Source organism: Zootoca vivipara, chromosome 1 (genome assembly GCF_965207765.1).
Source record: "Zootoca vivipara chromosome 1, rZooViv2.hap1.1, whole genome shotgun sequence".
Lineage (NCBI taxonomy): Eukaryota > Metazoa > Chordata > Lepidosauria > Squamata > Lacertidae > Zootoca > Zootoca vivipara.
The window spans coordinates 1,976,402-2,120,580 of NC_142582.1; the positions used below are offsets into that span (position 1 = coordinate 1,976,402).

A 144,179-nucleotide genomic window follows, 5' to 3' on the forward strand; every position below is an offset into this window, starting at 1 on the left:
TTCCTCCAATGATGATGTAATGCTGTGGGAAATTCTGAACACGTAGTTAAGTAGCCTCCGCTTTTGGCACAGGGCATTATTTCCCCACTGGACAGGATGCTTACATAAAGTGAGATCCTCACACAACACTCAGAGGATATAAGATGGTTTTACTGTCTCTGTGAAATATAGACGGGAACATACAGATTAGTGCTTAAAGAAATGATTTAAAAATGTTATATTCTTAATGGTATTTGTAGTTATATTTGTAACCCAGATAACAAGGATTTTGCAGAACCATTTAGAGACAGTCTAATTCAATTCTACCGTATTTATGTCATCTCAGGAAATCTTCTGGAGTTCATTAGAAGCAGCTAAATCTATATAGACTCCCTTCTAACAAAATATTCTGTTCAAAAGCATTTTCCATGTGTGATATTGCAGTTCTTATCTCTGAAACCGACAGAAATCGCATAGCTAGAATGCCTTCAAATCTCATGCGGATTTCTCTGAATAAAGAGCATCCCAAGTTATAATGAATACTCAGAGGTGCCAAAACCCAAGACGTTTGTTTGTTTGTTTGTTTATATCCTGTTCTTCTCTTGAGAAAAGCATGCAAACGCCCAGGTCTGACTCAGGTCTGCACATGTTCAGAAAGACTCCATTCTGATTACTTCTGATTTTCATATTAGTATTACTTTATTTTTTTTCTTACAAAACACAGGCATTTATCCAGTTGGGAACCGCAGGGTTCCATCTTGTCCCCTTTCTTGTTAAGCATCCATCTGAAGCTGGTAGGAGAGAACAGAGCCCTGGCGGATCAGGGCAAAGGCCTGTCCACTGAGTAGCTGGAATTCAAAAGATCATCAATTTGAGAGGTGGCAATGATGATACATTTGGAGACCTTTCAGTATGTCCAAGGATATAAACACCTCTGCTTCAAACTTATTAGAGTTGATAGACTGGTTTGATGGATTTTATGAACTTCCATTAACATGCAAAATGACCTTGACAGAAATAAAGGAATTTATTGACAAGCCTATGCAAGTTCCTCAGTGGCCTTGTCATGGTCAAGGGATTGAAAGATGTGTGAAACAAGTCACGGAGGCTGCAGGAAAAGTGTATACACAGGAAAAAAGGGAGGGAGGGCTACATCAGAGGCCAAGAAGCAGGTCGTCGGCTTTTGTCAAGAAATGAATGAATCAAAACAGGACTTGATGAAACTTGTTATTAATTCTAATTAATGTTATTCTTTTTCTTTTTTTTACTATAATAGGACAGTGATATGGAAACAAAATATATTTATATTATCGCTTGTATAAAATGATTAAAAACTTTAACTTCGCTTCAAAATGCGGGTTTTTGGCTTTTTAAAAGTGTATTTCAAACAAATCTCAATTTACCAAGCTAATCATCAACCAATCATAAAAATAATTGCAGATTTGGATTCCTCATGTGCAATAACATATTTTTGAACCCCTCATTGAGCAAATTCGCAAAAGAAAATTTTCCGTCCTTAAATGACATGAGAAGCCCCCTGGGACTGGGTGCGGTGGCCTCCAGCTGCTCTTCCCCAGTGGCTGGTATTCTGAGGCATGAGGCCTGTGGTCATGGAGGTAGCAGGATACGGCCGTCATGACTAGTAGCTTATCCTCCAGGACTTTGACTCATCCTGTTCTAAAGGCATCTAAGTTGGTGGTCAACATCGCACCCTCTGGAAGAGAATTCCATGTGCAGAGTGAAGAATTGTATCCTCCTAAGAACACACAGGTCATCTGGAATATTGTCGGAAGTGATGTGGTCCAATGTGACTCTTTTGTGCTTTTTGGAGCCCCTCCCCAGGGAACCCCCTATATCCTAATTTTGGATCTCCACCACCCTCTGCCCTATTCCCCCCCCTTTCTACATGGGCTGCCAGTTTCCATCCCTAGCGCCACCCTCTCAGGGAAAGGAGTGCCCCTGTTTTCCTCTGTGAAATGTTATGCGTCTCTAGCTGAGCATTTACAGGACACCTGAGTCTCTGGGTAGAAATGTTTCGGCTGGCACACCATTTTTTTTGCTCTGGAAGGAAATGAGTTCCCCAAAAGTGTGAAAGCACTAAGATATAATTCAGGCTTCTTGCAAATCAAAGTGTGGTAAACTGCCTCAGAGACACCAGTGTGGAAGGTTTAAGCTGTTTTTTAATGGAAAGAACTCCTTGAGCTAAATTGCTATTGCTGTTTGCTGAGACTGATTCAACAATCAAGGAACAGCTGAGTGGGCAGCGCAGGCACTGAATGCAGTGATGTGATAGGATAATGGATTATTTTGAATACTGTATTTAAGTTGACCAAATGCTTTGTATCATATCTTGCTATTTTGTACTCTCTGTTTGACTTGCTAATTGACTAGTTTAGTGTTAAAGAATTTGGTTAATGACTGGGGGAGTGTGTTGTGGTGAGAAGGGGTGTTTTGTAGCTGTTTGAGTATAACTTAAAATAAGGCTAAGCAAAGATATTGGGGGCAAGTTTTTATTCCGTCATCCCAGCCGCTGCGCAAACTTGGTTGGCAAAGGAAAGTCCACTTCTGGAAGAGGCAGCCTGTGTTTTCTAGGACAAGCAAAGGGATTAGTTTCCCTCTTGGAACACCAGGTTCCACGGGCTTCCTGTAGCCATGTAGAGAAATCTAGGGAAGCCTTATCATTTCACAACTTCTTCTTTTTTTGAGGGGGGCAAGGGAAAAATATGACTCCCAAAAGACTGCGATCTACTCACAGTTAAAAACTGGCAGTGATCTACCCCCTTTTGGGGGGTTCAGGTCAAAGTTGCTGAGCTTCTTTTTAGGAAGGAGGAAGACCCATTGGGGGGAGGGTTGGGTCAAAGTTGTTGAGTTTTTTTCAGGAAATAGGTAAAATATTAATATTGAGCTTTTTTATAGGGGAGCCACAGTTGTTCAGCTGCTTTGGGGGGAGCCAATGATCTAGCAGTGATCTACTGCAGACGTCCAGTGATCTGCCTGTTGGACATGCCTATACTGCATTAACACATGTGGAAATGTAACAGTATAGCTAGTTTGCTAGCCTCCAAACTCCTAAAGCTGCTTCTTTTGTGGTGATCAGCCTTCTTTATGGTCCAGCTCTCACTTCCATACATCACTACTGGGAAAACCATAGCTTTAACTATACGGACCTTTGTTGGCAAGGTGATGTCTCTGCTTTTTAAGATGTTGTCTAGGTTTGTCATTATTATTTATTTATTTATTTATTTATACCCCGCCCATCTGGCTGGGACTCCCCCGCCACTATGGGTGGCCACCAACAAACACCAAAATACATTAAAATATCACAGAGTAAAAACTTCCCTAAACAGGGCTGCCTTTAGGTGTTTTCTAAATGTTAGGTAGTTGTTCATCTCCCTGACCTCCGATGGAAGGGCGCTCCACAGGGCGGGCGCCACTACTGAAAAGGTCCTCTGCCTGGTTCCCTGTAGCTTTGTTTCTCGCAGTGAGGGAACCGCCAGAAGGCCCTCGGCGCTGGATCTCAGTGTCCGGGCAGAACGATGGGGGTGGAGACGCTCCTTCAGGTATACTGGACCGAGGCCATTTGGGTCTTTAAAGGTCAGCACCAACACTTTGAATTGTGCTCGGAAACATACTGAGAGCCAACGTAGGTCTCTTAGGACTGGTGTTATATGGTCTCGGCAGCCACTCCCAGTCACCAGTCTAGCTGCCCCGATCTGGATTAATTGCAGTTTCCGGGTCACCTTCAAAGGTAGCCCCACGTAGAGCGCATTGCAGTAGTCCAAGCGGGAGATAACTAGAGCATGCACCACTCTGGGTAGACAGTCTGCGGGCAGGTAGGGTCTCACCCTGCGTACCAGATGGAGCTGGTAGACACCCACCCTGGACACAGAATTAACCTGCGGCTCCATGGACAGCTGTGAGTCCAAAATGACTCCCAGGCTGCGCACCTTATCCTTCAGGGGCACAGTGACCCCATTCAGGACCAGGGAGTCCCCCACACCCACCCGCCCCCTGTCCCCCCAAAACAGTACTTCTGTCTTGTCAGGATTCATCCTCAATCTGTTAGCCGCCATCCATCCTCCAACCGCCTCCAGGCACTCACACAGGACATTCACTGCCTTCACTGGTTCTGATTTAAAAGAGAGGTAGAGTTGGGTGTCATCCGCATACTGATGAACACCCAGCCCAAACCCCCTGATGATCTCTCCCAGCGGCTTCATATAGATGTTAAAAATCATGGGGGAGAGGATGGAACCGTGAGGCACCCCACAAGTGAGATCCCAGGGGTCTGAGCACTCATCTCCCACCACCACTTTCTGAACACGGCCCAGGAGGAAGGAGCGGAACCACTGTATGACAGTGCCCCAGTGTCATTGCTTTTCTTCCAAGAAGCAGGCGTCTTTTAATTTCGTGACTGCTGTCATCATCTGCAGAGATCATGGAACCAAGGAAAGTAAAATCTCTCACTGCCTCCATTTCCCCCCCCCCTCTGTTTGCCAGGAGGTGATGAGACCAGTGGCTATGATCTTGGTTTTTTTGATGTTGAGCTTCAGATCATATGGCTTCTCTGCTTCATAATGAGGCTAACCAACAATTTCTGGGCCATGTCACCCCTTTAATATTGGGTTCCTGAATGGGACTTATAACCACCAATACCTACTGGGTTTACCAAATTGTTATACCCTGCAGTGCAGTTCTGTCTCCCCTGTGGTTGCTTCAGCAGAAAACAAGTGGTGAAGTTATAGCACAACAGTACCCAAAACCTTTCATTCAGTTTCTCCCTATTAACTTGTGTGCAGTTTGGCCTGGCAGCTTCCAGTGCTCCCCTGACCCCCAGCTTTGATGCTTTAATTATGGCTTTGATATGAAGAAACGTAATTATTTTGGTCATCTTGTGGGCTTGTTCCCTTTAATTATCATTTGGCCAAAAGAAGAATATGGTGTGTAGGGTTCTAGATAGACAATTACAAAGGAAGAACCAAATGTTTTGACCTATAGTTTATCAATCATGAGTAAATGGGACAAACAGAAATTCAATACGATTTTTATGCAAACCCAGAGCTATGTCTCTTGAAGAAAGTCAGAAGTTTATACACATCTCTACTGGCATTTCTTTTTGAACTATGGTGAAGGAGACAACTGGAGGTCTAGGGGACATTTGTTGGTGGCCCTCAGTGGCTGGCGTAGCCTTGTGATGCTAGTTGCTCTTTCCAGCTCTCAAATGGCAGTATTGTTGTTGTTGTTGTTTAGTCGTGTCTGACTCTGCTTGACCCCATGGACCAGAGCACACCAGGCCCTCCCGTCTTCCACTGCCTCCCACAGTTTGGTTGGACTCATGTTGGTAGCTTAGAGAACACTGTCCAACCATCTCGTCCTCTGCCGTCCCCTTCTCCTTGTGCCCTCAATCTTTAATCCAGAATGCGGCAGCTAGACTGGTGACTGGGAGTGGCCGCCGAGACCACATAACAGACCTACATTGGCTCCCAGTACGTTTCCGAGCACAATTTGAAGTGTTGGTGCTGACCTTTAAAACCCTAAATGGCCTCGATCCAGTAGACCTGAAGGAGCATCTCCACCCCCATCATTCTGCCCGGACACTGAGGTCCAGTGCCAAGGGCCTTCTGGCAGTTCCCTCACTATGAGTAGCCAAGTTACAGGGAACCAGGCAGAGGGCCTTCTCGGTAGTGGCACCTGCCCTGTGGAACGCCCCCGAACAGATGTCAAAGAGAAAAACAACTACCAGACTTTTAGACGACATCTGAAGGCAGCCCTGTTTAGGGAAGCTTTTAATCAGACTAATCTGATCTCATTTTTTGATAGAATTACAAGCCTGGTAGATTAAGGGAACGCTGTGGATGTAGCCTATCTTGATTTCAGCAAGGCCTTTGACAAGGTGCCCCATGATATTCTTGTAAAGAAGCTGGTAAAATGTGGGCTAGACAATGCTACCATTCAGTGGATTTGTAACTGGCTTACTGACCGAACCCAAAGGGTGCTCATCAATGGCTCCTCCTCAACCTGGAGAGTAGTGACTAGTGGGGTGCCACAGGGTTCTTTCTTGGGCCCAGTCTTATTCAACATCTTTATCAATGACTTGGATGATGGGCTTGAGGGCATCCTGAGCAAGTTTGCAGACGACACCAAATTGGGAGGGGTTTTCTAATACCCCAGAGGACAGGATCACACTTCAAAATGACCTTAACAGATTAGACAACTGGGCCAAAGCAAACAAGATGAATTTTAACAAGGAGAAATTTAAGGTACTACACTTGGGCAAAAAAAAATGAAAGGCACAAATACAGGATGGGTGACACCTGGCTTGAGAGCAGTACATGTGAAAAGGACCTAGGAGTCTTGGTAGACCACAGACTTGACATGAGTCGGCAGTGTGATGCAGCAGCTAAAAAAGCCAATGCAATTCTGGGCTGCATCAATAGGAGGATAGCATCTAGATCTAGGGAAGTAATAGTACCACTGTATTCTGCTCTGGTCAGACCTCATCTGGAGTACTGTGTCCAGTTCTGGGCACCACAGTTCAAGAAGGATACTGACAAGCTGGAACGTGTCCAGAAGAGGGCAACCAAAATGGTCAAAGGCCTGGAAATGATGCGTTATGAGGAACGGCTTAGGGAGCTGGGTATGTTTAGCTTGGAGAAGAGAAGGTTAAGGGGTGATATGATAGCCATGTTCAAATATTTTAAAGGATGCCATATGGAGGAGGGAGAAAGATTGTTTTCTGCTGCTCCAGAGAAGCGGACACAAAGCAATGGATTCAAACTTCAAGAAAGAAGATTCCACCTAAACATTAGGAAGAACTTCCTGACAGTAAGAGCTGTTCGGCAGTGGAATTTGCTGCCAAGGAGTGTGGTGGAGTCTCCTTCTTTGGAGGTCTTTAAGCAGAGGCTTGACAGCCATATGTCAAGAATGCTTTGATGGTGTTTCCTGCTTGGCAGGGGGTTGGACTGGATGGCCCTTGTGGTCTCTTCCAACTCTATTATTCTATAATGTTTAATAGATTATTGCATTTTAATGTTTTGTTGGAAGCCGCCCAGAGTGGCTGGGGAAACTCAGCCAGATGGGCAGGGTATAAATAATAAATTATTATTATAAGCTAGGAAACTAATGGTGGGAAATGGGGAAAGAACTACAACATTGCCCAAGAGCAATGGGGAGAAAGGCAGATGAAGCCCCCCCTCTGACTGCCCCCCAGGCAAGGCAAATATCAGAAAAGCTTCGAACACAGTTGCTGTCTATACTATAGCAAGGATATCATTTGCCAAATCTTGGAAGCAGAGCCAGATTCCAAGAACGGAATAATTAATTAGAAAAATATGGAAACAGATGGAAATTTTGAAATGAACAGGGATGATACAATCATATAAAATTACTAGGCAGGTAATTCCATGAATAATTGGAATCCAACATCATATACAGTAGGCATATGATTTTTGGATTCCATTTACCCACTTCCTTCATTGTCGTTCACACAGACACACACACACACACGTGTGTGTGACAGATTGAAGGTCAGATGGCTTGCTACTATGAAGGGAATTAATTCCTGTATAGTCATAGTTTTATAAGCAAGCATTTAAATATTCAAATATTTGATACTGGGATGTTAGAGATTGTGTGTGCGTATGTGTAGTTGTTGTTTAGTCATTTAGTCGTGTCCGACTCTTTGTGACCCCATGGACCAGAGCACCCCAGGCACTCCTGTCTTCCACTGCCTCCTGCAGTTTGGTCAAACTAATGTTGGTAGCTTCAAGAAGAATGTCCAACCATCTCGTCCTCTGTCGTCCCCTTCTCCTTGTGCCCTCCATCTTTCCCAACATCATAGAATCATAGAATCATAGAGTTGGAAGAGACCACAAGGGCCATCCAGTCCACCCCCCTGCCAAGCAGGAAACACCACCAAAGCATTCTTGACATATGCCTGTCAAGCCTCTGCTTAAAGACCTCTAAAGAAGGAGACTCCACCACACTCCTTGGTAGCAAATTCCACTGCCGAACAGCTCTTACTGTCAGGAAGTTCTTCCTAATGTTTAGGTGGAATCTTCTTTCTTGAAGTTTGAATCCATTGCCCGTGTCCGCTTCTCTGGAGCAGCAGAAAACAATCTTTCTCAACATCAGGGTCTTTTCCATGGAGTCTTCTCTTTTCATGAGGTGGCGAAAGTATTGGAGTCTCAGCTTCAGGATCTATCCTTCCAGTGAGCACTCAGGACTGATTTCCTTCAAAATGGATAGGTTTGATCTTCTTGCAGCCCATGGGACTCTCAAGAGTCTCCTCCAGCACCATAATTTAAAAGCATCCATTCTTCGGCGATCAGCCTTCTTTATGGTCCAGCTCTCACTTCCATACATAATTACGGTGGTGCCTTGCAAGAAAAATTTAATTCATTCTGTGAGTCAATTCGTTTTGCAAAAAATCCGTCTTACGAATTGCGGTTTCCCATAGGAATGCATTGAATTTTCTTTTTTTGCCCATAGGAACGCATTAATTAAATTTCAATGCATTGCTATGGGAAACCGCGATTCGCAAGATTCGCAAAATGAATTTGTCTTTCGAGTCACCATCAGATCGCAAGACGCATTTGTCTTGCAAAAAATTTGTCTTGCAGGGCATTCGTCTTGCGAGGTACCACTGTACTGGGAAAACCATAGCTTTAACTATACAGTCCTTTGTCGGCAAGGTGATGTTTCTGCTTTTTAAGATGCTGTCTAGGTTTGTCATTGCTTTTCTCCCAAGAAGCAGGCGTCTTTTAATTTTGTGACTGCTGTCACCATCTGCAGTGATCATGGAACCCAAGAAAGTAAAATCTCTCACTGCCTCCATTTCTTCCCCTTCTATTTGCCAGGAGGTGATGGCACCAGTGGCCATAATCTTGGGGGGGGGGGTTGGTTTTTTTTTTGAGCTTCAGACCATATTTTGTGCTCTCCTCTTTCACCCTCATTAAAAGGTTCTTTAGTTCCTCCTCACTTTCTGCCATCAAAGTTGTGTCATCTGCATATCTGAGGTTGTTCATATTTCTTCTGGCAATCTTAATCAGCGCAGTCTCGAGCAGGTCGCGTGCCCTGGTGCTGGGGGGCGGAGATTGCTTTGGCGCCCCCGCCCTCGCAGGGCGTTGCATGGTTTCCGCGCGGCGCCCCGCCTGCCGGCCTGGGGCCCTGGCTCACCGCGCCACGGGGGGTCTATCTAGAGCCGGCCCTGATCTTAATTCCAGTTTGGGATTCATCCAGTCCAGCCTTTCGCATGATGAATTCTGCATATAAGTGACAATGAAATCTGTATCTCAATGAGAGCCTCTCCATGGGAACAGAGTGAAGGTTTCATTTTTGAAAATAAGGTTTACTTTTTTTTAAAAAAAATAGTTCAATTAATTTGAGTCCATTTAAAAGTTTTATGATTCAGCTCTTCAAAGTTAAATACCTGGGAGTTGGGGGAACACTATTTAAAAATTATTGGCCTCCTATAATATCTGGGACAAATTAAGATGTGCATGCGTTCATATTCTGCAATATATTAATCTCAGGACAGCAAAAGCAGGACAGCAGCAGGAACACCCTTATTGCCCCTTTAATAGCTCAAGCTAAGTGAAAGTTGCAGACCTTCGTTGCAAAAGGACGTAAAATGCATTAAAACACCTCCAATGTTAATTTGCCTATTACGGTAGGCCTGCAACTTAAAAGTGGCTTGCATTCTGGGGATCGCGCCAAAAGCCAGAACCGTGTTCATTCAAAACCCGTAGGGCTCAGAGGGGGGCGGGATTGCCCAGGTCATTTCTCCCAGTCGCCCGACCCTTTCCTGCCCCCTTTTCATTGTGCAGTATAAACTTTTAGGCACGCACGTGAAGCCGAACGCGCGCAAGTTAAATGCGGGCCGGTTGCGGGCTGACTGACGTGTAGCTCTCGAACCAGTGTCAATCCGAAGCAGCAGAAAGGGCCCGTATCCTGCAGCCCAGCCAGTCCCCCAGCGACGGCCCTCTTCCCAGAGCTGCCTTGCTCTCCGTCTGCTCTCTTTGCACCGCGCACTGATGGCTCTGCTCTGGGCGCGCAGTCGGCGTTCTCGGTAATACAGTATAACGTTGACAGAAAACCAAGGTAACTTAGAGTTCAAGGCTTCTTCTTATTCAGGCACATTCTCACGTTCTTCTTTTCCCGAGTTTCGAATTCAGAAGGAAGTTGGCGCCGACAGGAGAAACACGCTGGGGGTGGGGAGGTGGGGGCTTCCTGCGGATTGTGGGCGCTGCTTGGCGCCAGGTGCGCGGGGCGGGCGGAGGCGCTTCTGAGCAGCCGGGACCTGGGCCGCCCCCCCCCCGCCAGCCCGCTGCTCGCCCCTTTAGCATCGCTGGAGGCGGCGTCGTCCCCGCCGCGTCTCCCGCCCCCCCTCCGCCGCCGAGCGCCGCCCTCGCGCTCCGCCGCCGAGAGGAGAGAGAGAGAGAGAGGCGCGCCGCGCAGGGAAGGGGCGGCCAGAGGGAGAGCCCGAGTCCGGCGCGCAAGACGGCCGCTCTGCTCCGCTCCGCTCCTGCCAGTACCGCCGCGTCGAGCTTCCTCGGGGTAAGCGCCCTCGTCGGGCTGCGGGGGGCGGACGGGGCTCCGGGCGGCGGCTCGCTTTCGAGCGCCGGCCCGAGTGGGGTCGGCCGGAAGGGCCAGCGCGGGAGGAGAAGGGGCCCCGGAGAGTTGAGGGGTCTGAAGGAGAAGCGGGCTGCCCAGAGTCACCCCTCCAGGTCGGGCGCCTTCTGCTCTGGGAGTTGCGTCTCGCGGGTGATTTTGCTTTCCGACCTTGACTTTCCCTGGGTTTGCTGCCTGCTTTGTCTAGTTTTAAGACCTGCATAGGTTGGTTACTTGGTGAGTTGGTTGGTTGGTTTACTTACTTCTTTTCTTATTGATGGTACTTATATCCCAGCTATTGATGGTACTTTTTCTCCATGGAGCTCCAGGTGGCTTACAAGAATCTCACCCCCCCCCCCATTTAATGCCCACAACAACCCTGTGAGGTAGCTTAGGCTGAGAGGCCCAGGATCATCCACAGCAAACTTACCAGCAGAGTGGAGGATTCGAACCTGGAAGATTGGGACTGGGTCTGACACTCTAACCACTGCTCCACACTGACTCTCGAATAATGCTAACTTTATTTGGATTGCAGGAGAGAAGGTACTAAGGGGGGAGCAGCAAGGGGTGGAGGGGTGAGGAATGTTGGTATTTGCTTAGGAAAAGCTGATTCAAATCAAAATACACGGACAGACAAGTGACTGCTGTTTGATGCAGTTGCTGTGTTCTGCCTGAGTCAGGAGAAGATTCCCTAAGAAGAGGCTCTCCCAGGTTCAGTACCCAAAAGGTCTATCTTAGGAAGCAAGGATGCAGCCAAGGTTTGTGGGCAGGAGGATGGAGCCCTTTATTAGGGCTGGCCTCCACATGGATGCAAAGGAGTCCTGGATGCCCAAAGAGGGCAGAGCCTGGGCATCCCTTTACCAGTGACTGTGTGATGCCAGAGAAGGCACAAACAGTGTATACAGAGCAGAAATGGTGTCTTGTCTGGCTGCCTAAAGCAACAAGAAGAGGGAAAAGTAGAGTTAAGCAAAATGCATCAGGGAACTGTTTGGGTCTCTGTGAAGTGTTCTGGGGCACAGGGGGGATCTCTAAAGGATTGGCACATTAGGAGAATTGCCTTTATCTCAGCCTTCAGTCCTAATGAACCATCCCTCCATGGCACTGATCTCACATGGACATAATCAGCATAATCATCATATTCCATAATGGACTTGGAAGTCTCATCTTGGGACAGAGACACACCCTTTGGCTGCTAAAAAGAAGCAGCTAGATGACCCTTGAGGTCCCTTCCAACTCTAAGATTCTATGATCACACGTCTTCTCTGTTAACAGTGCAAAGACTAAATACAACTGCTCTAATTTCCTTACAAACTGAGCTCTGGGACCATGTAGCTCTGCAAGTATTAAGAAGAAATCTACCTGTCGACACCTACCGTAATCATGTTAGTGGGATAAGGATCTGCTGATGTTTTGTTCCTCTTAAAGGTTCCTTTAAGCTGAAAATTGTAATTAAGCTAAGTACTTCTCTGGGAATGTTTGCAATGGAGCTAAAATGAATTGAAAACGTGAAATTCAAGGCTATGTGCCCACTTTACAAAATTATTCCCCTTAAGGCTGCAAACTTATACAGTACATGCACAGTAGCATGAGGGTAGATTCCTCTTTAAACAGTGAGGCTAGAGATTGCACAGTAAATCTGTAGGTGTATGAATGCAAGATTTCCAGCTTAATGTATATTTTGCAAACCTTTCCAAAATGAAGGTATCAAAATTTAATGGTGGTGCAAACTTTGCCATGTCAAAACTCTGCCAAAATTTGATGCCAAATATAAGTCCTTGGCAAATAACAAAACTAAGGGCGACATTCCACCTCATGCTGTTACAGATGTTCTGTCTGTGAAGCGCTGCAGCTTGTAAGAAGGAGCAATCCCCCTTCCCCCTGTGCACTCTTCTGGAGGACATGCGGGTGGGGGGAGAGGAGGGAATGCCCCACCCTACAAGCGGAAGCTCTTGGGCAAGGCTTCCGTTCCCATAGCTTGTTACATGGCTCCCACCCTAAAATGTTGCTCTTGTGTTCAAATGGAACATGTGACCTGAGGTATAATATGCAGAATCTGGATCTCTTGCTTTAAAATGTTACCAATTTCTTGATATGCAAATACATCCCATACGTTGTAGTCACGCTTCAGTCACAAAATCACAAGGTGACCTTATGAAAGCTTTCATTTCTCTTTGTCAGTCTCTGCTCCACAAACAGAAGTATATATTATGGGAAGAGTAATATGGCACTGCCTTAACATGACGGTTGTATGAGAGAGAAGCACTTTGGACATTGGAAGCGCTCTATAAATGCCGAGTGTAATCAGAGCTCCAAATGCACCATGGGAGATGCTAGTTTATTCCTAGTGCCTCTCTTGGAACTATTATTTGCTTGCAAAGTAAATGAGCACGGCATACAATAGGCAAAATGGAGCTTTCAACAAATTAGTTTACTTGCTTATTTTTCTTTCAATATTTACATAATAGTGATGTCACCCCGGGATCCCAGTTGCCAATGTCACATTTATAGTAGAGAAACTAATGATACTGCTGGAGGAAAATGTGTCTTTGGGTATTGCTGAAGTTTAAAAGTGACAGAGCACTGTCCCAATTAGGAAGCTAGAGAATCACAAGGAACTCAGCCTGCGGGGAGCTCATGTTGCACTCCACCCCCCCCCCAACCCCTGCTTCCATGAATTGTAGGTAATTTAAAGCCAACACTATCATGGCCCTGTAGACTGACTGACCTGTCAGTTAAAAGCTACTGTATTCCTCCCCCCCCCCCCATGTGATGAATGCAATAACACCACTGTGAGCATCAAGTTCTGCCATATTTGCAGGTTTTTCAGTTGAAAATAAAGGGAAGAGTCTCCAAAGAACAAATGCAGCCCGAAGTAGCTGCAGAAAATAGCCTTTATTTCTCTTATATGAATGGATAGCCGTTTACTTTGTATGACTGGTTTTATAGAGGCTGCTATGAAGGAAGCATGGAATCCGACCCATATATATATATATATATATATATAGTAGCTCAGTGTGTTCCAGAAAAGAAGAGCAGTAGTAATACAGTCAAACTTTGGTTCTTTGATGGCTCAATTTTGGAACATTTTGGCTCCCAAACGCCGAAAACCTGGAAGTAAATGCTCCAGTTTTCGAATGTTTTTCAGAAGCCAAGTGCAGGAAGCTTTTGCAACCAATTGGAAGCTGCGCCTTGGTTGTCGAACATTTCGGAAGCTGAACTGGCTTCTGGGATGGATGACATTTGACAACCAAGATTTGACTGTAGGCTAATACACGAATGTTGCAAAAGCATTGCAGAAACATGTGGAGAGGAGGTCACCAATGACTGCAACTAACTGCCAAGGGCATGAAAACTAAGCCTGGGCTCCTCCTCTGGGAGATTTCTGTTATGACTGATCTCCGAGAAGGCTATGCCGTTTTCTCTAGTACGGTAGCACTCCCTTCCTCATCAGTTCCCTGGGTGAGAAAGATATCTCTGACCAAAGACTGCTTCCTGCCTGAACCTTTGGCTCAACGCTCTTCCTGACCAATGGCTCAGATCCCATTCATTCCAGCGGTTTCACTGGCATTGGGAGAGAAGTTCTGTCAGTTTCTTTGTGGTTCTTCCCCCCCCCCCAATGGTGATTCATAGGCCCCTTACACGATACGCTTAGCTGCAGGGCCCTTCAAGTTGCCCTCCTGCTAGGCAGGGAGAAGCTGCCTTTCCTCATCCTCTGGGCCATCTCTTCCCCACTGGCTGCTTGACAGTCAAGGGGAAGGGAAGGAAACCTCCCCAAGCCCTGTGACCGAGTCTCTGGGACGTGAAGATCCAGGGAATCCTTCCTCTCCCCCACCTTCCCACAGGCTTTGCTGATTCATACCTTATTTGTTTGTGGGCTGAAATTTTTTGGTCTGATGTCCTTTTCCCACGTATGGAAATTTCTAAAAATCTTACTGCTGGGATTGATTACGGGCCAAGTTTTAACAACCATTCTTGTTTCTTTTTATTTCTGAGTTACTTTAAAACTACTCTGAGCATTAATTTTTTTCATTTTGTTAGCTTTCTGGTCAGATTTTGATTTCTTCAAGTGGGGGCACTATAGTGTCGAAATACCAGGCTGTCTATGGTTTTAAATTTGTTCTCAATTAAATAAGATGACATATGTAAATTGGCAATTCAGAGATTTTGGCTTGGCTTGAATTTGTGTTCCCCATTGAGCTTTCCATCTCCTGAATCCTCTGCATGTGCCAGAGAACTTGGAGGCGTGGGGGCCCCCTGGGCTCCCCAGCTATGGAGAGGGGAGTGGGAACCTCTCATGGGGGCTGAAGAGGCTCTTCACCAGTGGACCTGGGGCACTTGATCCTGTTGAGTTGGTGGGTGGGTTTGTGGAGGCCTGAACAATGTCCTTTCCACCTCATCCCACAAGTGACAGCAGCCACACCTATTATTTGTTTTGCTTTAGTATACTTTCTTGGAATGATTTCTCTGTGGCTTAAGAACAATGAAAAACACATCAGAGGAAAACTTTTACCTGCCTACCTGTTCTCGATATTCCCTTCTGTCCTTATAACATTTTGGGGCTAGTCACTCTTTCACCCTCCATTCTTTCACTCCACTCATCTCATCACATACACTGATTTGATGTCTACATGCTTAATGCTAGCATGAAAGGGACCTGTGCACCTACAAGGAAAAGTAACAGGGAGAAGGGAAACAAACAAACAAACAAACACAAAGTAATAGACTGGCAAAACTCGCCTTGCAGCAAAAGAAACTCATTTCCCCCACCCCCTAGGATGAGGGGAGCGTCACCTTTTAATTTTAATGTACAGTGGTGCCTTGCAAGACGAATTTAATTCGTTCCACGAGACAATTCGTTTTGAGAAAAAATCGTCTTGCGAATCGCGGTTTCCCATAGGAATGCATTGAAATTTATTTTTTTTGCCCATAGGAACACATTAATTAAATTTCATGCATTCCTTTGGGAAACCGCGATTCACAAGATGAATTTTTCACAAAACAAATTCGTCTTGCGAGTCACCATCAGATCGCAAGACGCATCCGTCTTGCGAAAAATTTGTCTTGTGGGGCATTCGTCTTGCGAGGTACCACTGTACTAAAATCAGGATTTTCACCAGCAATCCATTCATTTATTCGACCATAACATGGACCTAATCAAATGTTAAAGTGTGGGGTTGGGGGGGGAGGGTGCTCCTTCCTCCTCCGCCGCCTTTGCAGCTGTCGGCATTTCCCACCCTAGACTTATACTCGAGTCAATAAGTTTTCCCCGTTTTTTGTGGTTAAATTAGGTGCCTCGGCTTATATTCGGGTCAGCTAATACTCGAGTATATATGGTAAATTGGAGAAATGAACCAATTCCTGAGAGGCCCTGTGGGCTCTCCCTCCCCTGGCATCTTCCAACAAAGACTTGAAGGGTTTCCTGTGTGTCAAAGCAGGAGGTTGTGACTAGGCCTTCTCCAACTCTTTGATTCTAAGCGAACTGTCACAATCTTTGTAGACGGGAGTTGCCACAAAACTTATGGAGATCACTGAAATAAATTTTAATCATGAACATCAAATCCATGAATTCAGTTACTACATCTTTTTTTTATTTTAAAAATAAACTTTATTAGAATTCAAATTAAAATACATTCGCAAACACACTAAAGAAACAATAATATAAAAATAATAACATAGAAAATCATATATAAATAATGATAATATAACATAAAAATGATACCATACAACTTCAAATATAAATAATCATAATCATAAAGAAAACACAAACAAAAAACAAAAATCATAAGTTCAGACATTCATTCATACCCAAAATCAAAATAATCAAAATACATTTCAGCTATATTCCTAATTTTCTTTATACCATACACCTTTCTTTATTCCCCTATATCTCCTCCTCCCGTATTAGACTTCCACTTATCTCCCTCTCAGGTTCTTTAATTACTATACTCTGGTACTGCTTCCCCTCAATCCTATGTAAATATATCCTGTAATTCTGAAATAATATCTAAACTCGAAAAAAGAGAAAAAAAATCACCATCATTCAGCTTTATCAACTTAAATTAAATCAAATCAAATCAGCTCAATATGAGACATTAGAAATAAACCCAAGATTTTACCGTGCGGCACTGTCCCTTCATGTACTCTCCAATTTTTCCCCAATTCTGATGGATTTTCTTATTAGTATACCCTCTAATTGAATTGGTCAGGTTATCCAGATCTAAATAGCTAAATAGCTTCTCCTGCCATTCCAGAATATTGGGTATTTCTTTCTTCTTCCAGTAGCATCCTAGTAGCAATCAGAGTTCTTGCAGCTGTTACGGCATACAAGAACAATGTTGCATCCTGTTTTTTTATTGTATTGTCCATTATCCCCAATAGAAAAGATTCAGGGGTTTTCTTTATATTATATTTGAGTATTTTTTTTATTTCTTCAAATACTTGATTCCAGAATTTCTTTATTTCCCCACAGTGCCACCACGCGTGCATAAATGTCCCCGTTTCCCTCAGACATTTCCAACATAAATTATCCTTAGTCTTATACATTTTGTGAATTTTTATAGGGGTTAAGTGCCATCTATATAACATTTTGATCATATTCTCCCTAATTCCCTTCGAGGCTGTAAATTTCCAGGTTTGTTTCCATAGTCGTTCCCACTGATCCATTTGTATATTTCCCCCCCCATATCTATGGCCCATTTCGTCATCGTCTCTTTCACCATCTCATCTTTGGTCTCCCATTCAAGTAGCGCATTGTGCATTTTAGAAATTATTTTGTTTTCAGGCTGTAATAGATTTTTTTTCCAATAAAGAAGGTTCCTCCCAAAATCCTTGTCTTTGTTTATGTTCATTAAATTTACTGTAAATTTGGTGGTATTGGATCCATCCAGTTAAATGGTGTCTTAATTTCTCATATTCCTTTAATTTAAATGTCCCATCCTTTTCTTCTAATAAATCTTTATAATTAGCCCAATTTCTCTCTGAATTTACCTTCTTTACAGTGGAACCTCGGTTTATGAACACCTCGGTTTATGAATTTTCAGTTTATGAACGCCGCGGACCCATCTGGAACGGATTAATTCATTTTCCATTACTTTCAATGGGAAAGTTTGCTTCAGTTTATGAACGCTTCAGTTTATGAACAGACTTCCGGAACCAATTACACCCATGCTTCAGTTTATGAACGCTTCAGTTCAAGTACTCCGCGGACCGTCTGGAACGGATTAACTCACTTTCCATTACTTTCAATGGGAAAGTTCGCTTCAGTTTATGAACGCTTCAGTTTATGAACAGACTTCCGGAACCAATTGTGTTCATAAACCGAGGTACCACTGTACTGTGATTATTTCTATGGGTGACGTCCATCTGGGAGTTTTGGGTTCCTGTGTTTATTCCAGATCTTCAAAAGAGATCGTTTAATGACATGGTTGTTAAATCCTTTATGTGCTTTCACCTTATCTTCTACCAGATAGGCGTGCCACCCAAATTTATTTTCAAAGCCTTCCAAATCTAATAATTTGCTATTTTCTAATGTCATTAATTCTTTTAGCCATACAAATCCTGCTGCATCATGATACAGGTTGAGGTCCCAGGCCCCCGAATTCAGTTACTACATCAATGAAAGCAGTATCTGAGTTGACTTAGCATTAAAATTGACAGAAAGGGGCAAATGAATACATTATAGAGTTGCGCTCTCAAGGAAATGAAGTACCTTTTCTGAAGGGGTCTGACCTTGTTCACAGGCTTTCCTGGGGTAAAGCCCAAAACTGCAGTAGGTGTAACTGCCATGCTTTTCAAGGGGGATTTTGCAGAAGTGTGACTGGGCCACCTTTCAATGTTCTTGCCCCTATACAAGGGGGCAACTGACCCTGTGATTGTGCAGGAATCTAGTTCTGCATCTGCCAATTCCAACAAGCTTTCTCCTGGACTGAACAAGCTCTGTTACTTGTTTTCCTCCCTTCTGATTCAGAAGCCCAGCCTTGGAGTGCCATCATTTTTTCCAGATCCTAAATGTTCTGTATTCCACATTAAGATGCTGAGTGGTCTGGGTGGAGGGTGGTTGGCTGGTAAAATATGTGGCTTGTATACAAAGACTTGTTGAGATTTTAGGGAGTTTCTTGCTTTTTTCCGTAAATAATCCCCCCCTGCCCCTTACTAGCTTACGTTGAAGGCATCAGAAGCAGAAAACAGGCAAAACCTAGTTATAAATATAATTTACAAATAAATAAATAAAAGTCTTCTTTATGACAGTGGCACTTTTATTTCTTTGACCTTCTTCCTCCCTCCTCGGGTTTACAGTGGTACCTCAGGATACAGATGCTTCAGGTTACGGACGCTTCAGGTTACAGACTCCGCTAACCCAGAAATAGTACCTCGGGTTAAGAACTTTGCTTCAGGAGGAGAACAGAAATCGCGGCACGGCGGCGCAGCGGCAGCAGGAGGTCCCATTAGCTAAAGTGGTGCTTCAGGTTAAGAACAGTTTCAGGTTAAGAATGGACCTCCAGAACGAATTAAGTTCTTAACCCGAGATACCACTGTATTTGCACTTTCCCCTGGTATGGGCACAGAAGCATTGAGAAATGCACTCAGCAAATTTGGGCAAAATTATAAAAAAGCTGTCTGGATTTTCACTTTTTGAAATATGGCAACCGTAATCTAGAACCACCTTTGTAACCACTGCAGGTGGAAGGCTCACCTTCAAATAAAAATAAATGAAATGTATGGAGGAGCATTCATTCATGTGAGCACCACCCACACTCCCAGTGTCACCTGATATGTTCATAGCCCTGGCACATGTTAACCATCTCAGTGATAACTAGGCCACAGGCAGGGGAAAAATAAAATAGCCCTGTAGCATTTCATGGAAGGTTTTGCTTCATAGTTTTAACTGCAGAATTTCTACCCGCATTATTCTTCTAAATTCTGAGTCCCCACTCATACAAAGAATCAAGCTTTTGTGTTTGAGCATGTTAAATACTAGTTGCACAAACACTGTAGCACCAGGAACAATTTCTATTGTGTGAAATTCTGGTCATCCCATTCCAAAAAGGTGTTGTAAAAGTTGCAGAAAAGGGAAACCAAAATAACTGTGTGGTTGGAGAACTTTCCCTAAGAGGAAAGGCTGAATCATTTGGGCTGCTTTGAAGCAACAGCAGGACCAATCTGTTTCCCTTTCTCCTACTTGTGAAGCATCTGGTTCACTATACAAGTGGGAAGGAAGATGCTGGAGTAGGTGGATTATCTGAACCAGCAGAAATTCTAAAAGAGGTCAAGGCCATAAAATAATAGCCAAACTGTTTCATCCCTACTAGTTTAACTGTTATATTCCTCTAGATGGGATTGCTATAGAGACTGGATTGCTCACTTATAGGATAAGTTGGATGGTTGGATGGCCATCTGTCATGGGTGCCTTAGCTGAGATTCCTGCATTGCAGGAGGTAGGATTAGATTACCCTTGGGGTCCCTTCCAACTCTACAATTCTATGGTTCTATGAGATGGCAGCAAACCTGAGGTGTTCAAAAGCCACTTAGTTAATAATATAAAGTGACAAGTACAACGAACGCTGCTCTTCTTCTTCTTCTTCTTCTTCTTCTTCTTCTTCTTCTTCTTCTTCTTCTTCTTCTTCTTCTTCTTCTTCTTCTTCTTCTTCTGCGATGACTTGTAGCTGAGTAAGATTGTCTTCCATGAATGTGTTCTTAACGGTGTGTCTGCAAGTGACTGTGGAGGCCAATTCTGGATCTATACATCCTTCCACAGTGGGGCATAGGTTTCCAGGCAGGAGTTGGATCACAGTGAGGTTTTGCCAAATATGCCTTCCTCTTAGCTTGTTTCTCCCTTTCATCCTGAGCTTATGCTTCTTCAAAGTCCATGACACCTTTGGTAGAGGCTATTCTGCAATTGGAGCACTTGCAGGCCAGTGTGTCCCAATTATCCGTGCTTATACTGCATTTTTAAGGTTTACCTTGAGAGTGTCTTTAAACCTCTTTTATTGTTCACTGGCATTTCGCTTTCCATTTTTAAGTTGGGAATAGAGTAGTTGCTTTGGAAGATGGTTCTGGAAGATGAGAACATGAATGCTCCTAGTGTGTATGCAGGCAACCCCTTTAAAGTCACCACAAATCACGCTTTCTGCCCTGGCCCTGCCTGCTGGATGAAGAATTCCAATTGCCAGCTCAAATTCTGCCCAAGGCTTTAGTGCTCAAATCATATTGGTAAATAATAATAATAATAATAATAATAATAATAATAATAATAATAATAATAATTTATACCCCGCCCATCTGGCCGGGTTCCCCCAGCCACTCTGGGCGGCTTCCAACAAAATATTAAAATACAGAAATCCATCAAACATTAAAAGCTTCCCTCAACAGGGCTTCCTTAAGATGCCTTCTAAAGGTCTGGTAATTGTTGTTCTCTTTGACCTCTGGTGGGAGGGCATTCCACAGGGTGGGTGCCACTACCGAGAAGGCCCTCTGCGTGGTTCCCTGTAACTTGGCTTCTTGTAGCGAGGGAACCACCAGAAGGCCCTCGGCGCTGGACCTCAGTGTCCAAGCAGAACGATGGGGGAGGAGACGCTCCTTCAGGTATACTGGACAGAGGCCGTTTAGGGCAGCGTTTCTCAACCACTGTTTCGCTGGCTGGTGTGCCACGACGTGCGGCGACGAGAAGGGCGATTTGCATTGTCATGTGCCTGGCGGCCGCCAATACTCACCACTAACCCGCCGGAAAGCAATATTTCTCCTCTTTCCCAAAGCTCAGTGCAAACGAGCCTGGTGGCCGCCAATACTCAGCACTGACCCACCGGAAAGCAATATTTGGCAAGTGTTTCTTACAGTCATAATTATAATATAGGGCGGCACAGAGTTAAATTTTTTAACTTTTTTAATGGTGGTGTGCCTCATGATTTTTTTCATGGAACAAGTGTGCTGTGGCCCAAAAAAGGTTGAGAAACACTGGTTTAGGGCTTTAAATGTCAGCACCAACACTTTGAATTGTGCTCGGAAACGTACTGGGAGCCAATGTAGGTCTTTCAGGACCGGTGTTATGTGGTCTCGGTGGCCGCTCCCAGTTACAAGTCTAGCTGCCGCATTCTGGATTAGTTGTAGTTTCCGGGTCACCTTCAAAGGTAGCCCCACGTAGAGCTACTGCCACTTGGTAGGCTTGACATTGAGCTCTAACCCGTGTCCGGTCAGATTCAGAATGAGTTATCCGCCACTGGCGCTCTAGCCGTCTCAACGATTGTTTCATCGCCCTCAGATCCGTGGAGAACCACGGGGCTGTCCGGGCCCCATGCAATCGGAAGGGGGCGCTTCAGAGCCAAACAGTCAATAGCCCTGGTTAACTCCACATTCCAGCGGGCCACCAGGGAATCGGCTGAAAGGCCATCAACATGGGATAAAGCATCCCCTACCACTCTCTGGAAACCATTTGGATCCATTAGGTGGCGGGGGCGGACCATCGGAATCGGTCCCACCTCCCTGCAGAGGAGAGGCAAAATAGAGGTTGCCAGGCTCAGCAGGTGCGTAGGCGGTTCAGACGCACAATTCAAAGTGTTGGTGCTGACCTTTAAAACCCTAAATGGCCTCGGTCCAGTATACCTGAAGAAGCGTCTCCACCCCCATTGTTCTGCCCAGACACTGAGGTCCAGTACTGAGGGCCTTCTGGCGGTTCCCTCGTTGCGAGAAGCCAAGTTGCAGGGAACCAGGCAGAGGGCCCTCCCATCTGGAACACCCTCCCATCAGATGTCAAAGAGAAAAACAGCTACCAGATTTTTAGAAGACATCTGAAGGCAGCCCTGTTTAGGGAGACTTTTAATGTTTAATAGATTACTGTATTTTATTTTTCTGTTGGAAGCCGCCCAGAGTGTTGTTGTTGTTGTTGTGAAGCAAACTGACCCAACAAACAACGCCCCCCCTCCGCCTTTCCTTTTAAAGAGCGGGTGGGCACAACCATGTGCTAGGCAAGCAGCTGGAGTCCCAAGAATGCGCAAGCAAAGCAATGTTCCTTTGGGCGGGCGGGTGGGCTCTTTGGCCTTTGTTTGCGCTAGTGCTGCCATTTCTGTGTCCATGGAGACAGAGTCAGAGTCAAGGCTGGCTCAGCATCAGATTCATTCTCAGTTGCCTCCTAGAAGGGATCAATGCCTCCCTGAAAAGAGAAGGTGCCCCAGAGGTGACTTCCCAGGAGTAGGTGTTAGGCTAGGAAGGCCTGATGTCGAAGAGTAGGACGTCCCTCTGACAACCTGCTTGGTCCCTCCCCTGAATCCAGATTGCCACACCCCCACCAGGTCCCTGGACCCCTCCCCAGTGTTATAAGAATTTAAGGTATCAAATATATAAATTAAATGTTCATAAATTTACAAGGCAAACACATACATAAGTATGTAAACCACATGTCTGAAATGGTACAGGAAAATAGTCCTGAAACCATTTTGACCAGGGGTCAGCAAACTTTTTCATCAGGGGGCTGGTCCACTGTCCCTCAGACCTTATGGGGGGGTGGACTATATTTTGAAAAAAATATGAATGAATTCGTAGGCCCCACAAATAAACCAGAGATGCATTTTAAATAAAAGAACACATTCTACTCATGTAAAAACATGCTGATTCCCGGACCATCTGCGGGAGAAGGCGCTTGGATCAGGCCCCCGGGCCTTAGTTTGGGGACCCCTGATTTTGACTCTGCAAGGAGGAAGGAAATGGGGAAACCTCTGCAAGGAGGAAGGAAATGGGAAAACCTCCCCATTGTCACTGTGCTAAAAATTCCTGCCATAAGGGCACATTTGGGTATGAATAGGGTGAGCCTGTGACCTGGACTCAGGAATTCAAGTATTTATCATCACAAAAGAATAGCCAGGCTCTCCAGGTAAACCCATCAACAGGTTTCCTGCCAGACAGGATTTCTGCTGTAGACCGCCCCTTCAGTGATGTATGTACCATATGATGTATTGGGGGTGGCCTTAAGCGTAAAGGACCCCTGACCATTAGGTCCAGTCGTGACCGACTCTGGGGTTGCGGTGCTCATCTTGCGCTATTGGCCGAGGGAGCCGGCGTACAGCTTCCAGGTCATGTGGCCAACATGACAAAGCCACTTCTGGCGAACCAGAGCAACACACGGAAACGCCGTTTACCTTCCCGCTGTATTGGTACCTATTTATCTACTTGCACTTTGACGTGCTTTCGAACTGCTAGGTTGGCAGGAGCTGGGACCGAGCAACGGGAGCTCACCCTGTCGTGGGGATTCGAACTGCCAACCTGCATCCCTTGGCCTTAAGCTTACAGGGTGACAATTTCAAAGAGTCTATATAAGACAGGATTTCCGCCCCTTCAGTGAAGTATGTATGATGTATTGGGGGGTGGCCTTAAGCTTACAGGGTGGCAGTTTCAAAGAGTATATAAGAGCTATATATAAGAGAATTGATGCTTTTGAATTATGGTGCTGGAGGAGACTCTTGAGAGTCCCATAGACTGCAATAAGATCAAACCTATCCATTCTGAAGGAAATCAGCCCCGAGTGCTCACTGGAAGGACTGGACAGATCCTGAAGCTGAGGCTCCAATACTTTGGCCACCTCATGAGAAGAGAAGACTCCCTGGAAAAGACCCTGATGTTGGGAAAGATGGAGGGCACAAGGAGAAGGGGACGACAGAGGATGAGATGGTTGGACAGTGTTCTCAAAGCTACCAACATGAGTCTGACCAAACTGCGGCAGGCAGTGGAAGACAGGAGGGCCTGGCATGTTCTGATCCATGGGGTCACGAAGAGTCGGACACAACTAAACGACTAAACAACAACAACAACAACAGAGCTTGCATGCCATTGTTCTGGGTTCTCTCCTCCCTCCTGTGTGTGTGTGTGGGGGGGTGAGCACCCTGTTGCAACAGTTTTAGTGTCCAGCGACTGAGGAAGGAGCACAAGGGCTTCCGCCTCTTGGATTTGTGTGACTGTCCAGGCTTGTGTGTTTGTTTCTGGCCAGTGACCTTGCAGGTGACCTTGGAAGTGTGCTCTCCCTGAGCACATGGTCTGAGGGGGCGGGACTTCTGTGGAGTCAGGTGAGTAGCTGTGGGTGGAACTAGTCAGTGCCTGGAGCCCAGCGACTGAGGAGGGAGCACAAGGTGAGCTGAGCTTGGGGGACACTGTAGGTTTTGCGATTTGTCTTTTGGGTGTGTGTGTGATAAAGTTTGTGTGCTTATCGGCGCGTGCAGTTTAAACCATCTTTCAGATTTAGGGGAGTTAGTCTCAAACATTTATTGGGGGAGCCCTAGGCTTCTTTTTTGTCCTGACCTCAAGCTTTTCAAGATGGAAGGTGAGGGAACAACTGCAGCCACCTGCAATTCCTGCGCAATATTTGTATTCTTGCCAAAGGATGTAGGCAGCTACACCTGTGGCAAGTGCAAATTGGTTGCCCTACTAGAAGACAAGGTCTAGCAACTTCAGTCCGTGTATCTACGCTCCGGAGAATTAATGAGCTGGAGCTTTTCTTGGATGCAGCAGAGCACACTTTCTGCACCAAAGAGGAGACAGGAGGAGGTCAGTTTCCCAGCACAGGAGCCAGATGTATGGAGGAATGTGACTCAAAGAGGTAGAAGGCCCAGGGATCGCTCTGAGGGTTTAGAACTACACAATTGATTTGAAGTACTCTCCCTTAACATGGAAGACAAAGAACATCCATCTGAAGATCTCTCCCTCATCACAGTTGATCAGGAATATGAAGACAAGCAGCAAAGTCAGTCCTCTGGGAATATGCAGGTGACTTTGGAAGGGACAGCACATTGAAGAATCATGACCAAGCCTATTAGGAGGTGTGTAGTGGTGATAGGGGATTCCCTACTGAGGGGTACAGAAGCAGTGATCTGTGGGCCTGACAAGATGTCTTGAGAGGTGTGCTGTCTCCCCGGGGCCAGACTTGGTGGTGGGAGGAAAAAATCCTTAAATAAGAGACATTGGGGAATGATCAGTGGTCTTCAATGTCTGTATACTAATTCACAGAGCATGGGAAATAAACAAGATGAACTTGAGCTCTTGGTACAGCAAACTAAATATGACATAATAGGCATCACTGAAACCTGGTGGGATGAGTCTCATGATTGGAATGTAGTAATAGAGAGAAGAGTCGAAGAGTCACGAAGAGTTGGACATGACTAAACGACTAAACAACAACAATAGAGAGAGACAATCTATTTCTGAGAAATAGACCAAACAGGAAAGGAGGAGGAGTGGCATTATATATCAGAGATGTGTATACCTGTGAAGAGATCCAAGATGTAAAACTTCAAAGCGAAATGGAGAGTATCTGGGTCAAAATTAAAGGAGAGAAAAATAACAGTGATCTCATTGTGGGAGTTTACTATAGACCCCCCCAAGCCAAACTGAGGACACAGATGAAGCCTTCCTGGAACAGATGACCAAGCATTCAAAAGGAAGTGAGATAGTAGTAATGGTGGATTTCAACTATTCTGATATTTGTTGGATGTCAAACTCAGCCAAGAGCATAAGGTCGAACAGATTCCTCACTGGCCTTGCAGACAACTTCATTGTCCAGAAAGTAGGAGAAGCAGCAAGAAGATCAGCCATTTTAGATCTGGTCCTAACCAATAGTGATGACCTAGTTAGTGGAGTAGAAGTGGCAGGATCATTAAGTGGGAGTGACCATGCTCTTCTGGAGTTTATTATACAGCGGAGAGGAGCAACCAAGCATACTAAGACTGAAATTCTAGACTTTAAGAAGCTGACTTCAGAAAACTTAGGGAAACGCTGGGTGAGATCCCATGGACAGCAATACTAAAAGGGAAGGGTGTTCATGATGGTTGGGAGTTTGTTAAAAGGGAGATATTAAAAGCACAACTTCAGGCAATACCAATGAGACGGAAACATGGAAGGTGCCTAAAGAAGCCAGGTTGGCTATCTAAAGAACTTTTAACTGAGTTAAGATTTAAAAGGGATATGTACAAAAAATGGAAAAAGGGGGAAACCACCAGAGAGGAATTCAAACAAATAGCCAGCACGTGTAGAGAAAAGTCAGAAAAGCTAAAGCACAGAATGAACTCAGGCTTGCTAGAGAGGTTAAAAGCAACAAAAGGGGCTTTTATGGGTATGTCCGTAGCAAAGGGGGGGGGTCATTTAGAGGAAAAGATGCTAAAATGTGAACAGGGGACAGAGAAAGGGCAGAACTCCTCAATGCCTTCTTTGCCTCAGTCTTCTCCAAAAAAGAAAACAATACCCGACCTGAAAAATATGGAGCAGATGATTCAGCAGGGGAAACACAGCCCAGAACAAGTAAGGAGGTAGTACAAGAATACTTGGCTAGTTTAGATGTATTCAAGTCTCCAGGGCCAGATGAACTACATCCAAGAGTATTAAAAGAACTGGCAGAGGTGATTTCAGAACCACTGGCAGTAATCTTTGAGAAATCCTTTGAAAATTCCTGGAGAACAGGCGAAGTCCCAGCAGACTGGAGGAGGGCGAATGTTGTCCCTATTTTCAAAAAGGGAGAAAGGGAGGACCCAAAACATTACCGCCCAGTCAGCCTGACATCAATACCAGGAAAGATTCTAGAGCAGATAATTAAGCAAACGGTCTGTGAGCACCTAGAAAGGAACGCTGTGATCACTAAAAGTCAGCATGGGTTTCTGAAAAAATAGGTCATGTCAGACTAATGTGATCTCATTTTTTGACAGAATTACAAGCCTGGTAGATGAAGGGAATGCTGTGTATATAGCCTATCGATTTCAGCAAGGCCTTTGACAAGGTGCCCCATGATATTCTTGTAAAGAAGCTGGTAAAATGTGGGCTAGACAATGCTACTATTCAATGGATTTGTAACTGGCTGGCTGGCTGAACACAAAGGGTGCTCATCAATGGCTCCTCTTCATCCTGGAGAGAAGTGACTAGTGGGGTGCCACAGGGTTCTGTCTTGGGCCCAGTCTTATTCAACATCTTTATCAATGACTTGGGTGATGGGCTTGAGGGCATCCTGATCAAGTTTGCAGATGACACCAAATTGGGAGGGGTGGCTTATACCCCAGAGGACAGGATCACACTTCAAAATGACCTTAACAGATTAGACAACTGGGCCAAAGCAAACAAGATGAATTTTAACAAGGAGAAATGTAAAGTACTTCACTTGGGCAAAATAAAAAATAAAAAATGAAAGGCACAAATACAGGATGGGGGACACCTGGCTTGAGAGCAGTACATGTGAAAAGGATCTAGGAGTCTTTGTAGACCACAAACTTGACATGAGTCAACAGTGTGATGTAGCAGCTAAAAAAGCCAATGCAATTCTGGGCTGCATCAATAGGAGTATAGCATATAGATCAAGGGAAGTAATAGTACCACTGGTCAGACCTCACCTGGAGTACTGTGTCCAGTTCTGGGCACCACAGTTCAAAAAGGATACTGACAAGCTGGAACGTGTCCAGAGGAGGGCAACCAAAATGGTCAAAGGCCTGGAAACGATGCCTTATGAGGAACGGCTTAGGGAGCTGGCTATGTTTAGTCTGGAGAAGAGAAGGTTAAGGGGTGATATGATAACCATGTTCAAATATATAAAAGGATGTCATATAGAGGAGGGAGAAAGGTTGTTTTCTGCTGCTCCAGAAAACGGACACGGAGCAATGGATTCAAACTTCAAGAAAGAAGATTCCACCTAAACATTAGGAAGAACTTCCCGACAGTAAGAGCTGTTCGACATTGGAACTTGCTGCCAAGGAGTGTGGTGGAATCTCCTCCTCTGGAGATCTTTAAGCAGAGGCTTGGCAGCCATCCGTCAGGAATGCTTTGATGGTGTTTCCTGCTTGGCAGGGGGTTGGACTGGATGGCCCTTGTGGTCTCTTCCAACTCTGTGATTCTATAATAAAGATCAGGCTTACTAGCTGCTTTGCTTCTCAATATTCTCTGGTTGGCCTCTGTTATTTTCTCCTCCTGATAGGGAACCCACTTAAGGACTGTATACAGGGTCTTGGATACCCCATAAGGTACAACATCAGGATCAGAGGCTTATTGGGGTGCCATTTCTACCTCCCCCATCTCTGAGATGAGGTCTTCCCATTCCTCCTAGAGATATGACGAGCGCCTCCATGACACCTCCAGGGGGCTCATGACATTTCCCCCCCTCAAAGAATTCTGGGCACTCTAGTTTGCCAAGAGTTGCTGGAATTATAACTCTGTGGGGGATAAACTACAGTGCCAATTCTTTGAGGAAAAGAATGTACTTTTTAGTGTATACAGTACCTAGACCCAGACAATGAGCAGCAAAACTAAACTGGGCTGAAATGTCAGAGAAGAGCTGGTCTGGGTGCCGTCCGGATCTCCCTTCTCTTTGGATCTTGCCATGGCTTCTGCTCCAGCCGAACTTTCCCACCCACAGCTTGCAGAGTGTGCAGCTGCAGTGATGTATGCGCAGTGGGGAGCAACTGGGAGGAGGCCTGGGCTGGCTCTTGCCCAGCAATTCCTGTCCTCATGGCCTTTTGCTTTGGAGTAGTCCCCGCCATATGGACTGTGACCTGAATGGCAGCATTCCCTCCCTGTGAAACGCCACATCCATCACTTTTCACATCTGAGTTTATTGGCACTGCTGCAGTGCATGTTTGTGTAATATAGTCTTCAGCTGTGTTCTTGGATCACAAGAGAAGAACATCCCCACCCCCCTCAAAACTTTGTTCTTCGGAGGGAACGAACGGCATTACATGAGTTACAGCTGCATATGCATTCTCCTTCAAAGGAGAAAACTGCTTTCATTGCCATATTTGTATAATTAAAGAGCCAACAGATGAAGTGCTTGGCCTGCGAATACTTTCAAGCATTTATGGAGAGAAGATGAAGAATGCCTACAGAAAAGAGAGTCTGTGGGCCAAGCAGATTTGCCTCTGAACACAACAAGATCAGGGATAATTCCTACTCTGCTTGAAAGAGGATGATTTTGTATTTTTTTTTTCATTTTTATAAAATGAATAAATATTATTTGGAAAGAGGAAACAGATGGCAAAAGGAAGCCTTTTACCAATCTGGAGGACACAAACTTCTTCAAGCATTTCATTTTCTTTTCCTCCTTGAGTTTTTATTCCTGAATATGTTAGTTCGGTTTCCCCATGCAGTCAAACTGCCTCAGTTTCTGTTCCAGACTTTGGGTTGCGTCCAACTAAGTTGTGGCGCTGTGGGTTAAACCACAGAGCCTAGGGCTTGCCGATCAGAAGGTCGGCAGTTCGAATCCCCGCGACGGGGTGAGCTCCCGTTGCTTAGTCCCAGCTCCTGCCAACCTAGCAGTTCGAAAGCACATCCTAGTGCAAGTAGATAAATAGGTACCGCTACAGCGGGAAGGTAAACGGCGTTTCCGTGTGCTGCTCTGGTTTGCCAGAAGCGGCTTTGTCATGCTGGCCACATGACCCAGAAGCTGTACGCCGGCTCCCTTGGCCATTAACGAGATGAGCACCGATGATGTTCCTTTACTGAGGTAGTAAATCTATATATGGACTAATTCCTTCCAGCAGTACCTTAAAGACCAACTAAGTTTTTATTTTGGTATGAGCTTTCGTGTGCATGTACACTTCCTTCAGTATGCATGCACACCAACACGGCTACCTACCTGTAACTATATATGGACTGTAGCACTTCAGACTACAGACAAAGGCTTATGAGACAGAATGATCTACCCTACAAAAATCCTTCTATAGAGAGAACTAGTGGAGTTCTCATTCAGTATTCTTTTTGAGCTGCTGGTGTGCACTGGGCAAAACCTTATTTTGTCTGGAGATGTGTTATGATAGAGGCACCTCTCATCTGCAGATTAGAGCAGAATAGTCCAGATGCAAGTTGACCAGCTCAGTGAACTAGGTGACAGTCAGGACACATCTCCAGAGCACTGTTCGAAACCAGTTCTCCTGGGTGCCACAAGTGATTGCGCTGAAGCTCCCTTCTACACCACTTGTTCCTCACTCCGCAGGCCTGTTCAGGCATGCCAAAGAACATGTGAGGGCAGAATTGGGGGGATGGGGCGCATGATGCACTTCTGGGATTCCTGCCCCTCTGCACTTTCAGTTGTCCGAAGAGATTCTGTCTGTGTATGTAATACATGTAATACATGTTTTCAATTACAAGTAGGACTCCAGGCACATTCAGAATTGTAGGCAGCTAGGTGATGGCATGGCGCATCGTCGGATGTTGTCCCATGGACATGATCTGCATTTGTGGGGGTGGTAATCCAGCAACATCTGGGGAAGGGTTTCTCAAAGTTGGGCCTCCCAAACTTGGGTCTCCAGCAGTTGTTGGACCACAACTCCCATAATCCCTGACCACTGGTCCTGCTAGCTAGGGATGTTGGGGGTTCTAGTCCAACAATAACTGGAGACCCAAGTTTGAGGAGACACTGATCTGGGGACTCTGGATGCAAGAACATCGTTAAACATCGTTAAACTGGACTCAAACTGTGGTGGGTGGTGGCACCACATAAGGGAAATGATCACAAAGGAGAGGTTGTGCTGGCCCTGTAGTTCCAAGAAGGGAAGAGATGCATCTGGGTTCAAGTTGGTCACTCACATGCCAAGGAGCCATTCTGGATCTATGCTAACCTACTTTGTTTTCTGGGTGGCAACCTATTTTTTATCGGATATACAGTGGGCACATGCAGAGTGCCTGACTGGTTTCTTCCTATATAGCTGTTCTAATGATGTTGAGGCCTTATGATTCTGGAGGTTCCTTCCTCATTTCCATCAAACCAGATACATTCTGCAAGAAGTTATTGATGTGATCCGTAGTAGTTAACCTTAGCTGTGCATGTGTTGGACTGTGTGATTTAACGTCTCAGGCCAAAGAATTGGAAGGAACCCCAGGGGCACCCTAGTCCAACCTCTGCAAAGCAGGAATCAGAATCCTGACAGATGACCATCCAACCTCTGCCCCCAAACCCCCACCAACTTTTGAGGGAGTCAATTCACTCACTGACAAGATAGTGCACAGTTTCAAAATTTTAAGTGATCTGGAGTTCTTTTATTTCCAACTGGTTTGTTTTTGACAGTCGTTTATTTTTGTTACAGAAACATGTTGCTTGTCATTAATGAGCTCAGACTTCCTTGTCTTTCATGTTGTGTTCCACATGCTGAGTTAAATTGGCAACGCTGAAACACTTTTGGCTAATTGGAATGAGGCATCTCCATCTTCATGGGGCAGGGAATACTCTTTAAACTTCAGGCACAGAATGCTGTTGCAGGAACTCAACCCTGTTTCAGACCTTGGCATTACATACCTCATCCCAGCATAGCCTGGATGAATCCGGATGATGATCGGTGGGCTGCAGTCTTTGGAGCTCAGCCATGTTGCCTCTTATCAGCACATGGCTCAGAGGAAGAGGGAACCTGGGAGAAGGGAGGCCATGAGAGGTTTTCTTGCATCTTACTTTATACGCTGGGGAGGTAACAGAGCTCTGAGGTGCTGTATCTCTCCCAAGCACCTCTGGGCAGGAAGGTGGTTCAGCCGATGACTTTCTCTTCCTAGAAGACAGAATCTACTTGTGCCAGTAACAAACATAGGCTGAGTGGCCCATAAGTAAATACTGATGGCCTAGTTTTCATTTTTGTTACATGATTGAAAAGAGTTATTAATCATTATGGGATGTGTGCTTGGTTTGTGGAATGAGTGAGTTATGTAGATTTACCATTTGAAGTTCTGTAGGAATTTTCCTGACAGCATCTCTGTTCCTTTACAGATCTAAGAACTGGTGCTTTGAGAAACTAGCCAACCCACCTAAAAAAGAAAATGAGGAAACACCGGCATTTGCCTTTAGCAACAATATTTTGTCTTTTACTCTCAGGCTACCATAATGTTGATGCCCAGCAGCAAGGAGCTGGTAAGTTGCCATTATCTTTAGGTAACTTGCTTTTTGATGTCTTGAAGTTGGCAGAGAGTGAGGAAATGTATTTTGGGCCCTAACAAATATTTGTTCAAATCAGTTGTACCAACTGCAGCTTCATATCCCTGAAACTCTGTCGCGTTTCCATAAACACATTCATTGCAGTGATCCCATGACAGAGACTGGAGACATATCTCTGTGAATTAAGTAATTGCCCCTGTATAACCTCTTTTCTCCTTACCTTTGCTTACTAGTAGAAATAGTTTAATAGTTTAATTTTCAAAACAAGCCTTAGGCTTGTGCACTGTCTCCTCCTCCAGCACAGCCACGCAGAGCTCAGAAAATTTTGCCTTTGTTTTAGTTTAGTCACTGCTTGCCACGACAAACTGTTCATTTTAACTCTGGTTGGTAGAAGCAAGCCAACTTCAAACCATAGTTTATGAACTTCTTTTGTTTTCACTAACTGTGCTTAATCTGAAATGGAAGGGGAAGGAGGAGCATGTCATCTTGAGGCTTGCCAAGGTTCACTATGCTAAACTATGATTTAAAGTTACATCCAAACATGGCCAGTGTCTCTCTTGGTATACATAGGAAAATACACAGGAAAAATACGCATATTGTTGGCAATGGAAGTCTTCTACCTTTCACCCTCATTCTCATTATTACAATACAAAAGTGTCAACTATTCCTACCCCCTTTCAAAAGTGATCAGAAATTAGTCTGAGACCAGTTTTTTTTTAATGTTCTAATGTGCTAAGTAGTATTACAGAATATCTGAGGGCTATTGCACAGGGGAGATTGTAGTAAGTCTTTATACCCTTCTTTTTTCTACCAATTATTGGCATGTAATTCCAGTGAGCTTTTAAAACCCCAGAATTCTTTCCTGCCTTGGATCAAAATTCCAGTTGGAAAATAATGTCCACATTTCCCTGATGCTGGCAGCCTTTGCTGCCCCCCAAAGCCCTCTGTGCCAGACCCCAGTCCACCAGGCACTATCCCTGCTTACTTGCAGAAGTGGCTTTCCCTGGATGGGCAGGGGGTGGAGAGGCACAATGCTAGCTTTCTGGCACCAGGGTCCATGCTGCTTACTTGGAGGAGGAGGGAGGGAGAGACGGAGGGGGTGGAATGCAGAAGTTGGCACAGGTTGGGAGCACTGGCAAATGGACTCCAGTGGTGGACCCACCTTGCGCTGACCTCCCAGCCACTGTGCTTCTCCCTCCCTTGGCAAGCAGCAGGAACCCCGCTGCCAGGAATCCAGTGTTGTGACCCCCACCCTGCTCCAGTGATTTGTTTTCTGCCATTACTTGCTTGTCATTGCTTACTTCTCAGGTGGTGGTTGGCAGCCGGTTTCCCCCTCATTTCCTCCCTCTGCCCTACTGATTAGTCATATGCCAAGGTAGAATTCCCAGGTGATTGTGGTAGAGGTAGTTCTCCCCAGGATTCTTGCAGCCTAAGCAACCTAATGATGGAAGCAGAGGCAGTGTGGGCAGCAGGTGGGAGGAAAACACAGCGCCTGTTCCCACTGTCTCTTCATAGGCAAGTAAAGGGAAGGAGGAGGTCTTTGGGGTTTTGGTTTTTTAAAAAAACTGGTAGCAGGTTCGCAAGGCACTTCCTAAGTCTTCAGATAAACTCAGAAAAATGGTTCAAATGGTTCATTTTTTCCTGTAAGAAGCATGTAAATAATTTCAAGGATTGACATTTTAAATCAGTACAAAAATCTACCCATTACTAGTGCAGTGTGATATTTTTCAACATTGTGCTGAACTAGAGCTTTTATATAGCTCTAGTTATTTGCTGATTCAGCCATAAGGCTGTTAACCTTGCAAGTGGAATAACTTCAATTCCCACAAATGCGGCCAACAAAATCAACAGTCACACTGCCACTGTATTCTTCAGTGGCCTAGTCAGGAGCTGCTACCATTGGATCAACAGGTTTTGAGTATGACTTATAGTCGTTGGGAAAGGATGACACATAAATGCTCGTCCTGCTTAGGTAAGGGAATCCCATATCTAGGGAATATTCCTTTGGAAGAAGTTTCTGTAGCAAGAAACAGCCATAAGTTTACGAGGAATAAAATTATATATTCAATGTACCATATATTCAACAAGAGCAAGCTGATCTGTTGGAATGAGCTTTTCCCCCTTCCTCCTGCCCCAATTTATTGGGTTTATGGGTTCATAAGCTCTGTGCTCCTGCCAATTATGCCAAGCAGTATATATCACTATAGAAGAAGACTCCCCTCTCCTGGCCTGTGGCCTCTAGAAAGTCATAAATCCATGTGTTTTTTTTAAAGATGTGAAAATCGGTGCTGCTGCTGATATAATATTTCTAGTGGATTCTTCTTGGAGCATTGGAAAGGAGCGTTTCCAACTTGTTCGGGAGTTTCTGTATGATGTTGTAAAACAATTAGATGTGGTTGGAAATGATTTTCGGTTTGGTCTGGTCCAGTTCAGCGGAAACCCACACACAGAATTCCAGTTAAACACATACCATACTGTACAAGATGTCCTCTCCCATATTTCACACATGCCTTATATGGGGGGAGGAACCAAGACCGGAGAAGGATTAGAGTTTCTAATTCGGAACCATCTTTCTAAAGCTGCTGGAAGCAGGGTGAGCGATGGCGCCCCCCAGGTTATTATAGTGTTAACGGATGGACGATCCCAAGATGATGTGGCTCTGCCGTCATCTGTTCTTAAATCTGCCGATGTAAACATGTTTGCCATTGGAGTGCAGGACGCAGTGGAAGGGGAATTAAAGGAAATAGCAAGCGAACCCCTTGATATGCACTTGTTCAACCTAGCGAACTTTACTGCTCTCCACGGCATTGTAGGAGACTTAGTTGCAAGTATTCGCTCGTCTATGACTCCAGAAATGGCTGGAGCAAACGGAGTGATTAAAGACATCACAGGTAACGCTGTTCTGCTGTGATATTGCAATACTTGTACTCAAGGGAGGTGTTGCAATTGGTGCTCTTCCCATCATTTTAAACATTTGGATGTGTGGACCAAGGGCCTTTCCCGGCAACAGTAACCACAGACATGTTACTCTTATTGCTTTTTTTTAATGCCAGGTGTGGTGGGGTGATACTCAAAGAATCCTAGGAATTAAATTAAAAAGATGGGAGGAAAAAATAACAAAATAGTGAAGTTCTGCTGCAAACCTCCCTGCACAAGGGATTCTGTGCTTGAGTGCTATGGTCAGGGAGTGCCTAACCTCTAATAAATGTATACAATTATGAGTTATATAAGGTATTTTAAAATTTTACAGTGTGTCATGTAGATGGGTGGAATGTTGCTTATCTCATTACAGCAAGTGATAAGTAACTCAAGGGAGTGGTGGAAAGAATTCTCTGCACACTGTTAGCGCAAGATGCCTGGTCCCTCTAGAGTGAGAATTGTCTGGAAAGGCCCTCGGTTGCACATCTGAGGGGTTAAAAACAAAGGCTGCTCTATTTGGCAGAATCACATACAAATGAAGTCCAAAGTGCTTCTTATCTTGTGGTCATTAGTAAAGTACATTTAAATGTGACATAAAAGATTGTTATCGTAACCACATTTTGTGAGGGAGGCTGCTGCAGCCGAGATAATGGTGTGTTCAAGAACACCTGAATCAAGACTCTATCAGCACACCTTAGCTTATATTTACTGCAGATACAGAACTAGAACTAAATGAATGTTGCTTGTGAAACTTAAGCTCCTCCCCTCCACTGATGTGCCTTCCTAGAGCTACACTTTATGTGGAAAAAGAGTATCTATGTGCCCGAGACCAGATGGCCTCCTTTCTGTTTTCAGGTTATATATGGGCTTGAAATGCTGGGCAAAGAGCTCCTTATAGTTTTCTTATTTGCAATAGTTTACACAGGAAATGGGCCTTGGCCATGGCAGCGGGAGCATGCTGCTGGTCAAGCCCAGTTTTCTTGATGGCCACCTGGAGATTCCCCTTTACCTGTTAATGTTTCCAGGTGCTGTGGCTTTTCTCCCATCACTTTTATAGGGGCCATGTAAAAGGGATGGGAGAAAAATCACACCTGGCAAGTCCAATCAAGGAAACTCCTACAATGAAAGAGAGAGAAATAGAAGTCAGGCAAAGTGGAAGATTTCCTCTTACCGTCTTTCCCCTATTTTAAGACGTAGTCATTATATAAGCCATAGCAGGATTTCTAAGCAATTGCGCGATACAAGCCATACCCCGAAAATAAGACATACTGATAGACCCTTCACCCAGTAGCAATAACCCCCTGTGTAAGCTGTACTTGATGAAGAGGAGAAAAGTGGGGTGGGGAGGAGATGAAGGCACGAGGAAGAAAAGAGGGGCGATTGAAGCCGTTGCCTCGTGAATGCAGAGGCTGTTTCCCTTTAAGGAAGAGATCTACGTGTGAGCGTCTCTCTGTCTCTCCACCCCCCCCGCGTCTCTCTCTCTCTCTCTCTCTCTCACACACACACACACACAGAGCCCACCTCTCGCTTCCCCCCACCTTTCCCTTCCATTCTATGCGCCCACCCATGAGTTGCCTGTTGATTTCCTCTTGACGGGAGAGGAGCTTTTGAAGCCGCTGCCTCGCGAATGCAAAGGCTGTTTTCCCTTTAAGGGAGATCTCCGTGTGCGTGTGTCTCTCTCTCTCTCTCTCTCTCTCTCTCTCTCTCTCTCTCTCTCTCTCTCTCTCACACACACACACACACACACACACACACACACACACACACAGAACCCACCTCTCGCTTCCCTCCACCTTTCCCTTCCATTCTATGCGCCCACCCATGAGTTGCCTGTTGATTTCCTCTTGACGGCAGTCTCCTGTGTCTGATTGTTGTCTCCTTGCTTTTACCGAATGGAATAAAGCAGCCTTCCTTTCTACCTTATGCTTGCTTGTCTGTGGAGCTGCCCCTTTAAGGATTTGTAAGTAGTCTGGATCGCAGTCCTTGCCTTGGGGACTTTTTTTAAAAAATCAAGGACTTTTTCCGTCTTGCTGTTTGCGAGCACAAAAGTTAAACTGCCGGTCCTAGCTTCCTTTACCCACAAAAATTTAACTCACCTCGCTAGCTCAATTGCTTCTTAATTGCTACCATTTACCAAGTCAGCAATCTTAATTGCTGTTTAGCTGGCTTCTTTGTTCTCAGCAGGTACCTTCTTTGCTATCAGTGATAGCACTACAAAGTAAAATAAAAAAATTCCTTCAGTAGCACCTTAAAGACCAACTAAGTTGGTCTTTAAGGTGCTACTGAAGGAATTTTTTTATTTTACTTCGATCCAGACCAACACGGCTACCTACCTGTAACCAGCACTACAAAGTGTTACATTGTCATAGCTGCCAAGTTTTCCCTTTTCTCGCGAGGAAGCCTATTCAGCATAAGGGAAAATCCCTTTTAAAAAGGGATAACTTGGCAGCTATGTACATTGTTGGAACTTCAGACTGTTGGAACTTAAGTCTTTGGCAGCTGGCTAGTAGAGATCCTTATTTGCTTTTACGTATAGGCTACTGCTAGGACTGTATCACACAGATAGATTCCATTATACTGGTTTAGATTTAAGAAGCTCCAGTGTAGCAAATTGCTATTAAGTGAGTCCCCACATCAGAGGAGAGAGAGAGCAGCCCTTTGCGAACATCCCAGGGCTGGGGAGAGAGGGCTGGGCCAGGGACGCACACACCTCCCGCCCCTCACTCATAATAAAAATACCAGTAAGACATCCCACCAAAAATAAGCCACCCTGTGGTTTTTTGAGAAAAAAAAGTAATAAGACGGTGTCTTAAAAAAGGGGAAACACGGTACTTCATATCTTCCTGTTCCTCCTTAAATGGAAGGAAACGGGAGCAAAATGATTTCTTTAAAGGGAATACTGAATGTGAAAAACTATTGAATTTAATCTGATAGAACGATTCTTTCACAATGTGGACTTCTCAGACCTTTGTTTTTATACTCTGGGATGCATGAAAGGAGAAATGGATGTTTTGAATGTTGCAGGTTGACAGCAATATGCCGGTTATAACACTCATCTTGTCTTGTCTGATTAACTCCTCCCATTATGTGCTCCATCATCTGCCATTGCATTGCTGCATGATACAGAGGCAAACAGATGTTTCTCTCTTTTTTTTTGCAAATCTTATGGGGCAATATTCAGATTCATTGAGGTCACTGATGAACTGGCCATTTAGATATCATAATGAATTTTTAATGTTTTTAAGTAAAATTTTAAAAAGCATATCAGAAACCTATGGTAGCCTTTGTTGCCAGGAAAGACTTTCATCACTGGCTTTAAAGGAATTGGAACTGATTCCCAGATTTTGATGTAAAGAATCACCCTGCAAAAAAAAGGTCAATTTAAGGCAAGACATCTTCATAACGTCCTTTAGAGAGCTTGAGCATGCAAGAGGCAGAGATGTGAAACACATATTTTAGGATCTTCCTTTTACCTCTAAGGGTTTAGGAAAGTACACATTTACCTCTGGGTCTCTTTGAGAGCCTTCTGCCATAGTTTAATCTGTACTCTTCAAAGATCTGGAACCAATATGGTGGGATCCTCTTATCTGAGCAGAAGCTCTGATTTAGCTCTCACATCACCACAAGATTCTTGGTTCATCTTTATGCAGTGGTATATAGGAGTTCATGGTCTGCAGAGCCCAGCGTGGAGAGCTGGCTTGTGAAATATGTATTGCAAATGGGATATGAGTTAAACAGTGCTTAAAGGTAACTGTGCAATATTCCAGTTATTCGCAGAATGTATATAACTATATACAGGGTGTGTTATTCAAAAATCTTACTATAGTTGCCGGCATCCAAAAGTAATTTTCTTTTTCTAGAAATGGAAATAAGCTTATATATATATCAAGGCATAACATGACATTTAATAAATTACAAATACTTTTTTACCTGATTACCTGAGATAAAATGTTAAACCCAACAGGTGCTTTTTACAGCCTCCACATATTAAATGTTATGATGATATGTTCCCAAAGTTGTATTAAAGGACAGATTTTGGTCATGTTGGAAATGAATTACTTGATCAGTTCAGAGTTCACTTTTGTCATTGTCCTGATACATATTTTACTGCATCATGGTTAATGACTAAGTCACTGCTTCCTTTCTAAGCCAACAATCCATTGCTTAGTTATGTAACAAAGCATGCTTTAATTTGCCCTCCACCACCAGCCTAATCCTTCATTGTGTACTTCAGTATAATGGTATTTCAGTGGTGACAAATTATCCAGCTGTTATGTATACTTCCTCGCTATTTCTTTGAGATCAGCAGTATTTCAGTTTATGAGACCTTCAGGTCATGTAGTAAATACCAGCACACTAGGATTTTGTGGCTGACAAAGAGTGTGATAGTTAAAATGGCAAAACAGAAAACTTTAAGCATTCCAGAATGTTCAGTATATTTATTCATCACAGATGTATCCTGTCCCTTCCTCAGGGGGCTGAGGGCTAGAGTTATGGAAGATCAAGTTACAAGTGAGGTTGTTCAGGATCAGCTATCACAACTTGCTTAAAGTTTTGGGCCAAAATCTCAGTGGTCCGAGTCCATCGTTCTCTCCACTGGTGGAATAAACTGTGAGATAGTCACTGTAAAAGAGCAAATGCTGGCCAAATATACTTTAAGGATACTTTAAAGATACCAGAGTTTGGTGGCTTCTCCTCTAATCATCTTGGTGAATTTAAATGTTCATGAAATACTGTAGTAGTATTCTTGTGTCATCAGTTCAGCCCCAGTTTTGGCCATTTTATAATGATGCACTAAATTTTGCTGTGAGCAGAGAATGCTTGTCTATTGTGTGAAGCGCTGTGGTCTAAACCACAGAGCCTAGGGCTTGCCAATCAGATGTTGCTCAGTCCCTGCTCCTGCCAACCTAGCAGTTCGAAAGCACGTCAAAGTGCAAGTAGATAAATAGGTACCGTTCCGGCGGGAAGGTAAACGGCATTTCCGTGTGTCTGGTTCACCAGAAGCGGCTTAGTCATGCTGGCCACATGACCCGGAAGCTGTACGCTGGCTCCCTCGGCCAGTAAAGCGAGATGAGTGCCGCAACCCCAGAGTTGTCCACGACTGGACCTAACGGTCAGGGGTCCCTTTACCTTTACTTTTAAAACATGATCCACATTCAGCTGCTTGTGGATAAAAGAACCAGAGCAGGCGCTGTTCCAGATCAACAGTTTTACAAGAAAGCTCCACATATGGAGACTGACATGTTAAGGGTCATTTTTTAAGACATAGTGATTTTGGTCGGATTCCCAAATGCTTAGATTAGTTTAGGACAGTGCAGATTATAGCAAGCTATGGGTGACTTCACCTGACTAATGACTGTGGTAATTAATCTGTGATAAGCACATCCAGTGCCAGCTTACCTCCCATTGAGATGTTCCACATAATTATGCATTTCTTATATCCAAAAACAGCTGATCGTTCAGGAAGAATTCTCATATATAAGGTTGGATAATTGTGTTATGACTGGCTTCATCACCTTGTTTTAACATGATTCTGCATTACTTGATTGAATATCCAGTAGTCATATGGTACATGAAGAATAAAAGCAGAAATGTCTTCATTAGAAATGCATTTTGAACAATATTCCTATAAATCATGTCTACAGGCATATAGGTTTTCTTTCTACCCCTTAGAGAAAAAAAGGCGGGATATAAATAAATAAGATAAATAAATAAATTTAGTGTTATATCATTAGTAAACATGTAGACAAATACCATATACCTTAAATATAAAGAACATATATATGGTCAATATACTGTGATACTTACTTGACCTTTGAAAACATTGCCTTATATCCTGGTCAATTCTTGATTGGAATTGTTAAACGCATTTAACATATGTTTTTTATATATATATATCTTTCCAGGATTTCTCTAAGAAGCTCTAAAGCTGTTTTATAATTTATCATTAGATTAACATTTTAACAATTTTACTTGTACTTTCAGGTTTGTAGCCTGTAAAGTTGTCCCCTTATTGCAAGGATTTTTGCCTACCAAAGGGGACTTCCTTGCTCTCTCATCTCCATGCCCACCCCAGTGTCCTCCCCATTATCTGCTCTGGAGGGTTTGAAGCAGAACAGATTTGGCTGTGTGGGTATGCACAGGAAGCCTTGAAAGTCTTACTGTTTCCCGCCAAAAAATATTAATATTCATTATTACAGTCCCATTTTTCAGATTTTCATTTATCAGATTTAAAGTTTGTCTCCAGATTCACTTGGGCACATTTTCGCAGGTGTGGGTGGTTATTTGTTGGCTATAAAGGCCACATGCCTTAAGCATGAAGGTGATGTTGTATAGCACAGTCTCATGTATCAGTGTGCACAAAGAGGTGGGAGTGATCTGCCCACAAATGCAAAACGTAATAAACTATACAATGAAAAGATGCCACTCTCCAACCCTCAAGTAGACCTATGTGAGAATTCTTTCAGGTACAGTGTTCTTATGCAATTAATATATATGATCTGCTCATTCATATTCAATCAGAATGCAGAACTAGCAGGCAATTTGATCTTGGCCACCTTGTGTTTTGTTCCTCCATATTCGTGTTTCTTGCTGGTTTCTGAAGAAACATGTCAGAACAACTTGCATGGAATCACTTTGTTTAATGCTTTCACCTGTTGCATTTCTCTCTCTCTTTTTTTTAAGCACAAGAATCTGCTGACATTATTTTCCTTATTGACGGATCAAACAACATCGGCACTGTTGCTATCGCAGCCATTCGTGATTTCCTTGCAAATTTTATTGAAAAACTCTCAGTTGGAGCTGAGCACATACGCATTGGGGCAGTGACGTATAGTGATCAGCCCAGAACTGCATTCTTCTTGAACAGCTACACCCAAAAAGCTGACATTTTAAATGCAGTGAAGGCCCTTAGTCTGCCGGGTGGCGAGGAAGCGAATATCGGGGAAGCTCTTGAGTATGTGGTGCAAAACCACTTCACCCGGTCAGCAGGCAGCAGGATAGAGGAGGGTGTACCGCAGATCTTAGTGCTGATAAGCGGAAGTGAGTCTAGCGATGACCTTAGAGAGGGGATTTTGGCCATAAAGAAAGCGAGTATATTTTCATTTAGCATTGGGGTTGAGAACGCTGACAATGTAGAGCTTCAGCAAATTGCTACTGACGGAAGCTTCATGTATACTGCCCTGGACACAAGTAACCTTGGCGAACTTCAAGATCTCTTACTGCCAAACATTGTTGGAGTGGCCCAGAGACTCATTTTGTTAGATGGCCCAACCATGCTTACAGAAGGTACGTATTTTTTTTTAATGAACCATTGTATTGCATTCAGTTATTTATACTCATTTATGGGAGCTTATAAACAGCCCTCTTAATTGCCTGAGGAGTCAGAGTGCATCATGGCTTTACATAGGCTCCTGTAGTGAATGCATATAGGACTTTGAAAACATATATCTAAATACAGTGGTACCTTGGGTTACGAACTTAACTCGTTCTGGAAGTTCGTTCTTAACCCAAAACCGTTCTTAACCTGAGGCGCGCTTTCACTAATGGGGCCTCCCACTGCTGTCGTGCTGCCGGCGTGCAATTTCCGTTCTCATCCTGGGACAAAGTTCTCAACCTGAGGTACTACTTCCGGGTTAGCGGAGTTTGTAACACGAAGTGTTTGAAACCCAAAGCGTTTGTAACCCGAGGTACCACTGTATATAAAACGCACAAGTGCAGATGGAACAATTGCTGCTGTGGTCAAGTGTAGCTGGGGGATGGGAAAGAGGCAAGATCTCTGAGCCCCACTACAAGATCTTTGGCACCGGAGAACAGAATCCTTATGGTGCCCCTTCCATGGTAAAACTTGGGTGCGTGATGGAAATAACCAACACTGTGCAGTTTTAATGGCACCCCCAAGCCTTACTTTTTAATGCTATTGATTGCTAAAGGGATATTCAAATGTTTACTTTATTTGTAGGAGTTAGAAATTCTGCATGGTGGGTGGTGCTGTTAGTGCTTAACTTTTATACTAATATAGACAGATGCTAGTATTAATACATTAATAGTAATGCTTAATAGCTAGCTGACTTTGAAATGGTTCACAAGGGCAAACAACCCACCCACGAGCATTTCAGAAATCTGTTGCTGGCACAGCACCCCCACCTGTGGGTTGTACACACAGCTGCCATTTCTGTGATTTTAGCAACATTTTGTCAAGTTGCTGCCTATCTTAATTTGATGTATACAACCATGTATACAGTGCAGTCCTCACATGGAGATTCTACTTTATTTATATAGTAATTTAACTTGTGGCCCCCTGCCAGCTGTGAGACCAAGGTGTTTGTGCTTCTGCAGTTTCATACATGCCCTGGTTCTTGCTGTGCTTTCAAACACTGAAACCCTGGTTGATGCAGAGGAGCCATTCCTACAGGGGTCCCTAATAATAATAATAATAATAATAATAATAATAATAATAATAATTTTTTAAATTTATACCCCCACCCATCTGCCTGGGTTCCCCCAGCCACTCTGGGCTGCTTCCAGCACATAGAAAAACATAATAAAGCATCAAACATTAAAAACTTCCCAATACAGGGCTGCCTTCAGATGTCTTCTAAAAGTTGTGTAGTTCTTTATCTCCTTGGCATTTGATGGGAGGGTGCCAATGACAAGAACGCCCTCTGCCTGGTTTTCTGTAGCTTCACTTCTTGCAGTGAGGGAATCACCAGAAGGCTCTCAGAGCTGGACCTCAGTGTCTGGGCAGAATGATGGGGGTGGAGACGCTCCTTCAGGTATATAGGACTGAGGCCGTTTAGGGCTTTAAAGGTCAGCACCAACACTTTGAATTGTGCTCGGAAATGTACTGGGAGCCAATGTAGGTCTTTCAAGACCGGTGTTATATAGTCTCGGTGGCCACTCTCAGTCACCAGTCTAGCTGCTGCATTCTGGATTAATTGTAGTTTCTGGTTCACCTTCAAAGGCAGCCCCATGTGGAGCGCATTGCATTAGTCCAAGCGTGAGATAACCAGAGCATGCACCACTCTGGAGAGACAGTCCAGGGGCAGGTAGGGTCTCAGTCTGTGTAGCAGATGGAGCTGGGAGTCAGCTGCCCTGGACACAGAATTGACCTGTGAGTCCAACTGAGTCCAAAATGACTCCCAGGACCTGCTCCTTCAGGGGAATAGTTGCCCCATTCAGGACCAGGGAGTCCCCCACCCCCCAAAAAACAGTATTTCTGTCTTGTCAGGATTCAACCTCAATCTGTTAGCTGCCATCCACCCTCCAACCGCCTCCAGGCACTCACACAGGACCTTCACTGGTTCTGATTTAAAAGAGAGGTAGAGCTGGGTATCATCCAAAGAGGGTCTCTGCACATGATTCAAAGGCAAAGGGTGGGCTATGCCAAGCCAACCACTCTACATCATAGACAGTAGAATAATGAATAGAACAGTGAATAGAATCATAGAATCATAGAGTTGGAAGAGACCACAAGGGCCATCCCATACATTGTTGTATGGTAGCTCTTTGAACAACAGTTTAGATGCCCCCAGACCTCGTCATACGAAGTATTCCTTCATCATGAAAAGCGAATCTTGAGGGTGTTTTTTTCCCTTTCAAAATACACATAACCTCACTTTCCTCCAGCCCAAGAGCTATCAGTTGTCCCAAGTGCCCAATTACATCTGCCGGAGACAGGCAATTTTGTTGCATCCCTTCCCGTCTGATAACCACAAAGTGCTCTTGACAACAGGGTGGGGCAAGTGGTGCTGCTCCTACAGACCCTGCCAAGAAGCGCCAGGCAGACCCTTTTACTGTATTTCTTTCAGCACCTGCCAAAAACAATTCTGTTCACTTCAGTTTTATTACAGCAAAAGCCAGCAAGACAAAGTACCATAATTCCAAACAAAAAAAGTCAGCAATAACATCACCAGAAGCAGAACAGTTACACAAAAGGAATTTGCAATGTATTATTCAATAGAAGAGATTTACGTTTCTTAATAGCTAAAGTGCAGAATTTGGCCACATCATATGATACCGGACTTGAGGAAGAAATTTTCGTAAGATTTCGGAGGAGAATTCCAAATAATATTGTAAGGGTGTAAATTTTGATAAAAGGGGTAAAATAAGTCGAGCTCATTCTTCACTATAAAATTCACAAAATAAAAGGATGTGAGTGACAGATTCTACCTTATTAGACATGCAAGGGCAAAGGCGCTCATAAATTGGTATCCACATAAATTTGCCGTACAGCACAGCTGAGGGCATTGCCTCAAAATGGGCTCTGGAAAAGGCCCATCTATAGGCTTCGTTAGTGATGTTAGATAAGTAAGGGGCCGCTGCAAAATTAGTCCAAATCTTGGCATTGCTCCGTTGGCATATTCTGCTGCTGCCCCCCTCGGCTGTAGCTCCTCCACAGTTCAGCCTTCTGACCACATACTCAAGGGTCAGATCTCAGGGATGCATACTCTCCATACTATTAATCACAGGCAATCAGCTCTCAGGCAAACTTGAAAGGATAATGTAGTCTCATCCTGGACTGGTCAGTCTCATCATAGCACTTACCTCTCTGCTGTAGTTGAAGAAACAGAGATTTCAGCATTTGAAGATGAGTTGCCAAACTCTCACCTTCTTTCACCGCAGTCCTGAACAGCCTTCTAGGCAGAGAAATTATAGTTCCCGCAGTTTCTCTGACATGCATTGCCCTTAATAAATTCCAGCACTCAAACGCTGTGCTGGCATTTGCAACATGCAGTAACTGGGAGTTGCTCAAACACAGCAAGATTTGGGCAAGGTTGTTTTCTGCTGCTCCAGAGAAGCAGACACGGAGCAATGGATTCAAACTACAAGAAAGAAGATTCCACCTCAACATTAGGAAGAACTTCCTGACAGTAAGAGCTGTTCGGCAGTGGAATTTGCTACCAAGGAGTGTGGTGGAGTCTCCTTCTTTGGAGGTCTTTAAGCAGAGGCTTGACAGCCATCTGTCAGGAATGCTTTGATGGTGTTTCCTGCTTGGCAGGGGGTTGGACTGGATGGCCCTTGTGGTCTCTTCCAACTCTATGATTCTATGATACTCCTTTATGGGCCATTCAGTTGCATGAATGAATTCCAATCTCTGGGCAGTTTCCATACCTTCTGTAATATTGGCAGCCTCGCCCTTGCTTGTCTGGTGCTGAATATCTCACCTTTTCTCAGGGTAATGACTTTGCCACCACCTGTTTTTGTTCTTAAAGGGCACCTTTCTCAGCCAAGCTCCTGAGGAAGCTGGTTTGACTTATTTTTTTTAGGCAATTCTAAAAAAACACACATTTAATAATTTCAGAAATTAGGAATAGAACCTGGGACCCAGGTTTTTTTAAGGAGATTATTGCCCCCTACAAACCCAGCAGCAGCAGCAACGTCAGACGTTTATGTTCCACATGAATGTTACAAGGAAAGTGACAGGGAGAAGGGAAAGAAAGAAACAAACACAAAGTAATTGACTGGCAAAACTCGCCTTGCAGCAAAAGAAACTCATCCCCCCCCCCCCTAGGGTGGGGGGAAGCGTCACCTTTTAATTTTAATGTACTAAAATCAGGATTTTCGCCAACAATCAATTCATTTATTTGACCATAACATGGGATGTGAGGGACAGGGGATATCGCGAAGTCCCTCCCCTCCTAATCAAATGTTAAAGTGTGGGGTTTTGGGGGGGGGGTGCTCCTTCCTCCTCCTCCGCCTTTGCAGCTGTCAGCATTTCCCACCCTAGACTTATACTCGAGTCAATAAGTTTTCCCAGTTTTTGTGGTTAAATTAGGTGCCTCGGCTTATATTCAGGTCAGCTTATACTCAAGTATATACAGTAGAGATATGGACCCTGGAAACAGCTCTGCTATTGGATGAGGTCACCTATATAGGCAATATCACTCTCATTTGGCTTAGGTGGATAGTGGAGAGTATGGTTTGTAGTTTTGTTCGAGAGAGTTAAAGATCTGTGTCTGTATCCTGTATATACGGTAGTAACTTGTGTAACTGCTGTAAACAATAAATCTCTGTAGTAAACCAAGTTACTAGTCCGCAGCGTTTTGTTCCTGCTTCATCCTGCCCACCTGCAACTGATTGCTTCTGAACAGTCTGCACAAACTCTGCAACAATATTTCCAAGACGAAATTGGTTCAAAAATGAATTATTGTGAATTTCAAGGCTGAATTCTACCTACCCTGCGCTGTTATTCACAGCTTCAGAATTATTACTGACTTATTTAGACTTTGATTCATCATGTCTTGTTGTGCATTGTATGGTACTGAACCACACCCGCCCAACTGTGGTATACTCCCATACTAGCTTTCTCCCTATTGAGTGCTGAGTTCATTTTGCTTTGTAGGAGCAGTAAAGTCTTTACCACATTAGTTTTATGAGACTGATTAATTCCATTTTAAAAATAAGAAGCATGGACATTGAAAGATCAAAGAAATAACTTTTAAAAAAAGTTTCCTGGACTGGATTCTGGCCCTTCTAGTCACTTTCCTATTATAAAATCCAATTGCCTAGTTGAGACGCGTTAGCAAATCCAGGAGGGAAGAAGTGGTTCAGATGAGCACATGGAAGTTCTGGCTATGAAGCAAATGTGGTGCCAATGGGCTCATGTCCTCGTCTCCCTGGTGCTGGGGGGGGGGGTAGGACAGGGCTGCTAAAGAAGAAGATGGGGGAGGGCCAGGGAGGGAGCTTGGGGGTGGGGCAGTTTACTGGGCCGATGTGTCGAGACTGGAGGTATATAAATGGAAGTGGTTGGTCCATCCTGAGAAGACCAGGGGGACAGCGAGTAGGATATCGTCAGATGGTGGGCAAAGGCAACACGGGTGGTACATTGTTGGGAGAAGACAGGTTTGTGGAAAGGAAAGGCAGCTCCATAGCAAAAAGGGAGGAGAGCTGGGGGAACCCTCTCCTCCAGAGGCTTACTGCCTTCATGACTTACCTGCAAGCTTCCTAAAGCCATCAGATTGGCCTCTGCTGGGAACAGGGAGCAGGCCTAGTGACCCCCCCCCCGGTCTGACACAGCAGAGGTCTTCTTATCATCCTTATTTCACAGTGCAGAGCCCTGAACTGACTGTGTGACTAGTGCAGAGGGATCTTCTGCAACGCTATTAAAACCTTGTGTGAAAATGAACAAGCTGGATTTAGTACATTTGAAGTACAATACAGTTCAGTATAACACAGCCTAAAGAAATGCAGGGAGGGGGGATGGACGACAAAAAGAAAGACACTTTTTGTAAGTTGTAGCCCCTAGAAGGTATGTGGTGATAAGGAATGAATTGAACGAGTTAAGTAAGTAATGCTACTGATTATATGTTTGTATATTGTTGCTTGCAGTTGTTGAAGTCAATAGGAGAGACATAGTCTTCCTGATAGATGGCACAGCAGCCTTGGGAGCTGCCCCTTTTAATGCAATTCGTGATTTTGTGGCCAAAATCATCCAGAAACTGGAAATTGGACCGGACCTTGTTCAAGTTGCAGTGGCACAATATGCAGATACTGTAAGACCCGAGTTCTATTTCAATAGCTTCCAGAACAGAAAAGATGTCCTTGCAAATGTCAGGAAAATAAAGCCACTTGGTGGTGCTGCACTCAACACAGGCTCTGCCCTGAGGTATGTGAAAGACAACTTATTCACCAGCGCTGCTGGAAGCAGGATCAATGAAGGCATCCCATCAATGCTGGTCCTTATTACTGGTGGAAAGTCCCAAGATGATGTTGCCGAACCTGCACAGGAAGTGAAAAGGAATCGCATATTCATCCTTGCTGTTGGGTCCCGAAAAGCAGATCGTGCAGAACTAGAACAAATGGCCTACGAACCAACCCTAGTATTCACTCCTCCCGAGTTCCGCACACCCGTCCTGGTAAATACTCTCAATGATATTTTGTCACCTCTAAGGACACTCTCTGGGTGGATTGAAGTAACACCAAGTGGAAAAGGTAAACACGGCTTTTGTTAAGTTCTAAAATGCATTTGACCTTTGTGAATAATACTGTTTTAAAAACAGCCTCCCCCCCTCCCCGGTTATTCATCCTCAGCAATGCTAATGATAATTTATGATGGGTTTATTCATCACTTTAAATTTCTCCAGGGCAGGGGGCTGTTTGGCAGGCCTCATTTGCTGCAACCAACCCTTGAAACAGGCCTTCTGTCTTTCTCTTCGGTCACTTGCGTCTCTAGGGAGCTGGTAGGCTGCTAAATGCACCCAGGACAAGAAAGACTGCACTTATGGCATATAAATCTTTTGCAGTGAACACTTTTAAGAATCCTGAGCAGTCTTGCCAGTGATGAAGATGGCAAAACTAATGCAGAACAACAATAATCCTGTTACAATAATCCTCCCCCCCCCCCCAAATACGGAGCTCAGTTATTCTAGAATTGCTAAATTTTAAAGCCTTATCCTAAATTAAGATGAATATCACGGGAATATCTGTCACTTAACAAGATTTTTCAAAATGTATGTTTCTTACTAATATAGTCTTGCATGATGCATATAAACAGTGGCATTTTTATTTTAAAATATAAATTAAAAATGTTCTAAATGTTATATATATCTCTCCCTCTCCCTCTCCCTCTCCCTCTCCTTCCCCTCCCCACCCCGTTTCATTTCCTGCAGGTATTAGCATATGGGTATAAATTACAAATATCCCTTTCTATCTTATAATTACAATTAGACTTTCAAACTATTGCCATATTTACACATTTAATAGATGTGTGGGGTGGGGAACCTCTGGCCTGAGGGCCAAATTTGGACTGCTAAACTTCCAAATTTGACCCACAAGGCTGTTCCCCCTAAACCAGTGGTTCCCAATTAGCTAAGTACTGTAGACCCCTTGTTTTTCAAAAGCCAAGCCATGGACTCCCTACTTTTGAAAATACTGATATCTCTATGGTAGTTTTCCAAATCTTTACTACGGTCATAGACCAGCATAAGGCAAAAGCACCTCCATATATAAATAAAATAAAAGCCAACTGCAGAAGTAGAGGGTCATTCTCTCAGTTGCAGTAGTTTTTGTTATGTGAATGGTGCCATGGATCCCCTGGGTGGGTTACGTGGACCCCTTGGGGTCTGTGGGCCACCAGTTAGGAACCACTGCCCTAAACCAGGCACACCTGGCGTTATATGTGATGTCAGGTGTGAGGCAGATGAAGACACTGCTGCAGAAAGCAGGGCTGAAGTGGACCAGCGGAGTCAGGCATGGAAGGTGGCAGGGCTGGGCACAGGACCCAAGGGGTGGGGTCTCGCAAGAGTGTCCCTGCTCTAGTCATGTGGGGGAATTGAATGCCTTCTAGATACAGATCAACCCATCCCTGCTTTTTCGGGTGCCCATTGACTCATTTGGGGAGGGACCAGAAAGGACCCAATTCATCCCAGGAGGGGATTTAGCAGTGCTTTGGTGGAGACATCTGTGGGCCTGTGCACATGTGCTGACACATTTATGACAAGTTCAGTGGTACTTCTGGTTAAGAACTTAATTTGTTCTGGAAGTCCGTTCTTAACCTGAAACTGTTCTTAACCTGAGGTACCACTTTAGCTAATGGGGCCTCCCGCTGCTGCTGCCACCACACGATTTCTGTTCTCACCCTGAAGCAAAGTTCTTAACCTGAGGTACTATTTCTGGGTTAGTGGAGTCTGTAACCTGAAGCGTCTGTAACCTGAAGTGTCTGTAACCCCAGGTACCACTGTATAAAGGCTTCTAGGATCTGGCACCGGTCCAAAGACATTGTCAAGTGAGTGCTGAGGATCAGGCTCTTTGGGAACTTTCCAGTCCATTTTTGATGCCCAATAATATCAATTGGATACTTAAAATTGTTCTGAGCTTCCAGATCCAGTTTAAAAATCCATTTACACTGAAGTTCACTGGCAACTTTAAACACAAAAAGTCCCTGCTTACATCACCTGTAGCTGGGTGTGCTTTGACCCATGCAGGGGGGGGGGGGTCATGACACTTCACCTGGTTCTTCTTTCCATCTCTTCATGGCTGTCCTGTTTCTCTCCTCTCTCACAAGGTGAACATGTGTGTACAGCAAATGTTGTATGCACACATGACAAATTCTGGTATGTTTTTCTGTGATTTCTCACATTATTTTCTGTGCTCTACTGCAGTTCTGTTAAATAAAAGGGATATCATCTTTCTTTTGGATGGATCTGCCAACGTTGGAAATGCCAACTTCCCATTGGTCCGTGACTTTCTTATGAGCCTAGTTGGCTCCCTTGATGTTGGAATTGATGACATACGAATCGGCCTAGTGCAATTTAGTGAGAATCCGAAAACAGAATTCTTTTTAAACACTTTTTTAACCAAGGCAGAGGTACTCAGTCATCTAAGGCTGTTGAGACTCCATGGGGGATCAGTACTGAATACTGGCGCTGCACTAGACTTTGTTCGTGAAAACCATTTCACCGAAGCCGGTGGGAGCAGGATAGATGAAAGCGTTCCTCAGGTTCTAGTCTACCTTGCGGCAGGGCGATCTGTCGATTCATTCGAACAGGCTGCCCGTTCTTTAGCACGTGCAGGAGTGATGACCTTCTGTGTTGGTGTTAAAGATGCTGATCTGACAGAACTTCAGCAGATTGCATTCACTCCACAAATGGTATTTCTTAAGGATGAATTCAGTTCTCTGGCAAACGTACCACAGGAAATGATTGGTCAATTAACAACATATTATGTTGAAGAATCAGCAGGTAATTGGTTCCTTTCTTCATTCAAAATGGATTTAAGAATGATTTTGTTTTATCTTGCAGGTATGTTTCAAATGGCATGACACATTTTGCCACCGCTGTGTCTTAGAGGCATTGCACACACTGTGAAATTCACGTAGGGAACCTGTTTCCATGCACACAATGAGCATCACGGATGAAGGCTGCCACGTGTGACTGCCGCAGCATCCCTAACATGTTCCTTCCATGTTTGAATTTTCTGAAGAAGCCCTTAGGGCCGTTTCACACATTCTAGATCTATGCACAGGGTATAAATAGAAATGTGGTTGGCTGGTGAACCAAGTGCACTGTTTTGCATAATGATTGCACGTGCATTTATTTTACCATTTGGACATATCTTGAGAACCTACAGTTGACAAAATAGACAGATATTTTCCATACATGAGGAGTGCTCATTTTTTCTTTCTACAGCTTTATTTTATTTTTTAAATCAAACTATCTCGTTCCTCCTCGCTCTATGATACATTTGAAAAGAAGTGTGTAACATTTATAACAGTGTCTGAAGGTGCGACTTCTGTGCTCTTCACCCTCATATTCCCCCCCTTTCTTTGTTCCGAAGGGGGGGGGGAGGATTAACTGTCTGTGCTCACAATAAAATAGAAGCCCTATAAACACACAAAAAGTGACTTGCTGTATCCCAGGAAGAATCCTAGAGTAGTAAAGCTCTCCAGAGGCCTTTAGTCCTGTGCGCTACCAATGCAGGAGATCCACTGATGGGTGGCCCTCCTGCCCTCTTTCAAAAATGCCTGGCAAAGGGGAGTCTACCACCTTCCGGGGCAGTCCATTTCATTTCAAGCAGCTCGTACCATCAGGAAGTGCCACAATCTTCACCTCGCTGGCTAGCAGGCTGGCAGCCACTGCCTGAGCCTGTGCCGATACCTCTGCTGCTGCTGCTCCTTCCTTTTAACCTGCCCCTTAAGAAAAGCAAGGCACTGTGTGGGATGTAGGAGGTGCCTGCCACTGGATGGTGGGCCGTGGCAGCCTGAGCCTGTGGAGATATTCTCCCCACGTGCCCTCCAGCTAGAATAGGACAAAGGAGGCAGCTACCTGGACATGCTCCTTCCCTCCCTCCCCATCTTTGTAATAAGTAAGCCCCAGCATGGGGCAAAGGAGGCACTCTGGCTAGCAGGCAGCAGTGGCAGCCTAAGCAACAGTACTTGGTTCAATAACTCCTTGCCAGAAAAAAGCACTGGCTATGATAGGAGAGGGACGCAGGTGGGTTAAACCACAGAGCCCTAGGGCTTGCTGATCAGAAGGTCGGCGTGAGCGTCCATTGCTCAGTCCCAGCTCCTGCCCACCTAGCAGTTCGAAAGCACGTCAAAGTGCAAGTAGATAGATAGGAAGGTAAACAGCGTTTCTGTGTGCTGCTCACCAGAAGCGGCTTTGTCATGCTGGCCACATGACCTGGAAGCTGTGGGCCGGCTCCCTCAGCCAATAACATGAGATGAGCGCCACAACCCCAGAGTCGGTCACGACTGGACCTAAAGGCACACTTCTGTACCGTCCCTCTTCTTCAGAGCCTTAAAGACAGAAGCCCCGTGCCTCTACGATGCGATGCTCTCCCTGTGTTGATGACAGAAAGCTGCAAGTACAAGGCATAGCTGCCAAGTTTTCCCTTTTCTCACGAGGAAGCCTATTCAGCATAAGGGAATTTCCCTGGAAAAAAGGGATAACTTGGCAGCTATGGTACAAGGTCTGCTTTAGGCGTTTGGAAGAAGCTGGAATCATTTCTACTTCCACTTCCTGGTTTTTAGATTCACTGATTGCACATCTCAACAATATAGTCCTCAGTATGCATAATACTTTAAAAGTACCAGTAATTCACTCTCTTGGAAGTTCTAGAGTGATTTCCAATGATTCCACAATTTGGGGTTTTTAAGGAAAGGCGCTATAGAAAGGCCCAAAGCCGGAATTCTTCCTCTTACATAATCAAGATGGCTCTGATTTCTCAGCTCCTAGTTTGCAAAATAAATCTGCAATGATCTTTTTGTGCATTAAACATTTTCATTTCTCTTAGTTCCAGAAAGCAAGTTTGATATCTTGTTCTTGATTGATGGCTCAGTCAACACTGGGAGTCAGTTTGTTGCTGTTCGGGACTTTTTGCACCGGATTATTACCGACCTGAATGTGGGTCCTGAGGCCATACGTGTAGCTGTGGCACAGTTTAGTGATAATGTGCAACTTGAGTTCAACTTTGAAGACATCCCAAACAAGCAAGCCATCCTTCAGAAAGTGAAAAGAATGAAGGTAAAATCAGGGAGGTTACTCAACATTGGTGCTGCGTTAGATTACGCCGTGAAGGAAATATTTGTGAAGAGTGCTGGAAGCAGGATTGATGAAGGAGTGCCACAACTACTTATGCTCCTTGCTGCTGGGAGATCAAGCGATAATGTGGATGGCCCTGCTGATGCTCTGAAACAAACTAGAATTATTCCTTTTGCTATCAAATCCAGGACTGCAGATCTTAGAGAATTAGAAAAGATAGCTTTTGACCCTCAATTTGTGCTAATTGCTGACTCCCTTTCCAAAATTGGAGACCTACAACCTCAAATAGGCAGTCTACTGAAAGCCATTCCATCTCAATCATCAGGTATTCATTTCTGCAGTTTTCGTCTTTGTCTTTTGAAGCATGCATGCACAGTCCAACGGGTTACATAAGAAGATGTACATAAGAAAATGCTGGCTAGCTGCAATTTGCTCAAAGCATATAGGAAAGTCTGTTTACTTTGAAAAAGTCTCAAATAGGTAATTCTTGATGCATATAAAGTGCAGGGAGTGTTGAGCTTGCTCTTTTGCACATGGGAGACCTCATTCATGTCTTTTCCCAGATACAAACATCTGTGAGTGTGCAGCTATATATAATTAAGTGCAGTAGTGCTAACTAACAGGGTTTGAGTTGGGGGGAGTTTGAAAACAGACTCCCCAGTTTGGAAATCCGGGCTCTGTCATGAGCCCAGCACCAATCTGTATGATAGATGACTACACAGTATATCAGAAAGAACACAAGGCAACTGTTATATTTTACCTGTCAGCATAGTAGTCTCTTGCTTTTTCATGACTGCTTACTATAGGTAAAGCACTCGCCCTGGAAAAAGCTCGTTTTTCTCATTATTCAATGCTGCTTCTCCATCCTATAGCTGCTTATTTGCTTGCAATACAGTATAGCATAGCCATTTCCAGCCTGATGTGTGGCAAGGTAAAGCCAGTGTAAACGAGGGGTAATTTAAGTAGGGGCCCATCCACATGTCCTTTTGTGCCCCATTTCTAGACACAGCTCTGGGCTCTCCAGGTCTATGAGCATTGCTCTTTCTTTTCTTTTTATGCATTTTTATCTGGGAAACCTGCATTTTACAGCTGAAAAGTAGCAAACGGCAATTGGGTTTTCCACAGATGGTCATTCATTCTCATTCAGTGGTTAAAACATGGTTTTTCTGGGGGAAAGTGCCAACAAAAAACCCATTTGGACACAGACCTGGAAAGGCCAGAGTTGTGTCTAGAAAGCTGGAGAAAGGTATGTGTAGATGAGTCCTTGAAGTGACTGAGTGTGGAAGAGATAACTTTGAAGTATTTGCTACTGAGATGACGATGGGAGCAGGAAACGGAGAGAAAATGAAACTTCACAGTGCACAGGAATCTCTTGGTTTCTGAAGGCCCCCCTGAAGCATTTCAAATCAAGACTCTCTTCCTCGGGCTCAATCACACCACCTGCAAAACCGCTTAAACAATCACTGTGACTTTCACTGGATCTCACCAGTAAAACTACTGGTAATCTTTTTAACCAATTTCTGTACCTATTGAGGTTTTACTTCTCTTCATTCCCTGTGCTAGTGTCTTCCCTCATTTCTCCTCCTGGGGAGCAAAAGCATGCAAAAATTAATAGGCAAATGGGAGCTTAGCTTTTTCTTTACGTGACAATTGATCATATTCCTTTTTTTCTCATAACTCCCACATTTCTTCAACAGCTGATGAATCTCAGAAGAAGGATGTTGTGTTTCTGATAGACGGTTCAGATGGCATCCGAAGCATTTTCCCAGAGGTGAAGTCCTTTGTGCAAGGTTTGGTCGACACTTTGGACATTGGTCCTGACAAAGTTCAGGTGGCTGTGGTCCAGTACAGCAGTCGTGTGCAGCCGGAGTTTCTTCTGAATCGCTACCAAGACAAGGCCGACGTGATCAGGGCCATCCAGAGATTGTCTGCCATGGGAGGCCCTTCCCTTTATACAGGGGCTGCCCTTAACTATCTGATGAGCAATATATTCACCAGCCAGGCTGGAAGCAGGTTGTCTGAAGGGGTGCCGCAATTATTGATCCTGCTGACTGCGGAAAAGTCAAGCGATGATGTCACAAGGCCTGCCGTGGATCTCAAGTCAAGGGGTGCAGTGCCGTTTGGCATTGGAATTAGAAATGCAGATGCCGCTGAGCTTCAGACAATTTCTTTCATTCCTCAGTTTGCGACCCTTGTCCCAGGTGTCACTCAACTGGGCTCCTTAAAACAAAGTCTTTCACGAACGGTGTCTGAGTTGACCGGGCCAAAAATAACTGCTTTGGCCGCAGCGCTTCCTAGCCCAGGTGAAAAGAAACTTCTCAACTATTGAACCTGTGTTATAATTATGTTCCTAGGACACACAAACACATTGTGGTCATGAAGCAGCCCAAGATGGTAGAGGCAGCGGGGGACATTGAGCCCTATTCTGCAGCATCTGGTTCAAAATGGGCACAGGGCTATTGCAGCAGCACTGATCACATTTGCCAGGGCTTGATTTGGCTTCTCCAGTGGCTGCTTAAAGAGACACAAAAACATTTTACACAAGAACTGTATGGTGAGGGAGATACCAGAATCATTGCACACAAAATGGCAGCCCTATGTCTGGGTACTGTTATCTGCACCCAGAATGGATGGTTACATTACCAATGGGAAAGACTCTTGTCTCCCCTGCAGGAGGCAGGGAACTTCCTGTGTGTATGTTTGTGTGCATTTATAAGGTTCCGGGGTTACTCTTGGGTTATGCTTTCCAGTTGTGTTGCTGGCTACATTATCTTCTGTGACCCAGATTTATCCTGCCGCAGTCTCGGGCTGATGCAGAGAAAAGCAGCAGGGCTGGTGGGCTCCATGAAGGTTTGTGCAGTAGGAGAGAAGCAAAATGGCCTTCCTACTGCATGTTGTGCCCACTTCACATCATGGCAAACTATGGTTTGTACTAGCCATAACCCCAAATGCTTCCAGATGGGCAACAGACAAACTAGGGCTTAATGCTGCTTTTCTGTTTTCATTTTACATTAGCTCAGTTTCTCAGTTTATGAGTAGTGATGACCATCCTATGGATTGCCTATTTAGACATCATGCCAGGCCTATAATTAACATAAGCCATGATTTGCAAACTTCAGACTATAGTTTCTAACAGAGGAATTCAACGTCACACTAATTTGATTGTTGTGTCAGCATTGGCATTTCTACTTGTCAGTCAAAAAGTTCTCTGCTCTCCTTCCCCACGCCAATTGGGGGGAGGGCATGGGGAGGAGGAAATGAAGAGGGAAATCCCATGGTGCAAGTAGGACTTTTTGTGCTGTCTCCCACTAGCATACCCAGGGCTTTTCTTCATCCAGAACTCACTGGAACTTAGTTCCAGACCCTCTCAGGTAGGTGCCATTGCCATTATAGTTTTCCATCACTAAAATTGTGAGCTAAAATTGTCAGGAAAAAAACTGATCAACTTTGCCAAGCTCACTTTGTGTATCTTTCACTGAGTGTACATTTAGCTTCAGTGCCATTTTGCTGATACAATTGTACCGTGGCTCCTGAATGCCTTGGGAGTTGAACGTTCCAGCTCCCAAATGATCAAAAACTGGAAGTTAGTGTATCATTTTTTTGAAGGTTTTTTTGGAAGCCGAATGTCCGATGGGGCTTCCGATTGGCTGCAGGAGCTTCCTCCAGGCAATCAGAAGTCGACTATGGTCTAAAATTACTACTATTTGCACCTTTCAAATGTGTTGCTTGTATAATTTATTTGTACTAGTGTCTTCTAAAGTCTTTCTTTTTTCTATAGTGGATGAGAGGAGAGATGTTGTGTTCCTTATTGACGGCTCCCAGTTTGCAGCTACTGAATTTCCTTCAGTTGTTGAGTTTATTGAGAGACTTGTAAACAATATGAACGTGGGCTCTGCTTCTACTCGGGTCGCTGTGATTCAGTTCAGCAATGACCCCAGGGTTGAATTTCTGCTGAATGCACATTCCACCAAGGATGAGGTACAAGCTGCAGTGAGAAGACTCAGACCCAAAGGAGGGAGGCAAGTGAACCTTGGATCTGCCCTAGAATATGTGTCAAAGAACATATTTACAAGGCCCTCGGGAAGTCGCATAGAAGAGGGCGCACCTCAGTTTTTAATAATTCTCGTTTCCCGACCACCTGATGATGATTTAGAGGATCCTGTACTCCAAGTCAAGAGTGTTGGTGTGGCACCATTTCCTATCGGAGTGAACATGGATTATGAGGAAATGGTCAAAATAGCTCTTAGCCCTCAGTATGTGTTCCAGATATCAACCTATCAGGACCTTCCAAGTCTGGAACAGAAATTGCTGGCCCCTGTTACAACACTAACTTCGCAGCAGATACAAAGCCTTATTGGTGAGACAAGTCATCCTATAGGTAAGGATGGTGTCTGTTTTTGTTTGTGTAAATCATTTTCTCATCTCCCATTAGATAACCCACCTCTTCCATCTTATAGGGAAACTTCTGCAGAATTGCCCCAGTCTGAAGACTTAGGAGCCTAAAGAGTTCGCAAAATGTTCTGGGGCTCTTGTTACGATAACTAGCACGGGGTCACATTAGCTTCTGTTCCTCTTAGGAGTTCATAGAATGATGCTAAAAGTAGGATAGAAGATCCTTTGCTTCCCCTCATTCCTGACATCGCTATGTAAGGTTTTTAATCTGTATTTGGGTGGGTGAGGGCAATAGCTAGCTTTCTTTGCTAGTCAGAGCTGCCGCATTAACAATCTCCTTAGGATCAATTAATGCATCTGTAATTCTCTTGCCTAGACCAAGAGAATTGGTTTATGTGTATGGTGGTGCCTGATGGTGCCCATTGAGTGTTAGCTCACAAAAGCATCAATTGAATCAGGGCTGTAGGGTCCCCTGTAGTATGCTGGGGGGCGGGGGGGGGGAAACGGTGCTGCTGCCAGGCAGTGCACTGTGCACTGGAGCCTGCCGCTTCCACCCCCGAGTCAGGCCTGACCATTGGCCTGACCCAGCAGGCTGTTCATATGTTCTGATGTTCTACCTCAGATGCCAACATAACTTGGGTACTATGCAGTTTCACTTGTTGAGGGAGGATTTGCTGTTCCACTTCACATGGCAAAATGACTTGAGCCAGCTCCAACAAGTGATCTTGTTCTAGAACACAATATTAAAATGTTATTTGGTGAATATAAGGGTATACGAAGAGCCCTACTGGATCGAGCCAAAGCATTCTGTTCTCACAGTGGCCAACCAGATGCCTATGGGAAGACCTGAAGGAGGACATAAACCTCTTAAAATGGTGCCTCTGTATCATGGGTTCAGAGATAAATTTCTGCTTTTGGATATACATACTTAAATAAGGAAAATGGTTAGCTAAACAAATGTAGTGATCAAGATATTCTTTTGGTACAGAATGACTATTAATCCCCAACAGGAGAGGTTACTGTTGTCTCACCCCTTAATGCTTGCACACAACTATGTCAGCATGCAATGCTAGCTGAATGTTTCTAAACTACAAGAGGAATGTGAAATAATTTGTAGTATTGCAGTAGCAGAAATTGAATCCTGCTGCTAGCTGAAACACACTTTCTTGGGAATGAAATCCACGGACATTAATGTTGCCTGCAAGTAGTTGTGGTTAAGACTACCGTGTTTCTCCCAAATTAAGACGTGCCTATAAAATAAGCCATGGCACGATTTTCTTGAAGCAACAAAATATAAGACATACCCCCAAAATAAGCCGTACCGGGGTAGTGGTGGGAGCAGGTCTGGATGGTGCTTCTGTGACGAAGAGTAAAAGGAAGATGCCTGTCCTTGCCGGAACCGCCACGTGGAGCTCAGACCGAGCGGGAGCCGGCGAAAGTCGCAGCACCCCGGCCCCGCGGTATCCGGCAAGGGCAGAGGCACGCGCTGCGCCGAGTCCCGGCCCCGCGGGAGCCGGCAAGGGCAGAGGCGCGCGCTGCGCCAAGCCCCGACTTCAGAGAGCTCTGAAGTGACGATTTCCTGGCTCCCAACTCACTCTCAACTATCACGCTCCCAGCTACTGCGTTTAAAGCAAAAGAGAAATGCCAACCGAAGTCCGAAGGCTGGGGATTGTTTGCTTTTTCATTTACATGTAAATAAATATGCACTCGTAATAACTAAAGCTGGGACCTCCTGGTACACTGCCAATGAGAGATCTCTGGCAGCTCCGATTCAGAGCTCCAGACTCACAGCAGTTTAGCAGCTATTTAAGGCGCCCCTCCACCGGTTGTTGACTGAGCATCAGGCAGGCTCTATTTGAGGTGCATGCAATGCGCACTCCGTTTCAGAGCAGTTTCAAGCCAGCTCGGGAGGCTGGTTCAGCAGCCCGAAAGCTCTGCCCTTTAACCCTAGAGGTTTGGCCGCTTTGTGGTGAAAAGGCAGTCTACACAAACTCATGATCCCAGGGTCGGGGTGGGGAGGTCAGCTGGTAAGCCTCCTCCCCAGCCCATATAAGTCACACCTGATAGGCTCTGCCATGCTGAAGGACTCAGCAAGAGCCGCAGTTGCAAAACTCTGACTGTGAAAGCTCTGTAAGGATACCAGCCCAGTTGTTGTACCATACTTAATATTAAAAAAAAAAGACATCCCCTGAAAATAAGCCGTGGTGTTTTTTTTTTGGAGGAAAAATAAATATAAGACGTGTCTTATTTTAGGAGAAACACGGTAGGTGTTAGGATACTGGCTTTAGACATGTGTTTAAAAGTTGGAGTCAAGCTTCAGAAGCCTATTTTGTACAGAAAGGCAGAAAATTTGCACAAACACCTTTTTGAAAACACTGCACATAGAAAAAAGCACCTACAGCTTAGAAAAAGCTAAACTGGTTTACCTGGGGTTTGTAACACTGCCTTTTACAGAGTTCCATCTTCCCCAATACTGTCTGTTCTGACTGGCAGTGGCTATCTATGTTATCAGCCACTTCTACCCAAGCTGCTTCTAACTGGAAATGCCAGGAATTGAGCCTGGCATTAGTGTAAGAAGAAAGCCAGTGACACTCCTCTTTGCTACATTTTTCCTTCCTGCAGATATTGACAGTGAAGCAAAGGACATTGTCTTTGTCGTCGACACCTCTGACAATGTCAAGCGGGACGATGCTGCTCACATTCGAGATTTTATTATCCAGATTGTCCAGATGTTGGAAATTGCACCAAGCAAAGTAAGAGTTGGTGTTCTCCAATTCAGCAATGAAGTATTCCCTGAGTTCTACTTAAAAGATTTCAAAACAAGAGGTGCTGTTGTAGAGAACCTTCGGCGCTTGCGGCACAGAGGAGGTGCTCCCCTGAATGTTGGGAAAGCTTTGGAGTTTGTTATGAAGAACTACTTTGTTAAATCTGCAGGCAGTAGAAGAGAAGATGGAGTCCCACAGCATTTAGTTCTTTTGCTTGGGGGGAGATCGGAGGATGATGTCAGCAGGCCTGCTGCCAAGATGCAGACATCTGGGATTAAAAGCCTGGGTGTCGGATCAGGGAATGCAGACAACGAAGAACTGCGAATAATTACCAATGATCCTCGAACTGTATTTTTTGTAAGAGAGTTTACTGAGCTCCCCTCAATAGGGAAAAGGTTTTATGCATCATTTGAGGCACCTCAAGAACCGACACTCACGCCGCCTGACGTTTTCCCTGGTTAGTCTTTCATTTCAAAACAAATATTTGTGAATGTAGTAATGGGGAAATACTGCATTTTTAGAGGAATTTGAAATTTGTGTTGGTGGGGATCTAAAGAAACCGTATGTGCATGAGAGAGAGAATTGTGCACAGACAGACCTTTGCGCTCTCATTTCACACACACAAAAGAGACCAAGTGGGCCTGTTCTTTAGTGGAGGAAATGTCCTCTCACAACTTCCATAGTGATGTGGTGTTTGTGGCTCAGGGTCTCCGCTGCAGCCATCCCCCCAGGCCACAGCGTGTCTTGACTCCAGCTGCTGAAGGGAGATGTTGTATTCACCTCTTTCACCACTCACTGGAATTTGATTTCCTGCCTGCTGTTTGATCCAGTCGTGGCTAGGCATGGGGGCGGGGCCACTGAGGGGTGGGGCTTGAGACTGACCCCTGGGAGCCTTCACTCAGGTCCACTCCCATGATTTAAAAGCTGGTCTGGCCTTTGACTGACCCCATACAAATTTAAATGTGATTGGCAGAAATCCATGCACTGTGTGATGAGGGGAGCACTGCTACTTTGGTATAGGCCATCAGAATAGATTTGATAGTTTCCAGAAGAGGAACGTTTCAGAGTGTAATGATAATGGATTGATTCATATGTTAAATAAGGTATACAAGCTAAAGACCATTCCAGTGTTTCAGTCTTTGCTCACAATACCAATAATCCTCCACCATCCTTCTGATACTTCATGATACTGTACTACTAATAGGGGTGAAAGCAAATGTTCACACCACAAAGCCCTTTACCATTTTGCTTGATAGAGATACCGAACTTTCATCCTTCAAACAGAAGGTAATCACCTGAATCAGCTCTTTTCTTTTTCTTTTTGCTCTCCATGTGATAATGTTCTTCTTTTATAATCTAAAAAACTTAAAAAAAACAAACATATTCTTCATTATCTTGACATCACATTTTAATAAAATCATCTACATAATTATCACATGGGGGCACAGGAGACTACCTTAAAAACCCCAACATTGAAAATGGGGTGTAGGGTAGGATGTTACGGTTGTTAGATGCATCAGTATATATACTGAATTTGGTTTTAGCTTATCTTACATGGGTACTTAGAGACGCGGGTGGTGCTGTGGTCTAAACCACAGAGCCTAGGGCTTGCCGATCAGAAGGTCAGCAGTTTGAATCCCCGCAATGGGGTGAGCTCCGTTGCTCGGTCCCAGCTCCTGCCAACCTAGCAGTTCGAAAGCACCTCAAAGTGCAAGTAGATAAATAGGTACTGCTGCAGCGGGAAGGTAAACGACGTTTCCGTGTGCTGCTCTGGTTTGCCAGAAGCAGCTTAGTCATGCTGGCTCCATGACCCGGAAGCTGTACGCTGTCTCCCTCGGCCAGTAAAGCGAGATGAGCGCCGCAACCCCAGAGTCGGTCACGACTGGACCTAATGGTCAGGGGTCTCTCTACTTGCTACCCAACTTTCTTTCTTCCTCCCACAAGCACTGGCAAAGGGTGAGTTGTCATTCATGGAACTTTGGGCAACAATAGTAGTCTAGTGAGAGGAAATAATGTGTCTTCAGTTGTTATCGTTCAATTCAATCCCTCTAAAATTTTGAGATTTAAGCACCTGCTTATTTTCAAGTTTGTTTTCACAACCATCAATTCAAGACACTTTCTGTTCTTTACAAAGGAAATGTGGGGAGGTATCCATAATGCATTTATCTATATTTTATGGATTCTGCTGGTGACCCTTATGCACATGACACAGATCTCTAGCCTTGCTGATTGGGGCAGGGGGTCTTCAGCCTGTTTCATACTTCTCCCCACCCATTTACATCTTTCAGATGGCAAAAAACAAGCAGACGTTGTCTTTTTGCTGGATGGCTCCATCAACTTTGGGAAAGACAATTTCCAACAAGTGATTGACTTTGTATATGGCATCATTGACGCTATTTATGAAGAAGGCGATTCCATTAATGTTGCCTTAGTGCAGTACAACTCAGATGTGAGTGATGAATTCTTTCTGAAGGATTTCTCCAGCAAAGACCAGATCTTAGATGCTGTTGAGAAAGTGACATACAAAGGAGGCAGAGTTGCTGATACTGGAGCAGCCATCAAGCATATCCAAGCAAAACATTTTGTGAAGGAGGCTGGCAGCCGGGCAGATCAAAAGGTCCCTCAGATTGCATTTATTATAACAGGAGGCAAGGCGGAAGATGATGGGCAGGCAGCTTCCTTAGCACTGGCACGGTCAGGTGTCAAGGTGTTTGCAGTTGGAGTGAAAAACATTGACCTTGGTGAAGTCACCAAACTCTCCAGTGACGGCACCACAGCTTTCCGGGCAGCAACGGCCCAGGAACTCTCGGAGTTGAACGAGGCTGTGCTGGTTACGTTGAGTGACACCATGAAAGAGCAGCTGTGCAGACCAGTGGGGGAAGTCTCAAAAGGTAATGGCTGCCATTTTAAATACACTTGGGTTGTTTCCATTGCTTTTTCCGTGTCCATTTTCCATCTTGACGCTCTATGCACCGGTGTAATTATTGTATACAACTGTGCTTTTGCTTCTTTCTCTCTTTTGATACTGCATTCTTTTAAGTACAGTAGCTTCTTCCATAGAATGGCTGACTTCCTTACACTCTACGATAGAACCTACTTTATTTTCAACACTTACCAATTTAAAGAGCATGTCGCTGCTGAAGGCATGTGGGAATGCACCACTAGTGGTCTCTTAGGTGGGATATAGTCTGAGTCAAGCCAGTGAATGGCTCAAGGCCCCAAACTCCACTTTCTTGAAATACCTTGAAGCTTGAGGAGAGTTAGGGATCCGGCTGGTCCTGAATGAAAATAGTAAAGCTTGGATTTTGTATAGTGCTTCTTATGCCTTACCACCATGTTGCAACCTTACATGATTAGTACAACCCCAAAGGCAGGGTAGGGGACTGAAAGAGAGAGACAGGGAGAAGCTTGCATAAAGCTACCCAGTGAGTTAATGACAGAGATAAAATTCAAACCATGCATGAGGCAAAGCTAAGATTTAAAATGCTCCCTCAGCAGCATTAAGATAAGCAGATGAAGTTCTGCTTATAGCTGTCACAGCCATGGTGGTTCCCTCACTGCAAGAAGCGAAATTACAGGGAACCAGCCAGAGGGCCTTCTTGGTAGTGGCACCCGCCCTGTGGAACACCCTCCCGTCATATGTCAAGGAGATAAACAACTCTCTGACTTTTAGAAGACATCTGAAGGCAGCCCTGTATCAGGAAGCTTTTAATGTGTGATGCTCTGTTGTGGTTTTGTATATTGTGCTGGAAGCCCCCCCCCCCTCTTTGGCTATCAGGGCTTATGGCCCTCTTTTACTCTGTAAGTACTGGAAGCATATTACTGGACCATTGTGGGGCAGAAGTTTAAAAAGTAAGCTAAACAACAACAAGCGTGCCACCTGTTAGGGGTGGAAGTTTAGTGGTGCAAGTTTGGGGAAAAGGGAGAAGCTTTAGTAAGGGACAGCTTTACTGAAAGCTTATCTGCACTGTAGTTTAATAATTATAGATATTGTTATTATCAATTTACCCATGAACAACAGAAAGAATGCACCACGTCTAGGACGATGGGTTATGAGTACTTGCTACATAAATCCCTTTTTCTGTATGGAAGAATCCTATATGCATTTGTATAGGATGTATGTTCCCCTACGCGGTGTAACATGCCATTGTGCTTTTGTCTTGTCAAGATTGTGATCTGGATGTCATACTCGGATTTGATGTATCCGATGTTGGACCAGGGCAAAGTATATTTGCTTCGCAGAAGGTGCTGGAGTCAAAAGTCAATCACATTCTGAACACGATCACTCAGATGCAGAAAATTAGCTGCACTGCCAACCAGGCCCCTCGGACGCGGGTGGCTCTCCTGGCACAGACTCGCTCTGGAGTCGTGGAAGGATTTGACTTCTCTGAGTACCAGCCGGAGCTGTTTGAAAAGTTCCAAGCTTTGCATAGTGGTGGTCCATATGTCCTAACTGCAGAGACACTCAAATCTTACCAGAACAAATTCAGAGCATCTCCTGCTGGAACCGTGAAGGTAAGTTTGGACTCCATTCTCTCTTTTTTGGGAGGGGAGGGGATGGACTCTGAATCTGTGATGCTTTTCAGTTTTACAACCAGTTTATAGCTATGATACTGGAACTGCTTGACATGCTCTGGCAAAAAATTCTCCCAACTGTTTCATTGAACTCTTTGCAAAAATGCAAAAATATTATTTAATTGCTGCAAGCAAATTAAGTCCCCCCCCCATTATTTTAAATCCAGATTAATGGATTATGATCCTAATCTCTTGCTGCAGCCAAATATTGTTTCACAGGCACAAAGCAACAAGTTGCTCTTTGAATTTTTTTTGTAAAATCTTATTTGCTTTATTCCCACTACTAGCTGGGAAATTTAGATAAAATCTGATTTGCCAAATAAATGCTTAAATGTGAAGATTAAAAAAACCGCAAATGTATTCCTGTATAGCATTGATCTTGACTGATTTATATGAATTAGATATGATCTATGAATCTATGAATTGGTGTCTGAATTTAAAGTGTTGGGAAGAATGGTAGGGTTAGGGCTTCAGTTCATGCTGCAAAATGTCTTGAGCTAGCACTTCATACCGTAAGTTTTGTTTGCCTGTATGGAGTTATAGATATAATTTTGGTGGAGATAGCCCTGTAAGCCACTCTTCTGCCCTAAGCAGCTTTGTCTTGTTCGTTTCAAACCTTGCCCTATCTTGCCCAAACCTCTGGAGACAGTCACAGTACATATGCCATGCCTGGTAAAAGGTAAAGACCCCTGGAAGCCCAAGTCCAGTCCAAGGCGGCTACGGGGTGTGGGGCTCATCTTGCTTCGGGCCGAGGGAGCTGGTATTTGTCCGCATTCAGCTTTTGAGGTCATGTGGCTAGCATTACTAAACTGCTTCTAGTGCAATGGGACATTGTGACGGAAACCAGAGCACATGGAAACACAGTTTAATTTCCCACCACAGCAGTACCTATTTATCTACTTGCACTGGTGCGCTTTTGAACTGCTAGGTTGGCAGAAACTGGGACAGAGCAATGGGAGCTCATTCCATGGTGCGGATTTGAACCGTTGGCCTTCCAAATGGCAAGCCCAAGAGGCTCAGTGGTTTAGACCACAGCGCCACCAGTGTCCCTCTGCCATGACTGGAGGAGCTATCAATCTACTTGCTGTTCCTGACTTCTACATCATCCTGCTCTCATCCAAGGCAAAGAGTGTGGAGGACAGTTGGCCTTGTGCCACAGGGCATATCCAGAAGAGATCCTTGGACAGCTCTGGAACCACAGGCCATTTCCTGAATGCCATTCTGAAAACTGACCAGGGCACCTTGGGAGAACTACATGGCCCAAGGTTGCCCATGGCAGAGGGACGTGCACAGAAGTGCCTCCTTTCCCCGAGAAGGGGCTCCATTTTAGCTGTGCAGAATTCTTGTAATGCAGGGAATAGCAAAAATGGCTCAAGCAGCTATGGCAGCAGCAGCACCCAGCCATGAGGAGAATTCATCTGAAAGCAGAATGGTTGTTACATTTCTCATGGCAGACCTTTTATTCTGTGAACCACCCTGATATCTTATGATGAAGGATGGTTTATGAATCTAATAATAAAGCAAATTACATTAGAGTGATTTTCCCCCCATAAATGTGTTTCACAACTTATTTCCTTCCTCAGGTTGTAATCCACTTAACTGATGGCATTGATGGCTCTAGAGGGCAGCTGGCAGCTGCGTCTGATGATCTGAAGAGAGAAGGTATTATCAACAATATATTTTGGAAAGTTGCATGTCTCTTGGCCTTTTCATTTGGACACCTCTTATGATATTGTAACCAAATTTTGCATGAGGGAGACGGTTTTTGTCTGTGTTTGAATACAAATGGAAGCCATTTTTAATCAAGATGGTGGACTAAACATTTCTGTGCCGATTTTAAACAAATTTTATATCTCTTAAGCAAATTTTGCACAATGGTTCCTGAGATGGAAGAGCAAAATTTTTGTCATTTGGATACAACTGGACACCATTTTGAATGAAGATGAAAGACTGACATTTTAAAACTACCCTGATTTGTTCTCTTTTGCCATTCTTGACTTGCTTGGGCTATCCCAGACAATTACAAAAAAGGAGAGAGAGCCTGGGGTTTCTTGCTCAGTGCTACATTTGCACTATTCCCAGTCTAGTGCAGCCAGGGGAATACCATATTCCTAGAGAATGAATGAGTCAAGGAGCCTGTTGGGAAGCCGTGTTGCTGTTCAAGATGTGTGTGGCAGCATCGAGGAAGGGGCTCTCACCATCCTCCATTATTGGGATTTTTTTAGAAAGAAGAAAAAAGGTTCACAAAATGTTGGGCTGTGGGAGGAGTAGCCTGTAGTTGCCTCTTTCCCATTTTTAAAGGGCTCCTTAACTTCTGGGCCAGAGACCAGTCAGTGTCTGATAGAACAGTAATACTGCAGGGAAATATTTTCCAAAATCTGATGGTGTGGATTTCTGAAATGCCTGAGATGGCACCAGTAATTTGGTGCAACTTGCTTCTAGGCAGAATAAGCACTGAGAGCAAATTGTTTGGTTCAACTGAAAGGAGAGCATTAGCTGCCCTCATCAGCATATTGATGGTGTCTACCCAGAGAACAAGATAGCACCTTGCAGAGCCATACAGACTAAGCTGTTTAGAGTTGGTGAACAGTCGCTTATGACTGATGGCTTTTTCTTACAATTCTCCAGGTGTCAAGGCGCTCATTTTTGTTGGGTTGGAGCGAGCAGCAAATTTTGACGATGTGATGAAGCTGGAATTTGGGCGTGGTTTTACTTATAACCGACCTCTTCGAGTGAATCTGCAAGATATAGACTTTGAACTGGCAGAGCAACTAGTAAATAACTAAGATCTGTAATTTGCCTGAGTAGCTTTAGATGTATACTTTTATGAACTTAGAACACCTGTTACACAACTGTAAATGCACTCTTTTCGTGCCTAATTATGAGGTGACATTTCAGCTAGCAACTTTCTGTGTCTCTTAGCCACCATGTCAAACTAGTTCTCCTATGTAATTGTCCATTGGACTCTAATACTTAGTTACCAAAATGTCATTTTCAGAATTGTTTGCATGCCGTGGTCCAAACCACACCTACATTTAAAGCACTCGGCTCCCCCAGTGAATCATGAAACTGCAGTTTGTGTTTGCTGTTCCCAAGATTCTTTGGGGAAAGGCATGTGCTTTAAATGATTTTCCCAAATATTATGAATTCAAGGTTTGTTTACTATTACATTGTTCCTTGACATCCTTCTGCCTTTTTCAGCACAGTTGCTTTCTAGAAAATGTTTTCACAGATGTACACATATTCTCCAAGCTGTAGGTCCAGGTCAGCTGAGTATTGTCCTCATTGCTGCTTTTAGCATTTTCCCTGCTTTTTTTCAGCTATTTTAACTTTAGTTGCCGGTTTTTAAAACATTATTTTCTAAACTGGCCAAAAGAAATTTAGACAATTCATACGTTAATTGCCCTCTTTCATGTTATTGGACTTGCCTTCATTGTGAGATATTGTAAGGAGCCTCTTTTAACTTTTTTTAAAAGGACTTTGGTTTGTAGGGCAGCTGGGTACACCTTAGCACAGGCGCTGGCAACGTTTTCCAGCTGTGGGCCGGATCATTCCCACAGACAATTGTCTGTGGGCTGGACATGGGTTGGAAATGCACAGAAGCGATTTCCGGTGCCGCGCTGTGCATGTCTGGGGTGCCAGAAATCGCTTCTGCGCATGCCTGGAAGCCAAAAATCACGCCTGCGAAGAAGTGATCTTCAGCATCTGGGCATGCACAGATGCGGTTTCTAGCATCTGCGTGTGCGCAGGTGCCATTTCCGGCACCACTTGGCGAGTCCCCACGCCACAGCGCGCAGGGGACTTGGCGAGCTGGCGGCTCGGAAAACAGCCTCCGTGGGCCGGATCCGGCCCATGGGCCGGAGTTAGCCGACCTTTGCCTTAGCATATACAGATTTTATGTACATTTGTGAAATGGGCCTGTGCCTCAACTCCTTTCATTCTCTAGCAACACACACTAATCTACTGCAAACATGTCCATTGAGGAGAAGGAATTTACTTGTAGCTCATGTGCCTTTTTTAAAAAAATGAGTTGATCTGTGTTCTAATTTACTAATGGCAATACTTACTTTCCTTACAGGACAACATTGCAGAAAAGGCGTGCTGTGGTGTCCCATGCAAATGTTCAGGACAGAGGGGAGACAGGGGACTGCCCGGGTCTATTGGACCAAAGGTGAGATGTTTCAGCCTCATTGGAATTTCAGCCATTGGAAATTCAGCAACCAATTTTCTGGTCTTTGACCAGGATGCAAAGTACTACATAACTAGTTCCACACTTCCAAGGGGATTTAGATCTGGGGATATCAGCCCCATGACTAATAGCAGCACGGTTCTGAAACGGGGAGCTATCAGTGATATTGCATTGATGGAGGCAAGGTTGTTCTTCAGTTCAAAGGGGAAGAGGCCAAAATTGCACTAGAAAAATTGCCCAGACCCCTGGCACACCTAAAGTACCTCTTTGGCCGACAGCTTTTGTTTCACAATGATCTATGTATTGCCAATGCTATTTTTCTAGAAAAAAGAGGTGCCAGGACTCACCCTGAACGCCTCCCTTATTCTCTTAAAATGGCAATGGCACCCACCTGAGAGGGGCCAGAACTGAATTATGGCAAATTCTGTATATTGTACTCATGTAGCCTTGTCTGGAAAGAATCATGCTTCCAGATAATCGGTTCAGTGCTGTCCATTAAAATTTGCCAGATTCTGAATTGATGTGAAATTTCATTTCAGCATTGTTACCTAGGTTAATAAAAAGCAAAGCTTCTACTTTTGGCTTAGAATTTGACCGTGCTGGGGACCATGTTCATAGTCCTAGGGTCACATTTCTGAGCTTGGTAGTACTTGATGATGTATTGACAAGTTGAATGTGGATAGGCAAAGACTTCTGCTATGTGGGTCAAATTCTGAACATCTCATTGAGCTGTAATGCAACAAATAAGGAATAATTTAACACTGTTCACATTAGAGAGACCGGAATAGAACTTCAGGTGGCAGAGATAAGCTAAATACCATCAGCTTCTGTTATTATCTGACTGCAAGCCTCTAATGCCATAAAAAGAAGATACCATTGCTATTCATGAAAGATTGTAAAATTCGATACACATACAGAACCAAGTGCTGTTGAGGATGACCTGCAAGTCAGATTGCTTGTTTAGTGCAATTATTTACTTCTATAAATAGTAAAATAGAAACCTTCTATTTGTAGAAACCCAGAAAGATTTTGAATTAAGATTAAGGGGAGGAATACAGGATATTAGAAGAGAGAGCCCGAGTGTATGTACTGTATATAGATGGAAATACAAACCATGTGTGTTGTGTCTTTGTGTGTTTTAAAGGGAACTTCAGGGGAAAATGGTTACAGAGGTTATCCTGGAGATGAAGGCGGACCAGTGAGTAAACTTTTTAAAATATAAACTCTTTCAAGTGCCCTGAGAAATTAGTTGGTTTCTAAGGTGCTACTGGACAATTTTTTTATTTTCTAATAATTTTGAGAAATTTTGTGTATGTTGTGACTTTGCTGCTATTTTAATTGATTGTAGTCTAGTAATGATTTACTGTAACGGTTGGGAGTGATTTTCTGTTTGATTGTTATTTGCTGATTTTGAGGTTTTTTAATTGTAACAATATATTTCAAATCGATTATTTAGTTGATTTAAGTTGTTTATTTTTATAGGAATCTGCTTCATTATGACGTACTTGCACTGGATTAGATTGTTATAGGATGTGTGATCTTTGTTCTATATTTTGTTGTTCCTGTGGCTTGTAAACTGCCTTGTACCCAGCTATGTAAAAATGTGGTATACAAGTTAAAAATGAGATTATAGAATGAAAAAGAAAATGAAGGGGGAAAATGATTTTAACCTTAAGGGTGTCTGCCCTTTCCCTCATCTTGTTGTCGTGTGGCTGGAAGGAAGTGGTTGCAGAAGTAAGTTACAAAGAGCCAAGCAATGGTAGTTTAGTACTGTGAGCTGATCAGCACAGGCCAGAAGACTGGTTTTTCTCATCTGCCATTTAAAATGATATTGGGGAGAGGCGGCGGCAAATCCCATTTGTAGTTTTATTAAAGTATGATGGAATTTCTATGTGAGTCTTTAAGGAGAGGTGTCACTAGAGATCCACTCAGAGCCATTTGCTACCAGGTGTTAACTGCAGAACTGCTTAAATAAGCAGCTTTCTAGGTAAGGCACAAGAGCCAAGATAATACCCAGTCCATCTATGACTGAATGGACATAAATGCAAATTGTTGAATTCTTCCTTTCTTCTCACAGGGTGATCGTGGGCCTCCAGGTATAAACGGAACTCAAGGATTCCAAGGTTGTCCTGGTGAAAGAGGAACTAAGGTATTAAAAGCAACAACCACAGAATAAAGAATAAAGCAGAATACAGAATAAAGCAGATGAACATCTGTCCATAGGCATCGGCCCTGTTCACTCCAGCTGAAGATCAAGTAGAATCATACCTCATGTTAAGTCCGCTGCGGGTTACGTCTTTTCAGGTTACGGACGCGCTGAACCTGGAAGTCCCAGAATGGGTTATTTCTGGGTTCGGCGCGCGCACATGCACAGAAGCGCTAAATCATGCTCTGCGCATGCACAGAAACAACAAAATGCATCACGCGCTTGCACAGACACGCTGCTTCAGGATGCGGCCTTTTCATGTTGCGAACAGGCCTCCAGAACAGATCCCGTTCACAACCAGAGGTACCACTGTATTGGTGTTTTGCAGCAGATCAGTGAACATCCATATTTATCATGTGATAAATATTGGGTATTTTCAGCACATTGCTTGGTCTTCTTTCCCCTAAATTCAGAAAAGGAATGACAGTGATGGATGCTGCAGATCTCGTCCCACTTTCCTGGGGAGGAAGCCCCACTGAATTCAGTTGAATGTCTTCTGAACAGATATCTGTAGGATTGTCCTGGGAGGCTTCACTCATATATCCACTTACCTGAGAGTAACCCTGTTGAGCTCAGTGGGATTTACTTTGGGGCAGGCACATAGAGGATTATGCTGAGAAACTCCGCTCCATAAACCCTCACCTAAACCCAGACTGGCAGGGGTGGTCACCCTTTCAGCTCAATGGTCAGCCCTCTGCAGGCCACATGTCAGGGTGGATGGGGCCAGAGGCAGCAGAAGGCAGAGCAGGGGATACAACCTTTCCGCAGTAAGTTAGTTTCAAGCTAATTCATTTATTTGCATGTAGACACCAGGTCATTGCAAAACAAAATTACATCAACTCAGACCCAAGTAAGCTACAGGCAAGCTTTGCACAATAGACTACATTGCACCCTGTGCAAAGGGAAGAGGTTTCTACACACACAAAACCTCTCTCACCCACTTCTGTCCTCTGACCACGCAAGCGAGAGGCACTGTCCCGGTACAAGGACACAGTGCAGCCAGGGAGAAGCACTTGAGGAAGGGGCAGAGCGGAGTCCCTGAGAGGCCGTGGCCTGGGGGAGAAAAAGGCCTGGAGAGTCACATTTGACCTCTGTCCCTGGCACGGACCTGAAGGTCCACATTCCTGGTCTAGAATGTCTGTCTTATTCTCTAGAGCAGAGTTTCTCAAACTTGGGTCTCCAACTGTTTTGGAACTACAATTTCCAGCATCCCTGACCTGGTTGGTCCTGCTAGTTAGGGATGATGGGAGTTACAGTGGTCTAAACCACTGAGCCTCTTGGGCTCTTGGCAGAAGGTTGGCAGTTTGAATCCACATGTGGGGTGAGCTCCTGTTGCTCTATCCCAGCTTCTGCCAACCTAGCAGTTCGAAAGCACACCAGTGGAAGTGTACAACATTCACAACATTCTTGCATCAAGCAGTTTTTAGAGCAGGCCAATTCTTACTGAAGTCAGTGGAAAAGCTGATAGAACTCAGATGATCTGCTGCTTCAAACTGTGGTGGCCCCTTCATTCTCATTTGATTTATTTCTCTAATTTGGGTTTCTGAGGAGCAAGGTTTGGCTTACATGAATAACCTTCTTTTTCTCATATCTTTCTAGGGAAGTCGTGGATTTCAAGGGGAAAAGGTATGTAACCATTTAGAAATATCAGAAGGAAAAATGTCTACCATGTATGTGTGTGTTTCTCCTAAAAACAATGCATTGTCACCTTTGTGTAAATTTGGTGTTTTGCCCTGTAATAACTGCTTCGTTCCCTTCTGGCAGGGTGAATTGGGTGAGGCTGGCCTCGATGGAATAGATGGGGAAGAAGTAAGTTGCCTGGGAAACATTTGGTCATTTAAAGGAAACTTTTCTGGTTCATAAAATATTTGTTTTATGTAACCAACTTTCATTAATATATGTGAATAATGTGATTGCTTTTGCCAGGGAGACAGAGGCCATCCAGGTTCTCCTGGGGACAGGGGAGGCCCCGGCAGACGGGTAAGTTTTATATTATCTATTAGAGTACTCAAAACACACTAGGGCAAATGTGAACCCAGAGCTGTTGCCAGCACCCAAACAACCAAAGCAAAATGGTTTGCAACCTCAAAACCTCCGCGGGTCCAACACAGGCACCAACACATCTGATTCTGCATCAGAAAAGACATGCACAGCCTGGGACGGGGTCCTCTTGTTTGGTATTAAAGAGGCCCTGACATAGATGCAAGAAAGCAGTCCATTTTCCGTTTCATTAGTATTTTCTTTGTGGAAAATCAGCAATCATCAGACAACATACTTAAAGCTGCAAGCGACACATTGACAGAAAGCCATAGCTGTGTTGGGTGCCTTTCAGCTGTGTGATGATGTCGATATACCTTTGCAGGGTGGCAAAGGAGTCAAAGGAGAAAGAGGAGAGCGTGGTGACCGTGGATTGCGAGGAGATTCGGTAAATATGCTGGACATTTTTCAAGGGTTTTTATTTCAGACTTTAGACTGTGGCAACTGTCATGGAGCAGTTTCTCTGTGAAGCAGAAGGCTCTTGATATTCAGTGCTCTGCATCACTAAAACAAGTACACAATTTTAATTCTTCCCCATCTCTTGCATACTGTATACAAGCTGCCCCTAATGTGTACATGGTTCCTGGGAGTGGGCCACAAGCTGTCTCAGTTTATTTAGGATTCTCTGCTGACCAAGTAGTGGCTCTCTGGAACGGGAACATGTGGGGTACTGGATGCGCCATACTGCGGTGTAACAAGCGGATGCAGCTACCTCTTCTGAGATGACTGAAATTTGGGCTCCTAGAGCCCAACCCTCAAAGCAATCGAGGCATCAACCTTTGCTAGTTGAACCCCTTCCACTGGGCTGAGGCGGGGGAAGTACATATAGCATAACAATCTAAGATCTCAAGGCATGTTAATTTTGCAGCACATGCTTCAAAACACAAATCATGGCTACTCATGAAGTTACTAAAGCAAATGCTACCTCACTAATGACTTGTTCACTTTTTGCTGCTGCTCCTTCCAGGGCACACCAGGACCTGATGTCGTTCAGCCAGGAGCTAAAGGCCAAAAGGGTGAACTTGGACAATCGGTAAAGCTTATTTTATTGGATTTTCACTGCAATAAAAACTGATAATTCAAACAAAATTCTGTTACATTGATTACTCTTTGCCTATAAAGCAATAAACAGAATGTGTGCTTTGTCTGTCCCAGGGAGAAGCTGGAAGAGATGGACCAGCAGGTACCCCAGGAGGACCTGGGAGAAATGTGAGTATTGTTCATTTCCCCTACTGTTTAGTTTGCTTCTGGCTAACGGTTCCTAGTGTGTAATGGAAGGAAATAGCTTTGCTACACTCCATCAACAATGCATCAGGACAAAGAACTGAGCTGTTATTTGCAGTATTTATTATATTGCCCTTCATCAAGATTTGTTTCTTGAAAACAATTTGGAGGGGGTGCAGGTTGGTGCAGCACCCCGGTGTGGGTTCTTTCTGATTTATTTATTTATTTATTTAGGTACATTTAGAGCCCACCTTTCTTCCATCATGAAGTTCAAGCTGACATCCAGCTGGGTTCCCAGGTGGTCTCCTATGGAGGCATTGACTGGCTCCACACTTGCTTAGCTTCAGTAACATCTGAATCGTGTGCCTTCCAGCCAAGCTCATGCTACTATTAGAAATTAATGTGTTGTGATTATAGTATTTGGTTACTTACAAAACCAATTGGAGAAACTAGGGGAAACAGCCAGGTGTAACAAACAGCAAAGTTCATTCTGCTTGTGATGTTATCCGTGAAGAAAGCAGCACCATTTTTCTTCAGGGATGCCTGGCCTCTCCTGGTTGCGTGAGCCATTTCCCTGCTCTCCCCTGCGTGCTCTCCTCCTCCTCCTCCTCCTCCTCCTCCTCCTCCTCCTCCTCCTCCTCCTCCTCCTCCTCCCTCCTCCCCCCCCCCCCATGGCAGCAGCATCAGGGATGGATTCCCTGCATTCAGTCGCCTTGAGCTGGTGGCTGCCTGAGACAATTCAGCAGATTTCAGCCCAGCTTTGGAGCGAGGACATATTGGGAGGAACACATGGCCAATGTGGACACACCTTCATCCACAGATCTGGATATAACCCTTTCAGTTGCAATGGGCCCCAGAGCTGAGGCTTGGCAGGAGGCCACATGACCATGATGAAGGAGGCATGGCCCTGCATGTTACAGGGAATGGTTTTCCCACAAGAATGCCAGCTTCATTGCCAGGAGGTGGGTGGGAGACATATTGCCTGGTGTTATGAAACAGGGTATTCCTAAGGGAACTAGGTGAGGGCAGTGAGAATGTGGGTGCTGTCTGAGGGGAAGCCATGTCGTGGGCATCATTGGGGAAGAAACATTTAAGGAAAGGAGCTCAGGGCTAGAAGCTGAGCTAGAGGAGGTGTGGGATAAGGCTTCTTCAGCTACTGAGCCCTGCTGTGATCTTCCACATGGCGTCCCACAAAGGAAGTTCAGAATAAGGGGCCTGTTTCCTATCAGGGAACCATGAAAGAAGACTGCAGAGCAGAGGCAATGACAAAAATAGAGCCGAGGTTGTTGCTAGCGATAGCTTCGCATTACTGTTCATGGCTGTGCTTTGTATTGATTTGCAGGGAGAACAGGGCAGAAGAGGACCTCCAGGGATCAAAGTAAGTGCTAACAATCTACATGCAAAATATAATACTTCTACACCATTCTTTCTTTCTTTTTTAAGATCCATGATTGGGAATTAGATAAAAGTGGTTAAAGGTTATTAGTAGATAGAAGAAATAATATTTGAATATATGGAAAATTTTGGGGTATAAATTATGAGGCTAAAGGAAGAATTAGAGATGGATGGGAAAATAAAATTTAGATTTAGATTAATTAATGAATTATAGGTTGAGGATAGGTGCTTTTTTTCTTGGTGTAGATTAGAATTGGTTGTGAGATAATGGAAAAATTGTGTTAGAATGATTTAAGATGATAAAGGAAAATTGCTTAATTTAGATTTAAGAATGGACGCAGTGTGGGGGGAATTGAGGAAGTCCACAATGTCAAGTTAATGTAACAATTGATATGTTCCCCCCCCCAATTCTTTTTCTCTTTTGATTATGTTTAATTTTACTTTTACTTTTTTGTTTTTGTACTGAAATGTTTGAAAATCAATAAATATTATTTGAAGGGGGGGGAATAAACCTTTGAGGAAAATGAAGCTTTCCATGTAGATACTGAACAACATTTAGGAAAGTTACATTTCCTCTTTTAAATGCTAGACTCTAGCCCAGAACCCTGTTCCCAGCAGTGGTCAGTGCAGATATTTCTGAGTAGCCCCCAAAGAGGTGACATGGAGGCAAGAGGTGCCCAGTCCTGCTGTTTGAACATAGAAACTCCATGAATTTGCCTAATCTACTTTAGGCATGCAGACTCTCATCAAAAAGGAAGCAGAATTCACAGGGTAGGCCATGTATGTGTGGTTTGAGGAGCAATGGCAGAGGAAAGCAGAAAAATCTTCACACCCTATTCAGTACCTCACCTAGGGGTAGTAAATTCCACATCTTGTGTAGAAGTGCTTTTTTCTTTTGGTCTGTCCTTAATCCACAGCCCACTAGTTTCATTACACTGGCTACTCAATTACTCTTATATTTTAGGGAAACAGAGGTCCACCAGGTACACCAGGATCTGAGGGAGAACCAGGTCCAAGAGGCCCACAGGTGAGGAGATTCTGTAGCTTATTTCTGGCATTTCTGGTGACGTTCCAGGGCAGAGCCGTGCTAGGCTGTTGTACGATAGAGAACAAAAAGGAGCCTTGTGGCACCTTGAAGACTAATGTGGCTCGAGCCTTTATGGGCTGCAGCTGAAGCATTTTCCTGGGTTAAGCAGTAAACAGTAGGAGCCCAAAGGCCAGGTAAGGTAAATCTGTCCATTCATAACAATAGTAGCGGTAAGTAACTGGCGATTCTCTCTTCCCTCTGCAAAGTACTAACAGAGGATGCTGTGAACTTTATCTTTCTACATAGTTTCAGGGGATAGTACCAACAGTGGAATTTCAGAGACCATCATTGGATCACTAAATAGTTAATGTTGTATATTTACCCTACTGCATGGGATACTGGTTTAATACAGATCCAGTGTAGACCATAGCCGTAGTTGGGTGATCTTGCGCCCCTGGCAGAACTGCCCAGATTGTGCCCCCCAGTCAGGGACAAATTAGCTCTTCTTTCCGCCTCTCCAACCCTCCACCACCCATTCAATTCCTCATGCACTTCACCTTGTAATGAATTATTTCACAGAAAATCAAATATTTAATTTACTTTTATATTTTTAGCCGATTTTGCCCCCCCCCCCAAGCTATGGCCCTGGTGCAGACCATTATCTACTTAGTGAAGAAATGTCTGCACAGGGCTTCTATATATTACTTTGTGGTGTCATGACATGGAAAAGTAAGTTTTTGTCATTTCCTGAGATTTACTTATATCAGGGAGGAAATAGTGCCATGACCTCAACAGTTGAACCCAGGCCTTAAGTTACTGCTCTTTGTGTTTTGGCAAAATTCCATTTTTGTATTGAATGCCTTTTACCTCAGCTATTTGCTTTTGCTTCTGTACAGGGAGCGCCTGGCACAATTGGAACTCCAGGTCTTCGAGGAGAGCAAGGCCTGCCTGGTCCAAGGGTAAAATGCTTTTGTTTTTCTTAGAATTATAGAATTGTTAGAGATGGGAGGAACCCCTCAGGGTCACCTAGTCCAACCCCCTGCAATGCAGGAATCTCAGCTCAAGTATCCATGACAGGTGGGCATCCAACCTCTGCTTAAAACCTCCAAGGAAGGAGAATCCACAACCTTCCAAGGTTATCCATTCCCCTGCCAACAGTTCTTACTGTCAGAAAGTTTTTTCTGATGTTTAGCTGGAATCTCCTTTCTTGAAGCCATTGGTTTGTGTCCTACCCTCCAGAGCAGGAGAAAGAAGCTTGCTCCACCTTCCATGTGACAGCCCTTAAGATATTTGGAGATGGCTATCGTATCTCCTCTCAGTCTCCTCTTTCCCAGGCTAAACATACCCAACTGCTTCTTTCCCTTCCTCATAAGGCTTGGGTTCAAGACCTTTCATCATCTTGGTTGCCCTCCTCTGCACACATTCCAGCTTCTCAAGGTCCTTAACAATTTGTAACGTCTTAAATGCTCATTGTTTCTCTTAGTCTGAAAAGTCTCATTCAAAAATCTGTCCAGCGGATTTTTCCCTGTCAGGGAAAAAGGCAGAGTATAAATAAATAGATACTGTAATAATAATGAAGCTGCTGTGATGTTATTGAGTAGCATTCACAGAAATTCATTGTAGCAGTTCCTTCCACAAATTCCACAAATTCTTCCAATGTTGCAAAAAACTGGAATTGAAAATAAAGTTGACAAAATTACCAAATATGAGTGCAGCATTTTAAAAGTTTGAAGTTTAGGTTTTAAAGGAACTGCACTTATTTGCCCAAATTCATCTGGGGATTATATGAGTGCAGAATCCGGTTCTCATGGCTGCCTTATGTCCAAGATTGCTCAGGAATTCTAAGAAACCAAAAAATCAGTTGAGTTTTTGTGGTTTTGAAATCAGTGGTTAGAATCAGCAGAGCTTTGAAAGGTTCAGTCTACCATCTTGATTCCAAATGCTGCCCAAGTATATCTGAACATAGATTAAATCCTGCCCCTTGAGCTTCCATATGAATTTCTATTCATGCTGTTCCCATTGTTATGTTTGCGCTATTGCCCTGTTGCCAATCTCCAGGCCTTGTCTCCGTAGGGTGGTGGAGGCCCACCGGGAACTTCTGGGGAGCGCGGCCGGCTGGGTCCTCTTGGTAAAAAGGTAAGTGACAAAATTACAGAGAATGGCTGGAGATGGGGGGGGGCTAATGTTGGTGTTAACATGTAAATGATTTTCTAGGGTTCCTGTTATGAAGGGGAGTCAGCCCCTTTCTTCTGTGACTGCATGCATTTTAACAATATCACTGTGAAAGCCATAAATATGAGAGGTCATCTCCAGTGACATTGCCAGAATGTGTGAATGCCTGCTTTGAAGTGTGAAGTTGCTTGGAAGCAGTACAGAACAAGCATTTTTATTTCTCTCAAAGTTATTCTGTAGCTCAAAATGAAAAATGAGATTCTGCTCATATGCAGAGTGCAAATGCAGCTATTCCTACTGAAAATGTGTAAAATGCTTTGAATGCTGATGGATCCAGAAGGGATTTTTTTTTGGTCTTAAGTTTAACTATCAACATAGGCGGGGGCAAGGGAAGCTTACTGAACCTGCAATAAAGCCTCTCCTTAATGTGGTTGGGTGGGCTACGAAGATAGGTGCCATTTTAAGCCAATTTAATATAGTGCAGCAAATAATAAGGGCACAATCTTAGGGTCTCTGGAAGGGAAATCCCCAGAGATTCTCATCTCTGCTGGCAGAGTATGAGGTCTGCCCACAGGTGCCTCCTTGCTGCAGCTGTGGAAAACTCTCCGGTTGTTCCTCCTCTGTTGCTGATACAGCACCTGCGTTAGGAGGGGAAAGGGAATGATCCACTGGCAAAGCACCCCAGAATGGAGATGAAGTTCCCTGGCCCTGCAGCTCACATACATTGGGTGGGGGATTTAGGGTTACAGAAAGGAGAGAGAAATGTTGCCCCCTTTTCACCCTGCAAGAATTTGAATTTGGTGGTTCCTTCCCTTCTCTCTTTGGGTTGCTGTGCCCAGACGTAGGAAGAGAAAGAGAGAAATAATAATAAAGCATAAAGCTTTGCATTTAGATGGCACTAAGCACAATATAATAATAATAATAATAATAATAATAATAATAATAATAATAATAATAATAATAATTTCAGTATTTATACCCCGCCCATCTGGCTGGGTTTTCCCAGCCACTTTGGGCGGCTCCCAACAGAATATTAAACAGAATAAAACTTCTAGCACTGAAAATTTCCCTAAACAGAGCTGCCTTCAGATGTCTTTTAAGAGTCAGATATTTGTTTATTTCCTTGACATCTGATGGGAGGGCATTCCATAGGGTGGGTGCCACTACTGAGAAGGCCTGGTTCCCTGTAACCTCACTTCTCACAGTGAGGGACCCACCAGAAGGCCCTCGGAGCTGGACAAGGGGGGTGGAGACACTCCTTCAAGTGTTGAGAGCCCTTTATTTACATTATCTTATTGTAATGTTCATGACCCTCCTGCATGTGAGATTAGTATTGTTACCCCCATATTTCAGATGGGAGTGCTTAAGCAGAGGAGGCAGATTTCCTAAGGTCACCTCATGAGCCTATGGCAGAAGCGATTCCAACCAGAGATTCATATCTGAGTCCCTTAAATACTGTGTTATACTAGCTTGCATCCTAAGTTAAATTTATTATTTTTAACACAGGGTGAACCTGGCAATCCTGGTCCCAAGGGTCCCAACGGTCCCCCTGGGCCCCGAGGAGAGACGGTAAGTGTGGCTCCGTGGAGGCTGGAAGCATTGCTGAACGGCATTTCCCCATTGTGAAACGAACAGCCAATCCCCCCAGGCTGGCTTCTGAGAGGCTGAAGAGCTTGATCCCTCCAGTGAGGCCAGCACTGGTGGCTCATAATCTACTTCGCAGAGCTTCCGTTTCAACTCTCCTGACCCTCTCTTTCAAAGAACTCTCTTTGAACACATTAGCCTTGGCCTTCTGATATGTCTAATTTTGAGAATCACGTTCACTGGCTGAAGACGGCTCTAAGCTCCAGGATGTGTTGCGCTTTCATGTTCTGCACCTTTATGTCTTGTAGGGAGATGATGGACGAGATGGAGTTGGCAGGGCAGGAGCTAAAGGCAGAAAGGTATGTAGCCTACAGTCCCAGGGCTTGCCTTTATCCGATAGATACATGAAGGGTCCCCTAATCCACAAGGCACGTCTTCATGCAAGTTTTGTAGTTGAGTTTAGTGAAAGCAAAATGTGTATCAAGGAGCGCAAGGCCTCTTGCCCCTCCCAGGGTCTCTTGCCTTGTAAGGCAACCCTGTCCATGTCCTCTTCCTGCATGCTTTGCGTGGCCCTCCCTATCTCCCGTCCCGCCCTCAGGGCAGGCATGACGCCACCTCTCTCTTTCTTCAGAACCTTCCTTGTCTGCGTGGCCTTTGGCTTAACCCTGCATCCAACCCTTTCCTTTCCCTAATGGTCACACACAAACCTTTGGGGAGGGATTTCCCTGTTTTCACCTGTGAAACTCTGCAAGGTTTCAAGTACTCTACACGAATACACCCTGGTGGTATTGTACGAATCATAATAAAAATGATTTTGATAATGTTAGTCTTCAGAGCGGTTGTGCTTAATTAGCAAAAATGATTTTATAAACAGGATGACTGAGAAATAAAATGGATGATAAAAGCCAAGACTAACAAGTTCAAACCAGAGCACAATGTACGAAGTTATCTGAAGTAGGCATATACAGAACTAGACTCCCATGAAACTATTATTACTTAGAAAAGAAATCCTAGAGTCCTTGTAAGCAGCACATGGCAGTGGGAAGGGGTTAATTGGGACACTTCCACAGCAGCCAGTTACTTCCCACTTACAGTGTCTCAGGCATTCATGGGGGTGGGGAGCATCCAGGCATCATCAGGCTTAGGTTGCATGAACCCGCCCCCCCTAATGTTAATTTGCCCTTACAAGGGGTTGGGGACACAATTTCAAAGCAGAATTGATGGGGGTGGTTTGTTTCTGCTGAGTGGCACAGCATGCCTGTTGGGTGCCTCCTCAGGTCTGGTTTGGCACAGCTGGGAACACCTGAGCCCTTTTATTTCTGGGAACAGTCAAGGGAAGGTCGCTGCCTTTGTTTCATTGAACCCACAATCTGTTTCTTATTTCCACAGGGAGAGCCTGGTTTCCCAGGATATCCAGGAATAAGGGTACTTAGAAGAATTTTAATTATGTTCCTTATGCTAAAATACAGTAGCTCATGAGTGACATGTGCCAGAGAGATAATGCTTTGCTCTGTTTTAAACAGGGTGCGCCTGGAGATAACGGTGGCATTGGAGATCTTGGCCCCAAAGGAAGCAGAGGTCTCAGGGTAATGTAGCTTCCTGTGTTTGATAGTGGAGGATTAAACTGAGAGCCTGCATGGTTCATGTTCTTCCTCAAATCATTTTCTTTACTCCCAGTTTCATCCTGTTGCAACTACTTGCATTGTTGTATTCAGTGCATTTTGGGGGTAAAAAAAGAAGTCCCTGTACTCATATATTCATAAACGTGCCGTAGGTGCCAGCACAAAATTTGTCTCAGATCATCAAAATGATCAGTTCCAAGGCAAAGATCACCTTCCACTTCCCGATTACTAGAGAAGAGATCTCTAATAAACCCTGAGTGGGCCAACTGCAGCCAAGCATAAACACATCATAGAGTTAGACTCAAATGTGACCTGCTTGGGGAAGGAGCTTTCTGTTCCTAGTAGTGCTGTTTCACAGCTCATGCTGGAGCTTGTTGTTGTTTAGTCGTTTAGTCGTGTCCGACTCTTCGTGACCCCATGGACCATAGCACGCCAGGCACTCCTGTCTTGCACTGCCTCCCGCAGTTTGGTCAAACTCATGTTCGTAGCTTCGAGAACACTGTCCAACCATCTTGTCCTCTGTCGTCCCCTTCTCCTAGTGCCCTCAATCTTTCCCAACATCAGGGTCTTTTCCAAGGATTCTTCTCTTCTCATGAGGTGGCCAAAGTATTGGAGCCTCAGCTTCACGATCCGTCCTTCCAGGGAGCACTCAGGGCTGATTTCCTTAAGAATGGATAGGTTTGATCTTCTTGCAGTCCATGGGACTCTCAAGAGTCTCCTCCAGCACCATAATTCAAAAGCATCAATTCTTCGGCGATCAGCCTTCTTTATGGTCCAACTCTCACTTCCATACATCACTACTGGGAAAACCATAGCTTTAACTATACGGACCTTTGTCGGCAAGGTGATGTCTCTGCTTTTTAAGATGCTGTCTAGGTTTGTCATTGCTTTTCTCCCAAGAAGCAGGCGTCTTTTAATTTCGTGACTGCTGTCACCATCTGCAGTGATCAAGGAGCCCAAGAAAGTAAAATCTCTCACTGCCTCCATTTCTTCCCCTTCTATTTGCCAGGAGGTGATGGGACCAGTGGCCATGATCTTGGTTTTTTTGATGTTGAGCTTCAGACCATATTTTGCGCTCTCCTCTTTCACCCTCATTAAAAGGTTCTTTAATTCCTCCTCGCTTTCTGCCATCAAGGTTGTGTCATCTGCATATCTGAGGTTGTTGATATTTCTTCCAGCAATCTTAATTCCGGCTTGGGATTCATCTAGTCCAGCCTTTCGCATGATGAATTCTGCATATAAGTTAAATAAGCAGGGAGACAATATACAACCTTGTCGTACTCCTTTCCCAATTTTGAACCAATCAGTTGTTCCATATCCAGAACAATGCTGGAGCATTGTGTGATAAAAGCAAACCTAATTCTAAATAAGTGTTCATGTACTTGTGCAAAAACTTGTGCAAGCTGTATTCAAAGCTACCGGTTATTGCACTGCAGAAACATTTGCAAGTACTACTGGCTGTTTTTCACACACCATTTATGGATCCAACCTATTCTACACAAACACACAGGAATCTGCATAGTGTACATGAACAAAAATGTTATTTAAACCATTTATATGCTTTTTTTGCCAACTGGTCCTCAAGGCGGCTTACAACACTTGCTTAAAATAATTTAAAGATCATTTCAGCATCAGTAAGTCCAAATCATCAGGTAATAAAAGAGCCCCTAAAACAGTTAACTACTGTATATTTCTGTGTATAAGACTACTTTTTAACCCAGGAAAATCTTTTCAAAAGTCGGGGGTCGTCTTATATGCCGGGTCGTATTTCTTATACGGTGAATATATCCCAAACTCTATATCTTAACTGGAAAAGTTGGGGGTCGTCTTATATGCCGGGTTGTCTTATACGCCGGAATATACTTCCAAATGAAATTAAATGTTCTCAAATGTTTGGGTAACTTGTTGGAGAGCGGATTTCTGTTGAACGTGCAGGCGGGTGGGGTGAGGAATTTCAGAAACCTCATGGCCTCCTCCCCCTCTCTCAGCAAGTGATGGGAGGTCAGGGCAGCCCCACGGACCAGGGCAGGGCAGAAATAATGGAGATGGGGGGTCTGCAGGTAGGCCAGGTAGAATCATGCTGGCTCTGTTAGCATTAATTTGAACCTTTCCAGGTAAACAACCCACAGCAGATACAATTATCTTAAAAGGGCAGGTGTGTGGGATTTGGATCAAGCACATTTCCTCTTGTTTGCTTTTTCCTATTTAGGGAAGTGCAGGAGCACCTGGCATACGAGGCCAAAAAGGAGAGAATGGATATCCAGGGCCAGAGGTAAGTTTGCAATGCACACATTACTTGTTTGACATGTTGATTTTGCTGAAGAGTCTAGAATACTTTTACATTTCTTTCTATGCCGAGTTTACTACCCTGACTACTCAGTTGACTGAAATCAGTCAAGCTCCTATCAGACAAGCCCTCTGAAACCCAAGTCCTGCAATTACAGTTGCCTTTTAAAATCCTTTCTTTCAGGGACTCAAGGGTGACAGAGGAGAAGCAAGAGATGTAAGTCATCTTCTCATTCCATAATTTTTCGTGGTAGTACCAAACTTCTTGTACTTCTTCCATTTTTTTCACCGTTTGCCTTTCCTTTTCCTTTAAAGCAATGCACACTTGTACGCAACATCAAAGATAAATGCCGTAAGTCCATTTCTTTTTCCTCTAATGCTTAGTTTGCATTGGAGAAGATGATGAAATCATTGACTTTCTTTCTTTCTTTCTTTTCCTTTCTTTCTTTCTGTTATTCACAGCCTGCTGTTATGGTAAGTCCATATTAGATTCCTCAATTTCTGGCGCCAAAAATGGATGCAAGCTGTGACTTGCAGACTATGTCCCTGGCTATTTTGGAAACAAATGTGTTTGATCAGATTCCTTTCTTGCTTAATGTATCCACTACCTGCAGGTCCCAGGGAATGTCCAGTTTACCCCACAGAACTGGCATTTGCTATAGATACGGCCACTGGAGGAAGTGCAGACATTTTCAACAGAACAAAGCAAGCAGTGTTGACAATTGTTAACAATCTCACAATTGCTGAAAGCAACTGTCCCAGGGGTGCCCGGGTTGCGTTAGTTACCTATAACAGCGAAGTCACCACTGAGATCCGTTTTGCTGACTCCCGAAGGAAAGCAAATCTCATCAAACAGATTCAAGAGCTCCAAATGCCACAGACATCAAAACAGCGAAGCTTAGAAACGGCCATGTCTTTTGTGGCCAGGAATACCTTCAAACGTGCCCGCAGTGGGTTCCTCATGCGGAAGGTGGCTGTTTTCTTCAGCAATGGGCCAACAAGAGCATCTGCACAACTTAACGATGCTGTCATGAAACTCTATGATGCAGGAGTTGTGCCTGTGTTCCTTACCTCCAGAGAGGACAGGCCCCTCATAAATGCGCTGCAGGTTTGCATTCCTTCAACTTTTCTTCTGCTCCAGGGGTGCTTTGGGGTATTAAGGCACAGCCGTTCTCCAGGGACTGTGGCCACCAGGCCTATTGCCCTCTTTTAAAGCCTTGCAGTTGTTTTTTAAATAAAAAAGAAGTAGCATATGTATTAAAGCATTTATAATTATGAAAAAGAAATGGTTTTCATTTTTATGCACTGTAAAAAAGGATGATGAGACTGCCTGTCTGATTTCAGCCATCATCTCCTGTATAGTCTGAAGGCAGGTCTCAAAAGCAGAAGCTGCTCAAATTTTCAGAAGTCAACCAAGTCTTCTCTTTGGCCTCAGCTATTCATGGGCTGTCTACACCAATCAATCTTTGATGCCTGTTTTCTTTTTTGTCTAAACCAGATCAACAATACTGGTGGGCAAGCCATCGTATTTTCTGGCAACAGGGATCAACTGAACCAAATTATTAGGAGAGTAATAATGTGCCATGTTTGTCTAGGTAAGGATCTTGGTTTCTTTCCTATATAATGTATTTTTCAAGGACAGTACAATTTGCATCCAGTACTAGGAATTTGTTTTAGCTGCACAGTACAGACAATATGATCTTCTGCAAGTTAGGCAGGGCCTCTTGTCAGGAAAGGCTTTAAACCTTTATCCTTTGTCTGCCTCACTGCAGAGCCATTCAAGAACCTGCCACCTTCAAATTTACTTTTGTTACTGAAGCGTAGGTACCTTTGCATTGTAGTCCAGGGTCCGGGCCCCATGCTATTGCAGAATCATCCATTGTACCTTTGAGCAGCTGCTGGACCCCTAAAACCCATTCCTTGTGAGGTGCCATACTTGTTTGTCTTAGTGAGGTGCAAATATACAATATATGCTTATAAGAAGGTTCCACGGGATCTACTTGGGAGTTGTTGTTTTCATGGAGGTCTACCAGTTGAAGCCAGGTACAGAACTGTAGCTCAGCCAGGCAGAAACACACTATTAATTAAGGTAAAGGGTGCTTCTGAGCATATGGTCACCCAAGAATTCATAGTCAGCAAAAGACCCAAAATCCACACCTGGTTTACCACACCCCTCAAAGTGTTCTTTTCCAGCAACACAATTTAGGAAAGTGGGGCAGTGAAGCTTTTTTGTGATGCTGTTGTTAAAGTGGGAATCAGAAACCCTTCTTGATCTACTGCAAATAGAGATCTTTCAGTAGATCTCAATCTGCCCACCCCTAATATGAAAGTGTGTTTCAAATGGAAATGTCCACATCACACATTGTTTGTTGCACAATGCACTAATTTTATAGTGAATTTATTCTGAATATTATATCTAACTGAAAGAGCACTTTTTGTTTCCAAAGCCCCTTATTGTGGAAATGTGCTAAGTTGTTTTCAGGTTTCTGGGCCATTAAATTAGTGCCATACAGATAAAGGTAAAAAGCCCTATCTTGCCCAAACCTCTGGAGGCAGTCACAGTACATATCCCATGACTGATCAAAGGTAAAGGACCCCTAGATGGTTAAGTCCAGTCAAATTCAATTCTGGGTTGTCGTGCTCATCTCCGCTTTCAGGCTGAAGAAGGTGGCGTTTCTCCACGGGTTATGTGGCCAGCATGACTAAACCGCTTCTGGCACAACAGAACACTGTGATGGATGCCAGAGCGCACGGAAACACCATTTACCTTCCCGCCGCAGTGGTACCTATTTATCTACTTGCGCTGGTGTGCTTTCGAACTGCTAGGTTGGCAGGAGCTGGGACAGAGCAACGGGAACTCTCCCCATTGTGAAGAACTCACCCCATTGCCAACCTTATAATTGGCAGGCCCAAGAGGCTCAGTGGTTTAGACCACAGCTCCACCTGTGTCCCATGCAGAAGAACCACTGGTGGTCCTGCCATCTTTCTGCTCGCAGCAGTGCTGTTCAAGTGCCTTCATTCTACCCTGTGACGCTTAGCCCCTGCATGGGGTCCTGCAGTTATAAACTGAAGTCTAAAAACTGGCTTCACTTAGCCAGTGCAGCAATGCATGACTTCATGGACGGCTGTCCAATTCACTGGTAGTAATTGCAGCATTTTGCTGGGGAGAGAATCAACAGACCTGTCACATGTTCGTCTTTTGCCCAAATTGTACACACATTTTGAGGGAATTTTAAAACCATTTGCTTTCTCTTGAAATTCTCCAAATTATTTGGGAGCTACCAGAAGCCGTGATTCTGATGCAATATGCCAATTCAGGTTCCTACACCCTCTTGTTACTGTGACGCTGAAGGATGTTGATTTCAGATATATGAGTTAACTGTGATATGTTTATTCCTTCAGATGTATGTGATCCTGATTCTAGCTGTGGTCCCACAAGACCGTTCACCAGAGACAGGCGGGCTGCTCCTACAGATGTTGACATTGACATAGCATTCCTTCTAGATAGCTCTGAGAGCACTACCCACCTGCAATTCAGAGAGATGAAGAACTACATTTCATATGTCGTAAGCCAGCTGGAAACAAGCTCTGATCCCATGGTGTCCCGGCACCATGCCAGGGTGGCTGTCGTCCAACATGCTCCCTATGAGTTTGAATCAAACTCAAGTACATCTCCTGTCCAAGTGGAGTTGTCACTGACAGATTATGGATCCAAAGACAAGCTGATGGATTTCCTTAGCAACCAAATGACACAGCTGTATGGCACACGAGCTGTGGCGAGTGCAATTGAATATACGACAAAACACATCTTTGAGAGTGCACCAAATCCTAGAGATCTCAAAGTCATAGTCTTGATGATGACTGGAGAGATTAAAAGCAAAGAATTAGAATACCTTCAGAGAGTTACTGTGGAAGCTAAATGCAAAGGATACTTCTTTGTCATTGTGGGCATTGGCAGGAAAGTTAACATCAAGAGCATCTACAGTTTGGCAAGTGAGCCCAACGATGTCTTCTTCAAATATGTCGATAAGCCCTCTGAGCTCCATGAAGAGGCTTTGCTGCGCTTTGGGAACCTCTTGCCGTCTTTTATTAGCAGTAAGTATATGCAGCGGCACAGCAGTGGGAAATTTGATGCTGATCATGAAATGTGCAAGGGGAGGTGGGGGTGAAGTGCGCATTGCCCCCCCCCATGGACATTTGAACCAGGTGAAAGGGGAACTGATGCTCTGGTGCCAAGTACTTCAGACTCGGGGCAGTGAACTTCATTTGTGGAACAAGAAGAAGAAGATGATGGTGATGTACTTTTTTAGTTAATGTCACACCTTTCCCTCAGTGCAGAACCTAAGACAGCCCATGACATGCATTAAAAACAAATACAGCATGTGTACACACACACACACACACACACACACCAGGTATAAATATTTTAAAGGTTGTCTTCTTAAAAGTGACACTGAATCAAAACAAGTTGAAACCATTTAAAAACCTTGAAGGAGAAGAAAATATACAATGCCCACCATTCAAAGACCTGGTCGCAACAGCCAGTTAGTGGCCAGAGGGAGTTCCAGAGTCTTGGAGCAGCCACCAAGAAGGCCCTCTTGCACCTGTGAAGATGGTGGGGCCAAGAGAGAGGCTGCCCCTGAAAATCTCATAGTGAGAGGCAGTCCTTCAGAAAGCCTGGACCCCAACTTTATAGGTCATAACTAGGATATGAAGCAGCTCCCACACGGCTCTAGTAAACCCTCCCCTCAGAGTCGCTGCTGCTCTCCCACAAAAGTGCCAACTCAGCTGTGCCCCATCAACTGCCGTTCCTGCAACTTCCTAGCCCCTGATCTTTCACCAAGTGCACATTTGCTCTCCAAAGGGGCTGCAAGAGAGTTATATGCAAGGTCCTGAGGAAGCATAGGGAATAGGCTGCTGTCAAGAGGTGGAGGGCCTCGGCTGCAATGCAAGGTCTCCTCTGAGTTGCAGCACACATGGCAGAGCAGCAACAGCGCATCAAGCACACGTTTGGGGTGGGGCAATGATGGCCCCAAGGGACCTACTCTTTACCAAGCTCTCCATAGCTTAGAGTGCAGGTCTGCAGTCCTAAAGAAGAGTGTTTTAAGACAGATTTCAAAACATGCAGTTGGCAGGCGTGTAGCTTTACCAGAAAACTCATACCTTGCATGAATATTATGTGAAGTTTTTCTCATTTTGCTGAGAAACAGTGGTACTATTCAGGCTTGGCTGCCATATAATCCAGGCTACACGGGGACTACTGATTTTAAAACCCAAACAGATGGGTCTGCTGAACCAAATGCATAAAAGATCATATATAAAGTTTCCCCACAAAAACCTGGCTACTGTACTGTGATTCTAAAATCCAAGAGACATGTGCATTTCTCTAAAGGGATTCCTCAATTTCTGTTCTAGACTCTAGTACCATAATTACAGTACTGGTAAAGTTGGAGTCATAAACACTTTTTGTGGAAACTCATCTTGTCTGTATTTAGGATCACGGCTTTATAGTCCTCCTTTCAGTTGCCAACCATTTCCAGCTTTCTGTTGCAAACTTAAAACTCTTTGAACCCTAATTTGGTAAAGTCTTTTGTTTCTTTCCTTTTTTTAGGTCAACCGATAATATATTTAAGTCTAAAGCATAGTCTCCCCCATTATAACTAAGGAAAAACTTCCTTTAGTTGCTGGCAGAATTACAGTCTCCACATATTTTGCTTATATTGTAATTGGAAGCAGCAGAATGGAGAGCTGTGTTTTATTACTTGCAAGACTGAAACCATTTTTCATTGGGAAGAAAGGAAGAAGAGATTATTCAAATTACTATTTTTCCATGTATATAATAAATGCTAAGTATTAAAATGCCTAGATATGGCCCCTATCATACTTACTAGACTACTTTTATTATGGTTTAAATTGAAATAGTATGTTTGGCCATGGAGAATGGCTTTGTTCAAATTCTGCTTGTATTTGTAGGTGAAAATGCCTTTTACCTGCCTCCGGACATCAGGAAACAATGTGATTGGTTTCAAGGTGATCAGCCTGTCAAAAAATTTGGCCAGAAAGATGTGTAAGTCTAATGAGTTTTTAGCATTCTGAATAGAAGGAAAAGACAGAATGATTGAACAGTCACAGCTTATTCCCAAAATCAGATGAAGTACACGTTTTTTGCCAGCTATAGACACAGTATGCATGTTTTCTGTTTCTGACAACAAATACACTTTTAGGATGAATTAATTATCTTTCCTGTATAAGAGTGTGAAGCACACAGTGAGAAAAGGAACATTTTGTATGTTTCACTTCCCAAGGTTTTAGCTCCAGTACCTCTCGTTTGGGGGATTTTTGCTGGCTTGTTTGGAAGAGATAAGCTTGCATGCCAGTCTGCAATGCTAACATTGAGATCTACTGAAGGCAGGGAATTAGACTTATCTTGGCACTGGGTGTAGAAAAGATAATGAACAAGGGATTATTTTTACAGTTATTCTTCCCAGCCTCCTACATGGGGAAATGTGCTCCAGATTCTAAAAATTGATATTGGAGATTGCCTCAATCTGAGAAATTCCAATCTGAGAAAAATTGAGATTGCCTCAATCTGAGAAATTCCATGTACCAATCTAGTCTATTCCTCCGGGAAGCACATTGGATCATGGCAAAATCATTAAATATATATATTAAATGGATCAGGAAACTTTATAAGAACTGTGAAGCTGTTTGCTCATGGGGGAAAATATACACATATCCATAACTAATTTTTGTTTCTTCAATTAGAAACATTCCAAATAATGTTACCTCTACACCTGCTACTACAAAAGAAAAACTGGAAGGTATGTACAGTATCCCCCGTTTACCAAATGCATATTTTATCCTTAGGATATTTGATCCTTACATGCCACGCGGAAACCATGCTGCGCCCTGCGAGGGCGGGGGCGCCGGAGCGATCTCCGCCCCTCAGCGCCAGGGCGCCCGACCTGCTTGAGACTGCCCTGGTGGTTAATGTGCTCAGACACAGGTTGGGCTCTCAGCTGCTCTTTATGAGAACTGGGCCTAAATAGACAGAAAAGCCCCAAATACCCACTTACAGAAATATCCCCAGTTGGCACACTACATATGTTAAACACAGCTTTCCACACTTTTCATGTTGGTGACACACTTTTTAGACATGCATCATTTCACGACACATTAATTCAATTTTACTAGCAAACTGGAGGTTGAATTAATCCCTTTCCAGCCCTGGGAGAAGCGTGGGCAGAGATCATGTGACACATCTACACACTGCAGCTGACACACTTAACATGTTGTGACACACACTTTGGATAGCTCTGTGTTCCACTGCTGAACAACTCTTACTGTCAAAGTTTTTCCAAATGTTTAGTCGGAATTGCCTTTCTTGCAACTTGAAGCCATTGGTTTGAGTCCTACCCTCCAGAGCAACCTCTCATGAGAGTCTGTTCCACTGCCCAGCAGCTCTTACTGTCAGAAAGTTCCTGATGTTTAGTTGGAATCTCCCTTCTTGTAACTTTGAAGCCATGGGTTCGAGTTTTACCCTCCAGAGCAGGAGAAAACAAGCATGCTTGAGATATTTGAAGCTGGCTATCCTATCTCCTCCCAGTCTCCTCTTTTCCAGGCTAAACATACCCAGCTCCTTCGACTGTTCCTCATAAGGCTTAGTTTCCAGACCCTTGATCCTCTTGGTTTCCCTCCTCTGCACACGTTCCAGCTTGTCAACATCCTTCTTAAATTGTGGTGCCCAGAACTAGATACAGCATTCCAGGTGTGGTCTGACTGAAGCAGAAGAGAGTGGGACTATTGCTTCCTGTGATCTGGACACTAGATCAATTTTCACTGGCCTATTTTTAAAGGGCCAGTTTCTAGGGGTTTCTAACTAGATTTTTTGGCTTCTGCAAACCTTGCCCAAGTCTGCTGAGACCTCCCTTGATGTGTTAAAATGGTACCATTTTCACTACATGAGTACTGGTAGTTGTCTTTGAACAAGTCAGTAAACATTTTCAGCAGGGGGCCGGTCCACTGTCCCTCAGGCCTTGTGGGGAGCTGGACTATATTTTGGAAAAAAATATGAACAAATTCCTATGCCCCACAAATAACCTAGAGATGCATTTTAAAGAAAAGGACACATTCTACTTGTAGGATCATGTAAAAACATGCTGATTCCTGGACCGTCCGCGGGCCAGATTTAGAAGGCAATTGGGCCGCATCCAGCCCCCAGGCCTTAGTTTGGAGACCCTGTCTTTGAACATTGTAAATAAAGGGGATTAATTGACCATCCAGGTTAAGCGCCAGCTCAAAAGTGGCAATTGGAATGCTATATTTGGGGTGCACTTATTTGAGGTCTCTTGGGTTTTTATGGATGATCTCTTTCTCTATTTTAAATCATTCTCAGAAACTAATTCTTTTAAAAATACAATCTACTTGCTTTCTTATTTGAAGACTTATGCCAGCTTCTGTTTTTGACAGTGGTTAAGCACACAGGTGAAATCCAAATAACGGATATCACAGAAAACAGTGCTAAACTGCACTGGGTGAACCCTGAACCTCAACACGTCTTTGTCTATGACATCACAATCACCTCTGCACATGACCACTCTCTAGTCCTGAAGCTCAATTTAACTGGCACTGAACGGGTCATTGGAGGCCTTGGGAGTGGGCAGAAATACAATGTCTTTGTGACTGGCTACCACAATGCACAGGCCAGAGCAGCCTACAAAGGAACATTTAGCACAAGTAAGTTTGCCTTGTTTCTTGGGATTGAATTCACTCGCTTTCAGATGCTAGAAATACTAAGAACAGGGAGGAAATTAACATTGCATTAATAATGTTGACTCATGCTCAGACAATGCACAAAAATGGGCATTCTAGAAGCTGAAATGAATGGCTGTGAATTTTTTCTTTGTAAAGGCTTCAGTTTTCCAAAAGCGAGTGAACTGGATCTGATTATTTCCAGCACTTCAGGGTAAGAATTGTCTCCTGAAGAGAACTAGATTGGAAAATATTGACTGGGGGGGGGGTTAGCAGCTGGAGAAATTCATCTATATAGTCAGTCAATCAAACATCTGTTACTAATGTCCCCAGTGGAAACCAATACTCATTTCAAAATCTTGTGCTTCATATTGAATGATGTCCCTCCCAACTGTTATTTACCAAGCTTAATTCAGTGGTTTGTAAAAAGAGATCTCTTCTTCCTCAGTTAAAAAATGACACCTCTAGTTCCCAGCTAGAGATTTCTGCGGGTGACTTTGATATGAATGGAAATGGACACAAGGTGTTGCTTAGGAGGAGGTTACTATGAGGTTCTCCACCCCTCAGGCTCTGCCATTTCTTTGCTTTCCCTTTGCAGAGAGCATGCCATTGCCCAAGCTACCTGCAGCAGCTACAGCCAATCTGATGGTGAGCACTGAGCCATTGGAAGGACCGGAAACAGGTGAGTCCAGGGCTCCTGAGGTATCACAGAGGTGTCCTGTTTTCAGCCGGGCTCCAGCAGATTTTTCTTTTAAAGTAAGGAACACTTAGGTGGCATGTTTTCTGAAATAAGGACAAATAATTTCTGTAAAGAGGATGCACATAAAAGATGCACAAAATGTTTCATAGCACCTTGATGTTCCCAAATAAGAGGCAAATATTTAAATTAAAGGGAGTCCATTAACATATGGAGCACCCGGCATTCATAATAATATGCTAGGGAGAGTCAACAAGTAGTGCCATTATAATTGATGTTCAATGATGCTCCGCCAACCAAGCCAAGAATGTAGAACATATTAATTATGTAAAGAGGAGGGGAAAGTGGGCTTTGCAGAAAAGTAGTACATTCAGCAGGTGTTTCAGATGTTCAAAGAAAAGCCCACAGGCTGCTTGGCTGATTCAGTGTAATATGGAAAGCAATGACGTGCGCATTTCTTTAGTTGCGAGATGCATGGCCTTCAAATGAATGTGGCTCTGCTGCTTTGAACACTGCACTGAAGACACAGGGAAAAGGGGCACCTCCTGATGGAGTAGTCGCTTGAGAGGAAAACACCCGCAATTTGAATATCCATAGTTTCTGTCATACTAGTGACTGAAACGCACTGTCTACATCCCTAGAAAAATCACCCAGGAAGAAATGCCAGCAGGTTCAATGTGCATAGTTCATTTCATGCCAGCACTTCTGAGAAGACATGTGTCCCACTAGACCCTCCTTCAGTGATCCCAGTCATGTCAGTTTAGAAGTATGGCCCACTGAATTCAATGGCACTTACTTCTGAGTAGACATGTTTAGGCTTGCATCCTTAGAAGGGCAGCACACTCTGTATCAGAGAATGGATCCCCAGATCCCAGGCCACACAAAATCTTGGGTTTTATTCTTTAACGGGTATTGAACAAAGGTGTATTTTTTATCTGTTATCAGCTGGCTAATTTGGATAAAAGGGAAAATACTAGGTAGAATTTTTAAAAAGAATTCCCTAGGTGCCTAGATCTAGGTTTGGGACTCCAGCTGACATTTTAACCGGCAAAACACACAGCAAAGCCAAGAGTGGAAATATAGACTGTTAGCTCTCTAACATACCCTGTTCTAAGTTACTTCCAAAGTTGCCCACTTCCCCTTAGCATAGAAAGGGACCCAATGTTTGGGAAGTTAAAAAGATCAGATTCATGCGCTTTTGCATACAGCAGCAAGAAAAAACCAGCAGTCTAACTTAGGTTCCAAAATGGTAAATGTTTCTAAATTATTTGTATAGAAACACAAAGATGGCTGGCTTGCTTAAGCCACACAGTCTAAGCTTGGAGCATCCAGCTTAGACCTCCTTACTGGGAGCGTTGGCATGATGGAATGGGAGAACAGAGGGGCAGGAGAGCTTACTCTATGGTCTTAACTTTTTCATGCATTGTTTGGAGCTTAGCACGTTGGTTGCCTGAGGCTGGATATCCCACATTATCTTCTACATGCCTTGAAAGAAGTGTCTCTCAAAACCCTGACAATCTAATTAACTGAGTAATAAGCAAGCATCATGGGGTTGGGAAAAATCCAAAACAAACAGGGGGAAAGGAGGAAGATTCACTCATATTAACAAGGGACAGTGTTTTAGCCTACTGCTATAGAATTTGACTCCTGCCAACCTAGCAGTTCGAAAGCACTGACGTCAAAAGCAGGAGTAAAATTCTATAGATAAATAGGTAGATAAATAGGTACCACTACAGCGGGAAGGTAAACAGTGTTTCTGTGCGCTGCTCTGCTTCGCCAGAAGCGGCTTAGTCATGCTGGCCACATGACCTGGAAGCTGTACACCAGCCCCCTTGGCCAATAACACGAGATGAGCACCACAACCCCAGAGTCGGTCACGACTGGACCTAATGGTCAGGGGTCGCTTTACCTTCATAGAATTTGAATGAAGGGAGCAGAGTTCCTTCCTTCAGTAGCCATTTCAACAGTGGTAGCTAGAGAGGCTTGCTGTACTGGTTTTCCCATTGACTTGTGGAAGGAAGACCTGCATTTGCTATATAGATGATGGAGTCATCTTCAACAATGGCCCCCACCTTTCCTTTTTGTAACGCAACTCTATCCTGTTCATTCTGGCCATGGCTTCTCTTCCTTGAGCAGGCAGTGGCTAAGCTTCCCATGTCATAGCCATCATGGAGCCAACAATAAAAAATCACCAAGGGATATTGAAAATGTTTATTTTCCTGTGGCTCACTGGAAAGTATTCAATTATGAAAGTTTGTGTCACGTTGTAAGTCCTTGTGCTTGTCTGTTTGCCTTGTCTCAATGCATTAATGGTTTATTATCATTTATAAACCATTAATGAACAATTAACATAGCTTGTACTCAGTGATTAACAATATGTGGATAATTAACATTTCTTATGAATGTGTAAATGGTGTGTGTGTGAATGCCAATAGTCTGTTGATCTTTCTGTTTTAATAAGTACAGTATAATGCAATTATCACATAATTATTGGACTGAAACATTTGTTTGAACTTTTGCTGTCTGTTATATGTAAGGCATATATGCTAATCTCATTTGCCTACTCATATTTATTTCACAAAAAGCAAGGTAGAAATAATTGATGGCAAATCTGCTTGTTTTTCTAAATGTGAAATCATTATGCATTGGCCACTTGTAACAATAGACATCACATGTGCCACATAATTGTTTCAAATTCCAAGCCATATAGTTCATAGCTTGGGCCAGGGTTTCCCAAACTTGAGTCTCCAGCTGCTTTTGGATTACAATTCCCATCATCGCTGACCATTGGCCTTGCTAGCTAGGGATGATGGGAGTTGTAGTCTAAAAACAGCTAGAGACCTAAGTTTGGGAAACCCTGGATTAGGCAGTCCAATTTACATTATTTTGTCTGTTGCACATTAAGCAGTTCTTGCCTCAGCTATCTTATACAAGTTCCTAATTTCCTTGGTCAGTTTTCTTGGATTCAGAACTGAGTGCTTGGTGTTACCGTAAATCTTTTGAAGACTACAAGCTGCTATGAAGAATACCTGTAAAAAGAAATTCAGTAGCTTTTCTTCTCATGCACACTGAGTGCTGCATATAACTATCTTCAAACAAACTGGCCTGTGTTGAATATGCTGTTCCATATACCTGAACAAAACAAATAGGCACCTCCGGAAATAATTAAGAATTTTAGAGTTTTTGAGAGAGCTGGGCCCAAATCAGTTACCTTGCTGAAATCCTGTTTCCTGGATATTGTGTGGTGATGCTGAGGTTGTATGTTGCTTGTTCTGTTGTTGAAGTCGGGCTCTCCAGGGTGTGGTCCAAATCCATCTCTTCTGTGTTTTTCATCACCCTTCACTTGCATCATTCCGTGTCATGCTTGCCTTCCGTTTATGTGTATAACTGCACTTGATCCTTTTTTGTCACCAATTTCCATCTTGTATGACACACTTAGCATAGCACTGGAAGGCACTTGTCCTTGTCTAGATGTTTTAACTTTTTATTAACCTTTTTGTTTTTGTAAGAGAGCCACAGGACACCTAACAGAGGTCTATGAGCCACAGTAACACCTCACAAAGTGTATAATAAAAGCTGCAAGCATAGGAAGGATAATGCAGAAGAATATAAAGAATTATCAAATCATCACACTTCTGTCTTCAGAGGCTGCTTTCACACATGAAGCTCTCTTTTGCTCCTTAGCTGGGATGTAAATTTGATTGAATAGCAGAGCGATTCTTCCTGTCTTGCGTGCAAGAGTGCTGTCATTATTGTCACGTACAAAAATGCTCATGAGCTTGGATACCTACTGCAAGTTATCTAAAGTGGATGGTCTATACGTTGAGTCCGTGTGCCCATTACAGGGGTAGTGCAATTGTTTTTTACATATTAAAATAGTGGTATTTTACTGTGGTATTAAGAGGCTCCTATACTGGTCACCATTATGGATATGGCAGAATATTGTATGAGCTTAAAGATGAGAGCAACATGGGTGTGCAGAGTTAAAAAGAGATGGCCCACGAATGAGCATAAACAGCAGTAATAATGTGAGCAAGCCACCATTTTAATAATAATAATAATGTGCCCCACCCATCTGACTGGGTTGCCCCAGCCACTCTTGAGTGGTATAGTAGTTGGCAACAAGCAAAGAGCAGATTTCCACTCCAAGGAGCTTGCAGTCTCAAGCTTAACACAGGAGAGCATAAGGAGAGGGAAGGGAAGCCATGACTCACAGTAAAGGCAATGAGGTTCATGGAATGACAAAGCTCTAGCCCAAATGGGTGGCCTATAATATATTGGCCCCTATTGAAGTGCCCAACTTTACCTTTTCTCCCCATGCTCATGAATGCCCTTGTCCAAGCGGCCCCAGCCTGGCTCAAAGCCTCCATCTACTCCCTGCTCTTTGCTTCCTATGTTGTCATGTGCCAAGCGGAGCCTGGCAGCATTAGATGCCTTTTGGGGAGAAGGTAGTCATGGAGGTTGAAATATACTTCAGGGTTTGATTCTGTCTCAAAAGAAAGCATGGTTATAGCAGGAAATGAGTTCCTTCCTAATGTGTGAATCTATCCTCAACTGGTCAGTTGTGCTGTGATGTGTGCCCACTAGCTGACAGGCAAAGCCGGTGAGCCTGCTGGCTCCGGAAGCTGCTTAGACTCCTTGTCTTAGACTTCCAAGCTTCAAGCATGCCAGCTCCCTCAGGGTGAGGATTTTGCCTCCAGATAGCCAGCTCACCTCACTGCGCCTGGACTGAGGAGCTCAGCAAGGATATATCAGCTGGGTGGGAAGCAGGCTGGAGGCTGAATGGGAAGCCAAGTTTCTCAGTTGTGTGTAGCCATGGTCTGCACCTGGGATACAGGTGCTCATGGGTGGCCAACTTGGAACAACATTGTCTTTGTGATTTGGGGAAGCACCCATGAATGTCACTTGGGCTGTAACATTTGACCATTGCACCATTCTTGCACTTCTCCCCTATGCTTTTTTGATGCCTCTGACTCCTACACTGCATTGGATGTGGCTAAAGACTTGTGGAGGCGTGTACGAGCCTATCAGCTTTTACAGCAAATCCATGCCAGAAAATAAAATTAAAGCAGAATAAAACTTTGAGCTGCATGCACTGGCTGCTTGGCATGTTTGTGATTTTATTAGGAATGGGCACAACATTATTATGTCCCAGGTTGCTTCTGTAAAGGAAGATATTAGGAGAAGGATAGTAGTTCAGATCAAGCTCCCTTTCATTTGTGCTGTTGAAAACTGCTTCTCCCCCGCCCCTTCTTGCTTCCTCTGCCTTTTTGCAGCTTTTAACCTTTTCAGAATCATTTAACATTTGCACATTTTGAAATTCAAATTTGACAGATCCTTGCTTGCTGGACCTTGACATGGGCACGCAGTGCAAGGAGTATCAGGTTAAGTGGTTCTTTGACTTCAAAAACAAGATCTGCACCCAGGTTTGGTATGGTGGGTGTGGCGGTAACGGCAATAGATTTGAGACAGAAGCTGACTGCATTAGCAGATGCTTGAAGCCATGTAAGTACCCACAGAGGGTTAACCCATTTTGCACTTTTAAACATTGTCGAGCAAAGTTTCAGAGCGAAGGGGATAAAGGTTTAAAAACAAATTCCACACACTTTTTCTCTACAGCAGGTGAAAGAGTCATGCAGCTACCTGTCCTTGAGAAAAGCCCCTTATCAGGTAAAATCAGGACTGGAGAGGATTGTGCGTTTAGTTCTGTGTCATTGTCCTGGATGCCTCTTTGGATGCTTTGCCGTGGCCTCTCACCCAATGTAACCCAGGCGCCTCCTTGCTGCTTTCCTGCCTTGCTGTCAATGCCCCACACTTCTCCATCTCCGTCTGCATGCCTCCCATCAGACCTAGAAAAGCAATGTTGGTGTAAATATATTGCACTTTCTTCTGTCTCCTGCACCCAGAGGGCAGTCTCATTAACTGGGATGGAGCCACTTCCTCGTCTGGTGGGCAGCGCCAGCTTTGACTCCACCAGGATGGAATGAGGGAAGCCCCTTCCCCTATCTCTGCTAGGCACCCATCCTGTGGATGTGGTGAGATTTTGCACTCAGCTGAGCACCTCTAGTATGTTGGCACAGCAGAACCTTTGGCTTTGCACCTGGATTGTGGACCTAGGAATCTAGTCATGGTTGGTCAACTTCTCCTCCTTCAGCTTCAAGATCTGTTTTGGGAAGGGGAGCTGTAAGCACTTTTCAGAGAGATGAAGGATAAAAACTAAAACAAAAAGGAGCAGAAGAAGACTGCAATATCCAGTCTTTTTGGATCTCAGGGCCTAGACCACCCTTACCCAGCCTGTAGCCATCCAGATGTTGTTGGACAACCATCACCTTGACTATTGGCTGTGCCAGCTGGGTCTGTGGGGATTCCAACAACATCTGGAGGCACCAGGTTGGGAGAGTTGGCCCGCAACCAAGGGGCTTCAAGAACTGTGAAGGCACTTCCAAATCATCTTGCTCAGACACTTGTCAGTCTGTATCCTCCAAAGGAGGGGGAAAGGCAGCAAAGACGACTCCAAACTGAGTGGCCTTTTCAGCCATGCTTTTCAGAAACATGCTCTAGTATTGTGATTTGTGCCCACCTTCCCATACCTGATGCCCATTGCAACTAACAGCATTAAGACCTCAAAACACAATGAAATTGTGAGTATTATTTTTTTTAAAAGAAAAGATAAAAATATCTTTTTTTAAAAAAAAGATAAAAAATAAAAACTAGCAGCTCCCTGAAAACTAAAAATGGGCAAAATATAACTGTGCAACAGAGCAGAGAGCCAACAAATCATTCAGCTGGAACCCTGCTGGGTGAAGCCTTGGCCTGTTGGTAGAAGGACCATCAGATATGGAGCTGGACTGGCCTCCCTAAGGAGGAGTTTGTATCCTGCCTGCAGCTCCTGAAAGGCAGAGGAGAGTCTCCCTTGAAGATCTTGCCTAAGCCGTTCTGCAGCTTGCCCTAATTTTGCAGTGCATGGGTTTTTCTGTCAGATCCACCCAAGGAGATGCCACTGGGTAAGAGAGACACCATTTTTCTTACTGTAAATGCTCATTTTTCAAATGTGTCCAGAGCGAAGGCTACTTGACCTCTCACCTTGAGAGCATTTTGGTCTGCGTCTCACTCTTGAACATCTAGCAAAGACCTTGTCCGCCTCTTTTGTGTTTAGCCACAGGCATTTCTGTGCTTTGCCCTTAGATAAATATTTTTATTTCCATGTTGAGTCATTGAGTCATGTTATAGGAGTCAAGGGACATATTCTTTTCCAGTTCAGGTTTGGGGAGTCAGGGATCCCCTCCCCTTAGTATTGTCAGAAATTGACCCCAGCTCCCCACCAGGAGGTGGTGCTGACCTGGAAGGTGAGACATACAGGAGACACAAGAACCAGAATTTAAAATAAGAATATGTCCCTTTCTCTGGTGAGCATGTAAACTTCACCACTCATACTGTATTGTCCTCAGTATTACTAACATAGTCACTTGTGTGTTTCTACTGTTGTACAAACAACGTGTCTGCGTCCTTTCCATCATGGCCTTCTGCTCCAGTGGCCTCCTTTGAGATAGGAGGCCCCTTCCCGACAAAGCACTGCTGAGACCACCATTAGAGACCCTGGAGAGTGTGGCATGAATGGGAGTCAGGCAGGCTTCAGATTGGGAGCATCCAAGAAAACCCCAAAGTGCCACATCATTTTTTTGCTGGGGGTAGACTATTGTTCCATGCACAAAGGCAACATGCACATCCCTAGAGTATCCCAGAAGAGATGCCTCCCTGTGATTTCTTGGAAATCTCCAACAAAAAGGCTTCTATAGCCCTCTGTCCAGCCAATCCTATGCATGCAGACAGAAGAGTAAGATTTCTCCCGGCTAAGTGTGTAAAGATTCATAGCCTGACTATGTTTCATTGCTATGTTTCTTTTATATTCATCAGTTAACCAACATCTATCTTGTCATTTTTACCCATGGCTCCTTGGCCAATTCTCAGCAGATTTAGTGCTTAATGCTTCCTTCCTTTTTAAATATTTGAAAAGTGTAGTGATATTTTGGGATGGCATATCCTGTTGGGCAGGTTGCAGTGGTGGTGAGACAGCTGCGCCATCAGGATATCCCCCTTTTTATTCCTGAAGAAGAGGACTGGTAAAAAGGAGTCTTCCCCCATCGCTCTCTGCCTGGCCCTGCATGTGCTACTGACATGACTCAGTGGGAGGTAAGGCTTTCTCTCTCCCATCCCAAGGAGTGCTGAAGCTGAGCCATAAGCTCCAGCTGTGCCCCCCCCCAACCATCAGCTTCAGATTCTGAACTCAGGCCAGGGACATCATTGCTTCCGCTTCTGTTGGGAAGCCAGAGGGGCCCTCAGTTAGGGCTTGGCCACACTTAGCATTTGCCCCGCTTTTTCCAGGCAGAGGTCTATACTTTAATGCTTGGTTTCTGAGTGTGTGCCATCCCCTCCACCCCCCACAGAAGCCGCTCTTTAAAGCGGAATTAGAACAAATGTCAGTTCAGGTTTTCATTTATGTTTGCTCCAGTTGAGCTTTAAAGAACAGGTTTTTACACCTAAAGCTCGGGGGGGGGGGCTGCGCTGGTATATGGAGCTTTAAATTGTGGCCCATGCTTGGAAAAAGTGAAAGAAATGTAAGTGTGCGTAAGCCCTCCCTTGCATCACATAATAGAAATCTTGGAATTTTCTGGGGGGAAAAATTGGATGGATTGAAGTGAAAGAAAGAACTGAGTAGTTGACTATTGAGCAAGTGTAGCAGCAGCAGCAGCAGCAGCAAGGGGCAGAAGAAAGGTCTTCCAAAGGCACGGGAAGGAGCAGGGTCTGTTGCTGAAGCCTCTTGCCCATAAAACATATGACTTGGTTTCTCAGTTTCTTGAACAAGCTCAATAGGTATCCATTTGGTCTTTATGCCATAGGTGTCCCCAGCATTAGTTAAGAGTTCATTCTGAAATGAGAGCAGCAGCATCTATGTTACTGAGATCTAGATTTCAACGGTTTGGCTCGTCTTACAAGATGAGGATGATCTGCTAATTTTACTTTTTGGCTCTCGACTTCAAACCCTGTTGAATAATTTGGATAAAGAACACTGGTTCTAAGCCAACTTTAATTTTGGTTTCTTATTTATTAATACTATTTATAGCCCACTCTTCATGTCAATGGATCCCAGAGAGGAGTAAAAAAATACATAAAATCATACAAAACAAAATATTAAACCATAAAAACTATTTTAAATGATACGAGTAGCTAAAACAGCAGAGGAGTCAAATGTATCACCAGCAAATTACGGTGGTACCTTGGTTCTCAGATTTATTCCGTTCCGGAAGTCTGTTCCAAAACCAAAGCATTCCAAAACCAAGGCACGCTTTTCCATAGAAAGGAATGTGAAATGGATTAATCCATTCCAGACTTTTAAAAGCAACCCCTAAAACAGCATTTTAACATGAATTTTACTATCTTACAAGACCATGAAAGTGATAGACAATGTACTGCAGTCACAATCAATCAATCAGTAGCTGAACTGGGTTCCACACAGTCACAATAACAACAACAAAAAAAGCCACAAAAACGCAAAATAAATAGCAAAAACAGACAGACCTCAGCGTAACACTCAAAACAGAAGTGTGGCACTCAAGTGTAACACTCAAAATGGAGCACGTTTGGCTTCTGAAAAAAGTTCGCAAACTGGAACGGTTCTGGGTTTGCAGTGTTTGGGTGCCAAGTTGTTTGAGTACCAAGGCTTCTGAGAACCACTGTAATTCCCCAAGGCTGCGGTCCAAAGGGGGTTGAACTATCTTTTCCAAAGGTGGCAGGGCAGGCTTGACAGTACAGGAACACTCAGGTGCTCCTGTGTCCATTTTATGACTTTTTAAAAAAATCATCCCTTCTATTCGAAACTGACAGTTGGGGACAGGGATGGAATCAGGGCAAGAATTTTAGACCAGCTCCTGCATAGTCTGTGGGCTTATCGGATCGGACCCTCTCTCATGAGATTGCAGCCTAAAGTGTTGGAAATGCAAACAAGTCATTAAAGGTAAAGGGACCCCTGACCATTAGGTCCAGTCGTGACCGACTCTGGGGTTGCGGCACTCATCTTGCATTATTGGCCGAGGGAGCCGGCATACAGCTTCCAGGTCATGTGGCCAGCATGACTAAGCCGCTTCTGGCAAACCAGAGCAGCACACGGAAATGCCATTTACCTTCCCGCTGTAGCGGTCCCTATTTATCTACTTGCACTTTGATGTGCTTTCAAACTGCTAGGTTGGCAGGAGCTGGGACTGAGCAACGGGAGCTCACCCTGTCACAGGGATTTGAACCGGTGACCTTCTGATCGGCAAGCCCTAGGCTCTGTGGTTTAACCCACAGTGCCACCTGCGTCCCAGACAAAACAAGTCATTACTTGGTGCCAAAAATTTTTTTCGTTGTGGCAATAAGAGCATTAATTAATAGTGAGAACATTAATTTTAAAATAACTGAAATGTACACAACTGCAAGTTAAGTGGCCACTCTTGGAACCATTCTTGTGTAGGTAGATTAGATTGATAGATAGATGTGGAGAATGTAAAGAAAGTTCACTTCATTTGTTAAACTCTGTGAAACACACTGAGAAGCATAAACCAAGGTTTCTATCCAGCCAAAGGGCTGAACACACCAAGAATATTTTGTAAAGACTCCAAATATAAATTCAAGGATATCAATTCAGAGAGTGGGAAATTAAATAGCACAATTGTTCACCCCAAGATTCAGGCCAGCCTCTGCTTGGAAAATGGGTGTGGTGAATGGAGATGTGCAATGATATTGAGTAAACTGGCAAAATAATGGAACGTCCCCATCCCTCCCTGTTACTTCAAACCTGATAGGCATAAAATATAAATTGATGTCCAGACAGTTGAATAGGATGAAGAATACTGATTTAACCAGCAGCAGAAAAATAATATACTTAAAATGATAAAGAATTAACCTTTTCCCAGCTCGTTGCTTGAGATACTTAATGCCCTTTCAGTAAAGATTTATATTTGTATAGGCTGCATGAGTTATTTCAATTGTGCTGAGGAAAAATGAGGCACAGACGCAACACAATTCCTTTTCAAGGAAACAAAACAATTAAGCAGTGGGTTGAATTTAGTGGGGGAGGAGGAAGGCGGTGGAGTCCTGTTGTGCAAGCAGAGCTTGTTCCCTGCACACCGACTCCACTCAGCGCTCAGCTGAATTGCACTCCATTCTCAGCCTCACTCCTCGGCTCCCCAACCCATAGTAAAATAACTGGTCTCGACATTTACAGGACAGAAAGTGCACAAGAAGAAGTTACGGAGGAAATTACCCAGAAGGAAATTGGAAAGCAGAGCAAAAAAGGTAGCAAGAGCAGGTATGAGAAAAAGAAACCAGAAATTAACTGGATTGAGGGAAGTATATGTACTGAAAAGCAAGAGGGGAAAGAAATAAAGCAAAAAGACAAAGGGGAAAATTGCCTCCGGGTCAGAGCACCTGCTTTGCATGCAGGTTCATTCCCTGTCTTCCTGGCAAGGTAGGAAGGTCCACGGGTCTGAGGCACCTTCATGTGCTCAGAGGTCATCCCTCAGAACGGACCAGAGTTCAGAAACCATGACTTATATGAGAAAATAGAAAACAACGCAAGGCAAAATTTTGCCCTGAAGCAAGAAGGTATAGGATCAATAGATGCAGATTCTTTAGTTTGTCTGCGGAGAGAAGTGTTCAAGCATCGCCCATGGAAGTGGATCCCAATGGAATCCCAAGGATTCCCAAATAAAACTCAGTGCCAGTGAAATTTTGCTTCATTAAGAAGCATTATGGATTTAATACTTGGCTAAGCCGATTATTCGTTCACTATAAAGAACAAAGTAAAGAGAATGAACCCTAGTTTTTTCATCACTGAGCAATCCAGAATTTTAAAGATGCAAAATAGGGATGGATTGCATCTCAGTGGCTGTTCCAGGTTATGTAACAAGGATCAAAATCCGACAATAGACGCTCTGACAGCTTCCTAAGTTCCTCGAGAAAACTAATACTTGATCAAGAAACTCATGAAATGGGGAGGGGAAGGATGCAATATGAACATGATGGGATGACAGGTAAATTTGACTTCTTTTATACTGGACTTCTCTGAATTTGATGAGCATAGTTGGACCAGATTAGATTCAATAGCAATGGCCTGCTCTTTTTCTAGCAGTTGCTTCCTACATTTTAAAATGCCAAAATTCCACACAGGCTATGTTTTCACCCATGGACTTTGTACTCAGGTCAGTACTTCATCCCAGGGAGAATAAGCCCACAATTGGCAGATGCTTGTCACTTTGGTCAACACAAAAACCACACCCACTGCTGGACTGCACACATTTCATGCATGACATGCATAGGAATGGGTTAAAAGTACATTTTGTCTATTTTCATATCAGCAGCATACTTTCTAAATGTCAGTTCAAGCTCTGGAAAGCATTTATTAACATGATGCAACTGTTTTAAAGTATATAAACACATGGTGAATCTGTTGCCTAAAAGTATGTTTCCAATCTGGAAAATATTGCTTCATTTAGAATATCTGATTTCACTCCATCCCTCCATTACTTTACTGGATACACTGAATAGCTCTCTCTCTCTCTCTCTCTCTCTCTCTCTCTCTCTCTCTCTCCTTCCTCTCCTCTCCTCTCCTCCCCCCCCCTCTCTCTCTGTGTGTGTGTGTGAGAGAGAGAGAGAGGGAGAGAGGGAGAGATGTGGATGAGAAACAAATGCACGCCATTCCTGGTTCCCAATGCAGAATTCTCAGAAGATGTCATCCATCCATCCATTCATTCAAAGCATATGAGCTTCTCCTCAGCCAAAGGGCTCTCTCTGCATCTGGCTTATCAACATCTGTAGGAAGGCAGTCCATGCCCTTATGCTGACAGTGCAAAATACATGATGCACAAGGGGAAATGGGTGGATTAGGAGAGGAAAGCAGCATCAGGCACCAGTTATTAGAACACAGTTATACAGGGACGCAGGTGGCGCTATGGGTGAGCCTAGGGCTTGCCGATCAGAAGGTCGGCGGTTCGAATCCCCGCGACGGGTGAGCTCCCGCTGCTCAGACCCAGCTCCTGCTGTTCGAAAGCACGTCAAAGTGCAAGTTGATAAATAGGTACTGCTCTGGCGGGAAGGTAAATGGCATTTTCGTGTGCTGCTCTGGTTCACCAGAAGCGGCTTAGTCATGCTGGCCACATGACCTGGAAACTGTACGCTGGCTCCCTTGGCCAATAACGCAAGATGAGCGCCGCAACCCCAGAGTCAGTCACGACTGGACCTAATGGTCAGGGGTCCCGTTACACATCCAGTGTAGCTCCATTGGAATAAATGGGCATTGGGCAAATTCATTAGCTTTACTTGGAGTGACCTACAACCCACAGGTCTACCTGTGCAGATTCTGGCTTCCTCAGAGAAGATGGGCTCCTGGCAAGCCCTCCCCTCGGATCAAACCTGGGAGCAGGGCAGCTGTCTCTGTCCAGGCCAAGCAGGCAGATCTCTTCTTGCCACAAGCTTCTTCCCTCAGGGAAGAACGACCTGAGGGCCATTGGAATCACTGCAGGAGGGTGACCCATAGAGTTGGTCCATGGCAGTTCTGGCTGTGTTGGCCTTTGAGCTGGATATCTCTCTAGGGACTATTTTCTTCCCCTCCTTTACTCTACAGTGTTCAGGGTGAATCAGAGGTGCATCATATTCATAAATAATACACCCTACTGAAACGTGAGACATGTGGCATTTGAGCCGTGGCCAGTGTCTCATTGAAACCAGACCCTCCGCCACCAGCAATGCCGTGTGAGAAAAGCAAGGCAGCTCCTGGCTGGCCTTTGGGTCTCACTGTGCAGGTACAGGTCAGATAGTATAGTTCAAAGGAGACATTTGCACCATTCAGTTATTCTTGCTCACCTGGGATCCAGTTTACATTGGGCTTTGGAGCTTATTTAAATGTGCATAATTTAGATGAAAGCAATGCCATGTCAGACATGTCCCCTCTAGCGTTTTATGGGGAAGAGGTCTTGTTTGAAATCATCCCCATATCAAAAACCTATTGCATCCATCTAGCCTTCTCTTTATCCTGTGATGTTACTGACATGGAGACCATGTTCCCATTACCTGAAAGTAATGCAGACATCTCACATGCAATCGATTTGCACACAACCATGTATATGCCAGAAAAGAAAGAAATAATTCTCACCTGAAATGGTGGGAGAGAGCTGGAAAGACCTTGTGGCTCATGAGGAGGACCCCCCCCCCGAGCCTGAAGAGGATGTCAGTGAGCCAAAAGTCCCAGCAAAATAGACTCCAAGAGCTCTGAAATGGTGCATGGGGGCTCTCGCTATCATAGATTTCTGGACTGGGGCAATAGAATCCTGTGTGCTTCTGTTTGTGGCAGACATTTCCAAAACCATACACTGAATCTGTTGTGCTTATGTGTTAACTCCTCATTATCTGAATGATAACTGAAGGAGTCAGGTCTACATAGATTTTTCATTCTGTTCAAGAGACAAGAGCTAACAACACTGAATTCTCTTTCCCTGTTGTGGCTGCTGGTATAATCATGTGCCTCCGTGCTTGCAGCTGCCCCACACATTACAACCCTCCCACAATATCTGGAAGCAGTAAAAATGGAGCATCAGTACACTTTATAAGGGTGGCATTAATGTGGTGCTGGGATAAATGTGGTGTTTTATTTTAATTATTAATTGTGACCAAACACAGCTCAGTTTTTTGGTCACCCAGCAGAATAACACTTTATATTCCCAACATATGAAAACCGCTTTGAGTTTGTTTGTTTGTTTTTTCTTATTTAACAATCAGATGGTATTAAAATGCTATCAGATAAATAATAAATAAACCTCATTCACCTGGAAGTTCAGTATGTGCACACTTACTTTGTGAGACTGCCCGAAAAGCAGGACTTTGGAATAGTTTAGATCAGGCATCCCCAAACTTTGGCCCTCCAGATGTTTTGGACTACATTTCCCATAATCCCTGACCACTGGTCATCTTAGCTAGGGATCATGGGAATTGTAGGCCAAAACATCTGGAGGGCTGCAGTTTGGGGATGCCTGGTTTAGATCCTTTCTTCCCTTGCTCCCTTATAACAAGAGGTTCTCAATATATTGTATCCTTTAAAGCTAGGTCAGTGGTGCAGTATCGGAAGTCATGATCCCCTCTTCCTAAATCAGTTGTGTTCCAGGCATCCCATGAATTCTGCATTCCTTGTTCCTGTGGCAGATAGTCGTTCTTGGTCATCTCTTTGGTGCCAACATGGTCTTCTGTTGTTGCTTCATCTTGCATGCCATACATATTGGAGATGGATGAAACTTCCCATGTTTGTCCCTGTCTCTTCAGCTCCTCAGCAGAGGGGGTGCTTCATCTTCTTGTTCTGCTGAGTATCTGTGAACACGCAAAGTAGAAGATATTCACAGGAAGCATGCAAATCTTTGCACTGGCCAATACATTGATTGATTCTTTATTTGTCTACTGATTTCCAGCCACAGATATCTGTCAATTGAAAAAAGAGGAAGGGCCCTGCAGGAACTTTATCCTCAAGTGGTATTTTGATCCAAATACCAAAAGTTGTGCTAGATTCTGGTATGGTGGTTGCAGTGGAAATGAAAACAGATTTGACACACAGAAGGACTGTGAAAAACTCTGCATTTCAGGTAAGGGGGGGCCTCTACTTTTGCCGCTTGCCTGTATTTGAAAAGAGTAAGCACCGAAGGGGGATCTTCCATGAAAGAGCTGGCACTAGAAGAGCACCTAGACAATAGGGCCATATTCTCACCATAGCCTGGTGCTGCCATGTTGACTTTCATTGACAGATCCCATTGACGTTGCATTGACATATTAAAAACAGTAGCACAACTATTTCTAGTGAGGATTGTTTGCCTGCTGTGCCAAACCAAAACAACAACAACTGTGCAGATGTAAGTGTGCCTACTGAGTATAACTTTGTTTTCATGATTTATTTTTAAAACGGATGACATAGCCCTAGGAAAAGCTATAAAGGAAAAAGCAGTAGAGCATCATTGAAATATGGTAAAGAAAGGAGGATGGAATCATTATTTGCTGGCTTCTGCTTTCTTGCAGGCTAATTACCTAATTGAGCTAACCTAGGAATGGACGGATCCAGTACCAAATGGAGATGGCACTAAATCCACCATGCCCTGTATCCAGGCAGATTTTTTAATGAAGTACCTATTAAAATCTGCCTGGAAACTCACACCTTAAAAAAAGAAGCAGGGGGAAGTTTATTTCTCTAAACTTTTCAGAGTAGGGCCCGCAGCCCCCCACAGCCTGGAGCAGCAGCTCAGCCCCCAGGGCTCTGACAGCAACATGCTAGGAATGCAATAGCCGTCAGAACAACTGGACTGGATAACATTCTGTTGCTATCAGAGAGAATTGTATGGGGAAAGCATAATTGCCCCCAGTGTTTACTTTGAAAAGTTGAATATATATATATTTTTAAAAAAGAAACATTTTTAGAAGAACAGGCAGCCCACTGATCAGCTCATAAATGAATCTGCCTGAAGTGGACTAATAAAGTGGTCCTCTCCCGCCCCTTGTTCACATTCTGCAAGGGTTAGGCTGGTTTCACTCTTGCCTGCTCCTTTTTCCAATGATGGGTTTCTAAGGTCTCCACAACCAGAGAGCAGTAGGTGGTCCACCAGTATGCTGAAGTTCACTTTTTGTTATCTGCTCTCATTTTCTCATTGAAACTTTGTCTTTTTATGATGTGGAATCATAATAAGCTATTGTTGCTTTTTCAGCTCCTGTCAGTCATGGTGTTGTAACAACAATAGGAACTTAAATCACAGCGAAACATCAACACATACCTCTCAGAGAACCAGGAGTCAGCCATTGCCAACATACCCCATAGAAGCTAAGGGTATAGACTACCTTGCACTGTGTTATTTCTGCTTTACGTTCGAAGCAAAGCTTCAAGAAAGTGTTTTGCTACACAACTTTATCAATATGGTGCTAAACTGTTCATGGACTGAATGCTAAATATGTCTGGGATATACTCTATAATTTCAACATTATGTAATATTTACCCACCACAGATCTTAGTTGTTTGAACAAATTACAGTTTCCTTTGGATCCCAGTATCCTGCCTGTTTTAGGCAAGGTTGTTGTTGTTTAGTCGTTTAGTCGTGTCCGACTCTTCATGACCCCATTAGGCAAGGCAAAGACTAGAAAATAATGTGGGGGGAAATTGCAGCTGTTATGTACTTGCTTCTTTCGTTTCCATAACTGAGCATAACTTTAGATTGAAGGAGTAGCCAGTTCTGAAACACAAGCAGTCCAACTTTTCATTCTGTTTTACTCTTGCTGGATTATACTAATTCTTTTTTATGCATATGTGATCAAAGAAAAAAATGCAAATTTCTTAGTACAGATGCACTGCTGGGACCAACAACTGAGTTAAAGAATTTTTAAAACATGGTGAAGAATGTTTTTTTGGCAATCCTCTAATGTTGTGTGTTCTATTGAAAAAAAGTATTTTTTGGCAGGGGGTGGGAATTTTATTTTTATTATGATTTTGTTTTTAGGAAATCTATATGAAAGAACTTTTAAATAAAGTTTAATTGTGGTTTTGAGAATTTCTGAGTTTTATAGTGTTTTGTGTTTTCTCTTATTATTCAATAAAAGCAACATACTACAAAGATGAAGGGCAGATGAGGCTCGGCCACCTGGGAAGGTAGCCCATCTAGCAGGAGGAAAATACAATACAATACAATACTTTGATTAAAGAACAGAAGATCCCCTAACTATTCTAAAAGCCTACAGAAACAGGAGCCTCAAGCAGAAATGGGGAGGAAGGGGGGGAGGAAAGTATGCCTGTCCTTAAACTGAAGCAGACATGCAGTCCAAGGGAACTAAGTGGGTTAAGTGCTGTGCTGTTGGAGCTGTGAGAGCTGAGGAACATTTGCATCTAATTTTTTAAATACATTTTTGCCAAGGCATGCCAGTGGATAGGGGAGGGGGCTGAGAAATGAGTGATTCTCAAAAATTCTATAGTTACTTCTGGAATTTCCTGCCTAATTCTCACCTTGCCCATCTTTGGTCATCCTGTTCCTGTTAAATAAAAAAATTCCTTCAGTAGCACCTTAAAGACCAACTAAGTTTTTATTTTGGTATGAGCTTTCGTGTGCATGCACACTTCTTCAGATACACTTGAAACAGAAGAGTCAGACCCTTATGTATATACAGAGGGTGGGGGTGGGTGGGAATGGGTGATGGGCTGATGGGAGTGGTAAACACGGCTACCTACCTGTAACTGTTCCTGTTTAACAAAAGGTGAAAGACAATTACCTGAACCAGCCATCTCTGTCTTTGCTTGTCTTTTACCACTGTGTGGGTGGATCCCATTCAGAGGTTGAGTATTCTGTACTAGACAACTAAATTTGCATGTGTTAATCTTTTAGGTCAGATGTGGGTGAACTCAGGATATGCACAAATACCTTTCAGCAGGAGGCTGGGATTTGGCTGGTCCCCTAGTCACCAAAGCTAATAATGTAGGGTCTCATGTCATATCCCACTCACTGGATCATCACCTTGTCATGATGAGTGGGCTTGCATGTTCCTATGACCCTTGTGAGCGAAGCCGTCGGGAATCTCGTACTCGCAGCAGGGTCACCCAAGGCGGTAAGGTCAAAGGGAAGGAGCTAGACAAAGAATGATCGAAGAAGTCCTCAACGGCAGAACAGGCGGATGAAAACAAGCGGTATGTTACAACGGCTGTGAAGGTGGATGAAGGCTGGAGCAGACAGGAATCTACCAGTTTGTAGTGACTACTTCATGCCATCGGAACATAGCCCTACTGCGAAGACTGTGCGTTGGTCAGCGTGCACACATAAAACAAATTCACGCACAAGCGTCTTCCAAAAAACCAACCCAAACCCCAAAAGTCCCATGGCGATCGGCAAATGGTAACGGGGGCAGGATCGTGAAATCTGGAAGCCCCTAGTCATGAACCGGCACATGGGCGGTGGATACAGATCCAGTCATTCTGACTCAAGGAACGAGGCAATTGAGCAGCTCGGCAGCTGTATCCATGACTGAGCAGCCCTTTTTAGGATCCATTCTGCTCATCCCGAAAAGGGGGAGGGGCTAGAAAAGGTGCCCTAAACATAGTCTGCCTCCCTTTTCCCCTGACTGGATTACCGCGCCCAGTGGGGTCACCACCTAGTGGTCGTAAAAGACAATTGAACTTTGGAACATGGAATATACAGACTTTGTCAGATAACACAGAGAGTGAGCGTCCTGAATGCAGAACTGCCATCATTGCAAGAGTGCTGTGATGTTTTAACATCGATATTGCAGCGCTTCAAGAGACTCGAAGAGCAGGCGAGGGACAACTGAAGGAAGAAAAAGGAGGTTACACATTCTTCTGGAAAGGTCTATCTGAACAAAACTGGGCTCAGGGCGGCTAACACCAATAAAATTACAATAAGATATAAAAGAAAAAAAACAATTAAAATACAGATTAAAATAAAATATTAAAAGTTAAAATGCAGCCTCATTTTAAGTACTGTAGTCCATAAATCAAAACCACGAGGGAGGAAAACACAGGGGTCAGACTGAATCCAACCCAAAGGCCAGGCAGAACAGCTCTGTCTTGCAAGCCCTGCGGAAAGATGACAAATCCCGCAGGGCCCTGGTCTCCTGTGAAAGAGCGTTCCACCAAGTTGGGGCCAATACTGAAAAGGCCCTGGGCCCTAGTTGAAGCCTATCTAGCCACCTTATGGCTCGGGATCTCCAGAATATTGTTGTTTGTGGACCTTAAGGTCCTCCGCAGGGCATTCCAGGAGAGGCGGTCCCGTAGGTACGAGGGTCCCAAGCCACATAGGGCTTTAAAGGTCAAAACCAGCACCTTAAACCTGATCCTGTACTCCACCGGGAGCCAGTACAGCTGGTAAAGCACTGGATGAATGTGATCCCGCGGCCGGGACCCCGTAAGGAGCCTCGCATTCTGCACCCGCTGGAGTTTCTGGGTCAGCTTCAAGGGCAGCCCCACGTAGAGCGAGTTACAATAATCAAGCCTGGAGGTGATCGTCGCATGGATCACTGTGGCCAGATCAGATGTGAAGCTCCTGTCAGAAGTCCCTACCAGCATTAATGAGTGACTCTCAACCCTTCGAATAAAGCTCTCCAAAAAACCAACAGGCTACTATTATAAGCGCTTATGCACCAACACTGGATGCCGATGAAGACATTAAAGAAAAATTTTACTCTCAGCTGGATACCGTCCTATCAGAGACACCCAAGGAAGATAAAATTATCCTCCTGGGTGATTTTAATGCGAGACTTGGGCGAGATTTCGAACTGTGGTCTGGGACTATTGGGAAAGAAGGAGTTGGCAACAGCAACCAGAACGGAATCTTACTTTTGACGATATGTGCAGCACACAACCTTGTTATTACCAACACACTCTTTCGACAGAAAAATAAATTTAAAACTTCATGGAGGCATCCTCGATCAAACCACTGGCACCTCTTAGACTATGTTATTGTCCGTGCTAAAGATCGCCATGATGTGCTCCTTACCAGAGCTATGACGAGCGCTGACGACTGCTGGACACATCACCGACTAATATGCTCCACGATGGCTATCAAGATTATACCTCAACGCAGGCTTCAAGGAAGGAAACCAAGGCGCAGAATGAACACCAAAGCCCTTCAAGATCCCATTAAGTGGGATTGCTTCCAAATGACTCTTAAGGACCATCTGCTTTCAGAATTCCCTGATAACATCGAGGAACTAAAAACATCCATTATTGCAGCCTGTGAACAAACTATTGGATACCAAACCAAGAAACAAGGACTGGTTTGATGAGAATGACAGTGAGATTGAACGCATGATTGACAAGAAAAGGAAGGCCTTTCAGATCTGGCAAAGAGATAGAAACTGTGCCACTAAGAAAAAAACTTATGCCAACACTAAGTCTGCGGTTCAAAGAAGAACCAGAGAACTAAAAAAACACCTGGTGGATAAAAAAAAAAGCTCAAGAGATCCAGCACTTAGCAGACACTCATGATGCACAGAATTTATTTAAAGCCACAAAGACCATCTATGGGCCAATAAATCATGGCATATGCCCCCTAATCTCAGCAGATGGTATCACACTTCTAAAAGATAAATAAGCTATTGCACTGCGCTGGAAAGAACATTACCAACATCTCCTTAATCGCAACTCCCCCGTAGCTGCTGAGGTCCTCGCACTAATTCCGCAGAAACAAGTTAGAGATGAGCTTGCAGTATCTCCAAATCTGGGAGAGTTGTGTACAGCTATTAACCAAATGAAAAACAACAAAGCCAGTGGACCTGATGGGATACCTGCCGAAATCTTCAAAGTGGGCAGAATTGAACTTACACAACAACTTCACAAGCTCACAAATCCAAATCAGTGGTGTAACGTTGGAAAATGTTGATCACTTCTCCTACCTAGACAGTTACCTTTCCACAAGGACCAACATTGATGCCGAAATCCAGCATCGCCTGTGCTCTGCAAGTGCGGCTTTCTCCCGATTGAAGTGCAGAGTGTTTGAGGACCAGGATATTCGCAGGGAAACCAAAATGCTTGTTTACAAAGCTATTGTACTACCAACCTTACTATATGCTTGTGAAACATGGACCACTTATAAACACCATCTCCAAATCCTTGAAAGATTCCCTCAATGGTGTCTCCAATTTTTTTTTACACATCACTTGGGAAGACAGACGAACTAAGATCAGTGTACTGAAAGAAGCAAAGATCACCAGTGTTGAAGCAATGATTCTTCAACATCAACTTATTTGGACTGGTCATGTTGTACGGATGCCTGATGATCGTCTTCCAAAGCAACTACTCTATTCCGAACTTAAAAATGGAAAGCGTAATGCTGGTGGTCAACAAAAGAGGTTTAAAGACTGTCTCAAGGCAAATATTTAAAAATGTAGTATAAACACTGACAACTGGGAAACACTGGCCTGCGAGCGCTCCAGTTGGAGAACAGTCTTTACCAAAGGGCTTTGAAGACACTCGATCTCAGGACTCAAGGGAGAAACATGTTAAGATGAAGGCACACTTGGCAAATCTACACCGTGATCAACTCCCGCCCAGAAACCAATATCCCCACTGTGGAAGGACATGTGGATCCAGAATTGGTCTCCACAGTCACTTACGGACCCATTGTTAAAACCGTGTTTATGGAAGACAATCTTACTCGGATACGAGTGATAGAAGAAGAAGAAGAAGAAGAAGAAGAAGAAGAAGAAGAAGAAGAAGAAGAAGAAGAAGAAGAAGAAGAAGAAGGCAATCTTATACTTAAGCCATGATCTACAGAGATAAACCATATCATAAGTTCAGATTCACACACCACTCCTTACAACACTGAGGTTACAGGTTCAATCCCTGTATAGGACAGCTGCATTTCCTGCATTGCAGGAGGTGAGGTGATCCTCAGGGCCCCTTCCAGCTCTACAGCTCTAGGACCTCCTATCATTCCTGGTTGTGGGTCGTGGATGATGGGTGTCAGAGTCCAGCAACATCTGCATGGCACTGATTGGAAAAGTTGCTCTGCATCTACCCTGCACCCGCTCCTGGTGTTGATAAAGAAGATTCCTACAACTTTCAAGGGCTGTACTTGCTTGAATCTTACAACCACCCCACCATTCAGAAGAGATACTGGTGATGCTTTAAATGGCAGGGATGTTTTCCATACAAAGCAAAGTAAGAAAAATGTGTTGTTGCTTGCCTTGGGCCAGAGGAACTGAGCAAATAAATGTGAAAATAAATGTATCTTTAGAACAGTATTAATTACTTTGCCCCATCTTTCATTCCCACCCTAAAATCATATGTGGCCTTGCAAATATTGCTCCACCCGTGATCTCTGCTTGTCTTGCGCATTTCTCCTCTCCACTGCTGCTCATCTCCTTTCCCTTCATGCATTTCTCGCCCACCTCTCATATTACTCCAACATTACTCCAACCAGGGGAGGGGGAGGATGTGGGGCTTATTTCACACACACACACACACACACACACACACACACACACACACACACACACACTTTTGATGTCAATGCCAGAAAAATGAGCAGGGAGGCTGGGAAGAGGCACAGTGTGAGGGTGGACCATTCAGCAGGGGTTTGGCAGTGCAGTGCAGAGAAGGAGACAAATGTACAGGAAGCAGAAGAGGAGAGGAAACCTGCCTTGCCTCAAGCCCACTCTTCCTCCCCACAGGCACATGACAGCAGCACAGTGACCGAGCTGATACATTTATTCACAGACTTCATACACCATGCAAAGTAGAGCCTTTGGCCAACCAGATGCCCATGGGGAGCCCACAAGCAGGACTCACTCGAGTGCAGGAACGCTCTCCCCACTTGTGGTTCCCACACAAATCTAACCCATTCTACTGCATGAGAGGAACTGGGCTTCACGGATCTAAAATTAAATTAGAATAGTCTTTAAGATGCAATGGGAGTCTCTGTTGAGAACAGACTCTCCACCCTGAGGGATGACAAATGGCTTGTAACTCAAGCAGCTTTTGTATCTGTTTTTCATAAAAGCTATTGGACAAGAGCAGTGGGATTACGCTCATCCAAAATGTTTCACATGTTGCAAAAACCACATTAGCAAGAGACCTTTCAAGCACATAAAATATAGGATAATGAAGGAATTTAACTGTTGAAGGGGAGAATTTAAAAGTGTATCCTGCACAGAGACTGACTTTCTCCTTACTTGGACATGTCTAGAAGAGCACGAGGTTTCTCGCTTGGCTTCAGTCTCCCCCATGTGACACAGTGGAACACTGAATCAGAAAACATCACTCGGGTCTGATTTAAACCAGCATCAGAGAAACAAATAGGCCTGGATTAACCCCAGTGTGGCTTGGAGCCACCAGAATGTTCATTTCCTACACTACCCTGGAGCACTCCTGTCATAGCATTGTGGGAAATAGAAATGGCATCCATGCCAAGCCACAGGCCATGCGTTGGAGTGTTGCTGCCGTGCGCCACCACTGCTTGCAAGTCAGCCCACCAAGGTTCATGGAGATTGGAAAGAGCCCACCAATGGCCAGACTGGCAAGTGTCCCCCTTAAACCTGTTGCTTCAGGGGAGCTGTGTGGGCCTGCTCCTTCCAAGGGTACAAGAACCCTTTCCCAAATGCTCAGCTTTCCTGATGATGATCTTGCTACTTGGGGGGATGTAAAGACAAACATGCAGCCACACTCCACCCAGTTGCTCAGTAAAGAAGCAAACTGACCCTTGCCTTCCAGTATTCTGGATGGTGACTGACACACACAAAATATTATTAATATGTAACACAAATGTCAAGCTTCCTACATCTAGCTCTAAGCTAACAGCAACATGCACCATTAGTTAGCCTTCCATTCCTCAACGTTTTAGGCTGTGAGCTTGTCTCATCCTGCTGGGCAAAACTCTCCTTCCTATCTTCCTTCCTTCCTTCCTTCCTTCCTTCCTTCCTTCCTTCCTTCCTTCCTTCCTTCCTTCCTTCCTTCCTTCCTTCCTTCCTTCCTTCCTTCCTTCCTCTTCCTGCCATTTTATTGACATTGGGCCACTGCTCAGAAATGTTGGGCAGTGTGGGCAGTGCCCTTCTGGCTTTGCAAAGGAGAAGGATGAGGCTGCTCTCTAGACTTGGAAGCCAGACTAATTAACTGAATATCTATTTGGAATCAGCTCTGAGACTATTGTCAGCAGAGAGGAAAGTACTGATTTGTTTGTTAAATGCCCGTTTTATAGGGGGGGGGATTATCAGGTGTCACTCTACAGTACAGTGGTACCTCGGTTTATGAACACAATTGGTTCCGGAAGTCTGTTCATAAACTGAAGCGTTCATAAACTGAAGCGAACTTTTCCATTGAAAGTAATGGAAAGTGGATTAATCCGTTCCAGAGTACTTAAACTGAAGCGTTCATAAACTGAAGCGAACTTTCCCATTGAAAGTAATGGAAAGTGGATTAATCCGTTCCAGACGGGTCCGCGGAGTACTTAAACTGAAGCGTTCATAAACTGAAGCATGGGTGTAATTGGTTCCGGAAGTCTGTTCATAAACTGAAGCGTTCATAAACCGAAGCGAACTTTCCCATTGAAAGTAATGGAAAATGAATTAATCCGTTCCAGATGGGTCCACGGTGTTCATAAACCGAAAATTCATAAACCGAGGTGTTCATAAACCGAGGTTCCACTGTAGTGGCATATCACTGGTCTGCCAACCAGAGGACTTAAGGGGCCAATCTATAAAATCATAGAATCATAAAATCATAGAATTAGAAGAGACCACAAGGGCCATCCAGTCCAACCCCCTGCGGAGCAGGAAACACCATCAAAGCATTCCTGACAGATGGCTGTCAAGCCTCTGCTTAAAGACCTCTTTGGCAGCAAGGCCTTTGTCAAGGTGCCCCATGATATTCTTGTAAAGAAGCTGGTAAAATGTGGGCTAGACAATGCTACCATTCAGTGGATTTGTAACTGGCTGACTGACCGAACCCAAAGGGTGCTCATCAATGGCTCCTCTTCATCCTGGAGAGAAGTGACTAGTGGGGTGCCACAGGGTTCTGTCTTGGGCCCAGTCTTATTCAACATCTTTATCAATGACTTGGATGATGGGCTTGAGGGCATCCTGAGCAAGTTTGCAGATGATACCAAATTGGGAGGGGTGGCTAATACCCTAGAGGACAGGGTCACACTTCAAAATGACCTTAACAGGTTAGACAACTGGGCCAAAGCAAACAAGATGAATTTTAACAGGGAGAAATGTAAAGTACTACACTTGGGCAAAAAAATTTGAAAGGCACAAATACAGGATGGGAGACACCTGGCTTGAGAGCAAATAAGCACATACTGCCAGGGGCTGGTTTGGGGCTTTGCACAGTCTCTTCCTCCTCTGTGACATGGTCCCATTTCAGACGGGGTTTTCTTTGCCTTCTGCTATTTAAGTGCAATGCTTTGATGGCTTCCCATTTGCTGAATGTGGCAACATTTCCCATGTGATAAGTGGCTGCCAAGCCTCCATTTTCATTCTGCTGCCCTGCAAGGTATCAGGACTTGAGCTCAGTTTCCTTGGGCCTTTTAAGGAAGCAGGTGACGTTGCTGGAGAACGTTCAGCAACTGCGTTCCAGTGCATACATGGAAACAATTGTCATTCAGTTGGAAGAGCATCTGCCAGCGTGGCTGGAGACAGAAGACCAAAAATAACTCGCTGCAGTTTGCCAGAGACCCTCTGCAGGCAGAAGCAGCCCAGCTTTGCCTGCCGTTTGCTAGCGTTTTCTTTAAAGGGCAAACAGTCACTCTAGTCCCAGGGATCTCCAGCCTTCTGTCTTATTGTGTCCAGCAGTTCTGAATGGAAACATCTAGTTTGAAGAAACTTCCTCTCTGAAAAGCTCAGGACCTGAATCCTGCTCTTTGTTAGCGATATTGGATCTAGACGAACTTCTACAAAAAGAAGCAGAGCACCATATTTTGCAAGCTGGGTGCCCCTCCAGGCAGCTCCCCCCCCCCCCGGCATTGCATGATTTGGAAACATTATTCCCCTAACAGCCATCTTGCAAAGCTCAAGACAATGGATAACAATTTATAACAATGCCAAATACAACTCCATCTACTCATCCTATATGCTAGAAAGGAGCATGGAAGAAACATTGCCTAGGCCATGTTGTGATCCTCACTCACCCCTTCTTCTCTGGCCAGGAAGGACATTTTGTGGTTCATCTCAGGGGCCAAACTATCTTGGGCTGGCCCTGCTCATAGCTAGCCAGTTTGCACTGTATTCTAGGAACCCCCCCCCCCAAACGGAATGTTCCAGGCTTTAAAGTTAAACTGCAAATATGGCCCTCTTCAGGACAATATTTGCAGCATTAACTTTAAACACTGCAAACTTTTACTGTTTGATGTGACATGGCCAGTGGGGAGGGGAGTGCTTAGCTCTGCCTCCCATTGTCACTTGAGGAAAAAAAGTTGAAGTGGGAAATATTTTGAAGTAGAACGGTCCCTGCAGGTATTGTTGTTTTTAAAACTGATTTTCCAGGGTTCAAAAATGCCTGGGAAGCTCTTGCAAGTAGGGTAGGATTCCTGTTTCGGACCTTCAGCTCCCACCCTGAGCAACACTGTGACAATTTCCCATTCCACTCTATAGAAACCACATGCTGTGGTTATTCCCAATAGGAGCTTGTCATCTCTGCAAGGGGCTGGGGCTGGCATGAGGAGTAACCACATCATATGAACTCTCCCTTGTCATCTTCTCCCATTAAATATATTCCAGAGCAGCATGGGAACCTGACACCCAAGAACAGAAGCCATGTGCTCAGGTAATGTAAATCAGCAGGAGAATCTGACAGCAGCAGGAATGGCCAACTGCTGAACATGAAGGGTCCGGATACTTAGGAGGCGGTTTATTCATAGCCTGCTTCCCATCTAGAAGGGTGCGTGAGTGACCATTCCCCCACCCCTGGCATCCTCCTCCATAGCTGGTCTTTCAAAGATCCTTCATTTCCCTTTGAATAAGGGAATCTCTTTACATCCTGGCCGCTGGCTTCTTCCTGGAATTCCTTTTGGCTCAGCACAGGGTGCCTCATTTACTGCCTCTCCCTTGGCAACATCAGGTGTTGAGGCACCTCCCTCCACTCTTCCGGCGTTTGCTTTTCTTGGGGCAAAGCACTGGCCGGCTCCTTTGCCCTTCAAGCGAGGGATATGCAGATCAGTCTGCGCCTGCTCCTTGCCATGCCACTTGTGCATTTGTTCATTCATCACGCTGTTGGCTCCCACTTCCCACATTAACCAGAGATGCGTTTGTCTTTGTAATCCACACAGGTGGTCATATTTCCCACAAAATATGCATTTCTAAACATTTCCCTCTTGGAGTGCATGTTTTAAATGTATTTTGATAGTTTTACTCAGCTGACAACTGCACGACAGGTGCCAATAGTTGGGCAGCTCAGTTTTGCAAAACTGGAGGATAACTATGTTCTGGTTTGTGTATTAATCCAGGAGGTGCAGTTCATGTTTGTCCAATTCCTCAGCCCCCTGAGGGGAGACATGGGCTGGACACATCTCTCCCTTATCAGTCTCAACAGCCCCAGCAGCAAGCGTTTGATTTCACCCCCAAAGGTGCACTCTATCTTTGTTTCCTGAGACACAGATTTCCCTGGATTTCCATTCTTGTATTTTTTTTAAAATTAATTTTGACAATTAAATTTCCACAATTAAAAACAAAAATTAATTTACAATTCAATCAAATCTAGATATGTACGGATACAAGTTCAAGAACCTTCTCTTTGAGATTCTTTGAATCTCTAGACCAGGCATGCCCAAACGTCGACCCTCCAGATGTTTTGGACTACAATTCCCATCTTCCCCAACCACTGGTCTTGTTAGCTAGGGATCATGGGAGTTGTAGGCCAAAACATCTGGAGGGCCGCAGTTTGGGGATGCCTGCTCTAGACTTCCCTCCATACCCTCTTCTGGTTCCTTATATATAAAAAGTTCTGATGTATATCTATACTTATACTTATCCAATTATGGTATTATTTTCCCTAAATTTTATCTAATTTTCTGCTGGTTGCTAGTGTTTACTTAAAATCCTGCCAGTGTATCAACTTGTTTACAGTATTTTTGCACATATACAATAAATGTTTCCCACTCTTTTTTAAGCTTCTCATTGTAATAGTTTTTGAGCTTTGCTGTTAATTTTGCCATCTCTGCGTAGTGCATTAGCTTGATTTGACATTCTTCTTTCTTCGGTGTATTTTCTTCCTTCCATCTTTGGACTAACAGTGTTTGGGAGGCTATTGTAGCCTACATAAATATTTTCTTCTGTTCTTTGGGGAGTTCAGTTCCTATCAATCCTAATAAGAAAGCTTCTGGGTTCTTTTTACAAAAGTTATTTTAAACGTTTTCTTTAATTCATTATAGAAATTAAAGAGCAGCAGCAGGAAGTCCCTGTCTGCACCACCAAAGAAGCTTTACTAGAGAAAAAAGAATCACTCTGTAAAGTTGCTTTTCCAAGCCCAACAGAGTCTATAAATCAAGGCGTGGGGGGTGGAGGAGGGATGGCTTTCTCCGAGTCCTACCAATACATCTCTGCGTTCCCCAAATAATAAAGAGGTCATGGCCGCAGTGGGGGGGAGTGTGTGAGCGGACAGAAGAGACGGTGCACTGATGTCCCCCCCTCTCTGCAGTCCTACTTCATGCCCCGTAGCCGCCCTGTCCTTCGCAGAGAGAGGGAGGGAGGAGGGGAGAAGTTACTCACAGCGGCCAAGGGAGAGGAGGTGGCGGTGGCGGTGGAGCCATAGGGCTTAGTGGCTCGCTGCACCCTGCTGGGGCGCCCCCGAGAGGCCGGCGCCCTGGCGCAACAAGCCCCTAGCCCCTATGGGAAGGACGCCTCTGCCTTCGAGCATGCTCAGAATGATTCTTCAGTCGTTCTTCCTTCCTAGTCTGACCCTGATCTGCAACTAATACTGCATTGCCCTCATAGCCACTCAGGGAGTGGGAAACTGTACAACTGGGACTGAATAGCCAACCAACCTCCTAATATTAAGGTTTCATATTTTTTCTGCCCAGAGACAGGTGAGAGAGACCTCTTTACAATAGTAACACCTTTGAATTAAGATTGGCTGAGGAGTGCAGAGAGCTGATTGGCCAGAGAACAGGAGATTGGCAAAAATGTTCGACTTCTGAAATATTTGGAAACCAAGGCATGGCTTCCAATTGGTTTCTGATTGTGCAGGCGCACCAGAAACAATAGTGGAAGCCACGCTGGATGTTCGGCTTCCCAAAAAACATTCAACAACCAGAGCACTCACTTCCGGTTTCCAATAGTTTGGGAACTGGAATGTTCAACTCCTAAGCTGTTCAGGAGCCAAGGTATGACTGTATAAAATGTGTGAGGAACAGGAAAGAGTGTGTGGCTTGCAGATTTTGGGCAGAATGTCTTGTTCATGAGGTATAATTGAGCTTTTATCATTCATATTCTAATCTGGGTGTTCCCCATTCCAATCACCGTTCCTTCCATGAAGAACCAAAACACAACTGGAGAGAAATGAAATCAATCTTTTTGAAATTAGTTGCATGGGGTGAACGACTGCCACAATTAGCTATGACTGTTCCAGCTGCACAGTGATTTAAGAGAAAAGGACAGTGAGTTACTCTGCCTGAGTTAAACAGCATGGGCAGATCCAAAACAGATGTCTAACCTTTATCTCAATATCAGCAGAAACAAAAGGAGCAGAGCAGAGCAGGAGAAAGCAAGAGAAAACAGCAGCTGAAGCTAATGGAAATGCAAATACCTTCCAAATTCTGTTAGAAGGAAAAGGCGAGAAACCAGCCAGGGACCTTTTCTTGAGCCAAGGCCCTACAGTTTGCTTTTAAAGCTGGTGCTATAGCAACCTCTCTGAAATGAAGAGACAGCCCAGTAGATTACTGTACAGATATCTAAACCATGACCAAGTCACCATTTTGTGTCCATGTGAATCCTGAGAAAGGCTGACTCTCTAAGACAACTGACTTCTTTCTAATGGCAAGGAGAGGCAGCATACATGAAAGTGAAGAGAGGTGTGTGGGGGGGGGGGGACTTCATGCACAGAAACTAGTCGTTGTGAGAACCCCAAAACTGCTTTTAGCAAGGGGAAGGCTCTTGCATCAACACTCCTGCTCAGTCCTGAACCCGGCTCCCCCAATACAAATTTGCTGAAACCCACTTCATTCATTGGTGATGCTAGCACCACCCAAACAGGACTTCCAGTTGGGGACCTTCACACTAGAATCATAGAATCATGGAGTTGGAAGAGACCACAAGGGCCATCCAGTCCAACCCCCTGCCAAGCAGGAAACACCTTCAAAGCATTCCTGACAGATGGCTGTCAAGCCTCCGCTTAAAGACCTCCAAATAAGGACAATCCAACACACTCCTTGGCAGCAAATTCCACTGCCGAACAGCTCTTACTGTCAGGAAGTTCTTCCTAATGTTTAGGTGGAATCTTCTTTCTTGTAGCTTGAATCCATTGCTCCGTGTCCGCTTCTCTGGAGCAACAGAAAACAACCTTTCTCCCTCCTCTATATAACATCCTTTAATATATTTGAACATGGCTATCATATCACCTCTTAACCTTCTCTTCTCAAGGCTAAACATAGCCAGCTCCCTAAGCCATTCCTCATAAGGCATTGTTTCCAGGCCTTGGACCATTTTGGTTGCCCTCCGCTGGACACGTTCCAGCTTGTCAATATCCTTCTTGAACTGTTGTGCCCAGAACTGGACACAGTACTCCAGGTGAGGTCTGACCAAAGCGGAATACAGTGGTAGTATTACTTCCCTTGATCTAGATGCTATACTCCTATTGATGCAGCCCAGAATTGCATTGGCTTTTTTAGCTGCTGCATCACACTGCTGACTCATGTCAAGTTTGTGGTCTACCAAGACTCCTAGATCCTTTTCACATGTACTGCTCTCAAGCCAGGAGTCACCCATCCTGTATTTGTGCCTTTCAAAAAATTTTTGCCCAAGTGTAGTACTTCACTTTTCTCCCTGTTAAAATTCATCTTGTTTGCTTTGGCCCAGTTGTCTAATCTGTTAAGGTCATTCTGAAGTGTGATCCTGTCCTCTGGGGTATTAGCCACCCCTCCCAATTTGGTGTCATCTGCAAACTTGCTCAGGATGCCCTCAAGCCCATCACCCAAGTCATTGATAAAGATGTTGAATAAGACTGGGCCCAAGACAGAACCCTGTGGCACCCCACTAGTCACTTCTCTCCAGGATGAGGAGGAGCCATTGATGAGCACCCTTTGGGTTCGGTCAGCCAGCCAGTTACAAATCCACTGAATGGTAGCATTGTCTAGCCCACATTTTAGCAGCTTCTTTATAAGAATATCATGGGGCACCTTGTCAAAGGCCTTGCTGAAATCAAGATAGGCTATATCCACAGCATTCCCTTCATCTTTGTTGTTTAGTCGTTTAGTCGTGTCCGACTCTTCGTGACCCCATGGACCATAGCACGCCAGGCACTCCTGTCCTGCACCGCCTCCCGCAGTTTGGTCAAACCCATGTTGGTAGCTTCAAGAACACTGTCCAACCATCTCGTCCTCTGTCGTCCCCTTCTCCTAGTGCCCTCCATCTTTCCCAACATCAGCGTCTTTTCCAGGGAGTCTTCTCTTCTCATAAGGTGGCCCAAGTATTAGAGCCTCAGCTTCAGGATCTGTCCTTCCAGTGAGCACTCAGGGCTGATTTCCTCCAGAATGGATAGCTTTGATCTTCTTGTAGTTTTCTCCAGCACCATAATTCAAAAGCATCAATTCTTCGGCGATCAGCCTTCTTTATGGTCCAGCTCTCACTTCCATACATCACTACTGGGAAAACCATAGCTTTAACTTTACGGACCTTTGTCAGCAAGGTGATGTCTCTGCTTTTTAAGATGCTGTCTAGGTTTGTCATTGCTTTTCTCCCAAGAAGCAGGCGTCTTTTAATTTCGTGACTGCTGTCACCATCTGCAGTGATCAAGGAGCCCAAGAAAGTAAAATCTCTCACTGCCTCCATTTCTTCCCCTTCTATTTGCCAGGAGGTGATGGGACCAGTGGCCATGATCTTGGTTTTTTTGATGTTGAGCTTCAGACCATATTTTGCGCTCTCCTCTTTCACCCTCATTAAAAGGTTCTTTAATTCCTCCTCGCTTTCTGCCATCAAGGTTGTGTCATCTGCATATCTGAGGTTGTTGATATTTCTTCCGGCAATCTTAATTCCGGCTTGGGATTCATCTAGTCCAGCCTTTCGCATGATGAATTCTGCATATAAGTTAAATAAGCAGGGAGACAATATACAACCTTGTCGTACTCCTTTCCCAATTTTGAACCAATCAGTTGTTCCATATCCAGTTCTAACTGTAGCTTCTTGTCCCACATAGAGATTTCTCAGGAGACAGATGAGGTGATCAGGCACTCCCATTTCTTTAAGAACTTGCCATAGTTTGCTGTGATCGACACAGTCAAAGGCTTTTGCATAGTCAATGAAGCAGAAGTAGACATTTTTCTGGAACTCTCTAGCTTTCTCCATAATCCAGCGCATGTTTGCTATTTGGTCTCTGGTTCCTCTGCCCCTTCGAAATCCAGCTTGCACTTCTGGGAGTTCTCGGTCCGCATACTGCCTAAGCCTACCTTGTAGAATTTTAAGCATAACCTTGCTAGCGTGTGAAATGAGCGCAATTGTGCGGTAGTTGGAGCATTCTTTGGCACTGCCCTTCTTTGGAATTGGGATGTAGACTGGTCTTCTCCAATCCTCTGGCCATTGCTGAGTTTTCCAAACTTGCTGGCATATTGGGTGTAGCACCTTAACAGCATCATCTTTTAAAATTTTAAATAGTTCAGCTGGAATATCATCACTTCCACTGGCCTTGTTATTAGCAGTGCTTTCTAAGGCCCATTTGACTTCACTCTCCAAGATGTCTGGCTCAAGGTCAGCAACCACACTACCTGGGGTGTACGAGACCTCCATATCTTTCTGGTATAATTCCTCTGTGTATTCTTGCCACCTCTTCTTTATGTCTTCTGCTTCTGTTAGGTCCTTACCACTTTTGTCCTTTATTATGGTAATATTTGTACGAAATGTTCCTTTCATACCTCCAATTTTCTTGAACAGATCTCTGGTTTTCCCCATTCTATTGTTTTCCTCTATTTCTTTGCATTGCTCATTTAAGAAGGCCCTCTTGTCTCTCCTTGCTATTTTTTGGAAATCTGCATTCAGTTTCCTGTATCTTTCCCTATCTCCCTTACATTTTGCTTGCCTCCTCTCCTCCGCTATTTGTAAGGCCTCGTTGGACAGCCATTTTGCTTTCTTGCATTTCCTTTTCCTTGGGATGGTTTTCATTGCTGCCTCCTGTATAATGTTACGAGCCTCCATCCATAGTTCTTCAGGCACTCTGTCCACCAAATCTAAATCCTTAAACCTGTTCCTCACTTCCACTGTGTATTCATAAGGGATTTGATTTAGATTGTATCTTACTGGCCCAGTGGTTTTTCCTACTTTCTTCAGTTTAAGCTGGAATTTTGCTATAAGAAGCTGATGATCTGAGTTACAGTCAGCTCCAGGTCTTGTTTTTGCTGACTGTATAGAGCTTCTCCATCTTTGGCTGCAGAGAATATAATCAATCTGATTTTGATGCTGCCCATTTGGTGATACCCATGTATAGAGTCGTCTCTTGTGTTGTTGGAAAAGAGTGTTTGTGATGACCAGCTTGTTCTCTTGACAGAACTCTATTAGCCTTTGCCCTGCTTCATTTTGAACTCCAAGGCCAAACTTGCCAGTTGTTCCTTTTAGCTCTTGATTCCCTACTTTAGCATTCCAATCCCCTGTAATGAAAAGAACATCCTTCTTTGATGTCATTTCTAGAAGGTGTTGTAAGTCTTCATAGAACTGGTCAATTTCACTTTCTTCAGCACCGGTAGTTGGTGCATAAACTTGGATTACTGTGATGTTAAAAGGTCTGCCTTGGATTCGTATCGAGATCATTCTGTCATTTTTGAGATTGCATCCCATTACAGCTTTTGCCACTCTTTTGTTGACTATGAGGGCCACTCCATTTCTTCTACGGGATTCATGCCCACAGTAGTAGATATGATAGTCACCTGAACTGAATTCGCCCATTCCCTTCCATTTTAGTTCACTGATGCCCAGGATGTCAATATTTATTCTTGCCATCTCATTTTTCACCACATCCAGCTTACCATTATTCATGGTTCTTACATTCCAGGTTCCTATGCAATATTTTTCTTTACAGCATCGGACTTTCCTTTCGCTTCCAGGCATATCCGCAACTGAGCGACCTTTCGGCTTTGGCCCAGCCGCTTCATCAGCTCTGAATCTACTTGTACTTGTCCTCCGCTCTTCCTCAGTAGCATGTTGGACGCCTTCCGACCTGAGGGGCTCATCTTCCAGCGTCATATCTTTTATATACCTGTTGTCTTTGTCCATGGAGTTTTCTTGGCAGGGATACTGGAGTGGCTTGCCAATTCCTTCTCCAGGTGGATCACGTTTGGTCAAAACATAACTTCTCCAAGTTATTTAAGCCCCTTGCCACGACAAGGCAGTGATCCACGAAGGGGTCCCTTCATCTACCAGGCTTGTAATTCTGTCAAAAAATGAGATCAGATTAGTCTGACATGACCTATTTTCAAAAACCCATGCTGATTTTTAGTGCTCACAGTGTTTCTTTCTAGGTGCTCACAGACCGTTTGCTTAATGATTTGCCCTAGAATCTTTCCTGGTATTGATGTCAGGCAGACTGGGCGGTAATTGTTTGGGTCCTCCCTTTCTCCCTTTTTGAAAATAGGGACAACATTTGCCCTCCTCCAGTCTGCTGGGACTTTGCCTGTTCTCCAGGAATTCTCAAAGATAACTGCCAGAGGTTTGGAAATCACCTCTGCCAGTTCTTTTAATACTCTTGGATGTAGTTCATCTGGCCCTGAAGACTTGAATACATCTAAACTAGCCAAGTATTCTTGTACTACCTCCTTACTTGTTCTGGGCTGTGTTTCCCCTGCTGAATCATCTGCTCCATATTCTTCAGGTCGGGCATTTTTTTCTTTTTTGGAGAGGACTGAGGCAAAGAAGGTATTGAGGAGTTCTGCCATTTCTCTATCCCCTGTTTACATTTCACCATCTTCTCCTCTAAGTGACCCCACTGTTTCCTTGTTCTTCCTTTTGCTATGGGCATACCCATAAAAGCCCTAAATCAATGAATCTGGATAGTGGAAGACGAGGTTCTCAGCCTGGTCCTTCCCTGCTCATACTGCCTTAGCAACTCTTACTCCCATTTTGGCTTTCTCTGTTCCATACAAGCTCCTATTTTCTTGGCCTCCTTTGTTTGTTGGCTTGCTTCCTACTGTCAAGTTGTCAGGTCTCTCCAAAGCCTAGGAATATATTGGCTATCCTTGTTTTCAGGAAATGCAAGTGAAAATTGGGTGTGCATTGGAAAGCTTAACAGAATGTGTACTTGTTGGCCAATTTATGTATGACATTTGTATGCAGGGCCGTCTCTAGGCCTGGGCTGGGTGGCGCAATGCGCCAGGGCGCTTGGCCACCAGGGGCGCTGCTGCGCCCACCAGACAGCTGATGTCTGCAAGCACAGCAGCAGCAGCGGCAGGAGGAGGAAGGGGAAGAGGGAGACACGGCTGGGCTTGGGCAACACCCAGCACCTTCAGCATATGGTGCCGGGCTGGCTCTGGCTCTGCCCAGCCCGGCTGAGAGGTGGGGCTCGGCCAGACGCCGAGAAAGGAGAGGAGGAGAAAGAGAAAGGGAAAGAGATGGGACTGCTTGTACAGGCTCCTCTATCGGAGGCCTTGCAAGCCAGAGAGGAGCGTCTTCTCCCGTGCCCTGGGCATGGTGCGGGGGCCACGGCCTCTGGCAGCTGCTTAGCTAGGCCCGTGGTGGCGCCCTGTGGTCATGCCAGAAGGTGGCAGGAGAAGCTCACTCGGCAGCCGGCAGCCGACGGCGGCGCGTCTCCTTGGCTCCCTTTTCCCCGCCCGCCCCAACTGAGGAGGCCGGCTGTGTGGCTTCAGGGGAAGTGGGAAGGGAGAGCGGCCAGCGGCCCTGAATGTGCCTCAAGGGGAGGTCGAGTGGGAAAGGGATCCCAAGGGTCATCCAGTCCAGTCCACTTGCAGTGCAAGGAAGATCCTGCCGTTGAGAAGTGCGCATATATATGCGCCTTCTTTTCTGGTGTTGCGCCGCCCCCTCTTCTCTCCCAACAGCCCCGCCCCACCAAAAAGGGAGGGGGCGCCAGAGGGACCTTTGCACCACGGCGCTGGATGAGATGCCCCTGTTTGTATGCCACCACATAATATAAAGTTCTCTATGCATATTATAATAAATAAGTAAAATAAATTCAAAATAAAGCATAGAACCATTAAAAAGATTGGGGGAGGGGGCTAAATGAATATAATGAAGCAGAACCAGCAATATTTCTCAAATTAATGTAAGAAAGAGCAATGGCCCATATTATTACTAAAGATGCTGTCCATTATTTCCAATGGGATGGGCATTTGGATGTGACCCCTCCCCCATTCTTTAACCCCAGGGTAGCCTGCATGAAAGTTTGCACATTTCACCACATATAATAGGATAGGATGCAACTGAACAAAAGACTATGTGAATGTGCTCTACTTCTAATATTCAATCCAATGCCTCTTACTGAGTTCTACCAACAAAAGTACCTTCCCTTCGAGTATGAACTCCCTAGTAAGTGAAATGAGACTTGCATTCACAGTCCGACAGAGTTAGGTTCCTTGTTAAATTATTTGATTTAAGGACTCCTGAGTCTGCATTGGTTAATGTCCTAAATGCAGAAGTAATTTCTCCAAAATAAGCACTGGTTATGGTGCGGGTTTGCTGTTGTTTAGTTGTTTAGTCATTTCCGACTTCATGACCCCATGGACCAGAGCACGCCAGGCACTCCTGTCTTCCACTGCCTCCCACAGTTTGGTCAAACTCATGTTCGTAGCTTCGAGAACACTGTCCAACCATGTCATCCTCTGTCGTCCCCTTCTCCTTGTGCCCTCAATCTTTCCCAACATCAGGGTCTTTTCCAAGGATTCTTCTCTTCTCATGAGATGGCCAAAGTATTGGAGCCTCATCTTCACAATCTGTCCTTCCAGTGAGCACTCAGGGCTGATTTCCTTCAGAATGGATAAGTTTGATCTTCTTGCAGTCCATGGGACTCTCAAGAGTCTCCTCCAGCACCATAATTCAAAAGCATCCATTCTTTGGCGATCAGCCTTCTTTATGGTCCAGCTCTCACTTCCATACATCACTACTGGGAAAACCATACAGACCTGCCTGGGTTTTGAGATCTCCCTGGGAAGCCCTTCTTTGGGTCCACCCACCCTCTCAGCCACGCTCGGTGGGGACGTGGGAGAGGGCCTTCTTGGTGGTGGCTGCTCCCAGACATTCCTCTCTAGAGAAGCTAGACAGGCTCCCTCCTTTCTGTCCTTCTGCTAGCAGATGAAGGCTTTCTTGTACCAACAGGCTTTGGGGAACTGACTGCTTTTAATGACGGGGCTGGTGTTGTGCTGGTTTCATTGTACTTATTGGTATGTTTAACTGATTTAAATGTATTTTTATGATTGATTTTTCTGGTTTTATTGGTTCTTGTTTTTATCTGTAAGCGATCTTGAGTCCCATCAGGGGAAAAGGTGGTGCATAAATATAACAGCAACAACAGCAGTTCTGTATTGTGGAACTTATTTGGCTGGATTATTCCCAGAGCACTACACTGAACATTCAGTGTTATATAATCATGACATCATCTCATGTCTATCCTACAGAACATGTAGTTTTAGCTTACATTTCTAGATGTCATTCTTTATCTCCAGTGTTGAAGCAATGTGTCTGCAAATAAGCATAAATCCATCTCTCCTGAATTGCATCAGAACCTAAATATGTCCCTTCCTCCCCCAACCTCTGCGCCTTGCTTGCTCTTATGAATTCTGGGTGCATTTCCCCCCTTACATCTTTGGTACAAAAAGATCAGAAAGGAAGGAACAAGTTGGGGCTAGCTCCAATGGATGTGGATGATTGTCCAACGCTGATGAGCACAGTTGCATAAAGGAGCCCCTAGTGCGCCTGAGAACAAATAACAGGCATCAGAGGAAGTTCGCCTCTCAGGAGAAGAATGAGGAGGAGTTCCAACATGAATTCATCATTGTGCTGGAAGACTAGATGAAAGTGGTAAACTCCTAATCTAGTCTTCCAACACAATGATGAATATTGCAGGTGTCCGGTTCTGTTGGAGGCTAATGAAAGCATTATTTCCTTCTCTTGACTGATCCACCATAGTTGAGAAGATTCAGACCCTAAAAACTACCAAAGATTATTCATGTGCAAGTCCTAATTTTGTGGCTGATCCATTTCACTGCTTTCAGTGGGACATGCTAAGGCGTTGGTTCACCTTCTGTGACAGTCCTTCACTGGCTGCCCTTCCCCAGCATATCCAGCACACATTCCTTGCCTTGCCTTCAGCCCCCTTTTCTCATCATTTCCCAGTTTGTGACCTGAAAGTCTCCTCATCCTTCCAGTTCACCTGAAAGTCTCCTGCCCTGTGACATGGCTTTCTCCCTGGCTGCCTCCTCTGCATGCAACTTCCTCCAGAATAGGTCCAAGGTGCCACCATACTCTCACTGCAAGCCCCACACTTGGGGTTTTGTTTTGCTCTGGCATAGCCTTTGCTTTCTCCTCTGAATTTGCATTATCAAGGAAATAACAAGTCTTCAAGCAGATGTTATAGTGTTTGCCCCCACTCCTCCCTGTACTTGTAACTCCCCTTCATCTTTGCTCTCTTTCCCTCTGCAGAGAAACAGGGACCTGCCTCTGATAGTACACTGATGGTGTATAAATAAATTGTATAACTAGCTTGAGCTGGGTCGGGGTCTTTGTAATTATGGTAGATAAGATTTGCATTTTTAAAACTAAATAAAATAATATGGAAATTTGTGCTAATGGTAAATGCTTGTCACGGGTTTTTTTAAAGTTGCATTCAACCACATAAACATATTGACTTTCTCTCTGTTCTTCAGTATCCTTTGCCCTTCTGGCTTGCCACATTAATCAATTAACTAAAATATTTGTAAATTTTACATAACAGTGAAAGATTGTATCAACTGAAAGTCTAAAGAGGGGACATGGGAGATGGGGAATGCAGCTAGACAGCAAGAACAGATGTGCCTTTTTTGCACATTCAGCATGACTTCTTTCGGTATTCTAGGATTACAGGATTCCTGCAATAAATTTGTGTTGTATATATACATCTTTACAATGCATACCACATATGATCAGCCCATAAATTTCAAGGTCATTCACATCTTAGCCATCTCTAGTACACACAGCTGTTGCTGTAGTAGAGGATGTTACACAAAGCAAGGAAGTGAGACGGTAGTTTTACACAACATGTGGCCCAAGAGACTACTTTTGCAGGAGCAACATGGGGCCTATTAAGTAAGTGGTGATTACTTAATAGAATTTGTGCACAACTAAGCCTGAGGCAAACTGTGACTCACCACGTGGCCCCATCCCTAGTGTGATCCTTGCTGGTGGAGCAGTCACACAGCACAAGATGGGGCGGATCCTGGAGCATCTTGATCGAATGGCAGAAGCCCTCAGTTGCCACAGGAGACTTGAATATTTGGGGCGGTGACCTCCTTATCAGAGTCACATGGGGAAAGAGTCAAATCTCTGGGCAAGGGGCCAGAATGAAGGTGGCAGAGTCTTGCCCTCAGGCCAGATGCCATTTTTCTCCCATTGCTTTTCTAAGCATCTTGATCGAATGGCAGAAGCCCTCAGTTGCCACAGGAGACTTGAATATTTGGGGCGGTGACCTCCTTATCAGAGTCACATGGGGAAAGAGTCAAATCTCTGGGCAAGGGGCCAGAATGAAGGTGGCAGAGTCTTGCCCTCAGGCCAGATGCCATTTTTCTCCCATTGCTTTTCTAAGCGGGAGCTACAGTTTCCCCACACTTAACAAATTACAGTTCCAAATATTCTTTGGGGGAAGCCATGACTGCTAAAGTGGCACAAGTGAGCTTTAAATGGATGTGACCTAAGAAAGCCAGATGAGGGGTTATGTTATTTAGTGCTTCTTATGATACAAAACAGTTTTGAGAGGGAGATATTATGGGTAAGAATGCATTGTTGGCTCTGTCCTGTCTGTTGGGCTCTGAGAGCCTCTCCTCCAGTCATTTCACATGGACAGTGCCTGCTGGTGTCCAAGCAAAAGGAAGATGAGCAGCAGCAGATAACTGACCAAAGAGGCAAAGAGAAAGAGTTAAAAACAAGAGGCATAAAGGGTAAAGTTGTCATGAGATTGCAGGCTAGATGTGAAGGCGTTATCAAGCACTGCCAAAGGAAAACTGAGGATATATGTTCCAGAGAAATATAGCATCTAAAATAAACAATAAACGACTCCAGGAACTATTTGTTGACTTCCAAGTCCTTTGCAAGCCCAAATGTTGCTCTTCGCCTCCTGCAGCTCAGGCTCCTTGCTTGCCTGGCTGGCCTGTGACACCCTGTGTGCGATGGACATCCCAGATGTGCATTCATTTCTCTTTATAGCTCCTTTGCCTGCTGCTGAAATACCATACGCAGATCGCAACAGACACTTGCAGGCGCCATGGGGCTTCATCAAGTGCTGCCATCCAAAATTTAAAGTTCAGAGGCCTTTATTGCAGTGCTTGCTCCATTAGGTAGTTTCTCTTGGTGAAATATTGATGCACATGACATCGGCCTCACCCACCCTGCTCCCTTTGAAAAGTGGTCCTTAGAAAAGTGTAGCCTTTTCAGCAGTCCAGATACTGATCTATGTTTCAAGGGAGTGAAAAAGAAAACTTAACCCCGCATTATAGCAATCCCATTTCTTCACATGAGAGCTCACATTCAAGCAGTATACTTGGAGATGATGCCCCCGCTATAGGATATTCTAATGAACAAACCATTTAAAGCAAGAGGGGAGCAGTGTTAGTCCATGTTGCAAGGGCATGTTTACAGGGTAGTCTGGTGCATGCCTTGTGCAGCCCTTAGTTCCAATCCTAAGCACACTTTCCTGCCATGGAACAAGCTTCACAGTAAACATGCATCACATTTCATTGTAAGGGACCCAAGATCTAGTGTGTTCGAGAACTGGAAGGTAATAAGGCAGTCAAATAAGATCCAAACATTTAGGAACTCCTGAGCAGATGTCAGGGAATGGTCTGAATCAGAGGATTGGGAAATGCATTCTCAGGCAGATGAGCTCCTCTTTGAAGAGGGTCATAGACTCATAGAGTTGGAAGAGTCCACAAGGGCCATCCAGTCCAACCCCCTGCCAAGCAGGAAACACCATCAAAGCATTCTTGACATATGGCTGTCAAGCCTCTGCTTAAAGACCTCCAAAGAAGGAGACTCCACCACACTCCTTGGCAGCAAATTCCACTGCCGAACAGCTCTTACTGTCAGGAAGTTCTTCCTAATGTTTAGGTGAAATCGTCTTTCTTGTACTGTAGCTTGAATCCTTTGCTCCGTGTCCGCTTCTCTGGAGCAGCAGAAAACAACCTTTTCACCCTCCTCTATATGACATACTTCTATATATTTGAACATGGTTGTCATATCACCCCTTAACCTTCTCTTCTCCAGGCTAAACATGTCCGGCTCCCTAAGCCATTCCTCATAAGGCATCGTTTCCAGGCCCCCTTTGACCATTTTGGTTGCCCTCCTCTGGACACGTTCCAGCTTGTCAATATCCTTCTTGAACTGTGGTGCCCAGAACTGGACACAGTATTCCAGGTGAGGTCTGACCAGAATGGTACTATTACTTCCCTTGATGGTTTCAGAAGGAGAGGGAGACACAAACACTGAGCAGATTAGACAGGAATTGCCTAGCTACGAGATAATGGAAAGAGAAGCAGAAGGAAGGGAACAGCCAGCAGAGACGTCATGAGAAAGTGGGGGGGGGGGAGACCCTCCCTCCCTAAGAACTAGGAGATCCATCCATATTAGAGAACAAATAATGCAGAGAGGAGGAGGAACTTCCCGTTGGTGCCCAGGATGTTGCTGGGGATGGAAGGGGGAGGATTTAGAGTAACCAGTCGCTCTCCTTGTGGAGAGATGTGGATTTTTGCTTTCAAACAGATGATTGAATAAAAAGAACCATAAAAGATAAACTGCTCGTTAATTCTTGTCTGTGAAGTTATCAAAGGGAGGGGAGGACTCTCCATGCCTGGCAGTACACAGCAGGATGGTGGAATGCTAAGATGGAGCTTAGCAGTTCATGAAAACTTAGTAAAACTTAGTAGAAATTGAAAGGGGCTCCTACAGGGAGAAATCTGGGAGATGAGACAGAGGAGGGCCAGCGTGGTGGGAACTTATGCCAAACAGAATTGTGGAGGCATTAGGGCTGGCAAGAAATTACAAAGAGGAATTTGGAAATGTTTCACCCATATTGAAATTTGCAGTTTGAATGCTCCTGTTCTTTTAGGAGAGAAGAAATCATTATAGCTGACTGGAGAATCAGAGCTCTGACACCATAAGTGGCCAGCCCCGTCCCCCCCCCCGTTTCTTTGGTGCATTTGGAAAAATGAAAATGGCTCCCTCAGTTGAAAACATCTTTACCAGTTGCAAGGATAGCCAATACCGTGAGCAGCAGTTAGTTATATACATGCAAGAAAGTGTTTTGCATCAAGCTGAAGAGTTCCACCATGTGGATGGCCCTTTTAAATGTTGCTGCCTGGACAGGCCAGGCAGGGCCGGGGTCAATGCCCAGCCAGCCAGCAAGGGTCCACCCTATTAGCACAGCCATTGATTGGGAATGGGCATTTTTAGTGAGAATCCACCCCTTCCTCACCAGGTAACATGGACTTCCCCGCAACTGCCAGGAAGTGAGCATGGCCAGGCAGTGGGGTGTGAGGCTGGAGTGCAAGGGACCAGAAACGCCGCCACCCCCACCCCCCAGGAAGGCAGTGAGCAGCCATTAGTTACCTGCATGCAAGAAAATGCTCTGCATGTACCAAAGCAATGAAGCTTTTGATTCTATTGGTTGGCAAGAAAAAATATCTGTATAAAATCCCCTAAATGCCAAGATCCTGGTTTGGGGCAATAACTTTTTTGTAAGTCAGCCCCAGCAGAGATTTAAAATATCAAAATATGCAGTGTGGAAATATAGGATGTTAGACTTTTAAAACATGCCCTTCCAGGTTCCTTCCAAAGTTTCCTACTTCCCCTAGCATAGAAAAAGACCACAGATTTGGTAAGCTAAAAATGGTTTACTTACAAACTTTTCAAAGGTCAGATTCATGTGCGTTTCCATACAGCAATAAGAAAACACAGGCAGAGAAACTTAGCTTAGTTCACAAGTGGTGACAGTTCCTAAATTATTTGTATAGGAACACAAGGATGGCTTGTAGAAAGCCAGGTTGGTTGCTCCAGGCTCAGACCTCTTCACACACCGTGTCCACGTGGTACACTGAAGGAACAATAGGCTTGCTGCCTCTGTCTGAAAGTACAGTACCTACAGACTTTGGACTGCTCTGTGCAAGGCTGGTGCAAGATATTTTGGCCCCTGAGGCAAATCACAAAATGGTGCCCTTCCTGCTAGGGAAGAGTGAGCAAGTGAAGGTCTACACATGGGGAGGGTGTCAAATAAACTTTACCCAATGGTTGAAGTAGGAATCAAAGGCCATGGGGGGGGGCACTCTGAATCACACGGAGCAGGTGGAGTGTCCAGGAATCCCAGAGGGCAGCCCCTGTCATTCCCTCCCTAGGGGTGGGAGGAGACCAGCAGTGCCTCCTATTTGCCAAGCGGCCCCTGTAGAGATGGCATTGGGGGGGGGGATGCCGAGGAGACTGCAGATCCGGCCTCCAAAGAGCTCACAGCAACCGCTGTGGGCGATGCATTCCTTGGAGGCCAGGTGTGCTGGATTCTGCCACAGGAGGCATTGCCTCACCTTGCCCCATGGGTGGGCCAGTCCTGGCCCTGTGTATGCTATAAATGCAATCCATGAATCAAAGTCATCATTCTGTTGTTGTTGTTGCTGCTGCTGCTGTTGTGCTTAGATAGCCTTTTCATGCCTTGGAGAACTCGGGCAGTAGAGACTCCAGGAAACAGTTACTCATAGACACCCCTGAAGCCACGGATCATACTCAGCCATGGCAGAGTGAGTACTTTGCATGTGCTTGGAACAACTACAGGTGAGTATTGGATGTAAGGAGAAGATTGCAAAAAGACGTGCGAAGGATCGCCTGTCCCATTGATGCCAGTGAAGCTATGGAACAGAAGGACTGACTATTCTATGAGCTGGGGGAGCAGGTGGCAGATTATCCATACCAACACTTTTATTTGAAATTCTGGGAAATGGTTTGAAGGCAGTAAGAGTTTCCTGTACTGTATACCACAGTCTGAATCATTTATTCCCTTAAAATAATGGTTAAATTAAAAATGTCTAGGTTCCCTATTGCCCTCTTCATTTCAAGGTGTCACCTTCCACAATTTCCCATGAATCAGACCATTTTCCTACATAACAAAATCCAAGTGTAGCAACAATAAATTGGCAAAACTGTACGAAAGCGAGGATGCCAGGTGGAGATCTTGCCCACCATAGAACCAAGAAGCAGACAGACAGGTTTTTAAAGGCAAATGGTGAAGTAAGTGTAAGCTCCTGTAAGGTGAAGGGCAACTGTATTTTAAAGAAATCCTTTCCAGTGCCCCTGCCCTCTTTTCAAATGGTGAGTCAGGAAAGCAACTAACATTCACAAAGGCATCAAGTGCCCCAATTATTTGCCCAGGTGGTGGAGGAAGCTGTACCGTCACATTATGGAATGTGCCAACAAGTCCTGGGAAAGAGATTTCGTATATCTTATTCCACATCACCCAATTGGCAAGAACAGGCCGCTAAATGCTTCTGAAATATGAAAAGAAACATTGTAAAAAGAAAAGGGGGGGCGAGTGTCATATTCAATTTTGGAGTAACTGGTGAGGGGGGGGGCAGAAAGAAAGCTGGATGAGAAGCCATTTTTAAAGCTCATGTTGACAAAAGAATTATATCACCTACTAACCAGAATCCAGTCTCAAAATATACAGTATTCCACTTGAAATGCTGAAAATGTATGAAAATCTATTATCCTTCACAGAATGAGAACATTGGGCAAAATATCTCAAGCAGTGCTGATAGAGATCAAAGAAATCTTTCCTGAAATAAGTGGTGGTTGTCTGCCCCTCGCTTCCTTTCAAATAATTATCTTCCTCAATTTTATATATATGTAGATTCCCTGGTATTAATGACTAAATAAACTAAGAACCCAGGGACCCAGGTGGCGCTGTGGTTAAACCACTGAGCCTAGGGCTTGCTGATCAGAAGGTCGGCAGTTCGAATCCCTGTGACGGGGTGAGCTCTCGTTGCTTGGTCCCAGCTCCTGCCAACCTAGCAGTTCGAAAGCACGTCAAAGTGCAAGTAGATAAATAGGGACCGCTCCGGCGGGAAGGTAAACGGCGTTTCCGTGTGCTGCTCTGGTTTGCCAGAAGTGGCTTTGTCATGCTGGCCACATGACCTGGAAGCTATACGCCGGCTCCCTCGGCCAATAATGCGAGATGAGCGCGCAACCCCAGAGTCGGTCACGACTGGACCTAATGGTCAGGGGTCCCTTTACCTTTACCTTTAAACTAAGAACAAGAGTGCCATGTTTATTCCTTCTTATTTTCTAACTAGACAATATTTGATTTCTACTTCCTTTGCATCTAAAATGTTGGCTGATATTCCAGTCAAAATTATCTATATTTCATCCCCACCAACTCCTGTCTACCTCCCTGGCTTCCCTAGCTCCAAATTATACATTGCTTACCCACATCACTCCCCTGATCCCAAGATCCTACACTCCTGGGCCTATGGGGTAGAATCATAGAATCACAGAGTTGGAAGAGACCACAAGGACCATCCAGTCCAACCCCCTGCCAAGAAGAAAACACCATCAAAGCATTCTTGACATATGGCTGTCAAGCCTCTGCTTAAAGACCTCCAAAGAAGGAGACTCCACCACACTCCTTGGTAGCAAATTCCACTGCCGAACAGCTCTTACTGTCAGGAAGTTCTTCCTAATGTTTAGGTGGAATCTTCTTTCTTGAAGTTTGAATCCATTGCTCCGTGTCCGCTTCCCTGGAGCAGCAGAAAACAACCTTTCTCCCTCCTCCAGAGAGAAATCTTCCAGCCTGATTTCTCTCTGGCCATCACCTTGCTTCCAGAGTCTCTTGTCTTCTTTCAATGAACATATTTGTTTATTTGACGCAGAAAATAAAACCATGACACAGAGAAAATGCTGCCCTGTTTCATTTGTGCTACAGCTCATCAGGAGCCAATGCTAAAATCTGTTTTTAATACCAGGGTTCCTGGAATTTGTGGTGTGAGGGAAAATGAGCATGTTTAAAGCACATTTTCCTCACAATTAAACAGGTGCAGCTTATACATACCTTTCCTCATCTCAGAATTAAGATTACGGGGAATATGTCATAACTTCTACGTAGGCCTGACACACACACACCCTTTTTTTTTTGTCTGCATCGCGTGGAAGCAAATAATCTGGTTTGTCTCCACAAAAAAACTTTTCCTGGTTTTCCACCCTGTCTACTTTTCAGTAGATCCTCATAGAAGTGTTTTCTGTCTTTACAAAGATTTGTCCTCATCCAACTGGCAAATTCTTCATTCTTTGCCCACACACAGGGCTACATTTGTTCCAGGGCTTAGTTCAGAAAGCTCAGTTCTAAATTGATAATATCGGTTCTAAACCATTTTTATATTAAAAAAAACCATTCCTGTTTCCTCCAGTTTCTGCCTCTCCTTCCTTCCTTCCTTCCTTCCTTCCTTCCTTCCTTCCTTCCTTCCTTCCTTCCTTCCTTCCTTCCTTCCTTCCTTCGTCACTATAGTATCCCAGTTTTCAGGGTGTAATACTCCACATGGGAGGAACAGCCATACTCCCAAAAGCAGCATTAGTGACACAATGGAGATGCAGCCTCCTGTCAGATGTGTGGGATATAGCCAGTCAACATGCTTAATATGCATGAAGGGGTTAAGACCATAGAGTAAGCTGTCCTGTCAGCCTTAGCTATGTCCACTCCCCTCACCTTTGGAGGAAGGGATACCAATCTCTTTGCTCCCCCCTCCCCTTCCAACATGTGAATACTCTGCAGGTGAAGATACTGTAGAATAGCCAATCACTTAACAGCAATAAATCAAGCATTAATATCATTCGCATTCTGCAAGTACTTTGCGGATACGGCTAATACTTCAGTTTAAATGAGCCATTTGTTTCCTCTGGCCTTAAGTCACTTTCGCTCTGACCAACCTAGACTGAGCAAGTGGCATGAAGGAGAAAATGGAATGTGTACTTCTATTGTAGTCTGATCCACTTTCAAGATTGAGATTGAAACCATATTGCTTCCATTGGACACAGACTGAAAGCAGTGATTTTCTAGCAAACAAATCCTGTCTACAAAGCTGTTCCCTTTCTTCCCCCTTCCACATCTAGCCAAGTACGTGTCTGGAAATTCTTGAGATTTCTGGTCCAAAGATTGCAAAAAAGTTTTTTGCAGATGGGCTTTAGCAGTGACACTCATTGCACAACCAGCTGCACTTACAGATACAATGTTCAGGAAGGGACAATCTGCCCCCTAAAGGTGAGGAGATTTTGGGTTTGGAAAAAGCATTCAAAAATCTGATGTATAGCCAAACTTCCTCGAGCTGGACACCATTCTGGAAATCTTGTGACACCAAGTCTTTCTCATGAGATTGCTGCTATTTCCCAGTTGTAATGTCCTGGGAAACACTCCAAATTTCTGTCCTGGATTTTGGATTAACCAGAAAAAGGCCACCTCACAGAATCCAGGCTGCAGCATTTAGTCAGCAGCAGTTGTGGTTTCTGCTGCATGCTGGGATAGATTTTTATTCATGTCTCCTTAGTTGCAGCCTCTTGACCAATCTTTAAAAGTGTAAGACGAGAACGAGAAGTCACATCCCAAGGATCTTGACCAAGCCTGACTGTGGGGTACTTTATATCTAAAGCAGGGACAACCAGGTTAAGGGGCTTTTTAAAGATAGGGGTAGCTTTGTGGGGGCAGAATTTTTTTGTCACCCACTGAGTGGAAGCTTAAGGATAACATTTTAAGTTCAGCCCAAGTTCAGTCCCTTCCAACTCTACAATTCTATGATTTTATGAATTTTCACATACCGCCCAGTGATTTGTCAAACAAGAATTAAGACTGGGGTTGGTGGGGCAGTGCCCCTATTTGCCCTGCCTCTATGAGGCTCAGAGAGGCTTGAGTAACAGCCCAATTCTATGTATAATTACTTCAAAGTAAACCTTAATTAGTTCAATGTGTATATATAGGACTCTAGCCCAAAATCTTCTTGTGAGCCACTGAGCTGCCACCAG

At 44.4% G+C, this 144,179-nt stretch overlaps 1 protein-coding gene across 28 annotated transcripts; it reads left to right on the forward strand.

Moving 5' to 3' along the window:
* The first annotated feature begins 9,814 nt into the window (after positions 1–9,814).
* Positions 9,815–112,867, forward strand: COL6A3 (collagen type VI alpha 3 chain). Of its 28 annotated transcripts, none has more exons than XM_035139253.3 (47): positions 9,815–10,080; positions 32,282–32,422; positions 34,720–35,337; positions 42,050–42,652; positions 48,695–49,297; positions 51,466–52,044; positions 54,098–54,670; positions 56,043–56,648; positions 58,124–58,723; positions 61,360–61,959; positions 63,791–64,393; positions 65,671–66,017; positions 67,661–67,739; positions 68,706–68,851; positions 70,156–70,248; positions 71,411–71,464; positions 72,344–72,415; positions 74,072–74,098; positions 74,237–74,281; positions 74,399–74,452; positions 74,835–74,897; positions 75,477–75,542; positions 75,665–75,718; positions 77,076–77,111; positions 78,093–78,155; positions 79,052–79,114; positions 80,229–80,291; positions 81,834–81,896; positions 82,220–82,270; positions 83,301–83,336; positions 83,435–83,497; positions 85,743–85,805; positions 86,004–86,036; positions 86,135–86,171; positions 86,282–86,293; positions 86,434–86,927; positions 87,318–87,414; positions 89,222–89,914; positions 91,793–91,886; positions 92,585–92,640; positions 94,289–94,555; positions 95,169–95,252; positions 100,602–100,772; positions 100,887–100,937; positions 106,528–106,611; positions 110,756–110,926; positions 112,034–112,867. In XM_035139253.3, the coding sequence occupies exons 2-47, from the start codon at positions 32,332–32,334 to the stop codon at positions 112,072–112,074; spliced, it is 9,462 nt and encodes a 3,153-aa protein (XP_034995144.2). In that variant the 5' UTR covers positions 9,815–10,080; positions 32,282–32,331; the 3' UTR covers positions 112,075–112,867. The 28 variants fall into 28 exon arrangements, with proteins under 28 accessions (XP_034995144.2, XP_034995134.2, XP_088520302.1 ...); XM_035139243.3 differs by lacking the exon at positions 9,815–10,080 and adding an exon at positions 10,388–10,536; XM_088664176.1 differs by lacking the exon at positions 9,815–10,080 and adding an exon at positions 10,388–10,536 and having other exon boundaries at positions 100,890–100,937.
* The last annotated feature ends 31,312 nt before the right edge of the window (positions 112,868–144,179 follow it).

What these genes read in the sequence shown, in the direction of transcription:
- COL6A3 (XM_035139253.3), top strand. Translation starts at nt 32,332, where the DNA reads ATGAGGAAACACCGGCATTTGCCTTTAGCAACAATATTTTGTCTTTTA. An exon ending in CTCCTGCTGGAACCGTGAAG is followed by an intron (nt 66,018 to 67,660) that starts GTAAGTTTGGAC and finishes TTCCTTCCTCAG; the next exon opens with GTTGTAATCCACTTAACTGA. An exon ending in ATGGAATAGATGGGGAAGAA is followed by an intron (nt 74,282 to 74,398) that starts GTAAGTTGCCTG and finishes TGCTTTTGCCAG; the next exon opens with GGAGACAGAGGCCATCCAGG.